At 35.1% G+C, this 144,179-nt stretch overlaps 1 protein-coding gene across 1 annotated transcript; it reads right to left on the bottom strand.

The window, feature by feature from the left end:
* Positions 1–28,113: 28,113 nt before the first annotated feature.
* On the bottom strand, positions 28,114–130,922 carry LOC148943323 (uncharacterized). Its single transcript, XM_089101100.1, has 10 exons — positions 130,858–130,922; positions 110,832–111,387; positions 61,697–61,875; positions 53,527–53,800; positions 48,592–48,701; positions 43,257–43,358; positions 34,935–35,080; positions 34,184–34,199; positions 32,023–32,442; positions 28,114–28,287 (listed from the first exon to the last, which is right to left on the bottom strand). Exons 1-10 carry the CDS (start codon positions 130,858–130,860, stop codon positions 28,114–28,116), a joined length of 1,980 nt encoding a protein of 659 aa, XP_088957226.1. The 5' UTR covers positions 130,861–130,922.
* Between the last annotated feature and the right edge of the window lie 13,257 nt (positions 130,923–144,179).

The raw sequence follows: 144,179 nt of genomic DNA, 5'->3' as shown, positions 1-144,179 counted from the left end.
TCTCTGTGTTTTTGTTGCCTCTGTGAGTACGTCGTTTTTGTATGTGTTTCGTCTCTTTGTGTGTTATCTCTGTGTTTTTGTCGTCTCTGTGTGTGTCGTCTCTTTGTTTTTGTGGTCTCTGTGTGTGTGTCATCTCTGTGTGTTTGTCGTCTCTGTGTGTGTGTGTGTTGTCACTTTGGTTGTGTTACAAAATTAATACATTATACCCACTTCGATCTTTACTATAAAAAGCCTTCCAATGACTTTCGACGATTAAAAAGTGCACTAGGCCTTTCGATTTCTAATCGAATGAGCCCTTTTGCAAATGACAACGCTTTCTATAAACACCTTGTGTGCCCCCAGGGCATAAATTACAGCCCTTACCCTAAGGTCTGTTAGGGTGGTTGTCATCCTGTAAGACCAAATTTCCAGAACTTTTAACTACCTTAAACAACATGGCTATCTCAAAATTTTGACTGGATGTGTTTGGAGAAAAGGTGGGCGTGAAAGGGGCGGTAGTCACTCTCCAATCACTATCAACTATTAAAAATGCCCTTTCAATTTTCTATCAAATGAGCCCTTTTGAAGTTTCTACGACAAAACTTTCAATAAAAATCATATCAGCTCCCCAGGGCATAACTTACATCCCTTGCCATGAGTGCTGGGGGGGGGGTCGTTCTCAAAGATCTAATTTCCAGAACTTTCTAGTACGTTGAAAAAAATGGCATACAGAAAATTTTGATAGGATGTGTCTGGAGGAATGGCGGGCGTAAGAGGGGGTTTAGTTACCCTCCAATCACTTTCAAATATTACAAAGGGCAGTAGCCTTCTCAATTTCGAATTGAATGAGCCCCTTTTGAAGTTTTACGACAACTCTATCTATAAAAACCTTATATGCCACTAGAGCAGAACTTACCACTTGTGCCCTTGAGGCTCTGGGGGGTTTGTCATCCTTAAATACATATATTCCAGAATTTTCAGCTATGTTGGACGAAATAGATATCTCTGAACTTCAATTAAATTTTTTGGGGAAATGGTGGGCGTAATAGGGGGTTTAATTGCTCGCAACTCATTTTTGACTATTACAAACGGCAATTTCAATTTTCAATCAAATGAGCCCTTTTTTATATTTCTATAACAACTTTCTATATAAACTTTATATGCCCCCAGGGTATAACTTACAACCCTTGCACTGAGGGGGTTATCATTCCAAAAGACCTAATTTAAAGAACTTTCAACTACGTTGAACAGAATGAATATCTCAAAATTTTGATTGGATGTGTTTTGGAAAATAGTGGACGTGAGAAGGGTGTTAGTTGCTCTTCAATCACTTTCAACTACTAAAAAAGGCACTAGCTCTTTAAATTTCCAGTTAAAGAACCCCTTTTGAAGCTTCTACTCTTTCAATAAAAATCTTACACGCCCCAGGGACTATCTTGCGACCCTTGACTTGAGGGCTGTTGGGGGGAGGGATTGTCACCTTTAAAGACCTAATTTCCAAAACTCTCAAATACGTTGAATAAAATGACTATCTCAAATATTCATTGGATGTGTTTAGAGAAAAGATGGGTTTGAGAAGGGGGCTAATTGCCTTCAAATCGCTTTTGACTATTAAAAAGGGCACCAGTCCTATGAATTTCCAATCTAATGAACCCTTTTTCAAGTTTCTAAGACAACGATTTCATTAAAAACCTTATGTGCCCCCAGGGCATAACTTATAGCCCTTGCCCTTAAGATTATTGGTGGAGAGTCTCCTGCTCAAAGGTATAATTTCCTGAACTTTGAACTGCGTGGAACGAAATGGCCATCTCACAATGTTTAGTGGATGTTTTGTGGGACATGGTGGTTGTGGAAGGAGTGTTAGTTGCCTTCCAATAACTTTCCACTATTAAAAAGGGCATTAGCCATTTCAAGTTCCAATCGAATGAGCCCTTCGTGAAGTTTCACCGAAAACTTGCTACAAAAACACTTTAGCTGTCCCCTTGACATAATTTAAAAACCGGCCGGCGGGAGGGGGGGGGAGTGTTCTCATCCTTAAAGACCTGATTTCCAGAACTTAAAACTATGTTGAATAAAATGACTACCTCAAAGTTTTGATTAAATGTGTTTGGGGAAAAGGTGGGCATGAGAGGCAGAATAGTTGCCCTCTAATCACTTTCGACTATTAAAAAGGGCACTATCCCTTTGAATTTCCAATCGAATGAGCCTTTTTAAAGTTTCTACGACAACGCCTTCTATAAAAATTTTACATTCCCCCAGGGCATAACTCACAACCCTTGCCCTAAGGGCTGTGGGGGACTGTCCTCAAAAACAAAATTTCTATCTGGAACTCAACTACGCTGAACAAAATGGCTATCTCAAAATTTTGATTGGATGTGTTTCGGAAAATGGTGGGCGTGGAAGGGGTGTTAGTCGCTTTCCAATTACTTTTGACTATTGAAAAGGGCACAAGCCGCGCCAATTTTCGATTTAATGAGCACGTTTCGAAGTTTCTACGACACCTTATTCAATACAAAGTGCCCTGCTCTAAAGGAAAAAATTAATAAATAATACATTGTGCCAAAATCGTTGTTATGGGCCCCCAGGGCATAACTTAAAACCCTTGCCCTGGGTTATGGGGGAGTGTCTTCCTCTTTTATTAGTCCCCGTTTCTTGTCTCGTTCTTGAGTGTCCCCGATCTTTACTTAGGAAGCGCGATCGTGCTGCCTATGATTTATGCAATAGCACTCAATATAAACCTTATACATTATAAAAATATTCAAACAGAGGCGAGGAAGGAGCTTAAGCCTTTAACGAATGGGAAGACAAGCTCTAAAAAAAGGAGAAAATCTCCCCAATCAAAAGCATTTCCTCTCTCCCTGCCCAAAATTTTCCCTCCAAAAACTTAGGAATTTACCTTAAAATTATTCTTACTATCCCCTTTAAAATAAAAAAAGATTACTTCGATAAGATTTGCGATTTTCATGCTGCTAAAATCAATATTATCTCTTAATATTAACCGTGATGGATCTCTGCTAATATCTGTCCAAGATAAGAAATTATCAGACACAATGATTAGCCTAAAAAACCTTCTGAATACCCCAATTAATACATCTAAATGGAACCCAAAACAATCACCAACAAAAATGGTAGTTTATAATGTTCCCCCAGAAATATCCATTCAGGAGTTAAAAGAAGAGCTCTCAAATAGGGCCGGAAACACAATCCCAGTTGAAGATGTTACCCAACTCGGCAAATCTAACTCCAATGGCCTAAAAACAAGTAGATCCTTCTTATTTGCACTGAAGGAAAAAATTAATAACACGGAAAAATTACTCCTATTTAGGCAAATCAAGCCAAACAAATAATATAAACCTAAGCCTATCCAGTGTCAAAGGTGTCTCAAACTGGGACACACAACAAAAAAATGCAATGAAATTCTCCTAGAGTGTAGTAATTGTATCCTAAAGCTTTCCATCCTAAAGAGTTGACATCCTGCAACAACACTCAGCCTACATGCATCAATTGCAAAGGCCCACATGAATCTACAAATAAATCACTATGCCCTACATATAAGAAAAGAGCTCTAACTCTCCAAATAGCAATAGAGAAGGCCATCCCATATCCCTTTGCAGCAATGGAAGAAAATACTGCCCAACAATACCCAATAAAGCCAGTAATGAAACCAATGAAAACCCCAAAGTCAAACGCCCCCAATGCATCAAGCACCCCATATAAAACACTATCTTCTAGGCCCCCTAGCTCACATCCCTATCAGAAGGAATCACCAACTAAACAAACCTCCTTGTCCAGCGAGATGAGGTCAGCCTGGCCCCCCTCCCAAGAAGAAACAAACCAGAAACACTACCAGGAATTAATCCATTAACCGAAAAATAGGATGCACAACCAAAAATGCAATCCCCAAATATATGCTTATTCATTCTAAACTGTAATGCAGTTCAGGCCATGAGCATACATAAACTACAGAAAACAAAAATCATTGCAGAATTGGAAAAAATCTACGTCCGTGAAGATATACTCGTTTAAGCAAAAATAGATCTTGCTTTACTTTTAAAAAAGCTGAACATTGATACACAGTCATGTGAAAAATAAATCAACAACACAACATACATCAATACTTTTAGTGGAATGTAAGATCACTCACAGAAAATAAGCTAAATGAACTAATATCTTTTATGAATAATAATTCAATTAATATTGCTTGCCTCCAGGAAACTCATTTCACCCAAAATCAACAAATTAGGTCTCTGGGATATACTATCCTCAGAAAGGATCGATCTTCAGAGAGAAAAAGGAGGTGAGGTAGCTTTATTAGTTAAAAATAATCTAAAATTCTGTGGCATCATTTTTCCAGATTTTGCAAATGATGGTGATGCAATTGGTATCAGTGTTTATAAAATATAAAAACCTAAATAATAAGCTTTTATAGCCGCAATGGCAAAATTACAGATGCAATGTATTTCTTTAATTGTGTAAATAATCCTAATATGTTAAAAAATATCATTATTTGTGGAGATTTCAATGCCCACAGCCTTTTGTGGGGGAATAAACCAGCAAATAAAGCTGGTAAATTCATTGTGGATATGACTTTTTGAGCAAATTCATTGAGTCATATGACATATGACTGAATAAAATTTACATAAATAAAATTGATAGTCTATATACTGACCACTTTGCTATTGTTTGCTCCCTAAATGAACCTGCTGAAACTCTATATCATACCTCCAAATATATCAACACTAAAGCAAATTGGACTATGTTCCAAAATAAGCTAAATGATGAAATTACACATTTTACCCAAAATTCATTTATTTTAAACACAAAAGTTGACATACTGGCTGCAGCTTTCACATCTTCACTAACAAATACAGTTAATCATTCTATCCCTAGGACAACAACTAGAAGAACAGCCTCTGAGCATAGTCCTGAAATATGTCGGGCGAATGGGTGACTAAATAAATGGAAAATAAAAAAGGCAGCTAGGACATTATCCATAAAAAAACCATCACCTACTACACATTTTAAAAAATTACATGCAGAATCTAATCTTAAAAGGACTATAATAGATGCTAAATATAAATACTGGAATAATTTTGTAAATAATCTCTCCAGAGAAACACATGAGCCAATTATACATAAAGTCATAAGTCACATCTGTGGGAAAAAGACTTCCCCCAATCCACTCCTGTATGAGCATATGCATAATAATGGCCACTCTTATAATGCTAATGAAAAAGCTAACTTACTTGCAACTCTTTTTGTTAATAAGCTAACATCATACATTCAAAGCAAACTATCCCCAATTCCAATGAGTCGAAGATACCAACCACGCACGGGATCTGATTGCATAACTAATCTATGTTCAATCCAGGAATTGAATAATGCAATACATCATATTAGGACCAAAACTAGTGGCAGCTATGACAATATAAACCCTACATGGATAAAAAATCTCACACCTTCATACAAACAAGAACTTTTTTTTTTGCCAAGTAATTACCATAGGCAGAGGATCTATCAGAAGATCTATTTTGTAAGGTTTCATTTTTATAACCGACAGATTTTTAAAGGTCAGGGCCCTCTAGACGGAGGAGTGGAGATAGGTAGTGGAGATAGCCTAGTTCAGAATACCTTCCCATGATATACTATGGCTCATAGACCAGTCCCTGAAATATTCATTTTCCTAACCTAACCCCTTTCCAAGAGAGTCATAAGTAGCTTAAGTAGAATTTTACTTGTAAAAATAATATCCAATTACACTTAGTATCAAGATTTAATATCATGCTAGACAGATAATAACAATTTTAAGACTTTTACACCTTTACCTACCTAGCTGAATATTTGACTGTCTATGCAATATACAGAATATCTACCTAGTTGGAAAATAACGTAGATTAGTGTTTCAGATATACATCTAAATAGGGAGATGAGAAGATTCTCTAAGCAGTTTTGGGTTAACGGGTGACCGGTGTCAATGCACAAAAATTATACAATTCAATTTGGATGATAGGCTTTGAAAATTAACAGGTTTTAAAAGGAATGACGTACATTAATTAAGGCAGTGTTTTCTTATCTCTCTGTTAAGGGTTGTGTCTTCACTGAATAATTTCCAGGTTGCCACATCTGTGGGAAAAAGACTTTCCCCAACCCACCACTGTATGAGCTTATACATAATAATGCCCACTATGACAATGATAATGAAAAAGCTAACCTATTTGCAACTCTTTTTGTTAATAAGCTAACATCAAATAATCAAAGCAAATTGTCCCCAATTCCTATGAACCCAAGTTACCAACCACGCCCAGGATCCGAGGACATAACTAATCCATTTTCAATCCAGGAATTGAATAATGCAATACATCATATTAGGACCAAAACTAGCGACAGCTACGACAACACACACCCTACATGGATAAAGAATCTCCCACATTCATACAAACAAGAACTGCTAAATTGTTATAACTACGCTTGGCCATCTTCTATGTTCCCCAATATATGGAAATGTTCGTCCCTCCTACCAAACTTAAAGAAAAATAAACTCAAAGATAACCCTGAGTCTTATAGGTCCATAATGAATACTCCTGTAATGGGGAAAATAATGGAGAAAATGATCTATCACAGACTCCTCTGGTTTGTTGGAAAAAATAATACGATCCCTCACACTCAAACTGGATTCAGGAAACACCACTACTTCAGAGAGGTTGCCATGTTGCTAACAAATGCAATAAATGAATCTTTCTCAAAAAATAATGTCCTAGTTGGAGCTTTTCTAGATTTTGAAGGGGCATATGACAGTGTGAACCACCAAATTCATTTAAACAAACTTGCAAACTTTGGAGTACCCCCTAAGCTAGTATCTTTTATTAAATCCTTCATAGAAGTGCGAAGTTTCATCGTTTGTGTTGGTTCAGCCTCTTCACCCCAAAAGACAACAACCAAAGGCATACCTCAGGGAGCAGGCCTCAGTTGCCTCCTATTTGCCCTATATCTCTGGGACATAAACCTACCCCACACGAATCTACAATATGCTGATGATCTGGTGCTATGGTCATTTGGCAACACCTTTCAGATAGCACAGTCAAATCTGCAAAAGTCACTTTTCCAGTTTGAAAAATTCTCTCAACATTCAGATTTACTCATTGCACCCACCAAGTCAAAAATAATCCAATTTCACCGGAAGCGAAACCATATTAATGAAAAACTAACTCTAAATAAAATAACTATGCCAGAAGATAATCATATTAATAACCTAGGTCTCATGCTTGACCAAATACTTAATTTCCACATCCAAATTTCAAACACAATAAAAAAATGCTATAGAAAAACAAATATACTAAAAAGACTTCTTTCCACACCCTGGGGATGTAAGGAGAAAACCTTATTCCAGTTTTATAAATCACATATAAGACCCCATATTGACTATGTGCTCATCGTCTATGGTGCTTATGCAAAGGCCCAGATGCAAAAAATTGAAACAAAACAAAATTATATAATACGTCTCATATTTGGCCTTAGGAAACCCACAAGCACCAAGTTTCTGCTTATGAAGAGTGGATTAACAACAAAAAGGGAGAGATGTAGCTTTCTCTTGACAAAATATCTTACAAAAATTGAATCAAATAGCTCACACACACTACATAATTGGTTATGAAATCCAGCCATTTATAGAGGCATTGCAGATGAGTATGCCAATATTCAGAGAAGTTCCCCATACCAGAAAAGTTTATTGCACCCACTTTCCCCCGATCCCCCCATGGAATTGGTCAAGTGACATAATAAATAATGACTTCTCAAAGTGCAATAAAGATTTAACCCCCATTGCTTTTGTCCAGAGAAAATTTGCAGAACTTAATACAATTACCTATAAAAATCATTTCCAAATATTTTTTGATGGGTCAAAAATGAATGAGAAGGTTGCAAGTGGTTTTTTCCTTCCCCATCTGAAAATTGCAATGGGCGAGAGATTATATAATAATTTATCTATAATGTCTGCTGAGTTAAATGCCATAATCATGGCTTTAGAACACCTTAAGGAAAACCAACCTTTGATTAGAAATTCAAATAACATTATTATATGCTCCAACTCTTTATCAAGTCTTGAGTTGCTGACCTCAGCTCCTCAATATAAATTGGACATTAACACTTATCATTGTCTCAGTATTATTGATAATCTTGCTTCAAGTGGCATAAAAACTTATTTTCAGTACATTCCTAGCCACTCTGGCATAAGTGGTAATCGTCAGGTTGATGAAATAGCAAAAAATGCTATAAATATTGACCAGCCAAGTGGGAGACCCATCCCAATTAGAGATATTTACCGATGGAGGCTATCAGATATTAATTTTAATGATATTAATCCTATCCTTTCCTCTTTTCCCAATACGCATCTCTCTCAAATTTATCATAGAATCTGTTCTGGAACAGATTGACTAAAGTTTCTAGCATTCTCATATAAGTATTCTAATTAAAGCGTTTCATTTCCTCTATCCCTTCTTTACAGGCATTGTAATATGAATAATGAAACAATTGACCATTGCCTATTTGAATGTAATATGCTGACGTCTGCACAACATACCTTGCTTTGTAAACTGTTAAAATGCTTCAAACACCACAGAATCTCACTATCAGCCAAGAGCCTAGCCAACTATACCTGCACACAGAGCACAGAAATCGATATCTATCATTTTATATTTGAACTTCTTGAGTCAAAATATCTACTGAAAGATATCTGAGAATATCTAATAAATAAGAGACGACCAAGCCAGCAGCTCTGTAGCCCACAGCGTGAAGCAAAAAGAAAAGGGCTAAATAGTACTAACTAAATAGCCCACCTGCAGTGAATTAGAAGAAGAAGGTTACCAATTCTGAACTTTTTTCCAGAATACTAAAAGGCCTAGAGATCATTTAATCTAAAGGCAAGAATGTGTAACATTTTAGAAAGAATCTAAAGCTTAGCAAACTCTTACAGATGACTAGTTGTCATCAAGAATGTGTGGTTTGACAAGTAAGAAGGGAGCAAGAATTGGTAGAAGTTTTCAAATGAATAAGTTGGATCAAATGTTTCTATGCAAAAGGCCTTGTACCTTGACAGAAGGAAATAAAAAGAGTGAGTCAGAGGTGATTTTAAATAAACTTTAAGAAATGAGGTTATTTTGATTGAGGAAAATTTTATGCGCAAGGAGAATTTTTCTGAGGGGGAACTGTCTGAGGAGGGAATTAGCTGACACAATAAATGCTTGAGTAGCTAAAATAAGCTTTCGTTAAAAACCAATTTCAAAAATTGATTTTTCATTGGGTTTGCCCAACTCCTTAAAAACTAAATCATTTTCTCATAAGCAAGGCCGTATTGAGAGGTGATTTAACCCCTCTGGAATTTTTGTCATACTTGTAAAAACTCAACCAAAACATATATAAACAAATTTTGATGTTTTTTCTCCCCCCCCCAAAAAAAAGAAAACCAAACAGATACTGTCTTGCTTTGTAGTGATACAATCAATTTTATTTGCCCCTCAATCAGTGGTTTAATTTCGTAAAAATCATTGGGTGGCAAAGTTGGAGACAATTTTCTCAAATCAAATGAAAATACCTGAATGGCATCCCTGCTACCACCACAACCACTTTCCAATTGTGAATGTGTTGCAACTATGACTTCTCTTACCAGGAAGTCTACAGCCTATACAATACTAAGTTTTCTATTTGAGTTGAATGCATTTGCACAATAACTTAGTTAATTATACTGTTAAGTAAAATCAAAACTTTTAATCATGAAGGCATAAAATCATATCCATTGGGGGTGTCATGCTGAAAGTTCCTTCAGTTAGTGCAATCAGCAAGTGACAAAATTGAATTTCTTAGCCACAAGGTTCTACTTGCGACAGTGCTCCAACGCATTCACTCCCCCCACTATCCAAGACTGTGTATCTCTTGAGTGAATACATCTTTGATATTCCTTTGCTTTCATCTTTTCCTCTTTATTCCTCTGTTGTTCATCTTTGCTTGTTCATGCCAACAAGTCAAAGCATAGCCTATGATCACGAAAACATAAAATACTATCAAGGTTCTTGGTGTATGGGAGTTAAAATCCCAGTTCGCCATTGCAATTACAAATTCTAACTTCTTAGCCCTAACCAAGTAAAGCTGCAAAAAAATTTCAAATTAGATATTTTGATAAAAAAAAAATCAAAAAACAAAATTTTTTTCATCAAGGAGAATTTTCAACAATATTTGGTATAAAATTTTTAAATTTTGTGATAACAGAAAAATTTAGAAAACATTTCTTTTTCCAAAAAATTACGGAAAGGTTCGAAAATTGTTTAGTTTCAAAATGATATACATTTATTATGCTGATGATCAAAATGGTTGTTTGAACAAAGATTCTTCAAGAATTGGGCCATTTGGCTGTTGGGAGGCAAAAAATGCTAGTAGGATCTAATTAGTTAATATTAAAAAAAAACACTGAAAAAAGTGAAAAAAATTTGGTAAAAAAAGGACTTTCCTGGTAATTTCTGGCATAATTCCCCACAACAAAAATTCTATAAGTTTGCATTATTTACATTATTTTTAAAATATCTGGTTATTACTAATATAAAATACATTTCATTTCTGAAAAAAAAGTTCCCCCTCTTCTTTTTAATAACAAGTAAAAGTAAGTAGATTAAACATCGAATCATAATACAATAATTTCATTCAATCTATTTCAAATGTTTACTTAACCAGCAACTCGATATTCAGCTAAGCTCCATTCCGATCTTTGTAACTCATGCATCAAGAATCTTTTTATAGGGAATTAATTCTAATTTTTGATGATTTGGGTTGGAAGAGATTATTTTCTAAATGGGTTTAACAGAAACCAGAGCTTCAAGGGAAGGACAATGAGTGAAGGTTTGACTGATTTGAAGCTTAGGAGCGGCGTTAGAATTTGTTTTGCCGTTAGTGAAGCTGGGTGGTGCATTGAGGTGTCAGCAATTGCTAAAAAAATAGTATTTTGTCATTTTTTTATCAGGATTTTTTTTTGTTCAGAAAAAAACAGTGATTGTTGTGGATTTAATATTTCTGAGGATTCTATCCTACCTTAATAAGGCGCTTGAACAACTCCAATTTTCTGTCTGAAATCTGCCAGCCAGTTGGACTGTAGGTGTTGACATCTAGTTTTTGTGATAGTCTTTGCGGTAGCCTATCATAGTATTTTCTTTATATAATTTCTTCATGGAAAATTTTCACTACGTTAAACCCGATATCATATGAAATTTCGAAGGCGCCCCAACAACTCCATTCATCTGGGCCGTTTGGGTACCCGTCTGACTGACCGTATTTCAAACAGTGAGCTGCATTAAAAATGTGGTTCAATCCCACTTTATAGGGCTATAATGAGAGAAAAACGCTGAGATGGCTAGGACACGTCCTGTGGATGAAGGATGACAGATATCCGAAAATTATCCTCATTGGCCAACCACCTAGAGCCATACAAAAAGCAGCTTACTTCCAATTTAGTAATTTATTACGAAATTTATTTCGATTTCGAGTACTATAGGAAGAAGATAGGAAGATAGGAAGCAGTTGCTTATTCTTGTAATAATTTCAAACCATAAATGCTTCTAATTTTTCAAGGTATGTTTACAAAATGAAGTCTGCTACAATTTACTCTTTCTGTCTTGTGTTTTCCGAATTTGTACCACAATTTTGTACATTACTCCTTGAGCATATGTTAGAAATGGAAATACAATAACCCCGCCTATTTTTACCCGTTGTAATATTTACCTGTTATTGTCGTCTAAGATATTGAGCCCGTAAAATGAAAGCACAACCCAATTGGTTCTTTTATATGGATTTTGAGGCAATGAAAAGTGCGAAGTTTTTGAATCACAACATTTTTTACAATTAAAACTTTCTGCTACGTTAAACCCGATATCGTATGAAATTTCGAAGGTGCCCCAACAACTCCATAACAAAATATGTTATGTTAAATATTTTTTTCTTTGCTACTTATTTTAAGCTACTGATGCAGTCCCGCACCAGCAAGCTGGTGGATAGGAAATAGGTGAAGTCTGACCCGTACCCATCTACCTTCGGGAAGATGCGCACAAAATACACACGAATTTGTGCTGTATTATGTTGTATTATGTTATTATGTATACATAAATAGTTGTATTATGTATACATAAATACATGTACAACACAAATTGTAATTGTGTTGTGTTTCGAAAAATAGGGGCACAATTTGTGTTGTTTTGTGTATTTGTGTTGTGTAAAGCAGGCAAACATTACAAAACTTTTCTGAAATTGTTGGGGAAATTAAGATTTGACAGAGGGAGAAGTAGCGGCACAAAGACTCACTTCTTTCCACCTGCCTGGGCATATCATGTTCTAATATTGAATAAATTGCATATGATAAAAAAAAATGTACACAATGCTTAGCAAGGAACAAAAAAGGTTAGGAACCACTGGTCTGGGCTAGAAAATACTAAAAAAAACTGCCTGAACCTCCTTGCTCTTGATTATTCCCAACTTCCAAAGTAACAACTAATGTCAGCTGCTGGTTTGTTTCGTCTGAAATACAGACATAAGGATTAATATTTAAAATTATAAAGGTGTATATATATATATATATATATATATATATATATATATATATATATATATATATATATATATATATATATATATATATATATATATATATATATATATATATATATATATATATATACACGCGTCGTGGGATATATAACTCGAAAACAATCAAATCTGGTTAAGTTAAATATATAACCTTTAAATCTTTAATTTGAATCCAAGCTTCTTTCAAAGCGCTTTAGTTTTCCATTGTCCTAAATAACTGGCTAATCAGCTCAATATCACAACAAAGCACACATTAAAAAAAAAGAACTATTGAAAAGACAACATACTTGTTCTAAAGCAAATCACAACTAATTACAACACTGAAAGGATTGCTTTGCTTCATGCTTTGATAAGCACACCTAACGGCGAAAAGGATAATTACATTTATCAAACAATAAACTAGGGTATGACAATTGGGTAGCAAATTTAATTTCAGAATCTGAAGTGTATTGTGACGTACCCTTTGGGGTTGACTAGAGCACGTGTTCACTCTGTAGCATTTGTTTACTTGGAACTATTTAAGGTTATTTACATTTTTCCTTCACAGTGTGTGATAATTTTGAAATTGTATTTTGTTACATTTTTTATGAATGAATTATATTATTTTATGCAGGTTGATCGTTAATCACTTTTTCAAGTTAGTTTCAACAAATTGTATACAAATAAACAATTTCGTAGGCCAGACTGTTGTTCTATTTATAACAAATACAAAAGGAAAATTCCACAAATAAAATTGGTAAAACGTTTTATAAAAACGTGGAAGACTATTTCACCATCTCAGAAAAGCTTTCCTGTTTTAAATTTTTCCATTCCGTTTTAAGAATTAAATTTAAAAAAAACAATTTTCTTTCAACTGAAATTAAGGAGCAACATCAAAACTTAAAAATAACAGAAATTATTATGTATAGGCTATGAGGAGGTTCGCCCTCTCGTCAATGCCTCGCTCTTTACGCTAAAGTTCGAATTTTTTTCCAATTTTTGAAGAATGGCCCCTGAATCACAAAGGCTGTTTAGAATAAATGGCTTTTTTGAAATTACTAAATAAACTTTAGCGTAAAGAACAAGGTATTAACGGGGGGGGGGGCAAACCCTTCAAATGCGTAATAAATTCTGTTTAGTTTATGTTTTAATTTTGCTCCTTACTTTCAGTTGAAAAAACGTATTTTCTTTATATAATTTCTGATCGTTTTCTAAATAATGCTGGGAAATTCGACACCCCCTTCATGGAAAACTTTCTTCCCCGATTAAAAATTCCTCCATATAAAGATCCACAAATTGTTTGACAAATTATGTAGTCATTCTGTCTTTCATTTAATTATTCTAACATTAACGTTTTCATTTTTATTTATTTATTTATAGAAAGCGGTAGGCCTCCCCCACCTCATATACAGGATTTTTTTTTTAATGTAACTGAATGTAGAGAAATTAGATGGTAGCGGAACTTTAAAAAAATTAACAATTTTAGCTATGATCGTCAGAAAAGTTCCAATCATAAAATTCCATTGATTTCCTAAGACAACTATACTTCCAAAGAAAATTTGCAACTTCCTAAGCTATTTGGTGGCACATGTTTTTTGCTTACTTTTTGACTATTTTCTGCCCACGTTTTTTTCTTCTAAATTTGGTGCCTAATACTATCCAAAACTACATAACTGCATATGGATGTTTTCTCCTTTATAATTGGATTCCATAATTGGAGATCCTAATACGATTGTTGGATATTTTTTTTGTAGAGTATTAAATGAACGATTACACCATCATTGTCCTTATGAAAAAATACATCGTAAAAACTTTTTCCTCAAAAACCATGGATTAATGAGTCACTCCTGAGATCAGTTAATGAAAAAAAATCGTCTATATAAGATAAGAATCAATTCTTTGAGAAAAGTCCATAGGCTCGGTAGTTCATTTGGCATTGCGTAATTTCCATCATAGAGTTTATTTCTCTTGTAAGTCGCTAAGAAGGAACCTGTGGTATGTTTTGTCGTAGTATATTCGCTTATAGGTCCGTCCACATTACTTAATTCTCTTTTCCTTCTGTTTTCTCTGTTATTGGTTCCTAGAGCTTTATCGATTTCTGCCATTTTCTTGTCAATGTCGTCTACTATGAATTTCGATGTTAGTTTAGGAAGAATGGGGGGTAGATTTCCTGTATTTTTCTTGTGGTGCATGTCTTTCGTGGTCTGCAATCTTTTGTCCGATTTTAAGAATTAGAATATAGAGTCCTTTAATTCATTGGTGATCTTTTCTAGTCTCATTACTTGTTGAAATAGGGTTTCAAACGGTTTGGGATCCAGTTTCATAAATATTTTCCAGGCATTGTGGCTTGCAAGTAACGAGTTCTCATGTTTGAAGATTATTCCATGTTTTACGATATCTTGGGCTATAGTTTGGGAAATGAAGATTGTTATGACATTTGTTATCCACATCCTTTTTGCTCTTTCTGGAATTAATATTTCATTAAACATAACATAGGGAAAAAAATTTTAATTAGAAACCGATCATGAATTTAGATTCTTATTGTAGGGGATTTCTTTCTCTCTTTTTTTTATCGGGAAAATAACCAAGGTGAGGTTAAGATTTGTGGTCATAGAATTTGTTGATTGCCTATGGTAAACATACGGCTGATTTTTTTTTGCGGGGGGGGGGGGGTATCTTATTTTCTTTCACCCAAGAATTTTTTGACAATAAAGTATGGATGTGTTGACTTAATTATTTCGATTGGGACAGTTTTTTTGATTTTTTGGTTACTTTTGATTTTGCTTCATAGGTTTTTATTCTTTTAAATATAATTTCATTTCTTTTCGTTCTATATATTACACTTTTTGGATTATATAGATACTGTTTGTAGTATTTTATTTCTTGGAGGGGGTCATGTTTCCCTTTATATTTTACACAGTTTAGATTTCCCTCAATTTTGTAAACTAATTTTTGCTTTTTACATTTATCAAGAAGTAATAAATCTGTCTGACAAGGACCTTTAACATACCAGTACCGGATTTTATATTGCTTTTGTAACTTTCTTACCTCATGTTGAACAAAATGGAGGTACTTGCCCTTTCTGCTGTTGTATTTTATTCCTAGTTTCCCTCTTGCGGGCCGATATTTGGGTGTATTTGCTAAACGTAATCCGAAGATATATGATCCTATGTTGTATTCCCTTAAATCGTATTTGACATCCCACTTTTTCGCAAAAACTTCTTCCCCTGATTTATTCACAATGATCATTGCCGCTGAGTATATAACATTTTGTTTGGTGTGCTTTATACATATGAACTCTGTATCGATAATTGCTTTGGCCATTGTTCTGAAATAAAAGGTAGTTTCTATTGTTTTTCGTCTAATTATTTTTTTCAAAATTAGTTACATTCATGGTACACTCTAGGTCGAAGTCAAACTACCTTTTCACCGGCATTTCCTCAATACATCGGGTACTTATTCGTTCGACTGTAATTCGAGTCATCTGAAGCTCCATGTTAACCAATAATGAATATTTACTTTGAGTAGAAAACAGGGTAACCTTAGGTTGGAGTTGAACTACTTTTTCACCGGCGCCACCTTGTACCTGGCTATTTGTGTGTTCGAACATAATTTGATTTCCTAAAGTTCCGTACTCTAGTTTAACGACTTTGCGGTCGTTTTATAGTCTTAAAAGTATAAATACTTTACTAGAAACTACCTTTTTTGTCAATATATTAACACTGTATTTAGATCTCGTGACATTCACTCTAATTCATAGTTCTATAAATATTAATACAATACTGGTTTATAATACACTTTTAAATTGTGATAATAATCGTTTTGCATAATTATAACACTTCAGGTAATATTGGGGGACTCTTTTATCATTCATTTTGACAAGGTTATTTATATATACAATTTCTTCCACTATTATTGGGTTTTAATTTCAGTATAGGTGCATCATCCGGCAGTGCCGCCTTTGAACTTGGATATGTGAGTATATCGAGAAGTCGATAATTTTCCCATGATGAAACATTTGAGCTGAGAAATTTGAGTTCAAATAGTATGCTATTTTTTCCGTTTTCAGGTATGTTTAAGTATATTAGATACACTAATAACTTGTTTGGGAGTTGCAGGCCCTCCAGTGTGGCTATTATGTCATTTTTCGTATATTTTGTTGAATGACTTTTCGGCACAACTGAGATAAGTATAATTGGTCTTTTATTGTTTTCACTATGGAAAAAATTAGGTTTACATGTGATTGGCAGCAGTATAGTTGCTCGCGCACGATTATGTCTACCCCAGAGAAGATTTTTCTTCCAAAATCTTCATCTTCTTGGAAGATGTTTAGGGTTATTTTCTTTATGTCTTTATAGTCTCTCGGGGTAACTTGAAAAATTGCGGACCCCGATGAAGGGTCTATTGGATTCAGGTACGTGTTACTTACACAATTGACGTGCAACATTTTAAGAAAGCTTTCACCTTTTAACATATGTCCTTGGTCTATTAGTATGGAGAGAAATTTAATGGGCCAAATTGTAGTTATATTGTTATCATCTTGATCGTACCAAATGTTGTCGGCGATATAGTCAGACAATAAGCTATATTTTGTTGTTGGGACTCTTTGTATTAAAATTCGGAAAGCCAAGTTGGCACTTAGTCTGGTGTGTTCGAGTGTTCTTGTCATTGCACCCGTACTAAAGTTATAATGAACTAAGCTTGCCGTTAATCTTAGGATCACTCTTAGTTCTAACATTGTCTTTTGAGATTTTAGAAGATAATATAGTTTTGGACAGTCGACATTGTCTACTGTTCTGATAAGTTCCTCTTCCTTCATTAAATTATCAACAAGTCCCCATTCCCTTAATGGAGCATTAATATTGTCTACGCTATGTCTTTTCTTAAGATTCCATGAGATTACATTTTCTAGTCTACGATTATTTAATTGTTGATGGCTTGGGCATCTTAACATGGTTATATTTTTTTTTAAATTTAATCCACTAGATTTTTGTTTGATATAAGCCATATACCGTATGGTTGCTTGTTTCGGCGTTTCCCTTAACCAGTGGTTGAATGTTAGTCACGTACCGCATCTGCAAATGCGTTCTTATATAAAGTTTATCAGTAATTATGAAATAAATGATTACTTGATAGTAAATTGTTTTCAAATGGTGTATTAGTTTAAGGCATAATAATGATTATGAAATAATTAAGTTAGTTACACAGTTGGCTACTCAGTACGTTGCTTAGCGCTTTTAATTTGATGATTGTTAGTAACATGTAGCTGTTTACATGGCCTTTCTAATTTCTGGTATTTAATTTTCATTGGTATCCTTGGGTTCCTTTTCCTGTTTGAGTTGATCTTCGTAAGGAATACTTTGGCACGGTGCCTGAACACAAAATTAAAGCACTCGAGTCCCTGCACCCTGTCAATGCACTCCTCACGTATCGGAATTTTTGTCCATTTTTCCATATTTTTGTATGGTCGCTTGTGTTGTCATTTTTTTCTTCTTGTAACGATGGGGGTTAGGTAGGGTATTTTCATTAGTCTTTTAGCATTCTTCTTTGTTCTAGTTGTACTTCGTAAGAGATACCTTCGCTCTGCGTGTTTCCTCCAAATAATCAACAGGAAAAGCTTACAGAGTAAGAGTACTCCCCATGTATCGGATTTCTGTCCGTACTCATTTCAGATTCCCGTATGGTCACTTTTGTTATCACATTATTTTCTTATGGTTGAGGTGGGTTAGAGTAATTCCTTCGGGTCACTTTTTATAGAGAGATTTGTTGATTTTCTTATAGGAGTTCCCCGGACAAACTGTTATGACAAATGGGAGTATAAGGCACCACACATCACGACGGTTGCCCATCGGCTCCCCATGGCTTAGGGTAGTTTAATCTCACTTCAAAACCGTAGTTTTTCATTATGTGATGATCACTTTTCGTAATTGCATGGTCGTTTTTCATATGAGAGCTATGGCCCTAACGGAAATGGGATGTTATTGACACCACCCGCCATTTCCCCTCGGCCACAACTTCCCATGACTGAGGGGCCATCTGTTTAAGAATTTTGACGAATAAGCAGTTGAGTGCTTACCAAACAACATCTCGTCGTGCAATCAAGTCTCATAATCAAGTCAATAAAATGATGCACTTTCCGCTCACCCGATAATGACTACAGGCAAGCGGAAAATACATCACCCCAGGCTCGATCAGCCATTGAACTAAATTTCGCTACCAAATTTCGACACATTATTGATCTCACTATCGCGTGTCGCTTGGATACTTGAATTTTTTTCCTATACCACTTTCAAGGTATTTCATGGGGTTGTTTGCTGACTATTATTTTATCTTGTTTTTATGAATTAGAATTGCCATGTATACCGAGCTTTTATTAATTGTCGAGAGAGAAAAAAAATTTTGTTGTTACCTTCGAAGTGTATATGGCATTACTACTGATTTTTTAGCTAAAAGCATTTTTTATGTGGCTTCGAATGGGCTTTTGAGTTTAAGTAATTAAATGAAGGGTTTTATTTTATTATTGGCTAGCATTTTCACTGAATGTGATAACTGTCGATCACTTGAAGGGGTTCCTAACTCTTCACTTGAGATTTGATATGCGTATTTGGTTTTCCTACTTGGTAAATTCTTATATAGAATAAAAATTTTCTAAGTATTTGTAAATAACAAGGCAAAATACTTTTTTTATACACCATCCTTTTAAAGCGTTCATGGTTTTAATGAGTTTTTTTTAGGTTATATTTTGAAAATATAGGCTTATTTTTAAGGCTTTCAAAAATTAAGCTATTCAGCTATAATGCGTTTTCATTTATCTTTATGTTTTATTTAGTTTCGACTACTGTGATTAAAATATATATATTAATTTAAATTCTCCAGCTTTGTACCTACTTGATTAAAGGGGGTTAAATTATTTTATGTTGAAGGCGATTCTTTCCTAACTGCTTGTTTTGTGAAAAGTCGCGTATTGATGTCTAGTCAACCAACTTTTTTTTATTTTTTTGACTATATAGGGATAAATTCCTTATTTCAGCGTATTCTAGAATAATACTAAATTGGTGAGATACAGAAGTCTGCTAGCTGAGATTAAGGTTCCCCCTTTGAATAAGTTAAAGGAAAGCTTATTTTATTTTTAGATGTCATCTTGTCTTTCTCCCGTGTCGGAGTTGACGCCACGTGATGGAGGTACTTGTTATCAAGTGTGGTATTTCTTTAAAAAATTTTGTTTGTCATAAGACATATAAGTTTAATTCCCTTGTATTTCCTAAATGAAAATTAAGATATATTTTACGTTTGATGCAATGAAGGCGCCGCACTAAGGTGCCGCACGACTAGGAGGGGGGGGGGGCTCATAAATTTGATTAGAATATTACCCATAATATCTGTAATTCTTTTTCTTTTGGGTTTTATCGTGATTTTTTTCACTAGGTCAGCCCTCTATAGGATTTTAATTGAAGGAGAAAGTTTGAAAATTTAACTTTATTCTATCTACTAAATTAGGTTTTTTTTTGAAACATGTTTCTACGTAAAGCACATAAGTCCCTTACGGTGCTGGGATTTACTCGCTTGTTCCTAATTTATGGCTTCTACTTTCGCTTGATTACATTAGAAATTATCCTTGACTCGTTCATACTTCATATAAATGCTCATTTTTATTTTGTTAATTTCAGTTAAGGATTTGTTCTTTAGTGAACAAAGCTTAACTTTTGTAAATACATGTGATTTACTATTCTACATTCCTTGTTAGGGGGAATAAGGATTAGCAGGGATCTAAGGCCGTGACTGGTTTATAAGGTTAGAAAAACTTATTACGTACTGTTTTGCTACAGGTGTATTTATGACTTGCGATAATTCTTCTTTTTTTTTACCTTAATTGGTTAATTGTTGCATTAATTGGTCTGTGAATAATTTTGGTTATTAGCCCGTATTTAGTCAGAATTATATTAGTCTTATTTTTTTTCACTTTTGCAAAAGAGTACTATTATTCTCTCCTTTTTTTGCAACCTTTCAAGAGTTAGGCCAAAACTTGCCTACTTCTTATGGTTAATTATGTTCTGGTTAGCAAACAGGTTTTTTTTCAGATTTCAGCGGATGTTCTCCTTTAAGGCTTATTATTTACTTTTCGAGGCAGAATAATATTTGCTATTGTTAACGAGACTTTAGTTTAGCTATACACCTTGCCATATTTTATTTTCTTTAAATATTGTGTTCACTTTCTTTATCCGCAATTTATGATATTTTAGGAGTTGAATAATTGGTTTAAGCTTTTAGTAAAGTGCGTATTTTATATATGTATACAGCGTATAACTGATCCCTAGATTGTCGGCGAATGGTCTTATTGCAAGACTCGCCACTTTTTGCCATTCTAGTTGTGCGGTTCCACTTTTCATCGTCACCGCTCTTTCTAAGATTATTTCTAGCTAAAATTATCGATACAATTGGCAGTTTTTTGATGATTATTTTACCCTTCACTTAGTGGCTGTACACGTATCGTTATTATTGCTAATGGTTATACAATTACTGGTTAATTAGCTTAGACGTTGGTTGCAAATTTAGTTAATGGTACCACGATTTTTTATAGCGAAACACTTCCTCGATAGAGGGCCATCACAAGTAAATAAAAAAAATTAATCAATATCTCTTCTTTTTCTTGCTTTAGTCTGTCTTATTTGCGATTCACAGGTACGATATCTTATGATTTTTTTAACTATTTTACTTATTTTTTTTTATTTAAGGAAGGTTTATTTTGTTTTCTCGAACTGTTTAATCTGCACGAATGATACGCGATTAACCTCTCATTACAGGGATCATTTGTCGAAATAATTTTATTTATGGTTTTGTCACACTTGGCTTAAAGATATAATAATTAGCATTTAACAATTCCACCACAGAAATCCAACTAAACAAATTGGTCAATAGGTTAGACCATATAAGTTTCCCTTTTTAGGTTTTCGTATGTTTTTTTTTGTTTGAGGGGCCTATTTTTATGACTTAAGAATTACGCTACTCTCGAGGTTTTGTTTGTATCTGCGGATATGCCTCCTATTAAGAATTATATTGCATTTTTATAGGTCAAAATTTATGCACCAAGATCGGCATTTTAAATTCTACAATTTTAGCTTATTTTTAACATTCAGAATTACTAAAATTTTGTTTTGCATTAATTCTTTAGCAACTTATTCCCTTTGTTTATTTAGGTTTCGGAACGGAATTGTATATTATTTTATTTATTTTGGTTTATAACACACCAATTTGTAATTAATATATTATCAAACATATGGTTAACCAATCCATACTTTTTGGGCAAAAGGACTTTTAATTACAGGTATGTAATTAGCTCAGATTTCAGATTTAACTCGAGGACATTATGCTTTTTGATCTGACTATACTACAATAAATTTTAGTGGTTTTCAATTACGTTTGGAATTATTGGTGTTAATTTGTTTTCGCATTGATATTTTACATAGGGTTACTCGAATTGCATAAATACCTTTTAACATTGATCGAAGTGGTATTTGTTTAGTAAAAAATTGCGAAAAAGGAATTTTTTTCAGTGATTTGCAGGGTTTCCTTAACTAATTGAATTTATTTATAGTTTGATTATATTCTATAAAATGTAACCACTTTACTGTATAAAAAAATTTCTTTAACGAGAAATGGATTTTTTACCTCTTTCTTTTGAGTTCATGAATTCCTATGTTAGACACCCCTTAGTTTTGTGTATCTTCTGGTAATGGTTGTGTTTTGGGTGTTTCTTGTGGTGCAGAGGCTTCTAAAGAATCCTGGCCCTTAGTAATATTCTCTTGGGTGTCGGGGTACTGGGACCTCATTATCATATTATTTTCCGTTGGAGGATCCTGTTGAATAGTTTCCACTTGGGGTTTTATGTGGTGATGACGAGCTTGGTTTGGAATTACAAAATATACGGGTTGGGATGGTCCTTCGTTGTAACTGTTAGTAAGAAGATTTTCCAAATGGGGACTGAGGGGTAGGTCAATTTCAACAGTAAAATATGTTGCAACCATCTTTTCTAAGTTTGAGCAGAAATTTCTTTGTTTTTGTAGTTCTTCGGTAATTTTGGCATGGTTCTCGTTCAGCTGTTTCTCCAAGCTATCCTGTTGTAGTTTAATTATTTCTTTTTGTGTTTTTAATTGGTCGTATTTATGTTGTAAGTCTAAGATCTTTGCTTGTTGGGGTGCCAGGGCTTCTTGTACTGCCATTGTCTTGGACAGAACAGTACTGTTTCTACAATCTTGTACTTTTTTACCAATTTCTTGCATCTTATCGTATAATACTTGTAATTTTAGGATCTGGTCGGGATAATTATATCCTTCAACAAGCGTTGCGTCGCTTATTGATTAAATTTCATTCTGGATTTTGGCGGTCTGTTCTTTCACTTCCATAAACTGGGTTTCAATCAACTTATCCATTTGTTTAGTTACTAAAATCTCATTTATTCTTTTGTTCATTCTTTCTTGGGAGGCCTTCACTTCACTAAGGGATTTAAGTGTGGCTTCTATCATATTCTCAGTCCTCAACCTTTCTGTTACTAATTGTGCCGAGTCGTCTAGTAGTTTTGATCGCATTTGAAATAGTTGATCCATATTTGTTCTGTTTGTAACGGAGTGGCACTAGGTATTTTTCTTTTTGGAGGAGGAATTGAACAATTTTTGTTTTTCTTCTAGCTTCAGGGTTCTTTATCAAGCCGGGATTTAGTTTATCTGGAAAAATTGACTATTAACTTCTTTTGACTTTTTGTGGGTAGCTTTTCATTGTGTTGTCTTATTCATACGCCCTTGTTTTAAGGTTTTTTTTTCAACTGCTCATTTCGATTTAATATTTTATAATTTTTTGGGGTACTTGATTCCTAGACATATTTCTATTTATCTGGTTTTTTACTTATTCTGCCAGATTTTGTGGTAACTTCCTGTTCAGTTTCTGGCGTTTTATTCTTTTTTGACTTTCCCAAAGAGATTAGGTCAAACTTCTTGTACTGTTTTAACAGAAATTTTTGACCTTTTGTCTTAGCTCGTTTTGCTTGCGCGGTAGCCGAAGTTGGTTTTTACTTTTGTGTGTCTTGGGGCTCACCGTCGGATTCAGTAGAACTAGTTCCTGAGGATTCATCATTAGGGCTTTCTGGTGTGGTCCTTTGCAATTTCGAAGTGTCACCTGCCCTTGCTTCATATATCTCATCTCCTTTTGAGGTAGAGGGTTTATTTTCCGTTACCTTACGCTGAAGTCCTTCTTTGGGGGAGTTGAGAGATTCTTGGGAAATTTGAGAGGAGTCAAACACTTTTGGGGATTATCTTCATTGCTTAAAAGCCATATCTTCCAGGGGGTGGGGTATATTTTGAAGCATGGTGTGTTTCCAGGAGTGAGATTCCTTGGGTTTTACCATGGATACCGTTATGTGATGGTATTGTCTTAGATTTTCATCTTCAGGGTGTTCCTGGGTCCAAGGCAAGGTGCTTTGCCTTGTTTTTATGGGGTAGTTAATAGTGTCCATGGCTTCTCTCAAGCTTTTTGTATTTCCTTTATTTGTGTCCATAGGTGGAGTCTTCCTCATTTTCGCACCTGGGGTTTCCACAGCTCTGTTTAATTCCTCCTGTAACGACAAGGGTCTTTCTATCGGGGTTGCTGGGGATACCATGTCGTCAGGAAATCTTTTGGGGGGACATGGGGTTGAAATTCTGTCGGGGAAAAATCGGGTTTTCGGTGACAACGTATAATCTAATTCTTCCGAACTTTCTGAAGATGAACTCTTTGGGTTTTTTGGTGTTCTTATTGGTAAAGGTATTAAGGGTTTTCTTTTAGGGATGACTAGGTTTTTCATGGCTAAAAATTCTTCAAAATCTTCCTCTTCGCTATGGTTCTCAAAATGGTTTTATTTGAAATTAAAGGGTTTTAATTCGGATAGCCTTGACTTAGGAAATTCGTTTTCCGCGTTTGATGAATCTGAAGATGAGACTTTGGGCGCCCACCTAACTGGGTATTTGGCTCCTTTTATACGGCTAACATGTGCCTTGTATGTTCTTCTATTGTCTGGATTTATCATTTTAAAAGTAAAATCATTGTCGTATTTTTTGATTATTCTGTAGGGTCCCGAATATTTATTGGAAAGTTTCTTGCCTTCTAGCTTTGCCTCATTTTTAGGTACACAAAATCTTCCACTTTAAACGTTATATTTCCTTTGATTTTGGACTCGTTTCTCAACTCTTGGTTCATCTTACATTTTTCTAACTCTTGTCTAACTATTTTATAGGTTTTTCTCATCCTATTTATAAAATCTTGCTTGTAGTCCTCGGTATTATTGTAATATTCTCTGGACTCTATAATTTCTTGATAAGGTATTTTAAAATCGCGTCCGAATAAAAGAAAAAATGGAGTCTCTTTAGTCGTCTCTGAATAAGCGGTATTAATTACATTGGTTAAGTAAGGTAGAAACAGATCCCAATCGTTTCGATTATCTTTTGTATAGATACTCAAAACATTGGAAAATATCTTGTGCCTATTTTCAATTTTTCTATTAGCTTGGGGATGGTAGGGGGAGGTTGATATTTTTTCGACTTTAAGGAAACTCATTAAATCTTTTGTTACTTTGGAAACGAAGTTAGTTGGATAGTTAGTTGGTTAGTTAGTTTGGAAACAGTCAAATCTGCAAAAGTCACTTTTGTAGTTTGAAAAATTCTCTCAACATTCAGATTTACCCATTGCACCCGCCAAGTCAAAAATAATCCAATTTCACCGGACGCGAAACCATATTAATGCAAAACTAACTCTAAATAAAATAACTATTCCAGAAGATAATCATATTAATTACCTTGGTCTCATGCTGGACCAAAAACTTAATTTCCACATCCAGATTTCAAACACAATAAAAAAAATGTTATAGAAAAACAAATATACTAAAAGACCTCTTTCCATACCCTAGGGTTGTAAGGAGAAAACCTTACTCCAGTTTTATAAATCACATATAAGACCCCATATTGACTATGGGCTCATCATCTATGGTGCATGTGCAAAGGCCCAGATGCAAAAATTGAAACAAAACAAAATTATATAATACGTCTCATATTTGGTCTTAGGAAACCCACAAGCACCAAGTTTCTGCTTATGAAGAGTGGATTAACCACAAAAAGGGAGAGACGTAGCTTTCTCTTGACAAAATATCTTACAAAAATTGAATCAAATAGCTCACACACACTACATAATTGGCTATGAAATCCAGCCATGTATAGAGGCATTGCAGATGTGTATGCCAATATTCAGAGAAGTTCCCCATACCAGAAAAGTCTATTGCACCCACTTTCCCCCGATCCCCCCCATGGAATTGGCCAAGTCCCATAATAAATAATGACTTCTCAAAGTGGAATAAAGATTTAACCTCCATTGCTTTTGTCCAGAGAAAATTTGCAGAACTTAATACAATTACCTATAAAAATCACTTCCAAATATTTGTTGATGGGTCAAAAATGAATGAGAAGGTTGCAAGTGGTATTTTCCTTCCCCACCTGAAAATTGCAATGGGCAAGAGATTATATAATAATTTATCTATAATGTCTGCTGAGTTAAATGCCTTAATCATGGCGTTAGAACACCTTAAGGAAAACCAACCTTTGATTGCAAATTCAAATAACATTATCATATATTCCAACTCACTATCAAGCCTTGACTTGCTGTCCTCAGCTCCTCAATATAAGTTGGACATTAACACTTATCATTGTCGCAGTATTATAGATAATCTTGCTTCAAGTGGCATAAAAACTTATGTTCAGTATATTCCTAGCCACTCTGGCATAAATGGTAATCATCAGGTTGATGAAATAGCAAAAAATGCTAGAAATATTGACCAGCCAAGTGGGAGACCAATCCCAATCAGAGATATTTACCGATGGAGGCTATCAAATATTAATTTTAATAAGATTAATCCTATCCTTTCCCCCTTTCCCAATACGTATCTCTCTAAAATTTATCATAGAATTCGTTCTGAAACAAATGGACTAAAGTTCCTTGCATTCTCATATAAGTTTTCTAATTCAAGTGGTTCGTTTCCTCTGTCCCATCTTTGAAGGCATTGTAATATGAATAATGAAACAATTTACCATTGCCTATTTGAATGTAATATGCTGACGTCTGCACAACATACCTTGCTTTGTAAACTGTTAAAATACTTCAAACACCACAAAGTCTCACTATCAGCCAAGAACCGAGCCAACTATACCTGCACACAGAGCACAGAAATCGATATCTTTCATCTTATATTTGAACTCCTTGAGTCAAAAGATCTACTGAAAGATATCTGAGAATATCTAATAAATAAGAGACGACAACGCCAGTACCTCTGTAGCCCACAGCGTGAAGCAAAAAAAAAGAAGGGCTAAATAGCACTAACTAAACAGCCCGCCTGCAGTGAATTAGAAGAAGAAGTGTACTAATTCTGAACATCTTTCAAGAAAATTAAAAGGCCTAGAGATTATTTGATCTAATGGCAAGAATATGTAGCATTTTAGCAAGAATCTAACGCTTAGCAAAATCTTACAGATGACTAGTTGTCATTCAGAATATGTGGTTTGACTAGTAAGAATGGAGTAAGAATTGGTTGAAGTTTTCAAATGAATAAATTGGAGCAAATGTTTCTATGCAAAATGCCTTGTACCTTGACAGAGGAAAATAAAAAGAATGCGTCAGAGGTGATTTTAAATAAACTTTAAGAAATGAGGCTATTTTGGTTCCGGAAAATTTTATGCGCAAGGAGAATTTTTCTGAGGGTGAACTGTCTGAGGAGGCAATTAGCTGACACAATAAATACTTGAGTAGCTAAAATAAACTTTCGTTAAAAACCAATTTCAAAACTTGATTTTTCATTGGGTTTGCACAACTCCTTAAAAACTGAATCATTTTCTCATAAGCAAGGCCGTATTGAGAGGTGATTTAACCCCTCTGGAATTTTTGTCAGACTTGTAAAAACTCAACCAAAATATATATAAAAAAATTTTTATTTTTTTTCTCCCCTCCCCCCAAAAATAAAGAAAACCAAACAGATACTGTCTTGATTTGAAGTCATAAAATAAATTTTATTTGCCCCTCAATCAGTGGTGTAATTTTGTCAAAATCTTGGGGTGGGTGGCAAAGTTGGAGCTAATTTTCCCAAATCAAATGAAAATATCTGAATGACATCCCTGCTACCACCGTGACCACTTCCCAATTGTGAATGTGTTGCAACTATGACTTCTCTTACCAGGACGTCTACAGCCTATGCAATACTAAGTTTTCCAATTAAGTTGAATGTATTTGCACAATAACTTAGTTAGTTATACTGTTAAGTAAAATAAAAACTTTTAATCATGAAGGCAAAAAATCATATCCATTGAGGGTATCATACTGAAAGTTCCTTCAGTTAGTGTAATCAGCAAGTGACAAAATCGAATTTCTTAGCCACAAGGCTCTACTTGTGACAGTGCTCCAACGCAATCACTCCCCCTACTATCCAAGACTGTGTATCTCTTGAGTGAATACATCTTTGATATTCCTTTGCTTTCATCTTTACCTCTTTATTCCTCTGTTGTTCATCTTTGCTTGTTCATGCCAACAAGTCAAAGCATAGCCTATGATCACGAAAACATAAAATACTATCAAGATTCTTGGGGTATTGGAGTTAAAATCCCAGTTCGCCATTGCAATTACAAATTCTAACTTCTTAGCCCTAAGCAAGTAAAGCTGCAAAAAATTTTCAAATTAGATATTTTTATAAAAAAAAATAAAAAAACAAAATTTTTTTATCAAGGAGAATTTTCAACAATATTTGGTATAATATTTTTAAATTTTGTGATAACAGAAAAATTCCAAAAAATTACGGAAAAGGTCGAAGGTTGTTTAGTTTCAAAATGATATACATTTATTATACTGATGTATCTACGTGCACTCCATAACTGCAAGTCCACTCTTCTTATCGCTAGAGTTGAAAAAAATATTGAGACCAATTTTTTTGTTCAACCTGCCCAACAAACTGAAGAACAATTAGCTCATCGTAAATAAGGCTAGAAACACTTTGTGCGATAGCCCTACTATCGATATTCTAGATACTGAGCAAAATAATTAAAAAATAATTTTTTGAAGATATATTTTCTAAAATTGTAGTGAGAACCAGATAAAGAACAAGGTCTCACGATAAATTTGAGGATATGTCAGACAAAAAACGAGTTCTCACTACTTTTTTGAAGATATGTCTGAAAATTCCCTGTTCGTCATGCACTGGAGAATTCAAAGTACCTTTTCTCGTTCTAATATATTTTCTAAAATTCTATAACTCCTTCGGATGATTCCCTACATAGGTATCTACTATATTCCAGAAGCACAAGGCGAAATGATTTTTTTTTTACATTGAACTTGCCTTCAGTTTCTAGATGCACTCCATAACTGCAAGTCCACTCTTCTTATTGCTAGAGTCGAAAAAAAATGAGATTAATTAATTCTTCAACCAGCCCAACAAGCTGAAGAACAATTAGTTCATCCTAAATAAGGCTAGAAACACTTAGTGCGATTTCCCTACTAGCGATATTCTAGATACTGAGCAAAATAATTCAAAAATAATTTTTTGAAAATATATCTTCAAAAATTGTGAGAACCAGATAAAGAACAAGTTCTCACGATAAATTTGAAGATATGCCAGACAAAGAACGAGTTCTCATTACTTTTTTGAAGATATGTCTGAAAATTCCCTGTTCGTCATGCACTGGAGAATTCAAAGTACCTTTTCTCGGTCTAATATATTTTCAAAAATTCTATAACTCCTTCAGATCATTCCATACATAGGTATCTACTATATTCCAGAAGCACAAGGCGAAATGAGCATTTTTTTTTTACATTGAACTAGCCTTCAGTATCTAGGTGCACTCCATAACTGCAAGTCCACTCTTCTTATCGCTAGAGTCGAAATAAATTGAGACTAATTAATTGTTCAACCTGCCCAACAAGCTGAAGAACAATTAGTTTATCATAAATAAGGCTAGAAACCCTTAGTGCGATAGCCCTACTAGCGATATTCTAGATACTGACAAAAATAATTCAAAAATAATTTTTTGAAGATATATCTTCAAAAATTGTAGTGAGAACCAGATAAAGAACAAGTTCTCACGATAAATTTGAAGATATGTCAGACAAAGAACGAGTTCTCACTGCTTTTTTGAAGATATGTCTGAAAATTCCCTGTTCGTCATGCACTGGAGAATTCAAAGTACCTTTTCTCGTTCTAATATTTTTTCTAAAATTCTATAACTCCTTCAGATGATTCCCTACATAGGTATCTACTATATTCCAGAAGCACAAGGCGGAAAAAAATGAGCATTTTTTTTTTTTACATTGAACTAGCCTTCAGTATCTAGGTGCACTCCATAACTGCAAGTACACTCTTCTTATCGCTAGAGTCGAAAAAAAATTGAGACTAATTTTAATTGTTCCACCAGCCAAACAAGCTGAAGACTAATAAGTTCATTGTAAATAAGGCTAAAAACACTTATTGCAATAGCCCTACTAGCGATATTCTAGATACTGAGCAAATTTCAATTTTTCTAGTTTTGGGTCATTTGCCTGGGACTCTGGGCAACGCCCCCTAAAATTGACCATCTGGGCTTTATTTGTCAAAGCCTATTCACAAGTCCAGAAAATCTTAGTTTAGTGATATAAATAATAAATACTGTCTAAGGCAATATTTGGCCTGCCTGCATGGAAATTTATAGGCCTGCAGGAAACATCTTTCTTATTAACCTTTTATTTTCTGACATATCTTCAAATTTTCAAACTCCTAAACTTTTCTAAATAAAAGCTTAAAACATCATCAGACACCGCAGAACATCATAGGATTGCTTATTAGTGCTTATAAAGGTGTTCCAAGCATGCCCCTACACCTTAGCTACATTCCAGTAAATTTTCTGACATGTCAGAAGATATTACCGTGCCAAACGTGGTATACCACGTTCACTTTTGATGCATTTTCATGGTCGATTTATTTGTTGTTATTCGTCCAGGTGTAATGACACGAAGGGTGATTTACATAATCAGTGTGGAATTTATTGATCTAGGGGAAGTGAATTTCTGAGAAATTGATTGCGTAATTGAAGGGGAACTCAATTTCTGAGAAATTTATTACATAATCTTCCGGGTCTAAATAAGTTATGCATGTTTTTATGGTTTTTGTCACTAAGAATGAAAAACAGGATTTTTCTCACTTGAAAAAACATGGTTTTTCTCACTTTTAAGGATGTTTGTTGGGTGGTTATGAGTGTTTGTCAATTTATTTGTTGTTTTTCATGAATGTCAACAGCAATTTATGCATGTTTTTATGGTTTTTGTCACTGAGAATAAAAAAACAGGATTTCTCTCACTTTGATGTATTTTCATGGTTTATTAATGTCTAATGGGGTCAAGGTCGATTGATTTGTTCTTGTTGTTTGGCCAAGTGTAATGATACGAGGGGTGATTTACATAATCAGTGTGGAATGTGTTGATCTAGGGGAGAGAATTTCCGAGAACTTGATTTACATAATCGGTGGGGAGAATGTTTTGATCCAATAACGGGAAACAGGAAGTACATGCCTCCTTCTAAACCAATCAGACGGTCGGAAATATTACCGGGAGGGGATTGCAGAAAACATAAGAAAAGGATTTTTACTATAGTTTTTATTAGTCTGTGAATAGAATTCACTAAGTTTTTAGCTAGCGGTGTGATTGCATGAGTGAACAAGTTGAGTTAGAAATATCCTTTTATTGCAACTGTTCTATTTGTAAAGGACATTTTCACGATTTTGAACATTCTCATGAACCTACTGCATGTTTAGACAGCATATAGGCAGAGATAGATGCGAAGAATCTGGAGGAAATGAGAAGAAAAATCATATGTTATATGGAGAGAAATTTATACCGATTGCAAGTAAGCTCACATAAAAGAAGGTTTGATATGACAGAAAAGGAAGATCAAAAGAAAAAAATGGGAAAAGATGGCTTTCTCTATAGTTTAAGAGACAGTACTGAAACCCCAATAAAAATGTGTATAAAGCAAGATATAACTCTGAATATCATGATGAATATGTTTTAAGAGAAGAGAAAAAGTGACCCTTTAAGAGACAACATAAGAGGTCATTCTACGGAAAGGATTTTAAACAACGAAAACCGTGGTGGAAGAGTTCTCATATATGATTTAACGATAAATCTAATTATTGATATGTATAATGAGTTTTATATTGTAATCATACAATAAATTTGTTCGTATTATTTTAATTTTCTCATACCAGTTATATGTAGAGTAAGGATACCATCAGAGACTTCCGTGCATGAATAGTTCAGTTTGGTTAGATAACTCCATAGAGTATTATCAGTCCACACCCAAGTTTTCTATCAAAGATAACAAAAAATAATTCATTCTTCTAATTTTTATTCTTTTGAAATATCAATATTTACAATGCTTTTTAAATAAACAATCTCCGGTTCAATTATCTGAATATCATCGTATTCATCGTTCAATACTATTATATCTACCAGAGAGGGTGGTATACATTCAATCTCAACCTCTGGTTCATCATTTACCGTTATATTTTTGAAAGGGGGCATCTCCTGAAATAAATCTTCACGTTCTCTTATAGGAAGACGATGAGCAGACAACCGATCATCGTCTTCAACACTCATTCTTCCAGAAGGCCCCCTCCTCACTAGATCATCTGATGTGTATGATAATCCAAGTGATGTATAATGGATTTCCATTACTTCATCACTATCATCAGACATATAGTGGATTTCCTTTACTTCATCACTAACATCTATGCTTGTATTACACAAAAGAAGCTCCTTCTCAAGCGTGGGGTCCCACTCGCTCCATACATCCTAAAAAGATTGAGAACACTATGATCAACACTATGATGAGAACACTATGTGGAGGGGGATTGACATCCCTAAGGGCATAATTACTGGACCTTTCAACAATACTGAAGAAAAAAGATGTGTCAACATTTTGATTAGATGTTTGTTTAAGGGAAATGATGGACTTGAGGTGCCGGTTACCCTTCAATCAATTTTGACTCTTAAAAAGGGCACTATAGCTCGTAAAAAATTAATATGCTCAGTTCTTTCTTGAGTTTACTCATTCTTGAGTTACGCCCTTTTGACAACCCATGTCCACATAACGGGTAGTGATTTAGCTCAACACTTCCCTTAACATTCTCTTAAAGGCTCACCCAAATACCCTTCCTCTTTTTTGGAAGATAAAGGTCAAACATGCATACTTTTCTCAGTAAAATATACTACATGTAAACAATGACCGAATTGCATGATTTACTGTCCTTACCCTAAGGGCTATGGAGGATGATTGACATCCTCAAAGGCATAATTACTGGAGCTTTCAACAATACTGAAGAAAAAAGATGGCTAAAGACTTTGATTGGATGTTTGTACATTGCTGCGGTTAACGTACGAAATGAGGTTAGTAGCTGGTTTCGTATTAAATCAAGAGTCAAGCAGGGTTGTATAATACCTATTTATACGGACCATTTTGAAGGATATTTTCTTAAGGGGCACAGTAAAGACAATGGGAGAACTTGGAATCAAATGGGGAAGTAAAATACTTCCCTGAACTTAACTTATGCTGATAATTTAAACATTCTAGATGAAATTTTGAGCAGAATGACTGAGCCTTTAGAAGTTTTGCGAATTCAGGATGCAAAAATGTTTAGCGAAAAGGAAGCAAAAATGAATATGTGATTAGAAAATAAGCGAAAGCGAGAATCGCAACAGCTAAAGCAAAAGGCTTGAAACAAACAACAGGGAGAATCATATTGAATTACAAGCGAGAATTTTGCACATCAGCGATCTGTGATTAGAGGCTGATTTTTCTTTGTATCTATGACGTCATGTGAAATTATACCAAATGACGAATGAATCCGAGCAATTAAATTTATAAATGTTAATCTCTAATATCCCTTCATTTGACTTAAGTCTGATATAGTTTCTGCCGGGGTGATAGCTCCCTTTTTTGCATAAAACCTTTTCTATATAGCATAAAAGATTGCAGTCACATGTCTCAAGGGTCAATTAGGAGGGAATACCTTTTGTATTTGTCCTACCCACTCCTAGATTTTGATAAATACTTTTCGTATGTTACTTTCCTTGATAATTTTCTTTTTTCTGTATTTTCATTGAGAAAAATAAAGAGAAACGACAATTGAGCTCCCTACATTTTAAAAATACATTTTGTACCCCCACCCCAAATATGCATGAACTGAATGGGGATGTCATCAATGCCGCCAGAAAATTTCAAGGGGTGGGGTGGATATGTGCTTTCAGGAGCCTTTTAGACAATATCTAAATTGTAATATATCACATTTTCCAATTTGAAACAGTTCCTGATAACGAACTGTAAGTAAGGAGCACGCCAGATAAGTAGTAACCGAACCTCTAAAAAGCGGAGTTTTCATAACAATATATACGTCAAAAGAATGTTTTCACGATGGTTCAAAATATATATAAAATTCATCAGGTTTAAAGCTACGCATCAAAAGCTACGAGCCTGAGAAAATTTTTCATATTTTTTTAAAAGGTTTTATCAGATTTTTTTTTTTGAATTACTTGCCCCAAGGGCAAGTAATCTTCAAGAAAATCACATCATGAAGTACTGTACACAAGAGAATACTATTATAGAATTTTCAAGCCCCCATCTACAAAAATTTGAAACGTGACATTTCAAGGCCATACCCAGGATTTTTTTTCCAGGGGTTTTACTCAATTTTTTTTTTTTTGGGGGGGGGGGTTACACAAAACAACCCAAATAACGCATACAAAAATTTTTTATGTCCATTTTTGTTACGTTTTTAAGAGTCAGACAAACATTTCGGGGAGGGGGGAGGGTTCAACCCCCCCCCCCTGGATACGGACTTGTGACATTTTCTTTTTTTTCAAGAAGGAAGATTAAGGATACGAGATTGTTTGTTCTTGGTTTGTTTTTTTCCAGGGTTATCATATTGAATAAATCTAATGAATATATAATATAGTCGTAATAATATCGTATAGTCGTATAGTCGTAATAATATAGTAGAAGTAGTAATTAAAAAGGTAGTATCATCTCCCAAAAGACATGGACTGAATCATTTTAAGTCCTTTAGCACAGAGGCACCAAGTCACAATTATAGCGAGGGTAGATTGGAGAATCATTTTTTTTTTTACTGAAGATACAAAAACCTCCCGACCTGGAGGGGTTCAGAGGGGGGAATCTCCCCGCATCATCTAAGATCCCTTGAATTAGCTGCTGTTCAATTGGTTATCAGGCCAACTTGACAAAATAAGCGTATTTACAGTCAAAATAATATTATTAATTATACAAATACCTTGGCAAAATGTGCAAAAGAAGGTCTGCAACACATTCGGCATTTCTTTTCGTAGCACAAAAAACTAGACAATTTTGTTTCGGTACAACCTCTGCTACTAAAATGCCAAAAGCATCTGGATCATGGCGCTTCTGCGCATCTGTATACTAGAAGAAAAACACTAAAATCAGAACAGCATACAGTTATCTACAGGGTTGCCACCGTCATTAGGATTTTACTAGATCTAGTAAAATAAAAAAAAATATAGTAAATTTAGAGGATCTAGTAAATTTCCCAAAATCTAGTAAAAACTAGTAAAAAGTCATGATTTATAGTAAACAGAACTTTTTTTTTCCATGATTTCAGGGAAAAAAATTATCGTAAACATATGACAATTTACAATTTTTGCTTGTCTGTTTTACAAATTACAATTTTGCTTGTCTGTCTCAGAGACAGACAAGCAGTCACCTATTTTCATAAACAAACACTTCACTTCCGGCGTCTAAAGGTCGACAAAATCAGCTTTCTGTGTATCAAATCTTACCAACTAAAAATGAAGCTATAAAAACACTTAGATTTGTGATGATTGGGAATCTATTGGATTGAAAACAAAAGCCAACCCCCTAACGTGATTAGGTGAATCTCCTCTGTTTGAAAATATTTATTGAGGAAAAAGGAGCCTGCTGAGAGAAATTTAAAGTAAGTAGAAATGTAACGGAATTTTCAATCATACTATGAAAATGAAAAAAAGACAAAAAAAAAGAAGAAAAAAGGAAAAAAGATTGTGAAAATCGTATTGATTATCCTCCTATAGTAAAAATCGATGCTTGACGGTGCGCGTGCGGCGTAGCCGCACGCGCAAAATTTTGAGCATTTAGTAAAAACATTTTTGAGCATTTAGTAAAAACAGATGCAATCTAGTAAATTTTTCCTCTCCGATTTAGTAAATTCTTCCAGGTCAGGGTGGCAACCCTGGTTATCTATCTCTTTAGTTGGCATCATGAAATCAGAGATGCATAAAGTATCTTCCTGAATTTTTAAAAAAAATTTAGATTTATGAAACAAATAGTGGTTAGAGTTGGTATAACGAGAATATGATACACATCACACAGGCATATGTGTGGGTGTTTTTTTTAAAGAAAGGTGGCGGGAGGACTGGATAATAAGAATTTGTTTTGGCAGTGGGAATAATAAAAAAAAACGAACTTATTTGATAGTTGAAATAAGAAGTGTCAAGAAATTCAAGAACATTTAGGATTCAAGTGGAAGGGATGAGACTTTGTCCTAAGTGCTTCCCTGATTCAACATTGTGTAAAATTGTAAGTAACGGGTAACTCGCTTTATTTAAAACGTGAAGTTGAGACAGAGTCAAACTTTAGCGTAAAGAGTGGGGCGTTGCAGAGAGGACAGCTCCTTTCATATATGGAATAATTTCTGTTCGTTTTAAGTTTTAATGTCGCTCTTTACTTTCAATTAAAAAAGCTTGTTTTTTAAAATTTAATTTCTGAACGTTTTTGAATTAATGCAACTTTGATTTTGGCTCACCGTACATGAATCATTAAAACGAAATTTGCATATTAATTTTACTTTTTTTTTGGCTAAATGGCTTTCTCGAAATTTTGTTCTGACGTAACTTACGAATTAACATACGTAACGAACTTCTATATTCACATATTTTTAATACGTATATTAGGGGGTTCGCCCCCAAGTCAATAGCTCTTAACACTAAAGTTCAAATTTTGTTCCAATTCTTTAAAATTGACCCCTTAATCACAAAGGCCGGTTAATTAGAATAGATAGCTCTTTTGAAAGTACAAAAAAAACTTTAGCGTAAAGGGCGAGGTATTGACTAGGGGGCGAACCCCCTCATATACGAAATAATTTTTTTACCTTTTAAGTTATAATATTGCTTCTTACTTTCAGTTGAAAAAGCTTGTTTTTTTATTTAATTTCTGGTGTTTTTTAAATTCTGCTTAGAAATCCGGCACCCCCTTCATAGAAATGTCCCTTCTATGTAAATAATGGGAAAAGTTAATAACTTACAGCCGTTCCCCCGAGAACTGTGGGGGATTAAGTCATCCTCAAAGACATATTTATTAGATTTTCGACTATGCTGAATAAAATGGCTATCTCAAAATTTTGATTGGATGACTTCGAAAATAAAATTAGCCTGGGAGGGGGCCAGGTTGCCCTCCAATTTTTTGGTCACTTAAAAAAGACACTAGAACTTTTAATTTCCTTTCGAATGAACCCTCTCACGATATTCTAGGACTACTGGATCGATACAATCACCTCTGGAAAAAAAAAAACCAAAAACAAACAAACAAATAAACACGCATCCATGATCTTTATTCTGGCGAAAAATACAAAATTCCACTTTTGTGCAGATAGGAGCTTGAAACTTAAATAGTAAGGTTCTCTGATGGTGTGATTTTCATTAAAGTTTTACGACTTTTAGGGGTTGTTTCCCCCTTTTTTCGAAAATAAGCAAATTTTCTCAGACGCGTAACTTTTGATGTGCGAGACTAAACTTAATGAAATTTATACATTTGAAATCAGCATAAAAATATGATTCTATTGATGTATCTATTGGTATCAAAATTCCGTTTTTTAGAGTTTCAGTTACTATTGAGCTGGGTCGCTCCTTACTTACAATTGGTTACCACGAACTGTTTGACATAAAGTATAAAAAACGGATTTAACAACAATAAATACATAAAGAAATTGGATTTTTATAAAGAGTACAAATATGTAGAATTCATTAAACTTGAAGTTACCCAACAGAAGTTACAAGGCTGAGAATATTTCTCTGGTTTTCGAAAAAGAGGAAAAATACCCCTAAAAAGGCGAAAGATCTTCATGAGACAAGCACCGTCAAATTCAGGACATCAGTAAAACCTGTTAGTGGTTTCAAGCCCTTATCTGCAAAATTGTGAAATTTTGCATTTTCCCAAGAAGAATGATTAAGGAATGCAGCTGGATCTTCTTGGATCTTCTTAAATCTTCTCCTTTTTTGAAGTTTCTACGACAACGCCTTTAAAAGCCTTATATGCCCCCAGGGCATAACTTAAAACCCTTGCCCTGAGGGATGTGGGGGACTGTCCTCCTATTTACTTAGCCCCCGTTTTTTGTCTCGTTCTCGAGTGTCCCCGTTCTTTACTTAGGCAGCGCGATCATGCTGCCTATGATTTATACAACAACTTTCTATATAAACCTTATATGCCCCCAGAGCATAACTTATAACCCTTGCACTGAGGGCTCTGAGGGGGTTATCATCCTAAAGAACCTAATTTCCAGAATATTCAACTACGTTGAACAAAATAGATATCTCAAAATTTTGATTGGATGTGTTTTGGAAAAAGGTGGGCGTGATAGGGGCGTTAGTCGCTCTCCAACCACTTTCAACTACTAAAAAAAAGCACTAGCCCTTTCAATTTCCCATTGAATGAGCCCTTTTAAAGTTTCTACGACAAAGCTTTCAATAAAAACTTTATATGCCCCAGGGCATAACTTACAACCCGTGCCCTGAGGGCAGTGGGGGGAAGGGTTGTCATCCTGAAAGACCTAATTTCCAAAACCTTCAACTACGTTGAACAAAATGGCTATCTAAAAATTTTGATTGAATGTGTTTGGGGAAAAGGTGGGCGTGAGAGGGGGTAGAGTTGCCCTCAAATTACTTTTGAATATTTAAAAGGGTACTATCCTTTGAATTTCAAATTGAATGAGCTCTTTTTCAAGTTTCTACGACAAAAGCTTCAATAAAAACCTTATATGCCCCCAGGGCATAACTTATAAACCTTGCCCTGAGGGTTGTGGGGGAGGGTCCTCCTCAAAAACCTATTTTTTATCTGGAAATCAACTACGCTGAACAAAAGGGCTATCTCAATATTTTTATTGGATGTGTTTGGGGGACGGTGAGGCGTGGGGGGGCTAGTTTACCTCCTATCACTTTCGACTATTAAAAAGGGCACTAGCCCTTCGAATTTCCAATCGAATGAGCTTTTTTGAAGTTTCTACGACAACCAATTCAAAAAAACCTTATATGCCCCCAGGGCATTACTTAAAACCCTTGCCCTGACGGTTGTGGGGGAGTGTCCTCTTCAAAAACATATTTCCTATCTTGAAATCAACTACGCTGAACAAAATGGCTATCTCAAACTTTTGATTGGATGTGTTTGGGGGAATGAGGGGCGTGCGGCGGGGGGGAGGGTGATTTGCCCTCCAATCACTTTCGACTATTAAAAAGGGCACTAGAACTCTCAATTTCCAATCGTATGAGCTCATTTTGAAGTTTCAACGACGACCCCTTCCATATGAAGTGCCCTGCTTTAAAGTAAAAAAAATAATAAATAGTACATTGTGCAAACATCGTTTTTATATGCCGGCGTAACTTAAAACCCTTGCCCCGAGGGTTGTGGGGGAGTGTCCTCCTCAAAAACATATTTTTTATTTGGAAATCAACCACGCTGAACAAAATGGCTATCTCAAAATTTGGATTGGATGTGTTTGGGGGAATGATGGGCGTGGGGGGGGGAGGTTGCTAATTGCTCTCCAATCACTTTCGACTATTAAAAAAGGCACTAGCCACTCCAATTTCCAATCGAAAGAGCCCTTTTCGAATTCTCTACGACAACTCCTTCGATACGAAGTGCCCGGGTTGAGAAAAAAACACATTGTGCCCACATCGTTCTTTACATAGGCAGCGCTATCGCACTGGCTGTGATTCTGTTCGATTTGGGTTTAATTTATTCATTAATAGGGATTTGTGGCAGTTTTACACTTGGAACACAAAAAAAACAAACCCGTAGAAGTTGACAACGCCGTAAAAACGCAAAGAATAAGAATTTGTTGGTTCCCAAGGCCTACTATGCTTTCAAAGAAAAGCTAAACCTTCGTAAAAGTTTTGGTACCATATGTTTTTAGCTTAATTTTGATAATTTTTTCGCCTATATTCCTTTTCTTCTTTTTTTTTAACTTAGCAAAATGAAAGCAAGAGAATCAACAAGAGTGTAAAGCACACATAGAACAATTATAATTTCTCATCTTAAATAGCAAGGAAAATCAAATATTCGCATAAGAAGCAGTGATCTGTTTTTTTTTTTCCCAGGGACGATCGTACTGAACCTTTGGTACTATAGTCTGGGGGAAAAGCTCATTAGAAATTATACCTACATAGGGCCTTTTTGAAGAAAAATATGATAATATCAAAATAAAATGAAATTTTGATAAAATTCGGACATTCCTATACAAAATACTACAACACCTTTTGAAAAGTTCTTCTCTGGGTATGATGTCATATTCGGTCCAGCGGTGGCGCAGGGGGTTTGATCTCAGCTTGATAATAAGGGACTATATCACATAGGGATCGGGATCGAGATCGGGATGTGATAGGGATCGAACCCTTTCACAACACACTTCACGGCCGACGCAAGGATCATGGTTGCTAGTAAAAGACGAACACGGACTAAGGTAACGCAAAATATAGCCTGAAACCCCAAAGAACCGCGTCGAATGAAACAAAGTGGACTATTTGAATCACCTTGGCCGATAACCTGATACATGCAATGTTGTCATATTTGAGTGACTCCGTTACCTTATTCCCTGAAATGTCGTCATATTCCTTGAAATATCACAAACTGGTTTTCAGAGTATTTCTTCTATTATAAATTACAAAGAAATGGTTGCTAATAATGTTTAAGTATTGAATAATCCTAGTAGGGAGTGATAGCACCATAAACATGGATCGCTCTTTACTAGATCCAGCTTAGAAAAGGCCAGAGGCTTTTAACTGTTTTTTTTTTATCATGATTAAAACTGACGCCCAATGAAATACAATCAGGAATACGATCTAATTTAATTTTAAACCAAATTGATCCCGGTTGAAGAAGCTGATGCATCATACGATCATCTCCGTACGATGCTATCGTACGATGTTACCGTACGGTAAAACTAAGGTTGGAGTGCCGTCCCTACATAACAGTCTACGAAAAATTGAAGAGCATAATTGACAATATGATCGTTCTTTACTAGATTCCAGCTAAGAAAAAGCCTAACATATCTCCAGAGAATAAAAGATATTAACTAGGACTATTAGTTGTCAAACAGTTCGTGGTAACTAACTGTAAGAGGGACTCGTCTCAATAGTGACCGAAACTCTAAAAAACGGAATTTCAATATCAATAGACACATCAAAAGAATCAGATTTTTATGCTGATTTAAAATATACAATTGAAGTATATTCATCAAGTTTACTCATATCCATCAAAAGTTACGAGCTCGATAAAATTTGACTTATTTTCAAAAAAAAAAAGGAAAAACATCCCCTAAAAGTCATAGAATCTTAATAAAAATCACACCATCGGATTCAGTGTATCAGAGAACCTTACTGTAGAGGTTTCAAGCTCCTATCTGAAAAATGTGGAATTTTGCATTTTTTGCCAGAAGAAAGATCACGAATGCGTGTTTATTTGCCATTTTTTTCTTTTTCCCAGGGGTGATCGTATTGACCCAGAGATCCTAGAATTTTGCGAGAGGGCTTATTTGAACATAAATTAAAATTTCTAGTGCTTTTTCAATAAAAAAAAACAACTAAAAATAGAATCACTTTTTACAAAAAAAAAAACTGCATTTTATATGGCTTTTCATATTTTCAAAGATATTTGATTTTTTAAGCAATTTAAATAAGAAGTGAGCGTGGCCTCGGGATAAAGTGTTACAAGCAAGACTTCTTTGTATAAAGTGTGGATTATCAGTAAGTATCAAGGCTTTAGCATTTGAGTGATATTAAATGGCAAAAGACGCTCAGGACAAGATAAGCGAGGTTATAAGAAAAGGAATTCAAATTAAATATCATTTTCAAATTGAAGGAAATAAGCACAATTAAACTTGAAAGGAACAGAAAATATTTTGTGTTTTAGGGAGCTTGCCACCCCTTCAGCCCCACCCTTTACGATGAAGTTTAATTAGTGTCAACTGAATAGATATTATTCTTTATATGAGGGGGGCAACCCTGCCCCTTTCAACTATCGCTCTTTATGTTAAAAATTTATAATAGTATGCTGATGTATGGTACAACAAAACTAATGAAAATGCTTTTTAGCATTAGTACCCGAGGACCAAGCATCACTTGGTAAAGCAAAGTTTAGACTTAATGAACATCGTCTCCCACGCATTCTCCCTCCCCCCCCGACCCCTCAGAGGATACCCCGGGAAAATGGAATCTTAAAATATCCTGATTGACACAAAATTAAACTTTGTGTTAATTTTCTAGATTTAGGTGCATTAGCATTCAATTTATTTTTTGCCTAGTCAATTCTAGATTTGGTGCCCCTAAACTATGCAAAGGAAAACGAAACTTACAAAAAATTACTAGATTTGGTGTCCCCGAACTACACCAAGGAAAAAGAAACTTACTAATGATTACTAGATTTTGATGCCTCTGAACTACACAAAAAAGAACCTACTGAAAAATACTAGATTTGGTGTCCCCGAACTACATCAAGGGAAAAAAATTACGAAAGATTACTAGATTTGATGCCTCTGAACTAAACAAAAAGAAACTTACTAAAAATTCATTCAACAATAAAATATTTTTAGTTGAATATCCTGCTACAATCACTCTCAAAGTTCAATTGACCTGTTAATCTGCAATGTTCAACTGGCCTACAAGTCGGCTGATTAATTAAACAATCCCTGAATACAAATTTGATACTAATAGGGGATCAAACACAAGTAAAAATTAATCCAGGTCGGAACGTAAGAATACTAATGACAGTTTTTTTCAGTTGTGGGGTCTCTAAAATCACTTGGAAGATGATTTAAAAAGAATATTAAGAGTACTGGGTGGGGGAAAAAAATTTTCCCGGAGTTTTAATCTATCTATATCATCTATTCGCATTGGAAAATGATAGTATACCACCAATAATGAATTAGTGCCCCTAAACTATACAAAGTAAAAAAAAATAAACAACTTATTTTACTAAATATTGTATTTATAACATAATTTTTTTTAGGTGAACGTCTTGCTAAGATACCTCTTAAAGTTCAATTGACGTGTTGTGAGAACCTTTACGAGACAATTGATCTACAAGGCGGCTAATTAATTAAATAATCGCTGCATGCCAATTTGATACATAGGAGATCATGTACGATGCAAACTTTACCCAGGTATGTATATATATATATATATATATATATATATATATATATATATATATATATATATATATATATATATATATATATATATATATATATATATATATACAATTATCAGTCGTTTAAGAATATAAGATGTCCAAGACATATACATGAAATTTACAAGCTCTTACAGATTTAACTTACATTTACAGACAGCGGACGTTCGTATCTAAAAGGTGAATCTTCATCATCAACAGCAGCTTCTTTGTTAACGGACCATAAATCGTTACCAATTCGTACGAATTCCTTAAAAAAGAGCCATTAACTAGGGTTCACGTATTTTTATTTGTATACATAAATATATATTTTCTTAATGTTTTGTCACCAATCCATGCCATTTTAGACACATTTAGAAGCCTCCTTCGTTCAGCAGTATCTTAAGGCCCATTAGTAACGTCTTCTTGAAAGTTTACGCCCTCTAGTAATTATTATAACCTTATTAGTAACATCCTCTAGTAATTAATTTGATCCTACTCTACGATTTGTGTTGATTAAGTTTTTATTAAATCTTAGTTCCCTCGCCAGTTGTTAACGAGTAAAATTTAATTACAACATTTACGTTGCCAGAGCACCGAAAATTTTCCAACAATTTGGTTGGCTTCAAGCAGCACAGTTTGCACACTTGTACGGAGACTATGCTGGCATGTATACAATAAAATCAGGCAGCAAAGTTTGCTAATCGAACCTCGCAAAATGAAAAAATGGCGCAATATACACACGAGTGTGCATACAATCAAGTCAAACGATCGACTTGATCAGTTTTCTCTCCCATAATGACAAAAAAGTAGCACAGTATGCACAATATGCCAGTATGTATAAAATAAAATCCGGCGGTGGTGATGACCAGTTAAACATCTTAAAATAAAAAAATAGCGGATTATACACATTATGCTAATGTGCATGCAATAAAATCAGACGATCGAGTTGACAAGTATTTCCCTAGCATCAGGAAAAAACAAGCAGCATAGTACCCTTGTATGCCAACTTTGTCCCTAACACAATGAAAAAAAGTAGAGCAGTATGCACTATGCTAGAATGCATGCAATGAAATCAGGCGATGGTGTTGACCAGTTACACCTCGCAAAATGAAAAAAAAAACAGCATAATTTGAACAAAATGCACAGTAAACTAGTGTGCATACAATAAAATCAGACTTTCGAGTTACCCCGTTCCCCCCCCCCCCTAATTAAAGCAAAGTAGCACAGAATACACACGTGTATGCCCACATTGCTAGTATGTATAAAGCAAATCAGGCGGTGGTGTTAATAAGTTAGACCTCACAAAATAAAAAAAGAATATATAGCACAATATACACTATACGAGTGTGCGTATGTGAAACATAAGCATAATGATCAAAAATTCACATAAAAAAACAAAGTAGTGCAGTATGCACACAATGCCAGTATGTATACAACAAAATCAGGCGCTGGTGTTGACCAGTTAATCCTAGTAAAATAAAAAAAAACTATATACACTCTATGCGAGTGCATATACAATAAAATCAGACGATCAAGTTGGCCAGTTTTCCCTCACATAGTGAAAAAAAGTAGCGAAGTATGCTCACTATCGTAGAATATACACAATAAAATCACGCGGTGGTGTTGGTCAGTTAAGCCTCGCAAAATAAAAAAAAATACACAATATTTATCCTTGCATTCACACACTGATAGTGAGCACACACTAAAATCAGGCGACGGAGTGATCAGTTTTCCCTCGCAAAATAAAAAAAAATAGCACAATATTTATCGTTGCATGCACAAAGTGATAGTGAGCATACAATAAAATCAGGCGATGGATTTTATCAGTTTTCCCTCGCAAAATAAAAAAAAATAGCACGATATTTATCCTTGCATGCACAAAGTGATAGTGAGCATTTAATAAAATCAGACGATGGAGTTGATCAGTTTTCCCTCACATAATTAAAAAATAGCACAATATTTATCCTTGCATGCACACAGGGATAGTGAGCATACAATAAAATCACGCGGTGGTGTTGATCAGTTAAGCCTCACAAAATGAAAAAAATTGCAAAATATTTATCCTTGCATGCACACAATGATAGTGAGCATACAATAAAATCAGTCGATGGAGTTGATCAGTTTTCCCTCGCAAAATAAAAAAAAATAGCACAATATTTATCCTTGCATGCACAAAATGATCGTGAGCATTTAATAAAATCAGACGATGGAGTTGATCAGTTTTCCCTCACATAATTAAAACATATCACACTATTTATCAGTGCATGCACCCAATGATAGTGATCATACAATCAAATCACGAGGTGGTGTTGGTCAGTTAAGCCTCACAAAATAAAAAAAATAGCACAATATTTATCATTGCATGCACACAGTGATAGTGAGAATACAATAAAATCAGAAGACGGTGTGATCAGTTTTCCCTCGCAAAATGAAACAAAACGCACAATATTTATCCTTGCATGCAAACAGTGATAGTGAGCATAAAATAAAATCAGACGACGGAGTTGATCAGTTTTCCCTCGCATAATAAAAAAAATAGCACAATATTTATCCTTGCATGCACACAATGATAGTGAGCATAAAATAAAATCAGACGATGGAGTTTATCAGTTTTCCCTCGCAAAATAAAAAAATAGCACAATATTTATCCTTGCATGCACAAAATGATAGTGAGCATTTAATAAAATCAGACGACAGAGTTGATCAGTTTTCCCTAGAATAATTAAAAAATAGCACAATATTTATACTTGCATGTACCCAGTGATACTGATCATACAATAAAATTACGCGTTTGTTTTGGTCAGTTAAGCCTCGCAAAATAAAAAAAAAGCACAATATTTATCATTGCATTCACACAGTGATAGTGAGCATACAATAAAATCAGACGACGGAGTGATCAGTTTTCCCTCGCATAATTAAAAAAATAACAAGATATTTATCCTTGCATGCACACAGTGATAGTGAGCAGACAATAAAATCAGACGGTGGAGTTGTTCAGTTTTCCCTAGAAAAATAAAAAAAAAAACAAAATATTTATCATTGCATGCACACAATGATAGTGATCATAAAATTAAATCAGACGAGGGAGTTGATCAGTTTTCCCTAGCACAATAAAAAAAATAGCAAGATTTTTATCCTTTCATGCACACAGTGATAGTGAGCATAAAATAAAATCAGACGGAGGAGTTGATCAGTTTTCACTAGCATAATTAAAAAATATTTATTATTGCATGCACACAATGATAGTGAGCATACAATAAAATCAGACGACGGAGTTTTTCAGTTTTCTCTTGCATAATAAAAAAAATACCACGATATTTATCCTTTCATGCACAAAATGATAGTGAGCATACAATAAAATCACACGATGGAGTTGTTCAGTTTTCACTAACATAATTAAAAAATATTTATTCTTGCATGCACACAATGATAGTGAGCATACAATAAAATCAGACGATGGAGTTGATCAGTTTTCCCTCGCAAAATAAAAAAAATAGCACAATATTTATCATTTAATGAACAAAAAGATAGTGAGCATAAAATAAAAAAAGACGTGGGAGTTTATCTGTTTTCCCTCAAAAAAAAAAAAAATAGCACAATATTTATCCTTGCATGCACACAATGATAGTGAGCATACAATAAAATCAGACGATGGAGTTGATCAGTTTTCTCTCGCATAATTAAAAAAAATACGCACAGTAGGCACACTATAAAATCATACAATAAAATCAGATCACAGAGTTGACAAGTTCAACCCCGAAAAATGAAAAAAAATAGCAAAATCTGCAGACTAAGTTAGTGTGCATACAATTAAGTTGTATGCACACTGGTAAAACTATGCAAGATAAAATTCTGCTGCCCTTCTTGAACATATTAGTTCTAAGATTAGAAGTGCTTATGGATCATTTATAAGAGCTAATGCTCTCTATAACCGTACAGTGTTGTCCCGCTTTTATGTCGCGTTTATGACCCCACATGTACTATCTTTAGCTCCTTTTTGGAGGCTATTTATGGAGAAGGATAAAAAAGTGATTCATAGCCGAACTTTGACCAACATTTCTGAAACTTTCCAAAATATGCAAGCAGAATATTTAATTTCTGGTCTTGAGTTTAATGCTGAAAAGTCCGACGTCGTGCATTTTAACTGGAAAGGCGCATTTCCTCATGAAACTGTACTTGGAAATTCAAAGACCTACCCTTCTGACCAAATCGCTTACCTTGCTATTCCCATTGGAAATACCATTTCTCATACTCGTCATCTCCTAACCTAAGGCATCAAACGCCGCATGTCAGCTTCCATAGTCAAGGTTCGTTTCAATCGCCGTTATCTCGCAATGCTGTACAACACTGCTGGTCTCCCCTCATCCTCTATATTACACCCTTCTAGAAGAATCTTACAAGTGTTGATAAATTGAAAATCCGCTCAACTTTTTTCCATTTCGCAAAATACCTACTGAGATATCCAACTTGGACACGCAATTCAAAACTCATCAACAGTCTTCGCATAGCAGATCTTATTATAGTTGTTGCAAAATTTATAGAGAAACTTAACCACAAGATTTCAAGACATGCTTGGAACCAACTTCTTCAACTATAGTTACCTTGTCATAGTTGTATAATGATATTCTGCGTTTGTTTGTTTTTCTCTTTTTAGTGCTCGGTCATTTTCTTTTTGTGCAAACACAGGTGTTCAATAAATAATAACAATAATAATGATATCGTTTTTTACAAGTATGGAAAGTTTTACTAGAGAGTTCCAATTTGGGCTCGTAATCAAATGATTACCCATAGATAAATAAAATTTTAAATAGGGATAAAATCCTTTTAATAGACAGTGATAGAAATTCACAAAAAATACCAAATATTTCGGTCACATATGCAGTGACCGTCATCAGTAGTAAGACTCGAAAAATGTAACCGAAATATCTGACGGAAATATGCATATGTGACGAAATATCTGGTATTTTTTGTGGATTTCTATCACTGTTTGTGAAACACTGTCTCTTAAAAGGATTTTATCCCTATTTGAACTTTTATTTATCGTCATGGAGAGGCATTGTGGCCTCCAAAATTATTTACCCGTATATACACGGTATCCGACCCGAGTCTCGCCGCACCGGAACGGTCGGTAGCTATTCGTAATACGCTTGATCCGAACAACAGTTTTTGTTAATACAATTGTCTGAATTCTTGTATATACCTAGGCTAGTGTGATTATTTTGTTGTTTATTTTTCTTTGTACTCCACAAATTAACATTTTTATGATTTAAGTGGGAAAAAAAGTAATTTTTATTATCATTAATCGAATAAAATCATACGAAGAGTTGACCAGTTTTCCTTCGCCCAAGGAGAAAAATAGCTTAGTATGTACACTATGCTAGTGCGAATCAGAAGCTGATCAGAATAAAATCAGAATAAAATCAGAAAATCAGAATAAAATCAGAAGCTGATGTTGACCCTTTCCCCTCGCACAATAACAAAAAAAGTAAACTACAACTTACTTTCAGCTCAACCGGACGAAAATCCCCCCTGTAAATATTCCCTTGCACGAATTTCGACAGCTCTTCCAAGTTTCCCACAGTTGCAGTCATTCCGACAAGTCTTACATCAACTGCAATAAATATCAATTGCATCAATTGCATCGACTGCAGATAGTTGTTAAGATTAAAAGCAAACAGTAAGATAAAGTAAACAATTAATAAAATTAAGAATCCGAAAAACGAAAACTAGTTTGTTGAAAAACAAAAATGAACAAGAGCTAATAAGGTTAATTTTTTAATAGGATAAAACCTTCTCTTTTCAAGATTATATTTAAAAAACAAGTTGTTTTTTTATTTAATTTCTGAACTTTTTTGAACTAATGCAGCTTTGATTCTGGCTAACCGTACATGAATTAGTAAAACGAAATTTGCATTTTAATTTTGCTTTTTTTTGGCAAAAAGGCTTTCTTTAAATTTTGTTCTGACGAAATTTATGAATTAACTTACGTAACGAACTTCTATATTCGTATGTTTTTATTACCTATGTTGGGGAGTTCGCCCCCCTAGTCAATACCTCACTCTTTGCGCTAAAGTTCGAATTTTGTTTGAATCACAAACCCCTGAAAAACAAAGGCCGGTTAATTAGAATAGATGGCTCTTTTGAAAGTACTAAAGAAACTTTAGCGTAAACAGCGAGGTATTGACTAAGGGGCGAACCCCCTCATATATGTAATAATTTCTGTGCGTTTAAAGTTTTAATGTTGCTTCTTACTTTCAGTTGAAAAAACTTGTTTTTTTTATTTTCATTGGGTGACTTTGGGAGAAAAATGAGCGTGGAAGGGGGCCAAGTTGCCGTCTAAATTTTTTGGTCACTTAAAAAGGGCACTAGAACTTTTAATTTCCGTTTGAATGAAGCCTCTCACGATATTCTAGGACTATTGGATCCACACGATCACCCCTGAAAAAAAAGCATCCATAATCTTTCTTCTCGCAAAAATTCAAAATTCCACATTTTTGCAGACAGAAGCTTCAAATTTCTATGGTAGGGTTCCCTGATATGCTGAATCTGATGGCGTGATTAAAGTTCTATGACTTTTAGGGGTTGTTTCTCCCTTTTTTCGAAAGCGCGACAAATCTTCTCAGGAATGGGTAAGATTCAACTTGATGAAACTTATATATTTAAAATCAGCATAAAAATCTGATTCTTTTGATATATCTATTGATATCAAAGCTCCTTTTTTTAGAGTTTCGGTTACTATTGAGCCGGGTCACTCCTTACTTACAGTTCGTTACCACGAACTGTTTGATACTGTGTTGTCGCCCCCCCCCCCTTTACCATCTAGTTCATTATATAGTCAAGTTCATTATCTGCTTGCCGACAAAAGGGACGTAAGTTTCTACTGTCTTTTCAGTCAAATTTCACAAAGTTTGACTGCGAATTCTCGACATGACCAGCTGAAAATTAACGAAGTCGAAGAGTAACAAAAATACAAAATTTGACATATCCCTAGTAATTTCTACGACCCCAAAAACAGGAAAAGGGTAAAGAAAACTAAAGAGATATATTAAAAAAAGTTAAATTAAAAAAATTAATAAATAACTTTAAATAAAAAAATAAAAAGACTACAAAATATATTAGAAAGGGTAAAGAAAAATATATTCGGGTATCCATCGGGGCCATATCTAGGAGGGAGGTACCCGATTAACCCCCCCCCCCCCAAAAAAAAATCTTTGTCTGACTTGTACGAATAACTGGTGATAAAGAATTGGACAATGTTGATACCGTGCATTATCACAGCTGCTGCAAAATTATCAAAAAGTTAAACTAGTCAAATACATCTCAATACTTATCTCTATCAAGTATATCTCAATTACTTATCAATCCACTCTGCTCAAAACTTCTGCTTCGACAACCTCTCAAGAAATTCCCAAAAATTGTAACCATGCGATCTTTTTGTATTTCTTATATTTCTCTATAAAATTGGTAAGTAACCGTAACACCAAGACAATCTCTTATCCGAAAAAATCACGTGATATGACGCCTATATACTCATGACTAACTCACTGGCAGACATTGTTTCTCGATCCACTCTGCTCTAACCTTCTGCTTCGACCACCTCTCAAGCAATCCCCAAAGAATGTAAATAATATCTTTCTGCGTTCTTTATCTCACTCTATATATTTGGTAAGAGCCCTGAACACCCAGACAATCTCATATCAGAAAAGAATCACGTGATATTACACCCATATACTCAGGACTAACTCACTGGCAGCATTGCTTCTCTATCCAATCTGCTCAAACCTTCAGCTTTGATCATATCTCAACCAATCACTAAAGATTATAAATCATGTGTTTGCTCATTCCTTATCTTACTTTATATAATTGGTGAGTGCCCGTAACACCAAGCCAATCACTTATCTCAACAGAATCACGCGATATTACTACCAAATAGAGGGAAAGAGGCAAACACAAGAATTTTGTTGTTGGGGGAAGGAGCAAACAAACTTTTCTCTGGTCTTCACAAAAGTGAAGACCAAGTCTTCACGTTTTATCTTTTTTATAATTGACACCTAAGAGGCTCTTTCAAGTAACTTTTTAAATTTTGAGAGGGCACGAAGGAGCGAGAGTCTGAATCAGCTTGACATATCTCTGTCTTGGCCTCTGGTTTGTAAACCATTACTGCAGATGTGTTTTCACGGAAGGGGCTGCATTGCTCTCTAAGCAACCCTGATTGTATGGAGATGAATACAGCAAAGTAATGATAAGTACTCATGAGACTATTCCGTCATAACTGCAGACATTATTTCATGGAAGGGGCTGCATTGCTCTCTAAGCAACTCTGTTGGTATGGGGATGAATACACTAAAGTAATGATAAGTACTCATTAGACTGCAGACATAATTTCATGGAAGGGGCTGCATTACTCTCTAAGCAACTCTGTTGGTATGGGGATGAATACACTAAAGTACTGATAAGTACTCATTAGAGTATTCAGTCATAACTGCAGACATGATTTCATGGAAGGGGCTGCATTGCTCTCTTAGCAACTCTGTTGGTATGGGGATGAATACACTAAAGTAATGATAAGTACTCATGAGACTATTCCGGCATAAATGCAGACATGATTTCATGGAAGGGGCTACATTGCTCTCTAAGCAACTCTGTTGGTATGGGGATAAATACACTAAAGTAATGATAAGTACTCATGAGACTATTCCGTCATAATTGCAGACATTATTTCATGGAAGGGACTACATTGCTCTCTAAGCAACTCTGTTGGTATGGAGATAAATACAGTAAAGTAATGATAAGTACTCATGAGACTATTCCGTCATAAATGCAGACGTAATTTCATGGAAGGGGCTGCAGTGCTATCTAAAAACTCAGCTAGGATGAGGATGAACATAGTAAGCAATGATAAGTACTCATGAGACTATTCATTTAACAAAAGCATTAACAGCTTCTTCATCCCTGCCTATGTCTCTCCACTTGGGCTATTAGTCTTGTGAGCGTTAATACGGTTGCAGTGAAAAAAAATGAGTACACGAGTTGTCCGAAATAAAATCTAAATCTCCACTCTTCCAGGTGTAAGTCAATTGATAAAGAACTCCTGAGTTTTATGAGATTTGTATATAATAAAATAATATATAAGATTATACAATAAATAAAAAAAACGGAAAAAAGAAGAAAGAATACGAAATACAAATAGCTTTTATACTCTGGAAGCGTAAGATAAGCGGCTGGTTTTACTTAGCAGAGGACAGTGACAAGCCGGCAAAAAACATAATTTAAAAAAAAAAGATAAACAAAACAAAATTCCGTGTTTTTGCCAATAGTTTCGAGCATCAATTTAACAATTTAGCAATCAATTACATACAATTTAACTATGGTTTTAGTCAAATTGGCTTCTAAAAAAACCAATTGCAATTTTTATCCTAGCTTATAGTTTTTGAGTTACAAAAATATTTTTAAGACCATTCTGGTTAGCCCAACTTCAAAAGGAAAAAAAAAAGAAAAAAAAGAAGAAACGATTCAATTTTACAGATAACGATGGAAGTGAAAATAAGGAGAGGGAAAAAACTTATAAACTGAGTGAAACAGAGAGTAGGACGTAGGCGAAAAGCAGGATGAGACTTATAAATATAAGAAAATACAAACCAACATAGCGGTAGGGACTAAATTACCAGAGAAGAAATCAAATTTTCAACAAAAAATCTTGAAACTGGTGAGAGGATAGAATGTGTTGGAAGAAGCTGAAAAGGTAATAACAAGAAGTCTATAAATGTATTTCAATATTTCAGTATCAAAGAGGGGTGCCAATTGTTAAGCAGAACGGGAAATGACCGAATGCAGATCAACCCCTCTGTATCCGAATCCCTCTGTATCAATTCCTATCACTATTCCTTAGTCGAAAACCAATTGACATTCAATAAATGACATTCATTGGAATGAAATAACACGTTTTAAATGGTTAGGTTTCATTAAAATATTTTTAAATAATAAATGTGTTTATACTTCAAAGTTTTTTTTTAAATATTTCAAAATGTTCAAAAATATTTCAGATAGAACTAAGATTTAATACTAAAAGATAATAAGATTTATAATTCCAAGAAAAAAAAGTAGGAGAAATATATGTACCATACTGTGTTCAGCAGAAACATAAACATCAAATACAAACCGCGAGGCTCTATGACCGGGAGTGCAAGGAGAATTGTTTAAATTCCAGTTTTCCAGTCCCATATCGGCCTTTAAATTTATTTGTTTGATATACGCCTCATATCATTGAAAACACCATCTACCAACACAAAAAAAGGGACTAGCAAGATTAAGAGACAATACATATCATTGAAAACACCATTTACCAACACAAAAAAAGGGACTAGCAAGATTATGAGACAATACCCCTGTGTTGATTTTGAAAATACCTTATAACCTGATACCAATTCTACACATACCTTGCGCTGCTTTTAGCTTGATAATAAGACTCTCCAATTTCGGTCCCCTTCCTCTGTCAGAGATCATATGAATTTCGTCCACAACTACAAGTCCTATCTCTTCCAGCCTCTTTTCTTCAATGAGAGAATTCACAATACCGTTAGCTCGTTCTATGGTAGAAATGTATATTGTTCTTCGCTTTCTTCGGGGTTTGGGAGGTATAATACCCTGACTAGCAGCATATTCTTCGACGATGAAATTCAAAGCTACTGCAAACGGCGAAAACGACCTAACCTAAAAGATGTCTCTAAATATCTTACCCAAAATAAATGTAAATGGTCATAGCTCCTAAGCATTCCCTAATTTGAAAGCAGTCACGTGATATTACTACCTCAAGCACGCGTTTTTCGGAGGACTTTTACAATCAGAGTCAGTAGGTTTTCCATTGCCATAGGGAGAGTGTGTTTTAGTTTTTTTTTTATGTCTGATGGCAAGCAAGCTGCGCACACAGTTTAACGAAACTTGATGGTCAGTAACTTTTATTAAAAGGTAAATAATTTTAAACAAACTTTGATAAGTATATTCCATTTGGTATCACAGCTGGGGTGTCAAGTTGAACCTTTCAGGAGGTTTTTAATTTGGGGGGGGGGATGAGGAGACATAGCGGCAGAGTCATGGCCGAGTCCAGGAAATGGCTTGGGTCTCTTGTCTATGGAATTGGGTTTCGCTACCTTTTTGTTTACTTCCTCTGTTGGCTCGAGCCTTCAGCTTCAATTAACAACGAGTATAATCCTTTGTCCCTCTCAGACACAGTCAAGGCTGACCTCTCTGCTCATTTTGCTCGCTAGAGTGAGCCGGTTGAACCTTCGCCACTCAAACACTTGTTATTATTTTTCGTTTGTCTTAGTTCATAGCACAGGAAAAGGAAGAAAGAAAAAGAAGAAGGATAAATTTTAAAAAATGCTATTATTATACTTTTCTTCTACATTTTGTCCTTTCTTTATATATGGTGTGTTAGTAAAGATAAAACTATAATGGCAACAACTTTTTTTTTAATTTATCCTTCTTCTTTCATTCTTAAGCTTAGTTCTGACAGAGCGCGAACAAAATTCGCTCTGCGATATTTCGCATCGCGCCGCTTTGCGGAATTCGCCATGTAGTTCTCAAAGTCCGCGAATTTCGTTACTATTGAGAAAATGCAGTTTAAAAGTAAAAGAAAAAAGAGACTCATCAGTGCTGCTGCAGCTTTCTCTTATATTGTATATACAAGGGTAAGTAGAAATTAGATTAATAAGTTTTTCAATATCCATTTGTTTTTTTATTTCTGGAGCGAATGACGATAGCGATGCGAATTTTTTCAACTTGAGCTTGAAGCGCTGCGAAGCGAAGATTTCGATGAACGAAGCGTATTTTTTCCGCGGGGCGACGCAAAATTCGCTAGGCGATACGAAATTCACGCTCTGTCAGAACTAAGCTTTAGACTATACTTTGGCTGCTAATTAAACTCTAAAACTCAAGTGTACTACAGACAAGAAACGGCAAGGCTGTTCTACTGAATTATGCCCTCAGACTGGAAACGTATTTTCTTCTTTAAATATACATTCAAATCACATCTTCAACAACAGACTTTAATAGTACTATTATGTAGATCAGGAGGATCGAAGTGTGATCAAAGTGGCGAATCGACATTGTCCTGCTGACCCTCCCTCTGAATGCAGCTCAGCAGACTGTTTTGGAAATTGTTTCAGGATACTTGTAATGTCTAATAAGACATTTAGGCGTAACGACTAGGAAAAAGATAAAAATGAAAAGGAGAGAAAAAAAACTGAGATGGAAAACGTCAAACATACAGAGTTTTTTAAGGTAAAATAATTAATGTTAAAATTACAATGTAGAATATAATGTAGATTAATTAGATTAATGTAGATTAATGTAGATTTAATGTAGAATTTAATGTGACTTTTAACGTAAATTATTCCTACTTTTAATGTATAAATATTCATAATATTTTCAAACAAAGATTCATAATGTCTTAGGATGTTGCAAAAAGGAAACTATTTGGAGGCCGAAGAATTATTTATTCATCTCCTTATAGAGCAAATGGGTAAGTTAGAAAAAGAAAATTCTTCGAAGGCCAAAAAGCTAACAATTCATCTCCACATGGAGCGAATAAGCAAGCTGAAATGAAGAAGTTGAAAAAACAAAACTATCTGAAGATTTAGGAGCTATCTATTTACCTCTATATTGAGTGAATGAACAAACTGAAATGAAGAATTTGAAATAAGGAAACTATTTGAAGGTCAAAGAGCGATCTATTTATCTCACTATAGAATGAATGAATATCTCCATATGAAGTGAATGAATAAGCTCAAAGATAAAGATGAAAAATGGAGCATGCAACATGCATAATGTTACGTATCTTATGCATCTCAATACATCTTTTTGAAATACTCTACATTTCAACATATTCGTGAGTTTGAAAACTATAAGAGACTGATGAAAAGTATTAGATGCCAAAATATATGTTTCAACAGTAAAAGACATATGCCAAAATAGTAAAAGATATTGTATTATAGTTGTCATAAGATTTTGTGACATACTGACATCTTGTTGCGACATAAATGGCGCATTATGTATTTTTATAATTACATAAAAAAAGAAAATGAAGAGATTAACCCAGTATAGGATAGCTAACATGAGCTCCACCAGGAAAATTTTCCCAGGAAGGAGGGGAGAGGAGGGTCCTACCACGAGCTCTGTTTTGCGATGAATTAAATTGCTCAGTAGTATTTATCATTTTCTTCGTTTAATACATTTTATAATCGTCTTTTTTTCCTATAGAAAGGCCGTCGCCACCCTTGGCCCTTCGCTGGTGGATGTCAAGACAAATAGCCCTTGCTTGTCAGGTTTTGTTGTACGCCTACGACTCTATAGAAACTACAGGACGGGACCAAAAAACGCACAAACAACCATAGGAGACCGTAATGAAACAATTGTTTTCGACAAATGAGATTAATAAATATAATCTTTGCTTCATTTACTGTTTATTTACTTATTTCTCTATCTATCTCCGTCTTATATTGAATAGAGAAATATTATACTCAAAAACCGAGTTTTAGATTTTTTTTCATGTATTTTCTTTTCTTTTTTCCTGGGCACCTTAGAGGCTTAATGGTTTGTTGCGATAAATGGTTTTAATGGATTAATTAATCGATCCTCAATTAATTGTCCATTGATGGTTTACACGCTGTACGCTTATGATTGCTTCACATCTGGACTACAGAAATAACTTTTCCGTGATATTCTAACCAAAAATCCCTTTTTGTGTAAATTCAAGTAAGACAAGTGTTTTCTATTCCATAGAACAGCTTTGTTTACTCGGGTGTCCTCATGGGTTACGTTGGGGTCATCTCCTTCACAAGTTCATGGATCAGTCTCCTGTATGATGCTCGGTCGTCAGTACAGCATAAATGTTATACAGCATGGAAAATTCCTATCCTCTCCGTTAAAGATTTTTGGGACAGATCAGTCACGCACACTTCTCATGACTCTGCCTTTGCGCATCCGCAATGACAACTTTTTAGCACATTGCGATGCGAGTGCCAAGTAGCACCTTAAGCTATTGCTGTGACGCAAAGTGAAACTTCCCTTTCCGTGGGCTGTGATGTGTCCCATTTGAGGACCAAATTTTCCATACTGTATAATATTTATCCTGTGTTCGTCAGGTTGTTTGAAAAGGAACCAGCTTTGTTACTTGGGTGGAATTTTGATTATATTTTACGATATATTTAAACAAATTGATTCCACTACAAAAAAACATGAAAAACTTGTCATTTCTTTTAAAGACAACCGAGAACATGCATTTATAACAAAAGAACTATAGATAATATAGATATATAGATTTATATATATAATATAGATTTATAGATATAGATATAGATAATATAGATATATAGATAATAGAGATATATAGATAATATAGATTTTTAAAGACAACCGAGAACATGCATTTATAACGAAAGAACTATAAAGATAATATAGTGATTCTTTGAAGGGTCCAATTAAAAGGACCTATCAACAATCATCTACCGTTATTTCATTGTTTTGCTAAAATTAAAGTAGAATGCTTACTTTTTAAGCTGTCTAGTCAGAAAACTGTAATTTGCTGAAAAATTCAAAGCCTTAATTTCTATCACGACAAAACGTTGCCTTCTTCATTTCTATACTGATTATGGAAAACGGAGCAAGTAGTACTAATTATGGAACAAGACGTTGCCTCGCATTCAACTTCACTTCTATACTTATTATGGAAAACGGTGAAAGCGGTGCTTATTATGGAACAAAACGTTGCCCCGCATTCAATTTCATTGCTATACTTATTATGGAAAACGGTGCGGTTTTATTTGAATTAATTAAAAAAACTTTTTCTAGAAAATAAATTTTTGAAAGAAAAGTAAAGAACTCCATTAAACTAAAAATAAGCCAAAACTGGAATCAGATAATCTACCAAGCGTAAACAATCACAAATCAGTATCAATAAATAAATGAAACCCAGAACGAACAAGAATTACAATAAATAACCGATTCAAACTCAAAATGAGCAGAAATGAACATAAGTTGGGCGCAAAAACCCCTAGGCCTTCCCAAGGCCAGAACAAAATTTGCAGTTTACTGAAAAAAAAATACAAATGAATGTGCATTGTCAGTTTAATATACATATACTGATATTTAGCAATCAAAAGGTTAATATTATTTGATTTATTAAAGTTATAAAAGTAAAAACAGTTATATTTTTTCAGTAAAGTGCAAATTTTGTTCTGGCCTTAAGAAGGCCTAGGGGTTTTGCGCCCAACTTATGTTAATTTCTGCTCGTTTTGAGTTTGACTCGGTTATTTATTGTTATTTCTGTTCGTTTTGTGTTTCATTTATTTATCGGTGCTCATTTGTGGTTACCAAGCGTTTCACGCTTGGTAGATTATTTGATTTTATTTTTGCTCATTTTTGGGTTAATGGAGTTCTATACTTTTCTTTGAAAAAATTTTTTTCTGGAAAAAGTTTTTTTTAATTAATTTCTGTTAGTTTTATATTGACATAGTCTTTTCAGGGAAAAAGAAAATAATACTTTAAATCTAATCATTTTTAAGACTTTATAGTTTGGCCTGCTATTTGTATTCTGGAAAAAAAATTTCAGCAATTTTTAACAACATAAACCCTTTTAAAAATCTAGACACAAATAGTCCTGTTTAATTTAGTTTCATACCTCCTCTAGTTGACCTGAGATGGAAAACTTGATACCATTCGCAACAAATCTGTTTACTTTCTTTGATAGCTTGGATACACTTACGCTATTTTGATTTGGTTAAATTTTAAGAGCAGAAATGGTAGGGTTGGCGTGGGACGGTGGGAGTGGAAGGGGGATTAGTTGCCCTCAAATCACTTTCGACTATTAAAAAGGGCATCAGCCCTTTCTATTTTCAATCGAATGAGCCCTTTTCGAAGTTCCCAGGACAATTCCTTCGATACGAGGTGCCCTGGTCTAAACAACAACAACAACAAAAAATAATACATTATACCCACTTCGATCTTTACTATAAAAATGTCAAGCCTTCCAATCACTTTCGACTATTAAAAAGGACACTAGGCCTTTCGATTTCCAATCGAATGAGCCATTTCGGACGCTTTCTATAAACACCTTATATCCCCCAGGGCATAAATTACAACCCTTACCCCAAGGTCTCTTAGGGTGGCTGTCATCCTCTAAGACCGAATTTCCAGAACTTTCAACTACGTTAAACAACATGCCTATCTCAAAATTTTGATTGGATGTGTTTGGGGAAATGGTGGGCGTGAGAGGGGTGTTAGTCGCCTTCTAATCACTTTCGACTATTAGAAAGGGCACACGCCTCTCTGATTTCCAAATGAATAAGCGCTTTTCGAAGTTCCTACGACAGCTTCTTCGATACGAAGTGCCTTGCTCTCAAGGAAAAAATTAATAAATAATACATTGTACCAAAATCGTTCTTATATTCCCCCAGGGCATAACTTAAAACCCTTGCCCTGACGGTTGTGGGGGAGTGTTTTCCTCTTTATTTGGTCCCCGTTTCTTGTCTCGTTCTCGAGTGTCCCCGTTCTTTACTTAGGCAGCGCGATCATTCTGCCAATGATTTATACAACAACTTTGTATATAAACCCTTATGCCCCCAGGGCATAACTTACAACCCTTGCACTGAGGGTGCTATCATCCTAAAAGACCTAATTTCCAGAACTTTCAACTACGTTGAGCAAAATGAATATCTCAAAATTTTGAGTGGATGTGTTTTGAAAAATGGTGGGCATGAGAGGGGCGTTAGTTGCTATCCAATCACTTTCAACTATTAAAAAAGGCACTAGCCCTTTCAATTTCTAATTGAATGAGCCATTTTAAAGTTTCTACGACAACGCTTTCAATAAAAATTTATATGCCCCAGGGCATAACTTAAAACCCTTGCCCTGAGGGCTTTGGGGGAGGGGTTGTCATCCTTAAAGACCTAATTTCCAAAACTTTCAACTACGTTGAATAAAATGGCTATCTAAAAATTTTGATTGGATGTGTTTGGGGAAAAGGGGGCGTGAAAGGGAGGTTAGTTACCCTCAAATCACTTTCGAATATTAAAAAGGGTACTATCCCTTTGAATTTCAAATCGAATGAGCCCTTTTTCAAGTTTCTACGACAAAGATTTCAATAAAAACCTTATATGTCCCCTGGGCATAACTTATAATCATTGCCCTGAGGGTTGTGGGGGAGTGTCCTCCTCGAAAATATATTTTCTATCTGGAAATCAACTACGCTGAACAAATGGCTATCTTGAAATTTTTATTTGATGTTTTTGGGGGAATAAGTGGCGTGGGGTGGGCACGTTGCCCTCCAATCACTTTCAACTATTAAAAAGGGCAGTAGCCCTTTGAATTTCCAATCGAATGAGATTTTTTGAAGTTTCTATGACAACGCCTTCTTTAAAAACCTTATATACCCCCAGGGCACAACTTAAAACCCTTGATCCGAGGGTTGTGGGGGAGTGTATTCCTCAAAAATATATTTTCTATCTGGAAATCAACTACGCTGAACAAAATGGCTATCTCAAAATTTTGATTGAACGTGTTTGGGGAAATGATGGGCGTGGGGGGGCTAGTTGCCCTCCAACCACTTTCGACTATTAAAAAGGGCACTAGCCCTTTGAATTTCCAATTAAATGAGCCTGTTTTGAAGTTTCTACAACAACGCCTACTCTAAAAACCTTATATACCCCCAGGGCATAACTTAAAACCCTTGCCCTGAGGGCTGTGGGAGAGTGTCCTCCCCAAAACATATTTTCTAACTGAAAACCAACTACACTGAACAAAATGGCCATCTCAAAATTTTGATTGGATGTGTTTGGGGGAATGATGGGCGTGGGTTGGGGGGGGGGCTAGTTGCCCTCCAATCACTTTCGACTATTAAAAAGGGTACTAGCCCTTCGAATTTCCAATGAAATGGGCCTGTTTTGAAGTTTCTACGACAACGCCTTCTGTAAAAACCTTATATGCCCTCAGGGCATAACTTAAAACACTTGCCCTGAGGGTTGTGGGGGAGTGGCCTCCTCAAAAAGATATTTTCTATCCGGAAATCAACTACACTGAAGAAAACGGCTATCTCAAAATTTTGATTGGATGTGTTTGGGGGAATGATGGGGCGTGGCCGGGGGGGGGGCTAGTTGCCCTCCAATCACTTTCGGAAATTAAAAAGGGCACTAGCCATCCCAATTTCCAATCGAATGAGCCCTTTTCGAAGCTTTTACGACAACTCCTTCGATACGAAGTGCCTTCCGAATAAAAAAAAAAAAAAAAAAAAAACATTGTGGCCACATCGTTCTTTACTTAGGTAGCGCTAGCGCGCTGCCTATGATTGGTACAGTTTGAAAACAAAATCAAGGTTCTGTTAAAAAAAATAATATAGCGAAGACTAACAAAGGTTTTCGATTTCCTTTTTTAAAGATAGATAGATACATTTCAAACAAATAAAAAATATCAATCAACAAATAGAATCACTTATCCCTACAAAGGCTCCACAGCATGTAAAGGACCCTGAAACAAAATAATTTAAACATTAAACAGGTCATGGTTAGGTTTCTAAAATCCGAAGATTCAGTAATAGAACGTCAACAACTGAATTACCTTTTCTTGAACAAGTGCAACATAAGGAAGAACAAAAAGACAGTTCCGACGTCTGCAAAGGATTTCTCGCATCATCAATATTTCTGCAACTAACGTTTTGCCACCAGATGTTGGTAATGTATAGAGAAGATTGCTAAAAGGCGACTCCAGAGCCATCCGTAAGCACTCCTCTTGCCAGTCTAAAATAGAACAGCAGTTAAGAGGCGATTCATACACACACCACAAGTTTCCTAGAGATTATTTCAAGAAGTCCCCCAAATCAGAATATGATGTAGTAAAAAGATTAAAAAAATTAATGCTTAAGCTTACAAACGTTTTTTTTTACTTTAACAACAAATCACAACCACTAGAAAAGTACTTACCCTCTTCCTCATTCACGACAATTTTACATCCAGAGAGTACATTGGACAAACTCTAAAAAGGGAAGTGTCTTCTTCAATATCCTCTTTCTGCATTCGAATATAGTTATTTTTGCAGTCAATATTAAGCTATAAAACCTACACTTTACATTTTAAAGAAAATGTGGTACTGTTTTATTAGCTGCAACCCCCGAGATATATTGTATAAGGAAGATGTTAAAGAAACTAGTCAAAATGGTTCTTTCAACGGAGAAATCCTATGTCGAGATTGCGCACAGGGATTTGTACAATATTTAAACATTGGGGTTTAGGGGGGAAAAGGTACCTAAGTTAAGTTAGGTTACGTATTTAATATATGCTATGCTCCCCCCCCACCCGCACCCCCTAATGCACAAATACATAGCCAAAATTTGTTTCTAATTATATTTTCATCATATTTTGTTTTATTTCATTAACATTAACCAAACTTCGCTTCCCACGAGGGTTGCAGCAAATAGAACAGTACCAAAAATCTTCAGTGGTACAATTTATGAGATACGAAATAAGGTACAAATAAATGTTTTAGTGTCAAAGTTAGTTACGGCCATTTTGGAGAACGAAGTATCGATTCTTCAACATGGCAAAAACTCCATATTGGTCAACCCAATTATGAATCAAATTTTAATTCAAATATTCATAAACATCTCCGGTGATATATTTTAGAATTTATTTATTTGCTCTATCTATTTTTTAATTTTCTTAAAAGTAAAAATTTAAAAAAAAAAAAAAAAAAAAAAGGGAACCACCCAAGGCTAAGGCAAAAAATAAAAAAATTAAGATATCGACCAAAGAGTAAGGACTAAAATAAAAATATCAAGGGAACGACCAAAGATTAAGGACTAAAATAAAAATATCAAGATAGCAACCAAAGACTAAGGACTGAAATAAAAATACCAAAAACTAAATTAATTTAATAATTTAAACTAGTTAAACAAGAAATCCGAGAAAATTAGGATTTTTGGAAGAAGTTGTCCCCAAGGCCCTCCCACTCCATTCATCACTGATGTGTTACAATTGTTTACTGGTTTTTAAAATTATAAACAAAACTTTAATTGTTAAAACTACATAAAATAAAAATAAAATTGAGAGATAAAAAAATTTGATGCCAGAAAACACCAGTCTATTTTTTTTTTTCTTTAAATCAATATTGTTCATACAAGAAAACTCTATGGGTTCAATCATTATTACAATGAGTTTAATATACGTTTACAGGCTAACTGTTACAAATTTGATGACTGTCAATAAATGATTGCTATAAATTCGTTGACTATAAACTAAAATTGCTTTTGTTACTTCAAGTTGTAATTTGATCTCTGAAAACCCTTAAAAATAGATGCATCTCATGCAAGCCAGGTCAAAGTGGTGATTTTAACTCAAAATATCTCATAACAATTAATTACGAATTATTTTATTTATTAAAAGGTACAGATCGCAAATATTGTTTACTTATTCAAAGACGGTGAGCAAAAATAAAAGCTGCAGTAACTAAAAAACGATAAGAAATTAAATAAAAAAAAACAAGTTTTTTAAACTGAAAGTAAGGAGCGACATTAAAAATTAAAACGAACAGAAATTATTCTGTAAATGAAAGGGGCTGTCCCCTCCTCAACGCCTCGCTCTTTACGCTAAAGTTTGACTCGGTCTCACAACTTTATTTTTTAAAACAATAAAAAACTTTAGCGTAAAGACGAGGCGTTGAGGAGGGGACAGCCCCTTTCATATACGGAATAATTTCTCTTCGTTTAAATGTCGCTCCTTACTTTCAGTTTAAAAAACTTGTTTTTTTTATATTTAATTATCAAAAGGATATAATCTTCGAAAGGAAAAGAGAGTGTGATTTATAAATAAGATATATTCTGTTCTATATATTTCATTGAATAATTAAAATTTAATATTTAATCAAATATGCAATTACTAAACATGTAATAATAATAATATTTATACAAAAAATTAAACATAAAATACACTAAATATAAATTCAATAGAATTTTAATCATGCAAATTTTGCAGATACTTCTCTCTCAAGGTATGTCAGTGAAGCAGGTAGCATAAAGGTAATGTTCATTTGCAAAAGCTTATCACAAGCTCTAAGAAAACCGAACTTGCTCCAAACTTGAAGTAAAAACTAGAAACAACACAAACCTGAAACCTAACGTAAAGTATCCATGCACATCAAGGTTTCAAATAAGCTACGAAAAATAATCAATAAAAAAGCAAGTAGTAAAATATAGTATGTAAATAGTGAGTAAAATATAGTATGCAGTCTGAGGAATAGTCTATCTAAAAATTAACGAATACACTTTACACTATAAGTCACTTTCAGATCCAGGGGGGCGGGGGACCCAAGGCCCTCCTAAGATTTTTCTGACGCCCTCATACCTTGTTTTGTTCTGTTTTTAGCTCTTTTTTTCTTAAATAAATTTGTCAATATGGTAAATTATTGGCGACCTTTTCACATTGCCCCCCCCCAAGACCGTGCTTATTGGCGCCCATGTTAAATTGCCTCCCCCCCCCTAAAATTTTGCTCTAGTTCCACACCTGCTATAAATGGCAAGAAAAAAGGAAAGAGGGGACATACATTTATTTATAGTTCAGTTCTGATTTAAATTTCAAGAATAATAAAATTAAATTGTATAGGGAAGGAAAACTTATCTTAAAATTTCAGCAGAGAATTTTGTTTGCGTATTAATGGAGACTTTTATAGAAACAGAATGAGGAAGCCGAGATCTACGGAGGAGGAGAGAGGAAATGACTTTTAAAATGGCAAAACGTAAGCAAACGTTTGATTTTCTTTCATCAAGGATAATCAGATCGAATCTGGGGATATAAGGGACCTGTAATGGACATAGGGATATAAGGGACCTATGGGAATATGACGGAGACATAAGGGACCTTGCATTCGCTAACGTTAATGCTTAGAGATCTTTTTTTGGAATGCCAATATTCTTTCCAACAATTCACTGAAGATACCAGGACGCCAAACAGCCCATTTCAGCTAATGACAGGAGCCTTTCAAACAGCACTGTTAGAACTATTATTATGAGATTTCTTCTAAAACTACTTAAGGACTTTCAATACCATAAGTGTCATTTTGCGAGTCTCAATATCGGCTGACAGTCTCAAGACAAAGGGCCCATTAGCAAGTTTTCCCAGCACCGCGGGGAGCTTCCGACGCAATTTTGGTAAAAATTTATACGGGATCTTAAATATGTCAACAGTACAAAAAGCCAACGAGAGGCTAGTTTAAACAAAGCAAACAAATAACCTCTTACTAATTGCTGAGCAAAACGCTGTCTATTCAATGTACATGCAGCATAAATAATATGAATCCTGTGCCAGTACAGATTTAAATCAAGGCGGTTACCACAACAGGAAGCTTCCAAAGCTGTTAAAATATTCAAAGAGACTTCTTTTGAGCTGATTCTTATTGTTTTCCAAGCAGGTATACCAGAATAATTATAGTAGCTGTCTAATACTGAACTTCAAAAACAAAATTCTGCTCTGTTCAATCCAAGAATCCAAATTCACGTTTTTTAAGTTTCACTAAATCTGAATATCCCAATCTCTGGCACAAAACGGAAGAAGTTAAATGGTCTTACTAAGATTTCTGGGGAAGTAGGTGTCAGTTTTTGATTTTCTGTCGTTTATTCAGACCTCTTATCAAAGCTGTAGAAGTTATGACAAGACCGCCCAGCCCATCCTGAATAGTTCGCCCACTCAAACAAAAAAGTTCATAAGGGACGAGGCAGGATGATCCTTTGTGGTATCGAAGGACCTTGAGCATTTCCCCTCACAAATAAACTGTTTTACTGTTGTTTATCTTTCTTATAAATCAAATTACCTAACCCATACTCTGAAGTATTTTTGTTTCAAGTAATGAATAGCTTTCAAACAAACTATTTCTTTGATAATAAAACGTTTTAAATTAGAAAAAGCTAGGGTTCTGTTTTGCCAGTATATAGAAGTTTTTCTTGGTTTAGTGTCCATCTGGGGCTTCATAATTCATTCATTAGTAAGAAATGATTTGCTTTTGAAATATGTGAAAAAATTGACCTTATGGTCAATTTGGAGACGAATGAAAGAAAATGTCAGATTTCCGTCTTCTACTATATTAAATAAAAAAAAAACAAGTTTTTTTTTACCGAAAGTAAGGAACGACGTTAAAACTTAAAACGAACAGAAATTATTCCGTATATGAAAGGGGCTGTCCCCTCCTCAACGCCTCGCTCTTTACGCTAAAGTTTTTTATTGTCTAAAAAAAATAGAGTCGTGAGAAAGTAAAACTTTAGCGTAAAGATCGAGGCGTTGAGGAGAGGACAGCCCCTTTCATATACGGAATAATTTCTGTTCGTTTTAAGTTTTAACGTTGTTTGTGGCAACTTGTTTTTTTAATTTAATTTTTGAAAGTTTTTGAATTAATGCAGGTTTTGATTTTGGCTCACCGTACATGAATAATTAAAACAAAAGTTGCATATTAATTTTACTTTTATTTGGTTAAATGGGTTTCTCAAAAGTTGTTTAATCTTATTTACTAACGTTTTTACTAGTAATCAATATGCGTAACTTACAAATTAACTTACATAACGAACTTCTATATTAAAAGATTTTTAATACATACATTAGGTGGTTCACCCCCTAGTCAATACCTTGCTCTTTAAGCTAAAGTTCTAATTTTGTTCCACTTCTTTAAAAATGACCCCTTAATCACAAAGGCCGATAATTAGAATAAATAGCTCTTATGAAAGTACTAAAAAAAATCTTTGGCTTAAAGAGCGAGGTATTGACTAGGGGGTGAACCAAATCATATACGCAATATTTTCTGTTCGTTTTAAGTTTTGATCTTGCTCCTTAATTTCAGTTGAAAAACTTGTTTTTTTTCTGATCTTTTTCTTTAATAATGATGGGAAATCCGGCGCCCCCTTCACAGCAATGTCCCTTCCCCCAGGAAAACTTCCTTCATGGAACGATCCTCCCATATAACCCCCGACCCCCCCCCCCACCAACCAGAAAAAATATCCCCTGAAAACGTCTGTATACTTCCCAATAACCAATACTATATGTTAACATTGGGTAATGTTCATAACTTTCAACCCTCCCCCAGGGGACTTCGGGGGATTAAGTCATCCTAAAAGACATAGTCATCATATTTTCGACCATGCTGAACAAAATGGCTATCTCAAAATTTTGATCGGGTGACTTTGGGAAAAAAATAAGCGTGGCAGGGGGCCTAGTTGCCCTCTATTTTTTTGATCACTTAAAAAGGGCAGTAGAACTTTTAATTTCCGTTCCAATGAGCCCACCCATTATATGCTTGGACCATTGGGTCGATAATACCACCCCTTAAAAAAAAAAAAAAAAACGCATCCGTGATCTTTCTTCTGGCAAAATTCCACATATTTGTAGATAGGTGCTTGAAACCTCTACAGTAGGATTCTCTTAAACGCTGAATATGATAGTGTGATTTTCATTAAGGTTCTATAACTTCTAGGGGGTCTTTCCCCCTTGTTTCAAAAATCTGCCAAATTTTCTCAGGTGCGTAACTTTTGATGGGTAAGACTAAACTTGATAAAACTTATATATTTGAAATCAGCATTAAAATTTGATTCGTTTTATGTATCTATTGGTATCAAAATTTCGTTTTTTAGAGTTTCGGTTACTATTGAACCTGGTCGCTCCTTACTTACAGTTCGTTACCACGAACTGTTTGATACAGCAGAGTAAACAGAAAAACTGTAAGCAGAGTAATTCAATTTCTTGAGTTTCGTTTTTTAGTCAGTTGTGCAAGTAATTTTGTTACATACTATTAAATGTATAATTGTTTTTACTATAAACGTTTTTATTAAAATATATAAATGTTTTTACTTTCATAACTTTAATAAGTCAAATAATATTAACATTTTGATTACTAAATATCAGTATATGTATATTATACTGAAAATTCACATTCATTTGTATTTTTTTCAGTAAAGTGCAAATTATGTTCTGGCCTTGGGAAGGCATAGGGGTTTAGAGCCCAACTTATGTTAATTTCTGCTCGTTTTGAGTTTGACTCGGTTATTTATTGTAATGTCTGTTCGATTTGGGTTTCATTTATTTATCGATACTGATTTGTGGTAGTTTCACGCTTGGTAGATTATCTGATTTTATTTTTTGCTCATTTTTGGTTTAATGGAGTTCTTTACTTTTCTTTGAAAAACTTATTTTGTGGAAAAAGTTTTTTAATTAATTTCTGTTTGTTTTATATTGACATGGTCTTTTCAGAAAAAAAGAAAATAATTCTTTAAATCTTTTCTTTTTTTTAAGACTTTATAGTTGGCCTGCTATTTGTATGCTGGAGAAAATTTTCCAGCAATTTTTAGTAAAATATACCCTTTTAAAAATCCGGACACAAATAGTAGTGTTTAATTTAGTTTCATACCTCCTCTAGTTGACCTGAAATAGAAAACTTGATACCATTGGCAAAAAAATTTGTTTGCTTTCTTTGATAGCTTGGATACACTTGTGCTATTTTGATTTGGTTAAATTTTAAGAGCAGAAGTAGCCCCGAAAGTTTGGAAATAATACCCTCAGTCATTCTTGGGATACTGCTGAGATGCCTTATTGGGAATTAGCATTAAGACAGTGCATTTTCATTTAATCTTAAGGCAACGTATAGTTTTTAAACACCGGAAAAAGGGGAGGGGGGGCGGGGGAGGGGGACTAGTAGTCCTCCAATCACTTTCGACTATTAAAAAGGGCATTAGTCCTTTCTGTTTTCAGTCGAATGAGCCCTTTTCGAAGTTCCTACGACAACTCCTTCGATACGAAGTGCTCTGGTCTATAAAAAAAAAAAAAAAAAAAAAAAAAAAAAAAAAAAAAAAACATTGTACTAAGATCGATCTTTACTATACAAATGTCAAGCCTCCCAATCACTTTCGACAGTTCAAAAGGGTGCTAGCCCTTTCAATTTCCAATCGAATGAGCCCTTTTTGAGTTTCTACGACAACATTTTCTATAAACACCTTATATACCCCCAGAGCATAACTTACAACCCTTTCCCTGAAGGCTGTGAGCGAGGTTGTCATCCTCAAAGACATAATTTCCGGAACTTTCAGCTACGTTCAAAAAAATGGCTATCTCAAAATTTTGATTGGATGTGTTTGGGGAAAAGGTGGGTTTGAGAGGGGGGTTAGTTGCCCTTCAATCACTTTCGAATATTAAAAAGGGCAGTAGCCCTTTCAATTTCCAATCAAATGAGCCCTTTTGAAGCTTTTACGACAAAACTTTCTACAAAAGCCTTATATGCCCCCAGGGCATAAGTTACAACCCTTGCCCTGAGGGCGGTGGGTGGGGAGGGTTGTCATCCTCAAAGACCTAATTTCCAAAACTTTCAACTACGTTGAACAAAATGAATATCTCAAAATTTTGATTGGATGTGTTTGGGAAAATGGTGCGTGAGAGGGGGTTAGTTGCTCTTCAATCATTCCATTGGCTCAGTCGATTGGAAATTGGAGAGGCTCGTGCCCTATTTAATAGTCGAAAGTGATTGGAAGGCAACTAACACCCATTCCAAGTCCACTATTTCCCCAAACACATCCAATCAAAATTTTGAGATAGCCATTTTGTTCAGCGTAGTTGATTTCCAGATATAAATTGTGTTTTTGAGAAGGACACTCCCCCACAGTCCTCAGGGCAAGGGTTGTAAGTTATGCCCTGGGAGCATGTAAGGTTTTTACAGAAAGAGATGTTGTAAAAACATCAAAAAGGGCTCATTCAATTGAAAATTGAAAGGGCTAGTGCCCTTTTAATAGTCGGAAGGGATTGGAGGGCAACTAGCCCCCCCTCTCGTGCCCACCATTTCCCCAAACACATCAACGTAGTTGAAAGTTCTGGATATTAGGTCGGTGAGGTTGAACCCCCCCCCGCCCGCAGGGCAAGGGTTGTTAGTTATGCCCTGGGGGCAAATCTGACAACCCGTCTTAGAAAAACGTCGTCGTAGCGTCAACCCGTTATAAAACGTGTCGTCGTAGAAACTTCAAAAAGGGCTCATTCGAATAGAAATTGAAAGTGCCCTTTTTAATAGTCGAAAGTGATGGGAAGGCAACTAACACCCCTTCCACGCCCACCATTTCCCCAAATAGCTCCAATCAAAATTTTTAGATAGCCATTTTGTTCCACGCGGTTTGAAGTTCTGAAAACTATACCTTTGAGCAGATCAATCCCCCCAAAGTCTTTAGAGCAAAAGCTCTAAGTTATGCCCTGGAGGCATATAAGGTTTTTTATTGAAAGGTTTGTCATGGAAAATTGAAAAAGTGCTCACTTGACTGGAAATTCAATGAGCTAATGCCCTTTTTAATTGTCGAAAGTGATTGGAGGGCAACTAACCTCCCTCTAACGCCCACCTTTTCCCCAAACACATCCAATCAAAATTGTTAGATAGTCATTTTATTCAACGCAGTAGAAAGTTTTTGAAATTAGGTATTTAAGGATGACAACCCATCTCCCCCCCCCTACAACCCTCAGGGCAAGGTTTGTACGTTATGCCCTGGGAGCATGCAAGGTTTTTATAGAAAGCGATGTTGTAAAAACATCAAAAAGGGCTCATTCAATTAAAAATTGAAAGGGCTAGTGCCCTTTTAATAGTTGGAAGGGATTGGAGGGCAACTAACCCCCCTCTCACACCCACCATTTCCACAAAACCCCTATGCCTTCCCAAGGCCAGAACATAATTTGCACTTTACTGAAAAAGGCCATAATGAATGGGCATTGTCAGTTTAATATACATATACTGATATTTAGTAATCAAAATGTTAATATTATTTGATTTATTAAAGTTATAAAAGTAAGATTATTAATATTATTTTCAGTAAAATACAAATCATGTTCTCACATTAGGAAGCCATTGTGATTTTGAGTCCGATTTATGTTGTTTTCTGTTCGTTTTCAGTTTGAATCGGTTATTTATTGTAAGTACTGCTCGTTTTGGTTTTTATTTATTTATCGATAATGATTGGTTGTAGTTACACACTTGGTATATTATTTCATTTTATTTTTGCTCATTTTTTGCTTAATGGAGTTCTTTACTTTTCTTTGAAAAACTTATTTTGTGGAAAAAGTTTTTTTAATTTACAATATTAAAAGCCCTAAACCCCAAACCAAAAGAAATTAAAATGAATAATCACATCGAACATAAAAATAACAAATTCTGTCGTACTTGAATTAATGAATCCTTAAAACAAAGAGGAACTAAAATGGATGGCCAGGCTTAAAACGAACAGAAATTGTCAAAAACAGAAGTAGGGCTACCGTTTCCCCCCCCCCGCCTTTTCCTCAGATAGCGGGGCACTGGAACAATGTAGAGAGCAGTTTAATGGCTCATTTTAAAGGAAATTAATGGGGTTAAAAAGCTTTTGTGATTAAAAAAAAAGTTATTTTTAATATGAAATCATTTTTTTACGAAAAACCTCATTTTCATGTTCAAGTATGATGAATGAAGTCATAATCGTAGGTATTTTCCGGGTTATATTAAGTAAAAAAGAATTTTCTTTAAATGATACTAAAGAACATAATTAGGACATTAAAAATTATAACTGAAATGAGCAATCCAATTTCCTTGCAACGCGTGGGATTGAACCTGCCAACCTTCGATTAGGATGAGCAGTCTTCTCCACTACGTCATCGCGAGGTGTTATAGACAATAATTATTCTATAACTTTGTTTATTTACTTTAATCAGTAAAAATTTTATGGCTAATATACATAGTCTAACTAGGATGAAAGTGAATATATAACATGATGAGTTTTTTAATCCTCTTTCGCAAATTAATAATCGCTTCTGGAGCAAATTAAATTTCGAGCCTCTAATAAGGCCCCAAAATTTTAACATTTAATATTAACCAAAAGTTTAAAAATATATTCCTAACAAAACTGTTTAGGGAGAAAAAAGCCACTTATAATCGATTCAGAATTGGTAATTATTATTTCAAATAATTTCAATATTGCAAAGCTATTATGGAAATAAATTTGCAGACATTTTAAAGAACCAGAATCCCCCAAGAATCTCGTCAGCTTGACTGTGACATCAATTTAGTTTTTTTTTCAAAAGGTTTGTGGTAAATTGGAATCATTGATTTCTTGCCTTTAGCCTTCTTTGTTGCAGCTCTGAAGCTAGCTAAAACTCCAAAGTGGTCAAATATATCGTTCATAAGGACCCTAGGAAAGCTCAAAGGGACATTAGAAAGTATATTATCCAGTTGCTTAGCTGATGTTTCCATAATTCTTGTAGGTTTATTTATATAAGGATGTAACCCATTAGATAGACTTCTATTAATAAACTTAGTACTAACAGATGACTGGTCTATAGGGTCAATATTAAAGTCCCCCATAATAAAACATGGCATAGAGTTAATCGGGAGTTTCATTAATTGATCTTCAAATAGATCTATAAAATCATGGAGCTGGTTCTGTGGAGGTCTATATACTACAACAATATAGAAATTCAAATTGTCTCTTTTAACTTCTAGAACAGAACACTCGCAAACCTTCTCTCTATATATCGTTAGATGTTGTTAGGTGATTTCTTCCATGGCTCAAACTCCCCTCCTCATCTTATGGAAGGATCTGATTTTACGCTGGTTTAAATTAGTTAATGTTAACTTTAATGTTACTCCAAGAGGGGCTTGTACAGGAAAAAAAAACAACAACTATATTTGCCTTTCCTTATTTATCTATTTTTATCTATGTATAGACAAAGTTCAAACTTACAGCAAGGCCTTTATGTATGTTTTAGAAGGACTACACGAACACAAACTTTCAATAAATGTTTTACCACAATCTTTCAGGGAGGCAATTGAAGTTAAAAAGTACATATAAAAGACTTTGCCTTAAATAGAGATTAAATTAAAAAGACAGACTTTTTCAACTGAAAGTAAAGAGCAACATTAAAACTTAAAAAGAAAAAAAATTATTCCGTATACGAGGGGGAGGGGGCTACTCCTGTCTCAACCCTCACTCTTTGTTCTAAAGTGTTAAAGGTCTTTGAAACTACTTTTCATTCAAATTCACCCTCGTTGCCTAGTTTCTTAATTATATATATTATATATATATATATATATATATATATATATATATATATATATATATATATATATATATATATATATATATATATATATATATATATAATATATATATCAGACATCATGTATAGCCAGAGTGGTCTTAAAACGTATCTATAATAAAATAATCGATAAATATTCATCCATATTCAAGCTTGTAACAAGATGGGGCCAGGATGGCTTCAGCCCTATAGATGGCCAAAAATAATGGATATTTAAGTCCATTTATTTGAATCACGTCCCCCTACCCATCCATCGGAAGTTCTATAGCAAAGCTACTGTTACAAATTGTTGAGAAATTTTGTTCAAAGTATAAATAGCAAGCCAGAATTTTAATTGTTAAGCAGAAAAACCTAAAAAAAACTTTGTAAATATTCCTTTAATTAACCAAAAAAAAGTTTTCAATTAAAAACGAACAAAAATTAATTTAAATAATTCTTTCCCAAAAAAATTCTTTGGAAGAAAAGCAAAGAGCGCTACATTAAACCAAAGACGAACAGAAATAAAATCAAGTAATTATTCAAACTTAGACTGAACAGAAGCAGTTCTAACAATAATTTGATACTTTATTAAAACAAATAGTAAACATAGTAAATAAAGTGTATATCACTTCTTAGAAAAGAAAATAGACATTTTCTCCTCAACTGACATAAATTACTGGGTAATTAAATTTGCCTAAAATTGAATTCATAAAACTGTTTCATTATGAAACTGGTATGAAATATACCGGTATGAACATAATTTGCACTTCACTGAAAAAAATATAGATGTTTTTACGTTTATAACTTTAATAAATCAAATAATATTAACATTTTGATTACTAAATATCAGTATATGTATATTAAACTGACAATGCACATTTATTTGTGTTTTTTTTTCAGTAAAGTGCAAATTATGTTCTGGCCTTGGGAAGGCATAGTAAGATGTGATGTATTTGAAATACCAAAATAAAGTTCCTTTCTAAAGATAATTCCGATTTCTTACAATTAAGCTAAATCTAGTCGCAAAAAATGAAAAGTCCTTAATCAGCAAAGAGAGAAATTGCATTTCTAGCTTCAGTCAGACAACGGCGCTAGTCGTTCGAATTTCGCTAAGAAAATAGTAGCAAAAAAAAAATGCAACGCATAACATTTCTAAGGAAGTTTAAAAGGCAAAAAAACTGTGTGAACTACTGAATCATCTGAAAAATCTCAAAGAGATTATTCGACGAAGATTTGTGTCCTTGGGTCACTTGCTCCAATTGCAGGCAGTCCCTACAGCGCAGGACGAAAGAACTGCGTTTGGGAGTGGGGTAAATGTGTTTTTTAATTTTAATGTGTATTCTGACCCAAAAGAGTTCGTACCGCAAATAATCTCGGTCACCATTTATTGTCTTTGAAGTGACCCATTGCTGTACAACTAAGCATGTAAGTTAAATAAATCTATTGTCTTTTTATAAGTGTTCGTTTTTCTTATATGTCTGAGTCTAGTCCGAGAATGGGTAACTAGTTCGCCAGTCTCCAAGGTAAATGCTCCCAAAGGAATCTGATCTCCAGATAGCTCAAGAAAGAAGAAGCCACATTTGTATGTCTACATATTCAATTTTCTCTCATTACTTGAGAGCGGTGCTAGCCTAGTTGACACAATCTCCATCGCTATAAGTGGCGCTATAGGAGAAATCTCCATCGCCACGAGCAAATCTTTTCTATCACTACAAATATCCCTTCAATGGTACAAGCCCAACTTATGTTAATTTCTGCTTGTTATCTGTTTGACTCGGTTATTTATTGTAATTTCTCTTCGATGCTGATTTATGGTAGTTTCACGCTTGGTAGGTTATTTCATTTTATTTTTGCTCAATTCTCGTTTAATGGAGTTCTTTACTTTTCTTTGAGAAACTTATTTTGTGGAAAAAGTTTTTTTAAAATTAATTTCTGTTCATTTAATATTGACATAGTCTTTTCAGAGAAGAAGAAAATAATACTTTAAATTTTTCGTTTTTTTAAAAATTTATAGTTTGGCCTGCTATTTGTATGCTGGAAAACAATTTTCAGCAATTTTTAACAACATACACCCTCTTAAAAATCTGGAGACAAATAGTAGTATTTAATTTTGTTTCATACCTCTTCTAGTTGACCTGAAATGGAAAACTTGATACCATTCGCAAAAAAATCTGTTTACTTGCTTTGATAGCTTGGATACACATACGCTATTTGGATTTGGTTAAATTTTAAGAGCAGAAGCAGCCCCGAAAGTTTGAACATAATACCCTCAGTTGTCCTTAGGATACTGCTGAGATGCCTTATTGGGAATTAGCATAAACACAGTGCGTTTTGATTTAATCTTACGGCAAAATTTAGTTTTAAAAAATAAAGTCAAGTGGGAGGGTGAGCGTGGGAGGGGGATTAGTTTCCCTCCAATCACTTTCGACTATTAAAAAGGGCACCAGTCCTTTCTATTTTCAATCGAATGAGCCCTTTTCGGAGTTCCCACAACAACTCTTTCGATACAAAGTGCCCTGGTCTAAACAACAAAAACAACAAAAAACTAATACATTATACCCATATCGATCTTTACTATAAAAATATTTTCTTCCAATCACTTTTGACTATTAAAAAGGGCACTAGGCCTTTCGATTTCCAATCGAATGAGCCCTTTTTGAGTTTCTACAACAACACTTCCTATAAACACCTTATATGCCCCCAGGGGATAAATTACAACCCTTACCCTAAGGGCTGTGAGGGTGGTTATCGTCCTTTAAGACCTAATTTCCAGAACTTTCAACTACATTAAACAAAATGGTTATATCAAAATTTTGAGTGGGTGTGTCAGAAAAAACAGTGGACATGAGAGGGGCATTAATCTTTCTCCAATCACTTTCAACTAATAAAAAGGCACAAGTTCTTTCTAATTCCAATCAAATGATCCCATTTGTAACTCATACAACAACGCATTCAATAAAAACCTTATATGCCCCTAGGGGGTAACTTACAACCCTCACTGTGAGGGTTGAGGAGGGGGGTTTGTCATCCTCAAAGACCTAATTAACAAAACTTTCAACTACGTTGAATAAACGGGCTATCTAAACATTTTGATGGGCTGGGTGTGGGTAACTAGTGGGCGTGAGAAGGGGGATAAATATTCTCCAATCACTTTCGACTATTAAAAAGGGCACTAGCCCTATCAATTTCCAATTGAATGAGCCCCTTTTGAAGTTTTTACGACAACATTATCATTAAAAACCTTATGTGCCCCCAGGGCATAACTTACCACCTTTCCCCCTGGGACTCTGAGGAGTTTTTCATCCTTAAATACATAATTTCCAGAAACTTCAACTAGGTTGAACAAAATGGCTGTCTCTAAACTTTTATTGAAGAAGTTTGGGAAAATGGTGGGCGTGAGAGGAAGGTTAATTACTCTCTACTCACTTTCGACTATTAAAAAGGGCAATTTACTATTAAAATTGAAAGGGCTATTGCTCCTTTAATAGTCGAAATTGATTGAAGGGCAACTAACCCCCCTCTCACGCCCACCATTTCCCCAAACACATCCAATCAAAATCTTGATATATCCATTTTGTTCAACGTATTCGAAAGTTCTGGAAATTAGGTCTTTTAGGATGATAACCCCATCAGAGCTTTCAGTGCAAGGGTTATAAGTTATGCCCTGGGGGCATATAAGGTTTATATAGACAGTTGTTGTAGAAATTTCAAAAGGGGTTCATTTGATCGGAAATTGAAATTGCTGAACAAAAAAAAGCTGAGTAGAACCGTTTGTTTATTATCGATCTTAGAACCACAATCTTGCTCCGGAGAAAGAATGCTGATCGAAATGCCGATTCATGATAGTTAAAATGAAATCTGGTCGCTAAAGCCCCTTCTTTAAATCTAGTTACTTGTTAGAATACTAGTTCTTAAATACATGTTTATATAGGTAATTACAATCCAGTATTTTAATGCATGACTAATCTAATCAAATTCTAATCAAAGGAGCCCCTTTTGAAAGCCCCTGAGGAGATGTATTTCAACTTTCTATATAAACCTTATATGCCCCAGGGCATAACTTACAACCCTTGCACTGAGGGCACTGATGGGGTTATCATCCTAAAAGATCTAATTTCCAAAACTTTCAACTACGTAGAACAAAATGGATATCTCAAAATTTTGATTGGATGTGTTTGGGGAGATGGTGAGCGTGAGAGGGGATTAGTTGCCCTTCAATCACTTTCGACTATTAAAGGCCCTTTCAATTTTCAAGTGAATGAGCCCTTTTTGATGTTTTTACAACATCGCTTTCTATAAAAAACCTTACATGCTCCCAGGGCATAACTTATAACCCTTGCCCTGATGGTTGTGGGGGGGGGGGTTGTCATCCTTAAAGACCTAATTTCCAAAACTTTCATATGCGTTGAATAAAATGGTGATCTAAAAATTTTGATTGGATGTGTTTGGGGAAAAGGTGGACGTGAGAGGGGGGTGAGTTGCCCTCAAATCACTTTCGCCTATTAAAAAAGGCACTAGCCCTTTGAATTTCCAATCAAATGAGCTCCTTTTCAAGTTTCTACGACAAAGATTTCAAGAAAAACTACGAAAAAAATTGATGAATTTGAGGGGGGTTCATCCTAAGATAACTAATTTCCAGAACTTTCAACTTCGTTGATGTGTTTGGGGAAATGGTGGGCATGAGAGGGGAGTTAGTTGCCCTCAAATCTCTTTCGACTATTAAAAGGGCACTAGCCCTTTCAATTTTCAATTGAATGAGCACTTTTGACATTTTTACAACATCGCTTTCTATAAAAACCTTACATGCTCACAGGGCATAACGTACAAACCTTGCCCTGAGGGTTGTGGGGGGGGGGTGGGTTGTCATCCTTAAAGACCTAATTTCCAAAACTTTCAACTGTGTTGAATAAAATGGCTATCTAAAAATTTTGATTGGATGTTTGGGGAAAAGGTGGGCGTGATAGGGGGGTTAGTTGCCCTAAAATCCCTTTCGACTATTAAAAAGAGCACTAGCCGTTTGAATTTCCAATCGACTGTGCCCTTTTCAAGTTTCTACGACAAAGATTTCAATATAGACTTATATGCCCCCAGGACATAACTTATAACCCTTGCCCTGAAGACTGTGGGGGACTGTTCTGTTAAAAGGTATAATTTCCTGAACTTTAAACTTCGTGGAACAAAATCGCTATCTCAAAATTTTGATTGGATATGTTTGGGGAAATTGTGGGCTTGGAAGGGGTGTTAGCTGCCTTCCAACACTTTCGACTATTAAAAAGGGCACTAGCCATTTCAATTTCTAATCGAATGAGCCCTTTTTGAAGTTTCTACTACGACTCGTTCTATACCGGGTTGGCGGGTTGACGCTACGACGACGCGTTTCTACGACGGGTTCTAAGTTATGCCCCTAGGGCATAACTTAAAACCCGTGCCCTGAGGGCTGGGGGGTTCATCCTCAAAGACCTAATTTCCAGAACTTTCAACTACGTTGATATGTTTGGGGAAATGGTGGGCGCGAGAGGGGGGGCTAGTTGCCCTCCAATCCCTTCCGACTCTTAAAAGGACACTAGCCCTTTCAATTTTCAATTGAATGAGAACGTTTTGAGTTTCTACGACAACGTTTTCTATAAACACCTTATATGCCCCCAGGGCATAACTTACAACCCTTGCCCTTAGGGCTGTGGGGAGGGGGTGGTTGTCATACTCAAAGACCTAATTTCCAGAACTTTAAACTACGTTCAACAAAACGGCTATCTCAAAATTTTGATTGGATGTGTTTGGGGAAATGGTGGGTTTTTATGTTTCTAAAACATCGCTTTCTATAAAAACCTTACATGCTCCAAGAGCATAACTTACAACCCTTGCCCTGAGGGCTGTGGGGGAGTGTCCTCCTCAAAGTTCAAAACTTATAAAATTGGCGTTCAACAAAAAGTTGCAAGTGAATTGCAACTTTAAATTTTCCAATCAAATGAGCCCTCTTTGAAGTTTATACGAGCATCCCTTCCATAAGAACCATATATGCCCCCAGGGCATAACTTACAACGCCTGCCCCCAGGCCCTGGGGGGGGGGTTGTGTCAACACCGGATTTTTTGATATATGATCTCTCAACTACTTTTAACAAAATAGCTATCTCAAAATTTTTATAGGATGCATTTGGCAAAAAGCGTGTGAGAGGGTGGGGGGCTGGATACCCTCCAGTTTCTTTTGACACTTAAAAAGTGAACTAGAAATTTCAATTTCCAATCAAATGAGTTCTCTCTGAAGTTTATACGAGTATCCCTTCCATAAGAACCATATATACCCCAGGCCATAACTTACAACACTTGCCCCCGGGCCCTGGGAGGTTGTGTCGACAGCCAAGTTTTTGTTATATAACTTTTTAACTATTTTTAACTTATTGGATATCTAAAAATTTTTAATGAATGCTTTGGGGAAAAATTGGGGGTGGGGGTGGGGGCTGGGCTATTCGTCCTCCAATCTTTTTTGACTCTCAAAAACTGAACTAGAACTTTAAATTTCCAATCAAATTATCCCACTCTAAATTTTTACGAACATCTTTTCCATAAGAACCATATATTCCGCCAGGGCATAACTTACAACGCCTGCCTTCGGGCCCTGGGGGGCTGTATCGACCCCCGAGTTTTCGTTATATGGTCACATAAAGAAAGAAAAACGAGCAAAAATGAGGTTTTTATAGGCCAAATGAAAATACTGAAAAAACAAAGGGAATATAGTTATATGGTTTTTGTTGGAACCCTTGGTCCCAGTTTGTTTAGATAAATGTCCCTCCCAGATTCCTTTCTTTTGGCCCCTTAATTATTTTCCTTCCCCGAGTAATAATTAATAGTATTCCTTTTATTTTGTGATGCCATTTTGGGTCCTCTTAATTGCGTAGTTGCTTAATAGACCACGAGGTAAGAAATTGCGCCATTAGAGAGGTTGACCAGTAAGTTAGTAAGTCCTAGGATTGGCTGGAAAAATTCATTTACCACCCCGTACCCCATGTCACAGACACGCGGCTAGCGGAGCGGGCTGGGAGAAAAATTCCCTTTTTAAGTTCAGTTCTTATACAGCATGAGGTGAATACAGTAAGACTTTTTCTTATACTATGTTCTCTTTTAACTTTTCAGCATAGGTCGAGTTTAAAGAGATAGTTAGAAATCTTATTGGTATACCTTAGCTTTTAAAAGTGGCCCTGGACCATCCGATCACGCTAGTATATACGGAACCGTTGGAGTAACCGCGGAAATCCCACTATTTGGAGCCGACGAGGGATCTCCCCCTCTAGTAAATGGTATAACAACCTCTGTGCACCATTTTGCCTTTAAAAGTGATGAACCCCGTACGTTAAACATCCGATAAGTGGTGGCAGTAATTTAAGGTCCTATCAGTAAATCTGATAGTAAAAAAATTCTGCATTTTCGAAGGGACGGGTTAATTTGGCCTAGAAAGTAGCCTACTGTGGGTACATATATAAAAAATCGCAAAGAGAATTTTTTATCTGAGCTGTGCCTAGTCGGATAATAATAGGTAATAAAATTTAAGAATCAATAGATCACGCGAATGATTATCCTGTGAGACAAGGGAGGCTGCGCCACCCACGTATAATCGGCAAATTAAAAGGAAATAATTTTTCATGAAAGGATAAAAAGAGACATTGCTAAAATGATGTTTAATTGAATGGAAGACGTTAAATAAACCTTAAAATAATGGCGGACAAACGAAGAACTCAGACAAGGTCTACCGTTTCAAAACAAAAATTAGATTCAGACACACAATTGGATGCGACTCCCGTTTGAAACGCCGTAAGAAACACACCATAAAATAAAACCATATATCACTAAACAGGTAAAAAAGACATTTCTGGGACGTTTGAAGAGGATATCTTCAAAACAAAATTAGTAATAGAGCGATCCCCGGTACGAACCAGATAAGAAGAGAAAAGTCTAAGACAAATGCAAAAAGAATTATACGCAGATAGAGAAACCCGAACAAAAGAAACAGTGGCGATAATACATGAGGAAAAATCATTACATGAAAGAACGGGTATAACAAAACAAACTCACCCTTCAGAGAAGGTAAAAAAAAGTAGGGGAGTTGCAGGAAGAAGAAAATATTATACAACGAGCAGACTCAGAAAATGAATTAAGAGAATATAAAGACAGTGAGATTCAGAGAAGGCCAAGTAGCAGAAGTAGTAGAAGTTCAATTTCCAGGAGGAGCTCACGAAAAAGCACTCAAATAGATATGATACAACAACTTTTAATTTTCATAGAGAATGAAAGATTAGCCAGAGTACGAAAAGAGGAGGAAGATAGAAAAGAAAGAGAGAAAGATAGACAAGAAAGAGAACGAAAGGAGGATGAAGATAGAGAACAAAGATAAAGAGACAGAGTAGCCAAAGAAAAAAGGAGAAGGCAGAAAGAGAGGAAAGAAAATACATAATGGAAATGATTGCAGGGAGAAATTCCCAAGAGCCCCAGAAATCGTCTACAATAGAGGTAATGCAGGCAGTAAACCTTCGACCAATGAAAGAAAATGAAGATGTACATTTATACATATACAATTTTGAAAAAACGGCGGAATTAAGCGGATTACCGAGAGAAAATTGGGTAACAAGAATACAGCCCCTCCTTAACTACAAAGCATAACTTGCATATAAAGCATTACCAATGGACTACTCAAAAGCTTTTGAAAGACTAAAACAAGCCATTTTTGAAAAATTTCAACTCTCCCCCGAGCACTTTCAAAGAAGGTTTAGAAGCGAAAGAAAACGAGACAACGAAACTTATAAAGAACACGGGTACAAATTGAAAGATATGTGTTTAAAATGGCTAGAGTTAGAGAATTATACAATATTAGAAGACCCGGAGGAAATAAAAGATAAGATAACGAGAATAGTAAATAAAACAGCGATGGAACAATTCTTAGAAAATACCTGTCCAAATATGAGAATGTACTTAAAAGAGAAAAACCCACAAACAATTGAAGAAATGTCCGAGTTAGCAGACATGCACACTGGAATTAGAAGGGAGGCATTCCCACAAAGAACAAGGTTAGGAGGAAATCATAGAAAAGAATACCCGTAGACAGAAAATAAAAAGAATGCTAGCCAAATATGGCAAACACAAGGAGAAGTAACATGCTACCACTGTAACTTGGGCGGCCACTATAGCATCAATTACCCAAATAAAGACGGTAGAAAATACGGCCAAAAAAAGGAACAGTATGACGTTACCTGTTATAACTGTAATAAACGGGGACATTATGCCTCAGATTGCCGAAGCGCGAAAAAAAATTACGACAATAATTACAGAAAAAGGGAAAAGGGGGCAAACGGAAGACAGGACAATCCGAGAAATGATCGATCCCGAGAGAATTGGAAAAAGTCTCAAACGTATAAGAGAACAGCATGGGTTAAAAGCCCGGAGAATATGAAAACTTGCGCATTTGCAGAATCACACAAAGTATGTGGCGAACTAAATAGTAAATCGGTAGAAATAGTTATTGATTCCTGCAGCGACCAAACCTATGTACGGTAAAACTTGATAAAGAAAACCGACACAAATCAAAAAAATAAAGTGGCATCGCTATGCTACTATGGAGCAGAACATAAATGTCCGACAGCTCAGGTCATAATAGAATTAGCCAATAAAGAGAGAAATACGGTTAAAAAGGAATTAAAAGTAGAGGTTGTACCTATTCTTGCAGTAGACGCTTTATTAGGGGGAGATTTCGGAAATATCGAAAACTTTCTTGCACTAAAAGCAACCTCCATGATAAAAAAAGTAAATGCGGTGACACGAAGTCAAGAAAATAATAAAAGGGAGGCTGTGCCGCCCACTAATGAAAATGATGATCAGAATATACAAAACCCATTTCAATTTAACGACGAGATGTTCATAAAAATGCAAAACTAAGAAAACCGAAAAGCAAAAAAAGGGCAGATAAAAATGAATATATCCAAAAACAAGAGAAATTATTGACCATAGAAAAATAACCAGAAAAGACCAAAGAGGAACTAACCGAAACACTCGGAATAACTTCCGAAAAATTCGCAGAATTACAAACAAATGATAAAGATTGCAGAAAAATAAAACTAGCACTAACTAATCAAAAAAATCCGCAATCTTAACAGTTTTCTAACAATGGAAATCTACTTTAAAAAACAATGGAGATTGGGGAAAAGCCTAGAAAATTACAACTTTTGGTACCACATGAATTGAGAAAAACGGTAATAAATTTGGCTCGCTCAAGACCAACGGGGGGACGCATGGGATCCCAAAGAACAAGAGATAGAGTCGTGGAGTGTTTTTGGTGGAAAGGATTAAAAAAACATATTATCAACTTTTGTAAAAGATGCAAAGACTGTCAATTAGTTGCATACAAAAAACCAAATGAAAAAGTTCCAATGAAAAAAATGCCCATTTTCGGCAAACCATTTGAGAGAATTTCAATGGACATTTTAGGTCCACTTCCGAAATCTAGCGCGGGAAACAGATTCATTCTAGTTGTTAATGATTTGGCTACGAGATACCCAGAAGCTCTCCCAATGCGAACAGTAAAATCACGAAAATCGCAGAAGAATTAGCGAAAAATGTCTCACGTCACGGAATACCGAAGAAAATTTTAACAGATAATAGAACCAATTTTATATTGACATAAATCGTAAAATTATACGAATTTCCTGGCATTGAAGAAGTATTAACTTCTCCATTTCATCCTCAAACAAATAGAGTGACAAAAAGATTTAACGGAACCCTAATTAGCATGTTGAGATGGTTTGTAAGAGACGATGTAAACCAATGGCACAAAATGTTTCCTTACGTCCTTTTTGCATACAGAGAAACTCCACACCAAACTACATGGGACAAACCCAAGGGGGGTGTTAGACATTTTAAAGGAATCATGGGAGAATGAGGATAAAAATGAAGAAACAGTGATAACCCACTTGCTATCACTACGAGAAAAACTGCATAAATACCATGAAATTGCAAAGCAAGCACAGGGGGAATATGCAGAGAAAACAAAAACACGGTACGATAAATCCGCCCGAATGTGCGAATTCACGGAAGGGGAGGAAGTCTTCATTTTATTACCGGACGGAAATAATAAATTGGAAGTAAGATGGAAGGGACAGTTTAAGGTGAAAAAGAAAATAAATGATATAAATTATATGATAGAATTAGAGAGAGCAAGAAAAAAGAAAGAAGTTTACCATGTGAATTTACTGAGGAAATTTAACAAGGAAAATGAAAAAGAAAACCTCAAGGATCCGCAAAAGCGCTGTCTCATGATTTAAACCTCAGAAGATGACGAGGAAAATGCCCCTTTAGAGTAGTAACCACATATGGAATTTGCGTGCGCCCCTGTACCAAACAGGTTTCTGGTAGGTATAATCTGGTTTGGTGGGTATAATCTGGTTTGGTTCAAGTTTTTCTGACACAATTTACCGGATTTCTAATTCACGGTATACATGACCGGCACGTCTTGTTTAGCTGCCAATATAATCAATTATTTTATTCCAGTTTTTCTAAACCAGTATTGTCTATAACTTAATTTACGTAGACAATGAACGATATTAATTAATGTTTTGAATAATAGGAGTGTGAATGATTCTAATTAGTGATTGGATTGTATGACGGTGGAGAAAAAAGGATTAAACTGATGAACAGTTAAGGTAACCCCGAAGGGGTTGTTAACTCAGTTAATTTGTTACTTGACCTAGCTTTACCTCTCCGATGTGGTCTGTATAATACACAAGTAACGTTTGAAAAGTTTTTTCAATTTAAAATAGGATCTAACGTTCCCTTCATTCCCCCATTTCTGAGGGGCAGGGGAGGGTAGGAGAGGGGGAGGGGGAGTCAATTTTGGAGGTATAACAAGTACCATTCATTGCGATCGTAGCTCTATGTTGGCTCGTTTTAAATACTTCAGCTTGTCTATTCATTTGTGTTAAATAAAAATCTTGAATGTGGAAAATGAAAAAATAAGTATTTAAACAAAATATACGATGCTGCTAATTAAGGAATAGTAGACTACACTCAGAACTGTTTGCATGAGGGGCCTGTCTGTGTCTCTTTGAGCTGTTTGTGTCTCTTGAGGCTGTGTGTGTCTCTTTGGGCTGTGTGTCTCTTTGAGCTGTTTGAGTCTTTTTGGTCTGTTTGTGTGTCTCTTTAGGCTGTTTGAGTCTTTTTGGTCTGTTTGTGTCTCTTTGGGCTGTTTGAGTCTTTTTTGGGCTGTGTTTGTCTCTTTGGGCTTGTGTCTCTTTGGGCTGTTTGTGTTTCTTTGGGCTCTGTGTGTATCTTTGTTCTGTTTGAGTAATTTTGGTAAGTGTGTCTTTCTTTGTTCTGTGTGTGTCTCTTAGGGGTCGTGTGTGTCACTTTGGGCTATGCGTGTCTCTTTGGGGCGTTTGAATCTTTTGGTCTGCATGTGTCTGTATGGGCGCTTTTTGTCTCTTTGGGCTGTGTGTGTGTCTCGTTGGGCTTTGTGTGTCTCTTAGGGCTGTGTGTGTCTCTTTATCCTGTGTGTGTGTGTCTCTTTGAGCTGTGTGTGTCTCTTTAGGCTGTGTGTCTCTTTGGGCTTTGTGTGTCTCTTCGGACTGTGTGTGTCTCTTTGGGCTGTGTGTGTCTCTTTAGGCTGTGTGTCTCTTTGGGCAGTTTGAATCTTTATGGTCTGTGTGTGCCTCTTTTGGCTGTTTGTGTCGTTTTGGGCTTTTTGGCTTTTTGTGTCGTTTTTGGATTTGTTTGTCTGGGTTTGATGTGTTAGTCTCTTTGGGCCGCGTGCATCTCTTTGAGCTGTATGTGTCTCTTGGGATGTTTGAGTCATTTTGATCTGTGTGTTTCTTTTGGCTGTTTGTGTCTCTTAGAGGCCATGTGTGTCTCTTTGGGCAATGTGTGTCTCTTTGGGGTGTTTGAATCTTTTTGGTATGTATGTGTCTGTATGGGCGTTTTTTGTCTCTTTGGGCTGTGTGTGTCTCTTTGGACTGTGTGTATGTCTCTTTGGGCTGTGTGTGTATCTTTAGGCTGTGTCTCTTTGGGCAGTTTGAATCTTTATGGTCTGAGTGTGCCTATTTTGGGAGTGGTGGTCGGTGTGGGCTGTGTGTCTCTCTGTTTCTATCATACAACTATGGGGTTTATTTACTGCTGAACTAGCATGATGAGTCTCTTGGGGTTGGGTGATTCTCTTTGTGAGGTGTGGTCCTCCGGAGTCTGTGTGTGTCTCGTTGGACTATGTGTCTTTTTGGGATTCCCTTGTCTTTGGGTTATGTAGGTGTCTCTTTGGGCGGTTTGGTCCATGTATTTCTATGTGGGTATATGTGGTGTGAGTTTTCTCTTTGGCCTGTCTGTGTCTCTTTGAGCTGTATGTGTCTCTTGAGGCTGTGTGTGCATCTTTGGATTTTGTTTCTCTTTGGTCTGTTTGAGTCTTTTTGGTCTGTTTGTGTGTCTCTTTGGGCTGTTTGAGTCTTTTTGGTCCGTGTTTGTCTCTTTGGGCTGTGTGTGTTTCTTTGGGCTTTGTGCGTATCTTTGAGCTGTGTGTCTCGTTGGACTGTTTGAGTCTTTTTGATCTGTTGGTGTTTCTTTTGGGGGTTTGTATCTTTTTTGGGCTGTTTTTGTTTCTTTGTGCTGTTTTGGTCTCTTTGGGGCTGTGTGTGTGTCTTTGATTTTTGTTTGTCTCTTTAGGGTGTTTGAGTCATTTTTCTCTGTGTGTGTCTCTTTTGACTGCTTGTGTCTCTTAGGATTCATGTGTGTCTCTTTGGGCTATGTGTGTCTCTTTGGGGTGTTTGAAACTTTTTGGTCTGTATGTGTCTCTTTGGGCTTTGTATGTCTCTTTGGGCTGTCTGTGTCTCTTTAGACAGTTTGTGTCTCTATGGGCTGTTTGTGTTTCTTTGGTATACGTGTGTGTCTTTTGGGTGTTTGAGTCATTTTGCTCTTTGTGAGTTTCTTTCAGCTGTGTCTGTCTCTTAGGAGCCATGTGGTTCTCTTTGAGCTTTTTTGGGTTGTCTTGAGTCTTTTTGGTCTGTATGTGTCTCTTTGGGCTGTTTGAGTATTTTAGGTCTGTGTTTGTCTCTTTGGGTTGTGTTTCTCTTTGGGTTGTCTGTGTCTATTTGAGCTGTTTGTGTCTCTTGTGGCTGTGTGTGTCTATTTGGGCTTTGTGTCTCTTTGGGGTGTTTGTGTGTTTTTGGTGTGTTTGTGTGTCTCTTTGGGCTGTTTGAGTCTTTTTGGTCTGTGTTTGTCTCTTATTGGGCTGTTTGTGTCTCTTTGGGCTGTGTGTGTTTCTTTGGGCTTTGTGTGTCTCTTTGGGCTGTTTGAGTCATTTTGGTCTGTGTTTGTTTCTTTTGACTGCTTGTGTTTCTTAGGATTCATGTGTGTCTCTTTGGGCTATGTGTGTCTCTTTGAGGTGTTCGAATCTTTTTTGTCTGTATGCATCTCTTTGGGCTTTTTATGTCTATTTAGGCTGTGTGTGTCTCTTTAGCCTTTTTGTGTCTCTATGGGCTGTTTTTGTTTGTTTGGGCTATGTTTGTCTCTTTGGGGTGTTTGAGTCATTTTTCTCTTTGTGTGTTTCTTTCGGCTGTGTGTGTCTCTAAGGAGCCTTGTGGTTCTCTTTGTGCTTTTTTGGGGTGTCTTGAGTCTTTTCGGTCTGTATGTGTCTCTTTGGGCTGTTTGAGTCTTTTAGGTCTGTGTTTGTCTCTTTGGGTTGTGTTTCTCTTTGGGTTGTCTGTGTCTCTTTGAGCTGTTTGTGTCTCTTGTGGCTGTGTGTGTCTCTTTGTGCTTTGTGTCTCTGTGGGGTGTTTGTGTCTTTTTGGTCTGTTTTTGTGTCTCTTTGGGCTGTTTGAGTCTTTTTGGTCTGTGTTTGTCTCTTTTTGGGATGTTAGTGTCTCTTTGGGCTGTGTGTGTTTCTTTGGGCTTTGTGTGTCTCTTTGGGCTGTGTGTCAATACGTTTAAGCAATAAATATCTTTAAGCTTAACCCGTCTTTATTCTTTAGAATAGTTCTATTGTAAGCAAGTAACAAACTCTTTCCTGAAGTCACCTCTTGGATACACAATGCAGAAACTTCATTTAAGAAACTATGAAAAAATTGTAAGTAAGTAAGTAACAAATTCTTTCTTGAAGTCACCTCTTGGATACACAATACAGAAATTTCATTAAAGAAATTATGAAAAAATTGTAAGTAAGTAGAGTCTTTTTGGTCTGTGTTTGTCTCTTTGGGCTGTTTGTGTCTCTTTGGGCTGTGTGTGTTTCTTTGGGCTTTGTGCGTCTCTTTGGGCTGTGTGTCAATACGTTTAAGCAATAAATATCTTTAAGCTTAACCCGTCTTTATTCTTTAGAATAGTTCTATTGTAAGCAAGTAACAAACTCTTTCCTGAAGTCACCTCTTGGATACACAATGCAGAAACTTCATTTAAGAAACTATGAGAAAATTGTAAGTAAGTAAGTAACAAATTCTTTCTTGAAGTCACCTCTTGGATACACAATACAGAAATTTCATTAAAGAAATTATGAAAAAATTGTAAGTAAGTATAGTCTTGTTGTTCTGTGTTTGTCTCTTTGTGCTGTTTGTGAATATTAGGGCTTTTTGTGTTTCTTTTGGCTTTGTGAGTCTCTTTGGGCTTTGTGTCAATAAGTTTAATCAATACATATCTTTAAGCTTAACCCGTCTTTATTCTTTAGAATAGTTCTATTGTAAGCAAGTAACAAACTCTTTCCTGAAGTCACCTCTTGGATACACAATGCAGAAACTTCATTTAAGAAACTATGAAAAAATTTTAAGTAAGTAAGTAACAAATTCTTTCTTGAAGCCACCTCTTGGATACAAACTCTTAACTGTTTTCACGACTTAGATATAAGATGTAGAAATTTAATTCAAGAAATTATGAAGAAATTCTCAGTAAGTAACAATTTCTTTCTTGAAGTCAACTCTTGGATACACAATACGGAAATTTCATTAAAGAAATTATGAAAATATTTGTAAGTAAGTAACCAACTCTTTATCGGTTTCACCTCTTGGATATACAGTACAGATACTTCATTCAAGAAATTATTAAAAAATCGCAAGGAAGTAACTTTTTTTTTCTCTTTATCACAAACAATTTTCACTTAGCTACACGATTTATAAATTTAATTCAAGAAATTATGAAAAAATTCTCAGTAAGTAACAATTTCTTTCTTGAACTCAACTCTTGGATACACAATATGGAAATTTCATTCAAGAATTTCATGACTTAGATACACGATGTATGTAGAAATTTAATTCAAGAAATTATGAAAAAATTCTCAGTAAGTAACAATTTCTTTCTTGAAGTCAACTCTTGGATACACAATACGGAAATTTCCTTTAAGAAATTATGAAAAAATTGTAAGCAAGTAACAAGCTCTTTCCTGAAGTCACCTCTTGGATACACAATGCAGAAAATTCATTTAAGAAACTATGACAAAATTGTAAGTAAGTAAAAAACTCTTTACTGAAGTCACCTCTTGGGTGCACAAAGCATAAACTTAATTTCAGAAATTATGGAAAAATTGTAAGTAAGTATAAAATTCTGTACTGAATTCACCAACTAGATAAACGAAAAGACGTTTCGTTCCAAAATTTGAGAAAAAATTTTAAGTAAGCAACAAATTCTTAATTATTTTCACGACTTAGTTATAAAACGTAGAAATTTAATTCAAGAAATTATGAAGAAATTATCAGTAAACAACAATTTCTTTCTTGAAGTCAACTCTTGGATACACAATACGGAAATTTCATTCAAGAAATTATGAAAGTATTTGTAAGTAAGTAACAAACTCTTTTTTTGATTTCACCTCTTGGATATACAGTACAGATACTTCATTCAAGAAATTATGAAAAAATCGCAAAAAAGTAACTTTTTTTGGGCTGTTTGTGTCTCTTTGGGCTGTGTGTGTTTCTTTGGGCTTTGTGCGTCTCTTTGGGCTGTGTGTCAATACGTTTAAGCAATAAATATCTTTAAGCTTAACCCGTCTTTATTCTTTAGAATAGTTCTATTGTAAGCAAGTAACAAACTCTTTCTTGAAGTCAACTCTTGGATACACAATGCAGAAACTTCATTGAAGAAACTGTGAAAAAAATGTAAGTAAGTAAGTAACAAATTCTTTCTTGAAGTCACCTCTTGGATACACAATACAGAAATTTCATTAAAGAAATTATGAAAAAACTGTAAGTAAGTAGAGTTTTCTTGCTCTGTGTTTGTCTCTTTGGGCTGTTTGTGTCTCTTTGGGCTGTGTGTGTTTCTTTGGGCTTTGTACGTCTGTTTGGGGTGTGTGTCAATACGTTTAAGCAATAAATATCTATAATCTTAACCCGTCTTTATTCTTTAGAATAGTTCTATTGTAAGCAAGTAACAAACTCTTTCCTGAAGTCACCTCTTAGATACACAATGCAGAAACTTCATTTAAGAAACTATGAAAAAATTGTAAGTAAGTAAGTAACAAATTCTTTCTTGAAGTCACCTCTTGGATACAAATTCTTAATTGTTTTCACGACTTAGATATACGATGTAGAAATTTAATTCAAGAAATTATGAAGAAATTCTCAGTAAGTAACAATTTCTTTCTTGAAGTCAACTCTTGGATACACACTACGGAAATTTAATTCAAGAAATTATGAAAATTTTTGTAAGTAAGAAACAAACTCTTTATTGATTTCACCTCTTGGATATACAGCACAGATACTTCATTCAAGAAATTATGAAAAAATCGCAAGTAAATAACTTTTTTTTTACTCTTTATCACAAACAATTTTCACTTAGCTACACGATATAGAAATTTAATTCAAGAAATTATGAGAAAATTCTCAGTAAGTAACAATTTCTTTCTTGAACTCAACTCTTGGATACACAATATGGAAATTTAATTCAAGAATTTCATGACTTAGATACACGATGTAGAAATTTAATCCAAGAAATTATGAAAAAATTCTCAGTAAGTAACAATTTCTTTCTTGAAGTCAACTCTTGGATACACAATACGGAAACTTCATTTAAGAAATTATGAAAAAATTGTAAGCAAGTAACAAACTCTTTCCTGAAGTCACCTCTTGGATACACAATGCAGAAACTTCATTTAGGAAACTATGAAAAAATTGTAAGTAAGTAGCAAATTCTTTCTTGAAGTCACCTCTTGGATACACAATACAGAAATTTCATTAAAGAAATTATGAAGAAATTGTAAGTAAGTAGCAAATTCTTTCTTGAATTCACCTGCTGGATAAACGAAAAGACATTTCGTTCAAGAAATTATGACGAAATTCTAAGCAAGTAACAAACTCTTAATTGTTTTCACGACTTAGATATACGACGTTGAAATTTAATTCAAGAAATTAAGAAGAAATTCTCAGTAAGTAACAATTTCTTTCTTGAAGTCAACTCTTGGATACACAATACGGAAATTTCATTCAAGAAATTATGAAAATATTTGTAAGTAAGTAACAAACTCTTTTTGTTTTCACCTCTTGGATATACAGTACAGATACTTCATTCAAGAAATTATGAAAAAATCGCAAGTAAGTAACTCTTTTTTTCTCTTTATCACAAACAATTTTCACTTAGCTACACGATATAGAAATTTAATTCAAGAAATTATGAGAAAATTCTCAGTAAGTAACAATTTCTTTCTTGAACTCAACTCTTGGATACACAATATGGAAATTTCATTCAAGAATTTCATTACTTAGATACACGATGTAGAAATTTAATTCAAGAAATTATGAAAAAATTCTCAGTAAGTAACAATTTCTTTCTTGAAGTCAACTCTTGGATACACAATACGGAAATTTCCTTTAAGAAATTATGAAAAAATTGTAAGCAAGTAACAAAATCTTTCCTGAAGTCACCTCTTGGATAAACAATGCAGAAACTTCATTTAAGAAACTATGAAAAAATTGTAAGTAAGTAAAAAATTCTTTCTTGAAGTCACCTCTTGGATACACAATACAGAAATTACATTAAAAAAATTATGAAAAAATTGTAAGTAAGTAGCAAATTCTTTCTTGAATTCACCTGCTAGATAAATGAAAAGACATTTCGTTCAAGAAATTATGACAAAATTCTAAGTAAGTAACAAACTCTTAATTGTTTTCACGACTTAGATATACGACGTAGAAATTTAATTCAAGAAATTATGAAGAAATTCTCTGTAAGTAACAATTTCTTTCTTGAAGTCAACTCTTGGATACACAATACAGAAATTTCATTCAAGAAAATTATGAAAATATTTGTAAGTAAGTAACAAACTCTTTTTTTATTTCACCTCTTGGATATACAGTACAGATACTTCATTCAAGAAATTATGAAAAAATCGCAAGTAAGTAACTTTTTTTTGGGCTGTTTGTGTCTCTTTGGGCTGTGTGTGTTTCTTTGGACTTAGTGCGTCTCTTTGGGCTGTGTATCAATATGTTTAAGCAATAAATATCTTTAAGCTTAACCTGTCTTTATTCTATAGAATAGTTCTATTTTAAACAAGCAACATACTCTTTCCTAAAGTCAACCTTTGGATAAACAAAGCAGAAATTTCATTAAAGAAACTATGAAAAAATTGTAAGTAAGTAAGTAACAAATTCTTTCTTGAAGTCACCTCTTGGATACACAATGTAGAAATTTCATTAAATAAATGATGAAAAAATTCTCAATAAGTAAAGTCTTTTTGGTCTGTGTTTGTCTCTTTGGGCTGTTTGTGTCTCTTTGGGCTGTGTGTGTTTGTTTGGGCTTTGTGCGTCTCTTTGGGCTGTGTGTCAATACGTTTAAGCAATAAATATCTTTAAGCTTAACCCGTAGAGTGGCACGCCACTCTAAGTGAACCTAGATCAACCCAACTTTTTGGATATCTCTCTCAATATGACTCTGTTTGTGTGTCGTGTCAAATTTTGACTGCACGATTTCGGAAAAAAGAGGCGTGAGAGGCGGCGTAGTTACCATCCAATCTTTTTAACATCAAAACTTCAACGGTAAGAAATAGAGGCTGTTTCCAAAGATTTAGCTAAAAAAACAGTCTGGTTGAAAACGTAGAGTTTTCGTACTGCTCACTTTTTTGCAATGTGTAGGAACCGGTGGGGAATCCCCGCTCATTTTGGAAAGGTGCCAAGGAAAGTCAAGCAAATAGCATGTAGTTTCAAAACGTGTTTAATCGCGTTTCTTGAATGAAGTATCTGTACTGTATATTCAAGAGGTGAAATCAATAAAGAGCTTGTTACTTACTTACAAATATTTTCATAATTTCTTGAATGAAATTTCCGTATTGTGTATCCGAGAGTAGACTTCAAGAAAGAAATTGTTACTTACTGGGAATTTTTTCATAATTTCTTGAATTAAATTTCTACATCGTGTAGCTAAGTGAAAATTGTTTGTGATAAAGAGAAAAAGAAAAAAAAAGTTATGAAATTTCCGTATTGTGTATCCATGGAGTTGACTTCAAGAAAGAAATTGTTACTTACTGAGAATTTTTTCATAATTTCTTGAATTAAATTTCTACATCGTGTAGCTAAGTGAAAATTGTTTGTGATAAAGAGAAAAACAAAGTTACGTACTTGCGATTTTTTCATAATTTCTTGAATGAAGTATCTGTACTGTATATCCAAGAGGTGAAATCAAAAAAGAGTTTGTTACTTACTTACAAATATTTTCATAATTTCTTGAATGAAATTTCCGTATTGTGTATCCAAGAGTAGACTTCAAGAAAGAAATTGTTACTTACAGAGAATTTCTTCATAATTTCTTGAATTAAATTTCTGCATCGTATATCTAAGTCGTGAAAACAATTAAGAGTTTGTATCCAAGAGGTGACTTCAAGAAAGAATTTGTTACTTACTTACTTACAATTTTTTCATAGTTTCTTAAATGAAGTTTATGCATTGTGTAGCAAAGAGTTTACTTCAGGAAAGAGTTTGTTACTTGCTTACAATAGAACTATTCTAAAGAATAAAGACGGGTTAAGCTTATAGATATTTATTGATTAAACGTATTGACACACACCCCAAACAGACACACAAAGCCCAAAGAAACACACACAGCCCAAAGAGACACAAACAGCCCAAAGACACAAACACAGACCAAAAAGACTCTACTTACTTACAATTTTTTCATAATTTCTTTAATGAAATTTCTGTATTGTGTATTCAAGACGTGACTTCACGAAAGAATTTGTTACTTACTTACATACAATTTTTTCATAGTTTCTTAAATGAAGTTACTGCATTGTGTATCCAAGAGGTGACTTCAGGAAAGAGTTTGTTACTTGCTTACAATAGAACTATTCTAAAGAATAAAGACGGGTTAAGCTTAAAGATATTTATTGCTTAAACGTATTGATACACAGCCCAAAGAGACGCACAAAGCCCAAAGAAACACACACAGCCCAAAGAGACACAAACAGCCCAAAGAGACAAACACAGACCAAAAAGACTCTACTTACTTACAATTTTTTCATAATTTCTTTAATGAAATTTCTGTATTGTGTATCCAAGAGGTGACTTCAAGAAAGAATTTGTTACTTACTTATTTACAATTTTTTCATAGTTTCTTAAATGAAGTTTCTGCATTGTGTATCCAAGAGGTGACTTCAGGAAAGAATTTGTTACTTGCTTTCAATAGAACTATTCTAAAGAATAAAGATGGGTTAAGCTTAAAGATATTTATTGCTTAAACGTATTGGCACACAGCCCAAAGAGACGCACAAAGCCCAAAGAAACACACACAGCCCAAATAGAAACAAAAATCCCAAAGAGACACACCCAGACCAAAAATACTCAAACAAACACCACAGACACACAAACAGATCAAAAAGACTCAACCATCTCATAGAAACAAACTCCCCAATGAGACACACACAGCCCAAATAGACCCACACAGACTACAAAGACACAGAAAACTCAAAGAGAAAACACAACCCAAAGAGATAAACACATACCTAAAAGACTCAAACAGCCCAAAGAGACACATACAGACCAAAAAGACTCAGACACCCCAAAAAAGCTCAAAGAGACACACATGGCTCCTAAGAGACACAAACTGCCGAAAGAAACACACAAAGAGCAAAATGACTCAAACACCCCAAAGAGACACACATATCCCAAAGAAACACAAACAGCCCATAGAGACACACACGGGCGAAAGAGACACACACAGCCCGAAGAGACACACAAAGCACAAAGATAAACATACAGACCAAAAAGATTCAAACACCCCAAAGAGACACACATAGCCCAAAGAGACACACATGACTCCTAAGAGACACAAACAGTCAAAAGAAACAAAAACACAGACCAAAATGACTCAAACATCCCAAAGAGACACACATAGCCCAAAGAAACACAAACAGCCCAAACAGACAAAAACAGCCCAAAGAGACAAACACAGCCCAAAAAAGACTCAAACAGCCCAAAGAGAAACAAACAGATCAAAAAGACTCAAACAGTCCAACAAGACGCACATCCCAAAGAGACGCACAAAGCCCAATGAAACACACACAGCTCAAAGAGACACAAACAGCCCAAAGAGACAAACACAGACCAAAAAGACTCAAACAGGCCAAAGAGACACACAAACAGACCAAAAAGACTCAAACAGCCCAAAGAGACACACAGCCAAAAGAGACACACACAGCCTCAAGAGACACACACAGCTCAAAGAGACACACACAGCCCAAAGATAAAAAACACCCAAAAGAGACAAACACAGACCTAAAAGACTCAAACAGCCCAAAGAGACACATACAGAACAAAAAGACTCATACACCCCAAAAAGACACACAGTCCAACGAGACACACACAGCCTAAAGAGACACACACATCACAAAGAGACACCCACAACCCAAAAGGACACATACAGCTCAAAGAGACGTACACAGCCCAAAGAGACGCACACATCCAACAGAGAGACAAAAAGCCCAAAACGACACAAACAGCCAAAAGAGGCACACACAGACCATAAAGATTCAAACTGCCCAAAGAGACACACAACCTAAAGAGACACACAAAGCCCAAAGAGACACACACAGGCTAAAGAGAAATAAACACAGTCCGAAGAGACACACAAAGCCCAAAGAGACACACACACACAGCCCAAAGAGACAAAAAACGCCCATACAGACACAAACATACCAAAAAGATTCAAACACCCCAAAGAGACACACATTGCCCAAAGAGACACACATGGCCTCTAAGAGACACAAACAGCCAAAAGAAACACACACAGACCCAAATGACTCAAACATCCCAAGAGACACATACAGCTCAAAAAATGCACGCGGCCCGAAGAGAAGCACACATCCAACAGAGACACACAAAGCCCAAAACGACACAAAAAGCCAAAAAGCCCAAAACAACACAAACAGCCAAAAGAGGCACACACAGACCATAAAGATTCAAACTGCCCAAAGAGACACACAGCATAAAGAGACACAAACCGCCCAAATATACACAAACATGATAAATATAAAAACAAACTTACATAAGAGAAAAACAAAGTCAAAAGAGACACACACACACAGCCCAAAGAGACAAAAAACGCCCATACAGACACATACATACCAAAAAGTTTCAAACCCCAAAAAGAGACACACATTGCCCAAAGAGACACACATGGCCTCTAAGAGACACAAACAGCCAAAAGAAACACAAACAGACCAAAATGACCCAAACATCCCAAGAGACACATACAGCTCAAAGAGATGCACGCGGCCCAAAGAGACGCACACATCCAACAGAGACACACAAAGCCCAAAACGACACAAAAAGCCAAAAGAGACACACACAGACCAAAAAGATTCAAACTGCCCAAAGACACACACAGCATAAAGAGAAAAACACACCCCAAAGAGACACACACACAGGATAAAGAGACAAACACCGCCCGAATAGAAACACAAACCCAAAATAGACACACACACCCCCCAAATACACAAAAAACGCCCATACAGACACATACAGACCAAAAGATTCAAACGCCCCAAAGAGCCACACATAGCCCAAAGTGACACACACGACCCCTAAGAGACATAAACAGCCAAAAGAAAGACACACAGATCAAAATGACTCAAACAGCCCAAAGAGACACACAAAGGCCAAAGAAACACAAACAGCCCAAAGAGACACAACCCCAAAGAGACAAACACAGCCCAAAAAAGACTCAAACAGCCCAAAGAGACACAAACAGATCAAAAAGAATCAAATAGTAAAAATAGACAAACATCACAAATAGAAGAAAAACTACCAAATACAGAAAGACAGAAAAAATATACATACCCAGCAAAATGATACAAACACCCAACAAAAAGAGTCAAATAAACCTAACAGACAAACAAACAGACCAAAAAGACTCAATCAGCCCAAAAACATTCACATTCAACAGAGGCACGAACAGCTGCAACAGACTCACACAGCTCACCGACGCACAGACAGGCCCACCATACAAACATTTCTGAGTGTAGTTACCATTCATTAATTAGCAGCCTCGTACATTTTGTTTAAATACGTATTTTTTCATTTTCCAGATTCAAGATTTTTATTTAACACAAATGAATAGACAAGCTGAAGTATTTAAAACGAGCCAACATAGAGCTACGATTGCAATGAATAGTACTTGTTATACCTCCAAAATTGACTCCCCCTCCCCCTCTCCTACCCTCCCCTGCCCCTCAGAAATTGGGGAACGAAGGGAACGTTAGATCCTATTTTAAATTTACAAAACTTTTCAAACGTTACTTGTGTATTATACAGAGAACATCGGAGAGGTAAAGCTAGGTCAAGTAGCAAATTACCTTAGTTAACAACCCCTTCGGGATTAACTTAACTGTTTATCAGTTTAATACTTTTTTTCTCCATCGTCATACAATCCAATCACTCATTAGAATCATCCACACTCCTATTATTCAAAACATTAACTAATATCGTTCATTGTCTGCGTAAATTAAGTTATAGACAATACTGGTTTAGAAAAACTGGAATAAAATAATTGATTATATTGGCAGCTAAACAAGACGCGCCGGTCATGTATACCGTGAATTAGAAATCTGGTAAATTGTGTCAGAAAAACTTGAACCAAACCAGATTATACCCACCAAACCAGATTATACCTACCAGAAACCTGTTTGGTACAGGGGCGCACGCAAATTCAATATGCGGTTACTACTCTTTAGGTACAATAGACCCGGCAGAAACACATATAAACGCCATTGAAAGGGTTTCTGCAGAAACATATCTGAGCCAAGCTCAGAAATCCCAATTAAATAAGTTATTCACGGAATTTGCAGACGTATTAACAGACCAAATCGGAAAAACAGAAAATGTAGTACATAAGATACTATTAAAGGACAAGAAACCAATAAAACAATACCCGTACCGAATACCGGAAGCAAAAAGGAAAGAAAAGAAAACAGAAATTGACCGAAGGCTCGAGTTAGGGGTGATAGAACCATCAAATTCAGAATATGCAGCACCAGTCGTATTAGTCCCGAAGAAAGATGGCTCCATTAGATTTTGCGTAGACTACAGAAAACTGAATAATATTTCCGAATCTGACGCGTACCCAATACCAAGAATGGATGAAATTCTAGAGTCAGTTGGCTCCGCAAAATTTATGTCAATTTTAGACTTGGGAAGGGGATATTGGCAAGTGAAAATGGACCCAGATGATTCAGCCAAAACTGCCTTTATTACTCCTTTTGGGTTATACCAATTTAGGTACATGCCATTTGGACTAAAAGGGGCACCAGCAACATTCCAAAGACTAGTAGATTATGTTTTAAAGTCCTTACCATATACAAGAGCCTACTTGGATGATATTATAGTATTTTCGAACTCGTTCAATGAACATCTAATCCATATGGAACAAGTATTAACCAGGCTGAGGAGAGCAGGACTAACTTTGAATGTAGAAAAATATAAATTATTACAGTCACAGACAGAATACCAGGGACACAAAATAGGAAACGGTATAATGGCCCCAATAAGGGAAAAAACAGAAAAAATTAGAAACGCAGCAGTTCCGACCACAAAGAAAAAAGTTCGGTCATTTTTGGGGTTGGCAGGATATTATCAAAAATTCATACCAAAATTTTGCAACGATTACTACACCTTTGACGGAGTTAACAAGGAAGGGGGCCGTAGACCCCGTTAAATGGTCAGAAATTGAACAAAATGCATTTAATACACTGAAAGATGCTCTTTGTAGCGAAAGGATACTGAGAAATCCAGATTCTTCCTTACCATTTGTGCTACAAACTGGCAGTTCCGATTACGGATTAAGGGCAGTTTTATCTCAAAATTTTGAAGATATGGAACATCCAATCACATTTATACCCAGAAAATTATCAAAAGCAGAATTAAACAATAGCACGATTGAATAAGAATTCCTTGTGATAATTTATGCGGTCCAAAAACTGGACTATTTTGTATATGGACGAAAATTTACAATAGTGACAGATCAAAACCCATTGAAATGGCTAAATATAATGAAGCCAGATAACCGACGATTAGCACGGTGGGCCCTGTGCCTACAAGAATACGACTTCGAAATAAAGTCAAGACCAGGGACAGATAACAAGAACGCTGACGGCCTGTCCTGATTGGAATGAAGAGATATATAAATGATAGGGAGAAAAATAAAATGTTGGATGGGCTGTGCCTTGACAACATAAATAATATGGAGGAAAAAGAGGGCAAAAGCACATGGAGTATAAAACAAGATGGTTACAAAAGGGAGATGAATGACCTACAACGGTTTGGGGGAAAGTTGGGAGATATTAAATGTCCAGTCGGATTGGAAAAATTTGGAAATGAATCTGAGATTAGTGTTATCAATTCAAAAGATATATCGATCCTTTATGAGGGGGAAGAATCCCTTGGGGAAGATACCCCGCGGGAAGTCGCGAAAGGTAGCCATTTTCCTCAATGCACAACTGGCGGACAAGTTGTGATCCCTTTACCGAGATTTTGCCTTTCTGATCTAGAATTCTTGGGGGATAATCTCTCCCAGTCACTTCATACTTCACCCAAATCTTTGTCCAGTAACCCTATTCATAGTTATTATTCTTCATGGGAACGGACAATTATTTCCGGCAAATTGTATTCAGTGGGAGATGTATCCAAATTTCATTTTCAATTAGCATCAACGCATATTCTGCATTTGATTATCCCAGGTGAGGGAACCCAGAAAAAAAAGACGATTCATGGTTCGCTCAAAATTTTACTTCATTCCCAGTACCCTTATCTTTTTCACAGGCCTTTGCATTTTCGGCCTTAGACTATTTGAAATTATGCCAAGGGGCAATTTACTTTTTTATTGAGATGTGGGGTTGTTCCCACAGATGGAAATTAAGAGGCTTGTGCAGACAATTTTTCACGATGGCTGGCATCATCGAAAGTGCAAGGAACTGATTCTCTGCTCCTCTCAAATGTAAATTCGTGAGAGCAAGAAAATTTTTGTTTTTGATTGTGCCTAGCACAATGAATTTCTATGAATCTTGGGGACTTCAACTTTGATAATCAAATGCAGATGTCACATGATCTAGACCATGGTGGTCCTACAGTAGAGACGTGTCGAGGACGACCGATCCAGAGCCAAGCGGAGGAAGCACAGGCATTGATAGAAGAGAAGATAAACAACTTTAGTGATTTTAAGTTTGGTGTTATTTATTTTATGTCTGAGTTTTCAGCTAATCTACCGGATATGCGGGTCATTTATCTTAGGAGGGAGGTGTTGGAACCCTTGGTCCCAGTTTGTTCAGATAAATGTCCCTCCCAGATTCCTTTCTTTTGGCCCCTTAATTATTTTCCTTCCCCGAGTAATAATTAATAATTTTCCTTTTATTTTGTGACGCCATTTTGGGCCCTCTTAATTGCGTAGTTGCTTAATAGACCACGAGGTAAGAACTTGCGCAGTTAGGGAGGTTGACCAGTAAGTTAGTAAGTCTTAGGATTGGCTGGAAAAATTCATTTACCACCCCGTACCCCATGTCACGAACACGCGGCTAGCGGAGCGGGCTGGGAGAAAGAATTCCCTTTTTAAGTTCAGTTCTTATGCAGCATGAGCTGAACACAGTAAGACTTTTTCTTATGCTCTATACTCATTTTACTTTACAGCATAGGTCAGGTCTAAAGAGATAGTAAAAAATCTTATTGGTATACCTTAGCTTTTAAATGTTGCCCAGGGTCCTCCGATCACGCTAGTATATACGGAACCATTGGAGTAACCGCGGAAATCCCACTATTTTTGGGCCGACGAGGGATCTCCCCCTTCAGTAAATGGCATAGCAGCTTTTTGCGCAATTTTTGCCATTAAAAGTGGTGACCCCCGTACGTTAAACCTCCAATAATCTTTGAACCATTTTTTTTATAAAATTGCAATTTCAAAGTTCTTATCAGACGGGTTTGGGAAAAAAGGGTGTGGAGGGGCGGGGACTAGGTGCCCTCCAATCTCTTTTGACTCTTAAAAAGTAAACTAGACCTTTAAATTTTCCAATCAAATGAGCCCTCTTTGTAGTTTATACGATCATCCCTTTCATAAGAACCATATATGCCCCCACGGCAAAACTTTCAACACCTGCCGCCAGGACCTTGGGGGTTGTGTCGACCCCGGAGTTATTGTTATCGGCACTCTTAATATCTTTTAACAAAACGGCTGTCTTAGAAGTTTTTTCAGATAAATTTGGGAAAAAAAGCGTGGGGGGGGCTGGTTACCCTCCATTCTCTTTTGACAATTAAAATGTTAACTAGGACTTTAATTTTCCAACCAAATGAACCCTCTCTTAAGTTTATAAGAGCATTCCTTCCATAAGAACCATATATGCCCCCAGGGCATAACTTATAACCCTTGGCCTGAAGACCTTTTGGGGAGTGTCATGCTCAAAGATATAATTTCCAGAACTTTTAGCAACGTTGAACAAAACGGCTATCTCAAAATTTTGATTGGATGTGTTTGGGGAAATGGTGGGCATGGAAGGGGTGTTAGTTGCCTTCCAATCACTTTTGACTATTAAAAAGGGCACTAGCCACTTAAATTTCCAATCAATTGAGCTCTTTCTGAAGTTTCAACGACAATGCTTTCTGTACAAAACCTTATATGCCCCAAGGGCATAACTCAACCTCCGTGCTCCGCGAGCTGTGGGGGGGGGGTTGTCATCCTCTATGACCTAATGTCCAGAAAGTTCAACACCGCTGAACAAAATGGCTATCTCAAAATGTTGATTGGATGTGTTTGGGGAAAAGGTGGGCGCGAGAGGGGGGTTAGTTGCCCTCCAATCACATCCGACTATTAAAAAGGGCCCTAGTCCTTTGAATTTCCAATCGAATGAGACCTTTTTCTAGTTTCTACTACAAAGCTTTCTATAAAAAGCTTATATGCCCCCAGCTTGCCCTAAAGGCTGTGGGGGAATGTCCTCCTCAAAAGATAGTTTCTATCTGGAAATGAACTACGTAGAACAAAATGGCTATCTCAAAATTTTTATTGGATTTGCTTGGGGAAATTGTAGGCGTGCAAGGGGTGTTCGTTGCCTTTCAATCACTTTTGACCCTTAAAAAGTGCATTAGAACTCTCGATTTCCAATCGAATGAGCCCCTTTTGAAGTTTTTACGAAGACTCCTTCCAAATGAAGTGCCTCTGGGGAAAAAAAATAATAATAATAAAACATTGGAGCCGTATGCCCTTTACTATGGGCAACGCTATAGCGTTGCCTCTGATACTCTAAGCCTTACAATTTGCGCAATTGAAGCAGTAGTTTGAGTAGTTTAGTAATCACTAGCAGTAATAGTAAAAGTAGTAGTGTTAGCAGTGATATGCATATATTACCTTTTTGTCAATCGATCTTCCCTTTTCAGTATTCCCTGAAAGTTCCAACTTAATACCCAAATCCATTCTTGTGATACGCTCTTTTGCCAATTTGCACACGCATAGTGTATTTTGATATAGTTGAAATTCCCATTTAATATTCTTTCAAATTTTCACCATCATACACGTATAGTAATAGTGTTAGCGGATTATTATTAATAATAGTAGCAGCAGTGTTAACAGCAGTAATAGCAACTACATTTTGCCTTTTCGTGAACTGACCATCCCACTCATGATGCCCCTGAAGTTTCCTCTTGATACGATAAGCCGTTCCAAAAATATTGCCGGTACGCTCTTATCAGCAATACGTATGAACATAGAGTGTTTCGATTAGTCCAAAGATCATATAACAAGGATTTTGGGGTTGATACAAACTACCTGAGCCTGGGGGAGGATTTTAAGTTATGCCCCGAGGGCATTTAAGGTTTTTATGGAAGGGATGGTTGATTAACTTTAAAGGAGGCTCATTTTTTGAAAATTGGAAGCTCTAGTTCCCTTTTAAGAGCCAAAAGTGATGTAGGGTAACTAGCCCCCCCCGACAACACCTCTCTTTGAAATTTTGAGACAATTGAAATTTTGAGACATTTGTTTCATTCAAATTAGTCAAAAGATTTTGTAAAAAGGCTTTTAGGGTTGAGACAAATCACCAGAGCCAGGGGGCGATGGTTGTTTGAACTTTAGAGGTGGCTCATTTGGTTTAAATTGGAAATTCTAGTTCCCTTTTAAGAGTCAAAAGTGATGGAGGTCAACTAGCCCCCCCCCCCCCAACATTTGATTTTCATCAGACACATTTGATTAAAATTGTGTAAGGTCAATTTTGTTTAAAATATTCCAAAAAATCATGTAACAAGGCTTTTGGGATTAATACAAACCACCTGAACCCTGGGGCAAGGGTTTTTAGTTATGCCCTCGGGGCATATAGAGTTTTTATGGAATGGGCGGTCGTAAAAAATTCAGATGGTCTCATTTGATTTGAAATTGGAAGTTATAGTGCCCTTTTTAAGAGTCAAAGTGATTTGAGGGCAACCCCCCATGCCCATCATTTCTCAAAACAAACAGTCAAACAAAGCCTTGAGACATCATTTTTATTCAGCATTGTTGAAAGGTTCAGTAATTACGCGTTCGGGGACGTCAACCCCCTTCCCCTGAGGCCTCAGGGTAAATGCTGTAAGTTAGACAATTTGTTCATTGTTTACATGTAGCATATGTTATTGAGAAAAGGTACGCATGTTTGACTTCTAGTTTCCCCAAATACGAAAGGCATTAACATGAGTCTTTCAGGGAAAGTTGATGGGAGTGTTGAACTAAATCATAACACGTTATGTGTATATGGGTTGTCAAAAGAGTGTAACTCAGGAATAACTGAGTATATTAATTTGGAAATTTCAGGAAATAATAAGGGAGATGATAAATTGACCAAAAAAGCCATGTTTGCACGCTATCACAACTACAACTACTGTTACTTCTATTGTTACCACAATTACTATTACTACTACCAGTACTACCACTAAAACTACAACTTCTGTAGCGAGTACTACTAAAGCTGAGGATATTGAAAAAGGATCTGAGGAAATGGTGAGGAGAAAGTTGAACTAAATACAAAAATACTATTTGCATACAGATTGTTGATACGTGTGTATCAACAATAATTTTGGAACGGTTTATCGTATCAAGAGGAAACTTCAGGGGCATCATGAGTGGGATGTTGAGTACACCGGAAGGCAAAATGTACCTGCTACTACTACTATTAATACTGCTGCTACTACTGTTCCTACTACTACCACTACTACTATGATACTAGAACAATTAGGCTACACGTATGAAGGTGAAAATTTGGCAGAATATTGAGTGGGAATTTGAATTATATCAAAACAGACTATGCGCATGCAGATTGTCAAAAGGACGTATCTCAAGAATGGATTTGGGTATTAAGTTGGAACTTGCAGAGAATGCTTAAAGGGAAGATCAATTGACAAAAAGGTAATATATGCATGTCACTACTAACACTAATGGCAGTGCTACTTTTAGTAATACTACTACTGTTACTAAACTAAAACAAGTACTTCCTCAATTGCAACAACTTGTAAGCCTTAGAGCATTAAGGTGAAAAGGGCGTCAAAAGGGTGTCAAAAGCGCACATAAGCAATATTTTGGGAACGGCTTACCGTATCAAGGTGAAACTTCTGAATCATCACGAAAGTGAGGTTCAACTGACTGAAAGGCAATATGCACATGCTGCTACTGCTATTAATAATTCTACTACTACTACTAATACAACACTAACACTGCAACTATTTTTACTACCACCTAAAATACTGTGCTAATAGTACTATTAAGGCTAAGTCTATGAAGGTAAAATTTGAGAGCATTAATGGCAAATTCGAACTAACAAAAGCCACTATGTGCATTTAGATTTTCAAAATAGCGTATTTTAACAATTGATTTGTGCATTAAGTTGGAACTCTCAGAGAATGCCCGAAAGTCAATTGACCAAAAGGGGATATGTGCACACTACTACTAATACTACTGCTACTGCAACATTTACTAGTTCTAGTTCTACTATTACTATTGCACTAACTACTAGTTTCATCGCAGCTGCTTGTAAGGGTAAGAGCATTAAGATGAAAATTTCAAGAAGTATATAAATATACAGGTTATCAAAAGGGCACATCGACAATGTCATAGTTATGGCTAATTGTATTAAGTTGAGTGGCGGTACTACCACTGTGACCAGGGGCGTCCCGGGGGGGGGGCGGCGGTGAGGGGCACGCTTACCCCCAACTTTTTTGGCATTCGGTAAAAGCTAAAGGCTAAAGGAGCTAAAATTTCGGCAAAACAATTTGCAAAATCGGCCGAAACTTAGCAAAATTCTTGATTTCTGCAGAAAATCAGGCATAAATCTGGTGGCGCTTCTGTAATCTTTACGAAGATCACCCTCCCCCCCCCAAATGAAATCAGCCTCGGGACGCTCCTGGCTGTGACACCTATTACAACCATACCTAAGGGTATGAAGGTGGAACTTTCAGGAAATATTTCGGAAATTTTCTGTTGTGTGGATGACAACTTGCCATCCGTATGCAGGTTGTCAAAATGGCATATCAGAAATATATTGGGAACAGCTTCGTGTTTGAAATTAAAACTTACAAAGCTTGTTTTGAAGGTTGATGAACTAACCAAAAGACAATATTTGCATCATAATACTACTACTTCTACTCCTACAACTACTACTACTGCTACTAATATTATTATTGCTACTACTACTACTAAAGCTAAGACTATTAACTCTACTCCTACTGCTAATAAGCCTAAGGATATTAAGACGAAATTTTGGGCAATATTTAAACTGTATTGAAATAAATCAAAACACACAATGCCCACATAGGTTGTTAAGGGGATGTATCAGCAATGCTTCAGGACCGGTTGATGGTATTAAATTGAAAATTTCATCATGTGTTGAAGGGGATATTGAAAAAAAGCAAAGGTGCTATGTGCATACTGCTACTACTGCTACTACAACTATTGCTATTACTCAAGCTAAGGGTATTAAGGTGAAGCTTTCAAAGAATATTAAGGCGGATGTTGACTTAAATCCAAAAAAACTATGATCATGTAGATTGTCAAAAGGGTGACAAAGACATAAAAATAACAGCTTACATTATTAAGTTAGGCCTTTCAGGGTAAGTTGTGACAAATTTTGAACTAGCCAAAAGACAATATGTTTAAACTTTTAATACTACGTCTACGGTTACTGTAACTAATGACACTTAAGGGCATTAAGTTGAAACGTTTAGGGCATTAAGGGCATTAAGTTGAGCTTCAATCAAACGAAAAACCTTTGCGCTTGCAAGTATTACAAAGGCATATAAGCAAATTACAGGCAGCGCAGCTATATCATAGATAATTTTATTTTAAATTATCTATTTATTATCTATAAATCTATCTATAATTATCTATAAATTATCTATTTTAAAATATCTATTTAAATTATCTATTTTAAATTATCTAAATTATTTATTTTAAATTAAATTATCATAGATAATGATATTTTAAAGGAGATAATTTGATTGGAAATTCAAAGTTCTAGCGCCATTTTTAAAAATCAAAAGTGATATAAGGGCAATCAGTCCTCCTCTTTAGCTCACGATTTTCCAAATACTTCCAATCAAAATTTTAAGATAGCCATTTTGTTCAGCATAGCTGAACAGTCTTTTAACTGTATCTCTAGGGCTATTACGTAGGTCAACTCTTTACACTTCTGCAATTTGCCCATTATGTTTAAAAACTAAATGTTGCCTTAAGATTAAATCAAGACGCGAATGTGTATATACTGGTTGTCAATAAGACATCTCAGCAGTATCCCATGAACAACTGAGAGTACTATGTTCAAACTTCTGATGCTACTTCTATTACTTCTTCTGCTCTTAAAATTTAACTAAATCAAAAGAGTGTAAGTGTATCCAAACTGTTAGAGCATAAATAGACTTTTTTTGCGAATGGTATTAAGTTTTATTTTTCAGATCAACTAGAGGAGGAATAAATTAAATTAAACACTACTATTTGTATCCAGTTTCTTAAAATGGTGTATGTTGTTAAGAATTGTTGAAAAATTTCTCCAGCATACAAATAGCAGGCAAAACTATAAATTCTTAAAGAAAAACCAAAAACATTTAAACTATTATTTTCTTTTTCCCTGAAAAAGACTATGCCAATATAAAACGAACAGAAATCAATTAAAAAAGAACTTTTTCCACAATATAAGTTTTTAAAGAAAAGTAACGAACTCCATTAAAGCAAAAAATGAGCAAAAATAGAATCAAATAATCTACCAAGCGTAAAACTACCATAAATCAGCATCAATAAATAAATAAAACCCAGAACGAACAGAAATTACAATAAATAACCGAGTAACTCAAAACAAACAGAAATTGACATAAGTAGGAAAAAAAAACCTATGCCTTCCCAAGGCCAGAATACAATTTGCACTTTCCTGGGAAATTTTTTTTATGTTTTCACTTTTATAACGTTAACAAATCCAATTTTATATGTATATTGAACTGACAATGCACATTCATTTGTACTTTTTCAGTAAAGTGCAAATTATGTTTTGGCCATGGGAAGGTATAGGGGTTTTGAGCCTTACTCATGTTAATTTCAGCTCGTTTTGTGCACAAATTTCTGTTCGTTTTGGGTTTTATTTATTTATCAATGCTGATTTATGGTAGTTTTACGCTTGGTAGATTATTTGATTCTATTTTTGCTCATTTTTTGTTTAATGGAGTTCTTTACTTTTCTATGAAAAACTTATGTTGGGGCAAAAGTTTTTTTATGAATGTCTATTAAAAGATAATCCTAGTTTATTAAGAAAATGCAGCGTTTCATTTAAGTGTTTTCATTGTGATAGGAATTTGGAAGAATGAGTATTGCTGATGTTATTTACACTATTTGTACTTTTTATGCATATGGCTGTATTTTTGACTTTAAAATACGCTATTATTCAAAATCTCAAGTTGTTTAGACGGGGGAAAGCTATATCAAATCAAAATAAATGTTGATAAAGAATGGGATCAAATAATTTTAGGTTCTTTGTTGTCTTTACTAATCAAAAAGCCATCGCTATAAATAATATATATACACACATATATATATATATATATATATATATATATATATATATATATATATATATATATATATATATATATATATATATATATATATATATATATATATATATATATATATATATATATATATATATATATATATATATATATATATATATATATATATATATATATATATATATATATATATATATATATATATATATATATATATATATATATATATATATATATATATATATATGTATATATATATATATATATATATATATATATATATATATATGTATATATATATATATATATATATATTATATATATATATATATATATATATATATATATATATATATATATATATAAATATATATATATATATATATAATAATATATATATATATATATATATATATATTTATATTATATTTATATTATATATATATGATGCGTCATGTCTTCTTTGTAAGCCGGTTTATTGTATTCTTCACCAGGTGAAATCCCGTTCCTCCGAGCGATTACAAAAGAACTGTCAAATGATTTTAAAATGCGGATAACAATGGAAGGAAACATGATAACCAGATTAATACATGGCGCATGCTACAAAGTAAAAATTTCATTGTTTTCGTGTTTTCTTTTAGTATACTATATTATTAGTATACTATATACTATAATTATATCAGTATACTATATTATTAGTATATTATAAGGATTTAGACCCCATCCTTCTTCCTCCCACAGAGATAAAACCGAAACAAGTTTCTGAAAAGACCTAGCTAAGACGTTAAATATTACTTTTGGTAAATTATTTTTAGATTCAACACCCCATTTTTGTAGAAACCCTGATGACTTGAATATAGATGCCCAAATCAGGGACTGTTGGGGTTCCACCCCTTGTTTCTTTTCTTTTCAGATAAATGACCTATTTTCTTTTCTGTAAACATATTTGCCTAAAAAATAAAGTTCAGTTGTAAGTTAATTCTCGTCACCAAGGCAACGATTTTGCAAGAGAAATTAAATTGTTTTGATTATAATTCAGTATGAGCCATCACATGTGCTATCTACAACTTATCTCATTGATTTTGAAAGTATGTGTAACATGCATTTAATTGAGAGACATGACACATTTGATTAACCTGTGTCCATTGGACCACACCCAAAGTGCCAAGATTCTTGAAGTTTCGAAATACTTTTTAGTTAGTCTGTATTGAGAGTTGACGTTGAGACCCCGTATGGGGATCTATATATGTGTTTGTGTGTGATTACACTTTTTTTGGAAGATTACAAGTAAGTGATTTTCTAAAGCTGTGTAGACAATTTTTCGAGGAGAAAAGACAGGGTAGAATAAGAGCTATGATAAATATCGTCATTATCATATCGAGAGGGGGGGATCGTTTGCCCACCCAAGCAATAGCGCGATAATTCAATGGTGGCCCGATCGGGGTTCACCCTTGGTCTTAGAGTTTGGCCGCTTGACTATTTGATCACGCTATCATACGCTGGAGAAGGGTACATCGTGGAGTAAGTGATAACAAACCCTCTATTTATTGAACTGTGGTAGCATGCATAGGAATGCGATTGTAATATTTAGCGACAGCGGGGCTTTCTCATCTTGCAAGTATTTTGGGACTGTTTTTGTACCATTAAATGATAAAACCCGTACCTTACTACCCGAATACTGGTGGCAGTCGTGACTTACCACACGAATAGGGACCTATGTAAAGCTGGCATGTCAAATCACGTACAGACCCCGAAAAGTTAAAATTAGTGTTATTAGTGTGTGCCTACTCTTACCTTCCGCAAAGTTTGGTTGAGATTCGAAAACCCATTCTAGCAAATTTAACTTCATTTAAAATATTCTGTTAAAAGAAAGAAAAAACATTTTTCACAAAATGAGTTTTTCAAAGAAAAATAAAGAACTCCTTTAAACTAAAAAAGAGCAAAAATAGAATCAAATAATCTACCAAGCGTATGAATCTTTTGCATATGGCCCTTCGGTTTTTGAAATACACTGATCTATCTATCTATTTATCTATAGGTGTTATGTTTATTGACTAAATGCAGTATTTCATGTAAGTGTTTTCATTGTGATAGGAATTTGGAAGAAAAGAGATAGCTGATGTACTTTTTTTTGTGGTTTTTAGGTAAATGGCCGTATTTCTGGCTTTAAAATACACTTTATATTATCTTAATAATCAAAATTACCATAAAGCTTATCAATGCCTTTTTGCTGTTTTAGCAGCTCCTGTACTTTTTCAGGTAATCCAAAAAACGGACCAACATCAGTGTAGTGAGTCAAAATCAGGAATGCTGGAGATTTTTTCCCTGTTTCTAAATCATTACCAAGAATTGATGCGTTTCTCAAAGAAGCTGAGCTACTACCTCGCGGTAAAGTCAAACCACTCACAGACTTCCCAAACCTTGCATTAGTTGCAGCAGTTAGTTGAGTATCTCCAAACAAATTCTGTGATTCAAGACTTCTTCTAGAAATTGGCTTTACAAATTGAGAATCAGCATCTGCCGCCGGGCGTTTCCGTAACGATCTTCGTTGCGGTGACCTTATTTGAGTAGGTGAGGCATGAAAGCAGCTACGCCGTTTCAACGCTGCTGGTCGATTTGATAAAACCGGGCTTGTTGGAGAAGTTCTATCAAATAGATCTTGGGACTCTTTCCTGGCAACTTCATTTCCAGATGGCACAATTGCAGCAGGCTCTAAAACTCCAAGAAGCTCGTCAGTAAACAGATAATCCTCGGCATCATCCTAAAATAAAGGAACTTCATATTAAATTTCTACTTTTTGCTTTTGTCGAAAGTGAGTTCCAGCTAAAAATCAAATATTCATAAATCTTAAAAACGATGAAAAAAAAGAGGTTCAATCCCACTTTCTGTGGCTATAATGAACAAAATGTCAAGATAAATAGGCCACGAATTGTGGAAAAAAGATAATAAATTACCAAATATTTTTCTTTTTTGGTCATCCATCTGGGCCAAACAAAACAAATCGTCCCTGAATGAGGGGGGGGGGGATTTAGACCCAATTCTTCTTCCTCTTCCACAGAGATCAAACGAAACAGGTTTCTGAAAAGACCTAGCTAAGACGTTAAACATTAGGCTATTTTTGGTAAATTATTTTGAGGTCCAACAGCCCATTTTGGTAGATACCCTGATGACTTGAATATGGGTACCCAAATCAGGGACCTATTGGAAGTTGGCCTGTCAAATCCCGTACAGACCCCAAAAAGTTAAAATTAGGGCTATTAGTATACTCTTACCTTCCACTAAAGGGGTTTTTCCGCCGTCCAATTATTTACTAACAATGTTAGCTAACAGGTATTTGTTTGGGTGGCGGAAAAACATTTGTAAGCTAGCAGAAATATATTCTAAAACAATTTTCTTCAACAAGTATTTGATTTGTTAAAGATATTCTCTAATCATGTTAGCTAACAGTTTTTAGTTGGACGGCGGAAACACTATTGTTGCGAAAACTGTTACCTAACAGTTTTTTTCGTTTGGATGGTGAAAAAAAACCTTAAGTTTGGTTGAGATTCGACAATCCATTCTAACAAATTCCCTGATGGTAACAATTAGCAGGAGTATTCTGTTTCCCAAATATTAGATTGTGTCCACGCCAAAAAAATTACAGCTAGAATATTTACTCTCCTCATTTGGTTGAGATTCAGCAACTGATTCTCAGCAATTATAACCAAAATCTAGCAACCACCTTTTCTCACAAAGGTAAGAGCTGGTTTGGAGCCCCAAAATGATCATCAAGGGTATTTACCCTTACTTTTTAAAGTGCTTGGTTGAGGAAAAAAAATTGCTTCTTCTGGATGTCTTTACAACAAAAATACAAACCCTCCCCTACAAAGGTCACATCACACTTGGGTATATATATATATATATATATATATATATATATATATATATATATATATATTTATATATATTTATATATATATATATATATATATATATATATATTATATATATATATATATATATATATATATATATATATATATATATATATATATATATATATATATATATATATATATATATATATATATATATATATATATATATATATTATTATTATTATTATATATATATATATATATATATATATATATATATATATATATATATATATATATATATATATATATATATATATATATATATATATTATTATTATTATTATATTATATATATATATATATATATATATATATATATATATATATATATATATATATATATATATATATATATATATATATATATATTGCAAAAAGTGAATATTTACTGTCCAATTTGGCTCTGGATCATCTGCAGAAACCAACCTCAACAAGGAAATGCCTTTCCCAGGATGTAATCCTTAGCTGTCCACCACTTTTTGTCCTTAATTTTACAGGAGGCCGCAATAAATGTATTTTTTGGCTTTAATTTTAAGATTATTTGAAGAAAATATAAAATTAAAATTCCAAGACTTTCTGAGTATTTAAGAAAAAGGCCACAATAATGCCCATAGAAAGCTTGAAAATGTATGGCTGTTGCAAGGTTTTTACATAGGAGAGAGGAGAGTAGATAAGAAGGTCTATTTATGGGGAAGAGACAGCATAAATTCAATTTTTAACCTTCTGCCTCCTATTATGTAAAAGCTGTTTTACAAATTTTTGGCGTTACAAATAGACTTTACATATACTGGTATGCTCCTCCCATGTATAAGCAGCAGCCATGGATACAGCTCAGAAAAATCATAAAAAGGGCTTGCAAGGGAATCGAGGGGGAGGTTAGGGGCAGGCCCATACATATTCTTGAGAACTTTAAAAAGCTCCCCATAATTTTCTACACTGTGACTCTTCAAGTCTGTTTCCCAAAAATTAATTCTTCTCAAAATATGTGAGCTCATGCTTATGACCTTAGGGTACTTTGGGTTACAGAAATGAAAAGTACAACAATATACAAAGATAAATCAGCTAATTAAAATTTAGATTTAAAGAATACCAAAAAGTTTTCACCCATTCAGTTGAGGCACTTTGACCTGTCGATTTAGCTTTTTTGTTTCTCGTTATGAGCTATGCTTAGGAACAAACATTCTTGACTCAAAATTCTTGAAAACGTGCAGAAAGAGGGCAAAAACTACCCAGGAATAGGGTGTCTGGCATTTTTCAGGTACAGTTACAGCAATTTAGTGCACAGAGTGTACTTATGTAACAAGAAAAAAGTATGATGCAAGGCCATACTGACTTTTTTTTATCCTTAAAAACTAGAGCTCCTTTACTTGGTCAGTTCTAGTACATTTTCTTTGCAGAGCTCCTTTACTTGGGCAACTAGAGCTCCTTTACTTGGTCAGTTTTCTTTACAAAGCTTCTTTACTTGTGCAACTAGACCTGCTTTACTTGGTCGGTTTAGTATATGTTCTTTACAGAGCTCCTTTACTTGGGAAACCAAAGCTCCTTTAGTTGTTCAGTTTAGTATATTTTCTTTACAGAGATCCTTTACTTAGGCAACTAGAGTTCCTTTGCTTGGTCAATTTAGTACATGTTCTTTACAGAATTCCTTTACTTGGGAAACCAGAGCTCCTTTACCTGTTCAGTTTAGTAAATTTCCTTTACAGAGATCCTTTACTTAGGCAACTAGAGCTCCTTTGCTGGGTCAATTTAGTACATTTTCTTTAAAAAGATCCTTTACTTCGACAACTAGAGCTGCTTTACTTGGTCGGATTAGTACATTTTATTTACAGAGCTCCTTTACTTGGGAATCTAGAGCTCCTTTACTTGTTCATTTTAGTACAATTCTTTTACAGAGCTCATTTACTCGGGCAACTAGAGCTACTCTACTTATTTAGTTAATATATTTTCTTTACATTTTTGGGGAAGAGAGTAGCAGTTTTAGGAGAATGTGCCTTCCACAAGTTTTGGTTAAAGAGCCCAAAGGGGCCAGAGGAAATAGAAACTGACTTAGAATCCTCTAAAACAACATTAGATAACATACTTTAGTCTCTCCTAGGCTTTTAAATAAGTATACCACTAGGCATGTGCGCAGGTGTATTTTATAGCGTTATGTATATTTCATAAATAGAATGTCTATCTATCTAAAAAAAAATATCATTATTATATGGGAGAGTATCTGTACTTTGGACAATTCTTTTTCTTTGCTTCCAACTCCCTAAATGGGAGTTGGAGGCAAAGACTCCAACTCCCTATTGCTTGAATTCTGCAGTGATGATCAATAAGGTGAATGAAAGAGAATAAGCAATACCAAGAGACTGGGGGATTTCATAAAGGATAAACTGGAAATAGCTTTGTTATAATAGAATTACAGAAAGTAGAAGACCCCAGGATCAAGCAGTTACAGTAGGTGTGATGTATGTGGTGGAAAGGTTAACATGATCACATGGTTATCTTATGCTACCTGGATGGCTTCAACTGATAAGTGAGATTTGTATTATTCATAAGAAATAGCTGGGGTTTCTCTTTGTTTGGTATTGGAGTGGAAACAGAGTGATGAAGAAACTCAATGAACACTAATGCTGTAAACTATCCACTGTCACTAACACAAGCAAAAGTACAAGGTGATACCCCTAAAGTAATCGTTGCTGTTGTTTTTTTTTTCCTTGGGAAGATTAGTATTGGTGGAATTGAGTTTCCATATTGTAGTGGTTGAACCTATCCCCTAGAGAGACTAACTGCTTCAGGTTTTCTGAGTGAAAGGCCTTGATTTCATATCATAAATCCATAATACCAATTCTTGCCTGGTCTTTTCTTGTCATCCCAACTTGAAGAATAGGCCTAAAACAATCCATTTTTTCTTGCATACTCATAGGCCAACTCCAAGACTTCAAAGATGTCAAGATAGCTTAACATGTCAAAGTAAAATAACCCTGGCTATTTAATTTCTGTTTTTACTTGCCATACATAGGACATGTTGCAAGTACAAATACTTGGGACAGTCCCAATTATGGTACGAAACAATGTCACTGAAATAATTCAATTTTAATCTAAAACTGTAAAAAGGACACTCCACACTCACCAATTCTATTTCACAGGAAACTAATGAATAAAGAAGTGAAAGTAAATGATCACTTCAAAACCTACATCTTCCAAAACAGTTCACAGAACTTCACCAAATATTTTGGAGTGCACCTGAATTTTAAGACCTATCCAGTTTAAGACAAAAAGGTGACTTTGGATATGAAACTTCTCTAGATATCACCTATTGCAGATGTTTTTGCGCAAATTTTGATATTTTTTTGCAAGATGGCATGGATGTCTCTTTAGGCCTGTCCCAACTATGAATACTCTCCCCTAAACATTTTAAAATCATTTCAAATAAAATTTTGGTAAAATATATATTCAATCATGCATGTTAATAAACACACAATGAGAATATAACCAGTTCAATGTAGGGCCTTCTTTTCCTAGTTTTTTATGCATCTGAATTTTAGCAGAATGGACCTCCGTCGAATTGTGGGATCTGATCGAGAAGAGGGCTGACAAAAAGAAATCTGTTCTCAACACTCTTTCCCCTGATGCAAGACACCCTCTTGAACTAGAGTATGTTATGCTTGATAAGGCTACAAAGAAGAGCGTCTATGCTGATAAACGCAACAGCCTTGAATAGAAAGCTCAGAAGGCTGAAGAAGCTGCTAGATGGGGAGACTCTTGGTCAGTGTACCACATCCCCCGTGAGATAGTCGACAAACGTCCAGAGACAGATGAACCTGTAAAAGATGAGTTTGGACAACTTCTTACTGACCCTGATAATGTGAACAAAGCCTGGGCGACGCATTTCAAAAAACTGTTAAATAGACAACCACCTGCTGATCCTCCAGATATACAAGATATGCCATTTCTAAATATAACTGTTGATATTAAAGTACCCTTTGGTGAGGAGATACTAAAGGCAGCTAAGAAGCTGAAGTCTGGAAAGTCCTCTGGGGAAGACCAAGTTGCAGCCGAAATGATTAAATGCTCAGTAGCTGCATGCATAATTGTGTGGACCACGTTTTTCTCTGTAATTTGGAGCACAGAAGAAATTCCTAAGGATTGGACAAAAAGTACTTTCGTCAAAATATTCAAAAAAGGCGACGCTGCAAAGTGCTAAAACTGGAGGGGTATCAGCCTTGTATCTATACCAAGCATACGATCGGCCACTATACTCCTTAACAGAACCCAACCAGCATTGAACGAACATCTCCAAGAGGAGCAGCATGGATTTTGGCCAAACCAATCATGCACTGATCTTGTATTTACTCTTAGAATGCTGCTAGAAGAAGCAAATGAATGGTTCAGTAAGCTTTACTTGGTCTTAATAGACTTCAAGAAAGCTTTTACTCAGTAGATTGCCAAACACTTAGGAAGGTTCTCCAATAGTACAGTATTCCTGATAAGCTCAGTCAAATCATTGAAGCCTTCTACAAAGAAACAGAATGCTTTGTGAAGACAAGTGACAGGAGTACCCATTACTTTTGTATCATGACAGGGTGAAACAAGGCTGTGTGCTATCACCACTGCTATTTATTATTTATCATTGTATTGTTTATATTCTCTGGACCTGCAATAGACATGGGATCCAGTTGGATAATAAGAGACTCGGAGATGTTGATTTTGCTGACAATATCAGCCTCCCAGAGTCCTGCAAACAGGGATGCTGCTGAACAAGTCAACCAAGTCAGGGATGCTGCTGAACATTTTGGCCTTAAGATAAATACCAACAAAATAAAAAGTTTGTCAAACACTGGATCTCCACTCAACTTACAATGCAATAACCAGACAACAGAGCAAGTCATAGAATTCAAGTACTTAGGAAGTACCATCCACAATTCAGGATCGTGTCAGCAAGAAGTCATGATAAGAATTGACCAGACTAATGCATCTTTCAGGAAACTGTCTAAAATTAAGTGCATCCACAAGTACTCTCTCTGACTCAAGCCTAGGCTGTTCAACAGCAGCATTCTCTTGGTGCTTTGCCATGGTTCTGAAACATGGCACATACATCAAATACTTGAAAAGAAACTCCTTGCATTCAAAAACATGTGCTTAAGGCACATTCTAAATATCCACTAGTCCCAAAAAGTAACAAATGACACTATACAACAGAAGACATCTCAGTCACTGGTAACCAAAGTGATCAAATATAGGAAGTGGAGATACCTCAGTCATGTGATCCGCACGTCTGAAACTTGACTACCAAAGTTCATCCTTCAGTGGCAGCCACGTGGTACCAGAAGAAAAGAACACTCCACAAATCCCCTACAATGCACCTACCGGGCTGACCTCACAAACCTCAATGCCTCAATCCAAATTCATTTAATTCAAAAACAAGACATAGCTCTCGTGGGCAAAGCCCAAATATGATGTCTCTTAGTCATAATTAGCAAAATAAAGTTGTCTGATAAAACTTCATCAGGGTAAATAAACTAAAGGAAAAAAACACTTGAGATTGAGAATAAAATTGTCTGATAAAACTTCGTCAGGATAAAATAAACTAAACAATAAAAACACTAGAGATCATTGTAATATTTCACAAAGCTTGGCACAAAGCTTTTACTGTAGTGCATGGTGTTAAGGTGGACTGGGGTTAGTTTCGGAGCCTTCTCAGCCACTTCCCTGGGGGGAAGAGATCTTATAGGGACAAATAATAGGGGAAGGAATGATCAGTAGATGGGATGTTGAAGGAGGAAGGAGCCAAATCTTTGGCATAATTTTCCTCAGCGGGAAGAAAGGGATTCAAGTTTAAATTCCTTGAGGTAAAAGGAGTAAGCTAGAGGGGATCCGCCATAAATGATTTGCAGTGATCTCTTCTGAACTCGTTCTATTTTATCAATTTCATCCTGGGTAAGGGCAAAGTGCCAAACCGGACAAGCATATTCAACTAAGGGGCGGATGAAAGTGTGAAATAATAGTTTCAGCTTGTCCTTAGGAACTCGAAATTTTTTCAATGTTTTTAGCATTTGGATTGCGCCGTTAGCTTTTTTTACAGTTGCCTTTGTATTCTCCCGCCATGAGAGGTCAGAAGAAATCACCGCACCAAGTAAAGTTATTTTATGGCTTATTAGCTCGGAAGCAATAGTAGGTTCGAAAGACGATTGAATATTCTGAAGGAAAGAAAATGTTGTGACCAAGCATTTGTCTTTATTCACAACCATGTTTAGTTAAGCCGCCTCTGAGGTAACTTGATCAATGAAACCAGCAGCATTGCTCTTCAAATCCTTAGATACGATTTCCGTTAAGGACAAGTCGTCAACGTATTTCCATCTGTCCTCCAGCTCAGCAGCAATTTCATTTATCATGAGGAGGAAGCCCAGCGGCCAATCACAGTTCCTTGTGGAATTCCACAAAAAACTGGCAGAGAAGTGGAAAATTGGTCTTTATACTTCACAGTTTGCTCTCTATTTGTTAAGAAGCTCTTGATGATTTTAATGATAAAGCTGGGTATATTTTTTTTCCGCCATTTTTTCTAAGTGGATTTTGTGATCAACAAGGTCAAATGCTTTTCTGAAATCAATAGCAATTAAATTTATCCATTTTCCAGGTTCATCCAGGTGTTATAAAATAAAATCAATTAAATTAACGAGGTAATGAACTGTTGAAAACTTAGGGATGTTACCAAATTGCTTTCGATCAGTTACTTTCAAAAGATATTTTTTCAGCCATGCGGCAACAAAGCTTTTGTATATTCTGCTAAAAACTGACGTAACTGTGATCGGCCGGACACCAAAAAAATCATTAGCTGCTCCTTTCTTTGGAATGGGAGTAATAAACCCTTTCTTCAATTTCTTTGGAAAATATCCTGTTTTTGTTATATTATTGAAAATTATCTGAAGGGGAAATGATAATTCTTTAGCAAATGCTTTAATGATCCAACCTGAATGGGAAGTCTGGGCGCCATAGTGATGAGAGATGACTGGCAACTCTTCTTGGATACCCTATGCGCCTCTGGAGGCACAGGAGGATCTAAAGTCTGAAGAGCTGGGCTTATGGAAAAAACAGCTTATGATATTCTGCACTCCTGCACAGAACTATTTGTGCATAATGCACAACATAATTACACGTGATTACTGGGCAATACTACTTAGCAGCTAAAATTGCATTTCTTATTTTATTGCAAATCTTATTTTATTTATATGTGTGCTTTACTGAAATAAGCTCTTGGATATAGGGCCAAAATATTCATTAAATGTCTAAACAAATTTCAGTGTCTTAGATAAACTTGTTATTGTTTATTCTTTATAAGCAAGTAGTCCTTAACACCCTCTTGCCTAATTTTTTTTAATCTGAATTTTGGTAAATTAGGAGTTTGGCTTTTAGCAAACAAACTCTTCTGGGTAAAGTTGCAAAATAGAAACAGCTCTCTAGAAGAAGAAAAACAGAGGCCAATTTTATGCTCTTTTTTACAATTAAAGCTGTTGACACGCCCACTCTTAAGATGGTCCTATATATAGGCTTAGGATATATAGGCAATCCAACTAAAGAAAACTGAAATGATCAAATTCTTACTTTATAATATGTAGCATATCTTGTTTCCTTTTATTATTACTTGCATAGAAATGGTCTAGAATGATGGCTCTCTAGAAGGAGACTCATTAAAACAAAAAGAGAGACATTTTTAGATTACTAGTCTTATGTTCATTTTCATGGTTTTGTTTGTGCCTTCAAGATACAACTGGAACTGCCCATCATCTGTGTCTCATTAATAGTGATTAATTTATTTGTATATAAAAAAGAGTTTTGCTAGGATGCTGATACTGCTTGTCATACCCAACCAACTTGCATACTCTATCAGAAATTGATGTTGTGCAACAGTGTCTACTCTAAACTACAGAAGAATGATCCCCTTGATCATACCTATCTGTGGTCATTGTTACCAGGTGGGCTTAAGTTGCATCTATCCTAGCACACTCTTAGTCAGAAGGAGTGTCATTGGGCTGTAAACATAGTCACAATCCTGCTCTTTTATATTTTGTGTAAAATGTTTTAACTGCCATGTCAACAATGGAGTCAAACAGATCCAACATTGGACCTTATTTCACTCCAAAGTGCAAATTAAGGTGACTCCAGTGGTTACATACAATTTAGATATATATAGGCTATTTGCATATTGAGAGGAGGGGGTAGAGTTCATTTCTGGGTATACCCTTTTCTCTTATTTTAGATATGGCTTATATACCTGTGTTAGTGTCAATCTTTTAAAAACCAGTATACCCATAAATTGAATTAAATTTGGCTCCAAAGTGTGAATTAAGGTAATTAAGGTAATACATCTCCATCTCCCTTCTAGAGACCTCATATGGCCCTAGGTTATAATAATAGCTAGCCAAAAAGTGTCGTATTATTACTTGTCAACCAGAAACTAGTCAACCAGCTTGTTTCAATGGTGAATTTGATTGCAAACAGAGGTTTCTCACTACGTTTACGATTTTAAACTTTAGTTTATTGGGGTTTAGGGGGAAAAAAGGTACCTAGGTTATGCTTCATTCCCACCCCCTAATGTGCAAATATATAGCTGAAATTTGTTTCAATACTACTATATTTTCATCCAATTTTGTTTTATTTCAATAGCATTAACCAAACTTCACTTCTTGCGTGGGTTACAGATAATAGAACAGTACCATGTTTCCTTGTTTTTTCCTATTCTTATATTTTTGAATCAGTTTTCACTATTTATTATGAGTTTTTGCCTAGGTCTACATGAAATATTTAAAGAGGGGCTGGGGATAAATTGTTTAAACATGACAAAAAAATGCAAACCAAAATTGTCTCTCTATTTGTTCTGGTATGTCAATTTTAAAAAGCTGATATTCTAGATTTTTACTGGTATAAATTTGGGACTAGTAGTAATCATAAAGAGGCACGTTAAGCAAACAATTCTTACTTTACAAAATGTATAATGATCCTAGTTAATATATTATCCAAGGGAAGAACCTTTATCCTCACTTCTTTCCTCTTTTTTCCAACTTAAAAAAAAATAGGAAAAAGCCATGCTTCCAACATAATGTTTTGTATATTTTAAAATTTGTGTTACAAATTTTTTTATAGTTGGTATTCACTCCAGATATTCTTAGTTTTGTTTCTTAAATATGGTTCTAAGAAATTCATGAATTGGGGGTATATACTCTGTTAATATATAGGTTCAAAGAAATTAATGAATTTCTTAGAATCACATTTTAAAAAAATAAAAAATAAAACTGAGAACAGCTGGGAAGAATGCCATCTATAAAAAAAAATATAGCACAGATTTCAAAACATACTAAACATTTTGTCAGAAATAGGGCTTTCTTCTATTTTTATTTAAGTTGGAAACAGAAGGAAAAAATAGGAAAGAAGTGAGGATAAAGGTTCTCCCCTTGGATAAAATGTTACCTGGGATCATTATACACATTATAAAGTAAGAAGAGTTTTCTTTACATGTCTCCTACTGGTCCCAAATTTATACCATAAATCAATGAGAAAATGACAAACAAATAACCTATATTAGGGACTCCACTCTTTGACTACTGGAAAAAAATACTTTATAAGCTTATATAAAATGGACTATCCAATCTCCTTATCAGAGGGAATGCTATAGCATTGCCTATAGTAAAGGCCATACAGATCCAATGTTTTATAATTAATATTTTTTTTTTTTTTTCAGAGGCACTTCATATGGAAGAGGTCGTTGTAGAAACTTCAAGGGTGGCTCATTCGAATGGAAATCGAGGGTTCTAGTGCCCTTTTTAAGGGTCAAAAGTGATTGGACGGCAACTAGCCCCCCCCCCACGCCCATCATTCCCCCACACATCCAATCAAAATTTTGAGATATCCATTTTGTTCAGCATAGTTCATTTACATATAGAAATTATGTTATTGAGGAGGACACTCCCCCAGAGCCTTCACAGCAAGGGTTGTAAGTTATGCCCTGGAGGCATATAAGGTTTTTATAGAAGGCTTTGTTGCATAAACTTCAAAAAAGACTCATTCGATTGGAAATTCAAAGAGCTAATGCCCTTTTTAATAGTCGAAACTGATTAGAGGGCAACTCACCCTCCTCTCATGCCCACATTTTCCCCAAATACATCCAATCAAAATTTTGATATAGCCATTTCATTCAACGCAGTTTTAAGTTCTGTAAATTAAGTCTTTGAGAATGACAACCCCCCCCCCCAAAGCCCTCAGGGCAAGGCTTGTAAGTTATGCCCTGGGGTCATGTAAGGTTTTGTATAGACAGTGTTGTCATAGAAACTTCAGAAAGAGCTCATTTAATTGGAAATTTAAATGGCTAGTTCCTTTTTTAATAGTCAAAAGTGATTCTAAGGCAACTGACCATTTCCCCAACACCCTCCACCTACCATTTCCCCAAACACATCCAATCAAAATTTTGACATAGCTATTATGTTCAACATACTTGAAAGTTCTGGAAATAATATATTAGAGCAGGACACTCCCCCCACAGTCTTCGGGGACAAGGGTTATAAATTATGCCCTGGGGGCATATATGGTTCATATGGAAGGAATGCTCATATAAACTTCAGAGAGGGCTCATTTGCTTGGAAATTGAAAGGTCTAGTTCACTTTTTAAGCATAAAAAAATATTGGAGGGTAGCCAGCTTCGCCCCCCCCCCAAACCTCTTTTTCCCAAATGCATCCAATAAAAATTTCAAGATAGTTATTTTGTGAAAAATAGTTCAAATTTAATATAAAAAAATTCAGGGGTCAACACAACCCCCCAGGGCCGGGGGCAGGCGGTGTATGTTATGCCCTGGGGGCATATATGGGTCTTATGTAAGGGATGCTCATATTAACTTCAAAGAGGGCTCATTTGATTGGAAATTGAAAGTTCTAGTTTAATTTTTAAGAGTCAAAAGAGATTGGAGGGCACCTAGCCCTCCCCCTCTACACCATTTTTTCATCAAACCCATCCGATAAGAACTTTGAGATAGATTTTTTTATAAATAGTTCAAAGACCATATAACAAAAATTCCGGGGTCGACACAGCCCCCCAGGGCCTGAGGGCAGGTGTTGTAAGTAATGGCCTGGAGGAATATATGGTTCTTATTGAATGGACGCTTGTAAAAACTTCAGAGATGGCTCATTCAATTGGAAAGTGAAAGTTCTAGTTCAGTTTTTTAGAGTCAAAATAGATTGGAGGGAAACTAGACCCCCCCACTCCCCTTTTTCCCCAAATGCATCCTATAAAAATTTTGAGATAGCCACTAAGTTAAAAATTCCTCAGATGTCAGATAACAAAACTCGGGGGTCCTCACACCCCCCCCGGGTCCCGGGGCAGGCGTTGTAAGTTGTGCCCTGGGGTATATATGGCTCATATGAGAGGGATGCTCGTATAAACTTCAGAGAGGGCTCATTTGATTGGAAATTGAAAGTTCGAGCTCAATTTTTAATAGTCAAAAGAGATGCAAGAGCAGTTAGCCCCCCCCCCCATGCCTTCTTTTTCCAAACCCATCTGATGAATATTTGAGATAGATATTTTGTTAGAAATAGTGCAAAGGTCGGATAAGAAAAAATCTGGCGTCAATACAACCCCCCAGGGGAACGCGTTCTAAGTTATGCCCTAAGGGCATGTATGGTTCTTATGAAAGCGATTCTTGTATAAACTTCATAGAGGGCTTATTTGATTGGAAATTGAAAGTTCTAGTTTCCTTTTTAAGAATCAAGAGAGTTAAGGGCAATTAGCCCCCCACACTCTTTTTCCCCAAACCCATCTGCTAAAAATTTGGAGATAGCCAGTTTTTTTGAAATTGTTAAAAAATTAGATAACAAAAACTTCCCCAAGGGCCCTGGGGATAGGCGTTGTAAGTGTTGTCCTGGGGGCGTATATGGTTCTTATGAAAGGCAAGCTTGTATAAACTTCAGGGGGGGCTCATTTGATTGGAAATTGAAAGTTCTAGTTCAATTTTTAAGAGTCAAAAGATGTCTGAGGGCAACTACCCCCCCCCCCCCCACGCACACACACCCTTTTTCCCCAAGCCCATCCAATAAAATTTTTATAATAGCCATTTCATTAAAAATAGTTCAAAAGTCAGATAAGAAAAATTACTTTGTTGATGGAACCTGCCAGGGCCCAGAGGCATGCATTATGAGTAATGCTCTAGGGGTATATATAGTTCTTATGGAAGGAATGCTTGTATAAACTTTAAAGAGGGCTCATTAATTGAAAGTTCTTGTTCACTTTTTAAGAGTCAAAAGAGATTGAAGGGCAACTAGTCCCCTACCCTCCTCTATGCCCTAAATGTATCAGATAAAAATTTTGAGATAGACATTTTGTTAAAAATAGTTCAGAGTTCTAATAACAAAAACTCAAGTGTCAACACAGCCCCCCAGGGCCCGGGGTAGGCGTTGTAAGTTATGCCCTGGAGGCATATATGGTTGTTCTGGAAGGGATATTTGTATAAACCTCCTAGAGGACTCATTTGATTGGAAATTGAAAGTTGCAGGGCCCTTTTTAAGAGTAAAAAGTGATTGCAGGGCAACCAGCCTTCCCCCACACTCCATTTATTTTTTTCCTAGAGGCACTTCATATAGAAGAGGTTGTTGTATAAACTTCAAAGTTTATAAGTTATCAAAGGCTCATTTGATTGGAAATCGAGAGCTCTAGTGCCCTTTTTAAGAGTCAAAAGTGATAAGAGGGCAATTGCCTCCCCAACCCTTTTCCCCCAAATACATGTGATAAAAAATTTGAGGTAGACATTTTGTTAAAAATAGTTCAAAGGTCAGTTAAGAAAAACCCCTATGTCAACAAAACCTCTCCCAGGGCCCAAGGAAGACATTGTAAGTATTTCTCTGGGGGCATATATGGTTCTTATGGAAGGTATGCTTGTATAAACTTTGGAGGGCTGAAATAATTGGAAATTGAAAGTTCTCGTTCACTTTTTAAGAGTCAAAAGAGATCTGAGGGCAACTAGTCACCCTCTCCATGCCCTATTTTCCTCAAACCCATCTGATAAGAACTTTGAGAGAGCCATTTTTTCAAATAGTTCAAAGGTCAGATAACAAAAACTCAGGTGTCAACACATTCCCCCCGTGCTCAGGGAGCAGGCATTGTAAGCTATGTCCTGGGGCTGTATGTGGTTCTTTTGAAAAAGATGTTCATATAAACTTCAGAGAGGGTTCATTTGAACGGAAATTAAAAGTTGTAGTTCATTTTCTGAGAGTGAAAAAATATTGGAGGGCAGCTAGCCCCTCCTGCCTTCCACGGCTTTGGGTGTTTCAGATGGATAAATCCATCCGATAAAAATTTGAGGTGACAATTTTTTTAAAAAATAGTTCAAACATCAGATATTAGAACACCAGGGTAGACACAACCCCCCAGGGCCCAGGGACAGGCGTTGTAAGTTATGCTCTGGGTATATATATGGTTCTTATAGAAGGGATACTTGTATAAACTACATAGAGGGCTCATTTGATTGAAAATAGAAATTTCTAGTTCAATTCTAAAGAGTCAAAAGAGACCAAACTTTAATTAATCCCCACAAGCCCTTTTTCCCCAAACCCATCTGATAAAAACTTTGAGATAGCTATTTTGTTAAAAATAATTCAAACATCAGATAATAAAAACTCCAAGGTTGACACAAACACATTTTTTCACTTTGATATTATTACTTTGATACCAGTTTTGATACTTTGATGAACATTTGTTTTTTTTTAGTTTGATTTTGAAATAAGGAATTTTTAACACTATTAACTTTTTGCATCCAAAAACGAACAAAAATTAATTAAAATCTTTCTGAAAATAATTTTTTCAAAGAAAAGTAAAGGCCATTTTAAACTTAAGCTCAGCAGATACAAATACCTTTGAAAATTCAAACTCAAAACAACCAGAAATTACTATTAGAGAATAAAGGAAACTCAAAACGAACAGAAATTAAATAAACAATCATAGCAAAACATACAACAAGTAATAATATAAATGAACAAATAGATCTTAAAGCAAGTAATGCTTAGATTGAATATGAAAATCAAGCTTAAAACGAAAAAAAAATTTCCTATTGAAGTATAAATGAAATTTAAAACAAACAGAAATTAAATAAACAATCAATGCAAACAAACATACAATATATATTAATGTAAATTAATAAATAAATCTTAAAAGGAGTGAAACTTAAATTGAATATGCAAATCAAGCTTGAAATGAACATAATCACTACAAACAAGAGTTTGGATATGACCCCCTTCTCTCACTGTAAAAGTCTAAAACCTACTGCTTCATTGGCACTTTAATGATAACTATTTGCGTCTTGAACAGCCTTGGAAAGTATAAACAACATCAAATTGAATTTTTGATGTATAGTGATATTAATTATTGAAAGATCCATCTTTGAAAAATTCATTTTGAAAGAGATCCATCAGTTCAAAAATTTATTTCACTTTAATTGTATTTCTATTTTCAATACTGTAAGAACTGAAAAAGAAAATATTTGCAATATAATTCGTTTTCATTTAAGCACCAATGACACAGTGGGCTTTTGGTTTTTATTTACAGTTAGGAAAGGAGGCAGTATCCAAACACTTGTTTGTAGTGAAACTATATTCATCTTTAACAACTTTAAAAAGAGCTAATGAATTAAACTGAATATTTGATGAATAATGATATTAATTGTTGAAAGCTCATCAGTTCAAATTGTTACTATAATTTTAATGGTTATTTCAATATTAAGTACAAAAGAAAATATTTGTGATAAAATTGGTTTTCAGGAAAGCGCCAAAGATTACAGTGAGAGAAGGAGGTCATACCCAAACTCTTGTTTGTAGTGATTTTTTTTTGTTTCAATTTAAGTTTCACCCGTTTTAAGATTTATCTATTAATTTACATTAATATCTATTGTATTTTTGTTTGCATTGATTGTTTATTTAATTTCTGTTTGTTTTAAGTTTCGTTTATACTTCAATAGGAAAATATCTTTGTTTTGTTTTAAGCTTGATTATATTCAATGTAAGCATTATTTGCTTTAAGATCTATTTGTTCATTCATATTATTACTTGTTGTATGTTTTTGCTATGATTGTTTATTTAATTTCTTTTCGTTTTGGATTTCATTTATTATCAAATAGTAATTTCTGGTCATTTTGAGTTTGAATTGTAAAAGTTATTTGTATCTGCTGATCTTAAGTTTAATATGGCCTCTGCTTTTCTTTGACAAACTTATTTTTTGGAATGTGTTTTTTAATTAATAATCAAAACATTTTAGTCATCTAGTTGGAAAATTTGACCCACCTGTATAGGAGAAATCCATATTTGCAAACTAGTTGATAATAAGTATCGCCCCAGCAAAAATTTTCCTTTCCCAACTAGTTGACTAATAACTTCTCCCTGGCAAAACTTGATTTTTTCCAGCTAGTTGGCTAATAACTTCTCCCCAGCAAAACTTAATTTTGCTAACTAGACGGAAACAAACATTGCCCCAGAAAACAATTCATTTTCCAACTAGTTGACTAGTAACTTCTCCAAATCAAAACTTAATTTTGCCAAGTAGCTGGAAACAAACATTGCCCCTGAAAAGAATTCATTTTTTGACTAGTAACTTCTCCCCTTGCAGGAAGTTCCTGTTTCCTTTACATCTTTCTTTATGACATCCTTTCACCCCAGACAAGGACAGACTGCTTTCCTTTTAGCCCTAGACAGTTGGCCAAAAAGGTAATTCTTTGGCAATTTGTCATCTTTCATCAGCAGAATGTGCTGTAGCCATCTCAACCTTTTGTTCATTGTAGCCCTAGAAAGCAGGATTGAACCACATTTTTTGTATAGCCTACTGTTTGAAATATGGCCAGTCAGATGGATACTCAGAACAATCTGTAGGCAATTTCTATGGAATACATCTAGCAAATTGTCATCCACTTTTTGGAATTTTCTTTTAGGTTTGTATATATTGATGGGATCATCAGGGAGGGAGGGTTGCTTTGTTGTCAGGATAACAACTAGTATATTGAAAAAGATCATGAAATAAGAACATTGTTATTTTTATTTTATCAGCCTAGCCTACCATGTTTTTTGACAAGTGCTGCTAAACTGAAATTTCACCATTATTTGGAAATTTGACTAATTTACCCTTCTATTCATAGAGATTTGTGCACTCAGAGTTTCAAGTAGCCAAGCCTATAATAAATAGGCCAGGGTGAAAGCCTATTGAGAAAGGGGATTCTACCCTTTGACTATTGGAAAAATTACTTTATAAGCTTATATAGAATGTTACTATACAATCTCCTTCTAACATCATTTTTATACAATCCTTAAAGGGGCTTATCCCAGATTTCCCTCCCAATCACTTGGACTATTTGTCTTGGATTTTTCTACAATTAGCCATGTCTTGATGCCTACTGCAAAATACTTAATTTTCATTGCATGTGTTGCTGGAAACAAACATTGTCCAAGAAAAAAAATTCATTTTCCAACTAGTTGGCTAGTAACTCCTCCCCATCAAAACTTTATTTTTCCAACTAGTTGACTAATAACTTCTCCCCAGCAACACCTGATTTTGGCAACTAGCTGGAAACAAACATTGCCCTAGAAAACAATTCATTTTCCAACTAGTTGAATAATAACTTCTCCCCGGCAAAACTTGATTTTTCCAACTATTTGACTGATAAATTCTCCCCAACATCACTTAAATTTGCCTACTAATTGACAATAAATGTTGCCCCAGTAAAACTTTTCATTTTCCAACAAGTTGACCAATAACTTCTCCCCAGCAAAACTTAATTTTTCCAACTAGTTGACTAATAAATTCTCCCCAGCAACACTTACTTTTGCCAACTAGCTGGAAACAAACATTGCCCCAGAAAACAATTCATTTTCAAACTAGTAGTTTCCCCCCTCCCAGGAAGTTCCCATTTCCTTGAAATCTTTCTTTATGACATCTTCTCACCCCATGCAAGGACAACTTGCTTTCCTTTTAGCCCTAGACTGTTGGACAAAAAGGAAAGTCTTTGGCAATTTGTCATCCTTCCTCTTCAGAATGTGCCCTAGTCATCTCAAACTTTCTTTCATTATAGCCCTAGAAAGCGGGATTGAACATCATTCCTTGTACAACCTACTGTTTGAAATATGGTCAGTTAACTGGGTACCTAAAAAAATCTGTAGGCCATTTCTATAGAAAACATCTAGCAAATTGTCATCCACTTTTTGGAATTTTCTTTTAGTTTTGTATATATTGATGGGATCATCAGGGAGAGAAAGTTGCTTTGTTGTAGGATAACAACTACTATATTGAAAAAGAGCATGAAATAAGAACATTGTTATTTTTACTTTATTAGTCTATCATGTTTTTTAAGAAGTACTGCTAAACTGAAATTTTACCATTATTTGGAATTTGACTAATTTACCCTTTTATTTAGTGCTGTTTGCACTCATAATTTCAAGTAGCCCAGCCTATAATAAATAGGCCAGGGTGAAAGCCTATTGAAAAAATAAAGTTTTGTTGAGGAGAGGTTACTAGTCAACTAGTTGAAAAATGAATTGTTTTCTGCAGCAATGTTTGTTTCCAGCTAGTTGGCAAATTTAAGTGTTGCTGGGGAGAAGTTATTAGTCAACTGGTAGGAAAATAAAAGCTTTGCTGGGAAAATGGTTCTTGTCAACTAGTTGGCAAATATAGATTTCTCCTATAGGAATGGGCAAAATTTTCCAACTAGATGGCAAAAATACTTTAACTATAAGGAGATTGGATAGTTCCATTTAGTATAAGGTTATAAACTATTTTCTTTCAATAGTCAAAGAGTGAATATCCCCTATATTATTAGGGCTAGCCTATATATGCATCTATCATGGGTGTGAGTGTTGAAAATTGCACAAAATAAGGAATCTACTAGCATCATTATTATTTTATGTTAGCTTTAAATATAGACTAAGGCTATGTAGGGGGGAGGTGAGGATGAATTGTCACAAATATGGTAAATATTTACCAAATCATATTATTGAGTTACAACTAAAGTGAATATACCACTCAATGCCTTTTTTTATGCTCCTTAAAAATGTAATAATCATTTTTGTCAAGTGAAAATGACCAATTGAATATTGTCAATATCCATGGATACTCAAACTCTCAAATTATTTAGGCCTATTCTGATAAGATTTTTGAAGATGCTAAACTTCAGCTGGGGGAGGGGACAAACCTTGGTCTGGGGGTCACTTGTATCTGACCTGGAACACTAAATACACAGGATTATACTTTAAAAGCACAGAAAATTGTCTGACATAGGCTAACCAAACAATGCATACCCTATGAAATTAAAATTTACCATATGTTATATTAAACTATTAACAGTTGTTGCTTTTTTTACATGTTTACAAGCCTTAAATTTAAACCTTCGTTACGTACAGTGCTGCCAAATAAAATTTTATAATCTATGGAAAATACCAGCACTGTGAAATTCATCAAAAACCCGTGATAACTTCATCAATCATTATATTAATACTAAACACTATTACAAACATAAAGAAAAATTATTTGGCCCAAGAAGCTTGGCTTGTTGTGGGCCATACAACACAATAATAAAGCACTAAAAGAACCATAAATATTACCCTAAATCAAACAATATATATGAAATAAAGATTATAGAGAATGAACTCTAGCATACAGTGAAAAAAAAAAATCATTATAATAATAACAATACATAAGGGAAAAACACAAAAAGGAGAAACACAACTAGTGTTTCTCCCTTTTGTGTTTTTCCCTTATGTATCGTTATTATTGTAATGATTTTTTTTTTTACTTCATTACTTCATCAATCATAAATCATCAATCATTATATTATATATTAATACTAAACACTATTACAAACGTAAAGAAAAATTATTTGGCCCAAGAAGCTTGGCTTGTTGTGGGCCATTGTATAATAAAGCACTAAAAGAACCATAAATATTACCCTAAATCAAACAATATATATGAAATAAAGATTATAGAGAGTAAACACTAGTATACATTAAAAAAAAATCATGATAATAATAACGATACATAAGGGAAAAACACAAAAAGGAGAAACGCCAGGAAAAGAGAAAACACGGAAAATAAACGAAACGGAGAGAGAAATTACTAAACTGGAAAGACGCGACGAAAAACTGCCTTTGCAGACAGAAATAACGGGACATCCGGTGGGATTGAATTCCATAATTGAATTGATTTATAAACAGGAGACCTCTGGGATGCTGTAGATGAACGTTTGGGTAAAACAAGTCTACGAGAAGAACTACGTAAAAAAGTAGAGTACCTACCTGAGCCTGTCCATGAAAAAAATTGCTGCAGAGGCGGTGGAAGTGTACCTAGAAAAGCAGAATGTGCTAAATAAAGATTACTTTTACCCACAATACTATCCAGCAGAGCTATTTCAGTATCATTATAAAGATCAGAGGAAGGGTGAAGCCGAGGGAGAAGAAAACTAGCCTTCACTACCCTATTTTGGGCTCTTTGAAATGAGCAGAGAAGAGATTTATTAGTATTACCCCAGACAGAGCAGCAATAAGAAAGGGAAGAAAAAATAAAAGCATAATAAAGAGAAAGCATAACATCTGGGGGAAGAAATGAAATAACCCAGTGCAACATTGAAGACTGGCGGAGGATGAGGGAACGGGTGTGAGTTATATGGGTTTAAAAAAAAGAAAACAGTCAAGATACACACCAACAAATTTCACCATAGCAGCTTTCGGTATAATATCATTCCCATAAGTCAGGATGATTGGCTCCTTTACGTCTCTCATACGATAAGGGGTCCTGAAGTGTACAATAGCACTATTTTGGTTGTTGAGAATCATACCATTTGACCAGCACTAATCTTTTACTTTATCAAGATTATCTTGAGCTAGGGAAGTGGCAGATGGCAGGTCCACTGCAGCAATGAAAAAGTTACTGTCATCAGCAAAAACAATAGGGTGCACAAGGGGATAAAGACCATCAAGAAGATCGTTAATGTAAATTAAAAACAAAAGTGGTCCAAGCACAGAGCCTTGTGGGACACCCTTCAATATAGGCAAAGTAGTGGAAAAATTACCATTATCCGAAAAATACTGAGATCTTCCTGACAGATAAGACCTTCACCATTCTATTGGGACTCCATGTACTTCACATAAAGATAGCTTAGACAAAAGAACAGAGTGGTCAACCATATCAAAGGCCTTCGAAAAGTCAAGAAATAGACCCAAAACACACAAGCCCTTGTCGAGATTAACATGCACAAACTCTGTTGCATCTGGAAGTGCATATAAGGTGGAGAAAGTGGGAAAAAAACCCTACTGATGGTTAGTTATGAGAGAATTTCCTGCAGTCGTATTAGTACTACATACAAATGAAGAGAGTGTACGATACACTGCCCTTTCAACAACCTTAGAGATGAAAGAAAGAAGAAAAATGGGTCTATAATTTGAAATTAGAGATGATTCACCTTTTTCATGCAAAGGTAAAACATTAGCAACTTTGAATAAATGAGGGAAAACACCAGAAGAAAGAGAGAGCCTAGTTATGTGTGAGATGGGGTTAGAAACAAACTGACCAATTTTTTAAAGAACATTATTACTCAAACCAAAACCATCAACTTAATGGCTACTTGAACTGGGAAATAATACTTTAAATTTCAATATCACTGCATGCGGAAAGGAAAAATTACTTTTTTGCTATGGGAAAACTACTTACTCTAATCCTGGGTTGAATGGGAACCGAAGTAAGAGTGGTGAAATACGACTTGAAGGCGTTTGCTGAAGAATTTTTATCCACAATAGATCCATCTGCATTCCTGTAATGACATGGGGGGGGGACTGTTTGAGTTTCTTGTAAGAAATAGCTTCATTAACTACAGTCCAAACCTTTCGCAAGTTCTCCTTACACTCATCAATTCGACGCGAAAAATAGAGCTTTTTGGCTGCAAGTACTGACGAAGTAAGTACATTTTTATAATGTTTATCATAGGCAGCGCGGTAGCCCTGCCTATGGTAATAGTCGAAAGTGATTGAAGGGCAACTAGGCCCCCACGCCCATCATTCCCCCAAGCACATCCAATCAAAATTTTGAGATAGCTATTTTTTCAGCGTACTTGATTTCCAGATAGAAAATATGTTTTTGAGGAGGACACTCCCCCACAACCATCAAGGCAAGGGTTTTAAGCTATGCCCTGGGGGCATATAAGGTTTTTATAGAAGGCGTTGTCAAAGAAACTTCAAAACAGGCTCTTTCGATTGGAAATTCAAAGGGCTAGTACCCTTTTTAATAGTCAAAAGTTATTGGAGGGCAACTAGCCCCCGCGCCCTTCATCCCCCCAAACACATCAAATCAAAATTTTGAGATAGCCATTTTGTTCAGCGTAGTAGACTTCCAGATAGAAAATATGTTTTGGAGGAGGACACTCCCGAACATCCCTCAGGGCAAGGTTTTTAAGTTATGCCCTAGGGGTATATAGGGTTTTTAAAGAAGGCGTTTTCCTAGAAACTTCAATAAAAACTCATCCGACTGGAAATTCAAAGGGCTAGTGCCCTTTTTAATAATCAAAAGTGATTGGAGGGCAACTAGCCCCCCCAACACCCATCTTTCCCCCCCACACAGCCCCTCACCAGTGTGAGATAGCCAGGTGGTTCAGGGTAGTTGATTTCCAGATAGAAAGCATATTTTTGAGGAGGACACTCCCCCAAAACCCTCAGGGCAAGGATTATAAGTTATGCCCTGGGGGCATATAAGGTTTTTATTGAAATCTTTGTCGTAAAAAATTGAAAAAGGGCTAATTTGATTTGAAATTCAAAGGACTAGTACCCTTTTTAATAGTCTAAAATGATTGGAGGACAACTATCCCCTTCTCACGTCCACCATTTCCGCAAACATATCCAATCAAAATTTTGAGATAGCCATTTTATTCAACGTAATTGAAAGTTTTGGAAATTAGGTCTTTAAGCATGACAACCCCTCCCCCCACAACCCTCAGGGCAAGGGTTGTAAGTTAAGCCCTGGGGGCATATAAAGTTTTTATTGAAAGCGTTGTCGTAGAAACTAAACGGCCCATTCAATTGGAAATTGAAAGGGCTAGTGCCTTTTTTAATAATTGAAAGTGATTGGATAGCGACTAGCGCCCCTATAATGCTTACCATGTCCCCAAACACATCGAATTACAATTTTGAGATATCCATTTTCTTCAACGTAGTTGAAAGTTCTGGAAATTTTGTCTTTTAGGATGATAACCCCCTCAGAGCCGTCAGTGCAAGGGTTGTAAGTTATGCCCTAGGGGCATATAAAGTTTTATTGAAAGCGTTGTTGTAGAAACTTCAAAAGGGCTCATTCGATTGGAAATTCAAAGGGCTAGTACCCTTTTTAATAGTCAAAAGTGATTGGAGGACAACTAGCCCCCCCCCCCCACTCCCATCATTCCCCCAAACGCATCCAATCAAAATTTTGAGATAGCAATTTTGTTCAGCGTAGTTGATTTCCAGATAGAAAATATGTTTTTGAGGAGAAAACTCCCCCTCAACCCTCAGGGCAAGGGTTTCAAGTTATGCCCTGGGGGCATATAAGGTTTCTATAGAAGGCTTTGTCGTAAAAACTTCGAAACGGGCTCATTCGATTGGAAATTGGAGTCGCTAGTGCCCTTTTTAATAGTCGAAAGTGATTGGAGGGCAACTACCCCCCCCCCCACGTTCATCATTCCCCCAAACACATCCAATCAAAATTTTGAGATAGCCATTGTGTTCAGTGTAGTTGTTTTCCAGATAGAAAATATGTTTTTGAGGAGGAAACTCCCTCACAACCCTCAGGGCAAGGGTTTTAAGTTATGCCCTGGGGGCATATAAGGTTTTTATAGAAGGCGTTGTCGTAGAAACCTCAAAACAGGCTAATTCGATTGGAAATTCAAAGGGCTATTACCCTTTTTGATATTCGAAAGTGATTGGAGGGCAATTATCACCCCCCCCGTGCCCATCAGTCCCCCAAACACAGCCCATCAAGATTTTGAGATAGTCATTTTGTTCAGCGTAGTTGATTTGCAGAGAGAAAACATATTTTTGAGGAGGTTTTTACACAAACATCCTCCCTCTCATTTGCCCAATATGTTTCAAAACTAAATGTTGCCTTAAGATTAATTCAAAATGCAATGTGATAATGCTAATTCCCAATAAGTCATCTGAGCAGTATCCCAAGAACAACTGAGGGTATTATGTTCAAAATTTCGAGGCTACTTCTGCTCTTAAAATTTAACCAAATCAAAATAGTGTAAGTGTATTCAAGCTATCAAAGAGAGTAAACATATTTTTTTGCCAATGGTATCAAGTTTTCCATTTCAGGTCAACTAGTGGAGGTATGAAACTAAGTTAAACAGTACTATTTGTGTCCAGAATTTTAAAATTGTGAATGTTGTTAAAAATTGCTGAAAATTTTTCTCCTGCATACAAATAGCAGGCCAAACTATAAAGTCTTAAAAAACGAAAGATTTAAAGTGTTATTATCTTTTTCCCTGAAAAGACTATGTCAATATACACCGAACAGAAATTAATTTTAAAAACTTTTTCAACAAAATAAGTTATTCAAAGAAAAGTAAAGAACTCCATTAAACAAAAAATGAGCAAAAATAAAATCAAATAATCTACCAAGCTCGAAACTACCACAAATCAGCATCGATGAATAAATGAAACCCAAAACGAACAGAAATTACAAAAAGTAACCGAGTGAAACTCAAAACGAGCAGAAATTAACATAAGTTGGGCGCAAAACCCCTATGCCTTCCCAAGGTCAGAACAAAATTTGCACTTTACTGAAAAAACACAAATGAATGTCCATTGTCAGTTTAATATACATATACTGATGTTTATTAATCAAAATGTTAAAATTATTTGATTTATTAAAGTTATAAAAGTAAAAACATTTATATTTTTTTCAGTAAAGTGCAAATTTTGTTCTGGCCTTGGGAAGGCATAGAGGTTTTGTGCCCAACTTATGTTATTTTTTTTGTGATTTCTGTTCGTTTTGGGTTTCATTTATTTATCGATGCTGATTTGTGGTAGTTTCGAGCTTGGTAGATTATTTGATTTTATTTTTGCTCACTTTTTGTTTAATGGAGCTCTTTACTTTTATTTGAAAAACTTATTTTGTGGAAAAAGTTTTTTAAATTGATGCTTCAAAAAATCATCCTGTGTTTTACTTTTACATGCAACCTTGAACAGAGACGCCTTCATATGTGTAGCATTGATCAGACATGTGGACATCCATGGGCATTTGGGAATAGTTTTTTCAAAACGAGCATAAATTAATATGAGAAGAGTTCAAAACCCCTATGCTTTCTAAAAGCCAGAATATAATTTGTACTTTACTGAAAAAAAATTCAGATGAGTTTACTGAAAAAAAATGTGCATTGTCAATTTAATATACATGTGCTGATATTTATTCCCTAAAATCTTAATTAATTTTGGATATCTTAAAGTTACAAAAGTGAAAACATTTCAAAGAATTGTTTTCAGTAAAGCGCCAATGACGCAGTAGGTTTTAGGCTTCTACAGTGAGGCGATACCCGAACTCTTGTTTGTAGTTATTTTTATTCGATTCAAACTTGATTTGCATATTCTTTTTAAGTTTCACTCGTTTTAAGATTTTTTTTTCATTTACATTAATATATATTGTATGTTTGTTCTCATTGATTATTTATTTAATTTCTGATCGTTTTAAGTTTCATTTATACTTTAATAGCAAAACATGTTTTTTAGTTTTCAGGTTGATTTTGATATTCAATCTAAGTATTACTCGCTTTAAGATCTATTTATTCATTTATATTATTACTTGTTGTATGTTTTTTGCTATGATTGTTTATTAAATAAAGTTTATTAAATTATTCTGTTCGTTTTGGGTTTCATTTATTCTTTAATGGTAATTTCTGGTCATTTTGAGTTTGAATTTTAACAGGTATTCGTATAAACTGAGCTTGAGTTTAAAATGGCCTTTACTTTTCTTTGAAAAACTTATTTTTTGGAAAGTTTTTTTTTTAATTAATTTTTTTTCTTTTTTTATTTCAAAAAGTTTAAATTTTTTATGGCATGGAGGGGGGGGTACTTACTGTCTGATTATTCTTGACTTTAAAAAACAGATCTAGAACTTTCAATTTAAATCGAATGAGGCTTTTTTAAAGTCTATACGATTACCTCTTTGATAAAAATCTTATATATGAAAAATAGACAGCGTGCATAACTTATGGACAGCAATTGACAACAATGAATGGATTGAAAAAATAGCTCCAATAAGGGAGTTTAGACCATTTCACTTGCTGACACAAAGAGATCACGACTACTTGGAATTGACCTTAATAGGATTTTGTATGCCAAAGCAATTTTGCATCTATCACAGAGTATGTATTTTAACCTTATAGTTGGATAATTATAATAGATTTCCTATGTCTTCTTCCCATAAAAAACCCCTTCCCATAAGTTATAAACCCCCTTAATAAGTCAAGCCCTAGGGCATAACTTAAAACGCCTACCCCCGGGCCCTGGTGGGCTGTGTTGACACCGGAATTTTTTTTATTAGAACTTTGAACTATTTTAACAAAATGTCTATCTCAAAATTTTTATCTGATGCATTTATGGCTTGGAGGAGGGGGGCGAGTTACCCTCCAATCTCTTTTGACTCTTAAAAAGTGAACAAGAACTTTCAATTTCCAGTCAAATGAGCCCTCTCTAAAGTTTATACGAGCATCCCTTCAATAAGAAATAATGGGAAGGATTCGGAGAATCCTTAAATTACCACCATTGCCCTGAGGGTTGTGGGGGAGTTGTCATCCTCAAAGACCTAATTTCCAGAACTTAACTTCCAGAACATGCATATATTATTGTATATATGTTATTTTTAGCTATACTTTTATCGCATTGCGTTCCTTTTTAAGCCTTGAGATAAAAACTGAAACCTTAGCGTAAACAGTTGGGGGGGGGGGAAGTCTCCCCCCTCACATGCATAATTGAGCAGCCACAGAGAAAGTAATACAAATGAAAATAATCTGTCTTTTGAAAATGTCTTTTTGTCAAAAGACACGAAAATAATCGTCTAAAGGAACCTGAAGTGCTATGGAGTGGAAAGCCCCTTCCATATATGGAATAATTTCTGTTCGTTTTAAGTTTAATTGTCATTCTAATTAAACTCATAATTCAGTTATTAAATATATCAATTTGAGGAAATATAAAAATCCTCATTTTAGTATTCCTATATATTATCTTAATTGTCATTCTAATTAAACTATTTAATTGTTCATCCTATCTATAGTCAATTCTTCCGATTTTATTTGAATCACGGGTTTATGAAAAAATATCACCAAATGACATATGCCATGTTCTTTTTATTCTAATGGGTCTGAAAAATTTTTTTTGACATTATATCGCTTTAGCAACCATATACTTCTTATTACCGATCTGCTCGTAATCAACATGATCAATAGGAAAGGTCCATTCTTTTTAGATTTTAGCGCTTTCTCTGTTGATCATGTAGATCGCGAGCTAGTCAACTCTGTCTAAATCCGTGATTCCCAACCCGTGGTGCAGGCCACCAATTAAACATGGCAATATTTTGGTGGGTCATCAGCAGGATGTGCATCCTTCGGCTGACTATACTTTAGAGCTATAGTTCTGAAAAAAAAAACATTTCTTATGTGAATGACGTCACATTCATATGCATTTAAAGAGCAAAATGATGCAAGATAGTACTACAATAACGGCATGCATTGTATAAAAGATGTTTTATGCGGACAATATTTTTCCTTAGCATAAAATATGCCTAGAAGACGACCACCAAAATAATTACCAAATTAATGGCCTTATCAGCTTCCATTAGGTGAATATATGTAAAATTTTGAATAACAAAATTGGAATATCACCGGCGGGGGGAGGGGGAGGGGGGTTATAGTCATCCTGAAAGAAACAGTTATTAGATATTTCGACTACGAAAATTGGTCGAAGTTAGACCCACTAAATAATTTTTGGAGAAAAGCTTTAGACTAAATCAACAAATTTCTAGGGGAAAGTTTAACTTCCACTATAATTCACTCCCCGCCTCCTAACATTCCTTCCATTTTTCCGTTCCTTGCACTTGCATATATATATATATATATATATATATATATATATATATATATATATATATATATATATATATATATATATATATATATATATATATATATATATATATATATATATATATATATATATATATATATATATATATATATATATATATATATATATATATATATATATATATATATATTTATATATATATATATATATATATATATATATATATATATATATATATATATATATATATATATATATATATATATATATATATATATATATAAATTCAACTCTCTCATTAAAATTGAAATTTAAGAGCAATAGTGTTCAGGAATATTGCCTGTTTACACTGATTAAAGTTGTTATTTCCATACAAGATCACAAGAATTTTATATTTTGCATTAACTGACTGATATTGTAAGCACTATCTGAGCGTTTGGATGATAACTCACATTCAAATCTACGAAGGCTGAAGGCTGTTCACAATAAATCATTAACAATTTTACACCATTTTTTTAGCACACCCTAGGGAAAACTGAAAACTTATTTGAAACTAACATCTATTTTATTTCTTGATATTCTTGATTTCAGATAAGTTTTTCATTTAGGAATGCAATTTTTTGAAAACCAACAAAGAAGATAATTTCTTGAATGGATTGAAAGTCTTGACTAAAAATCTACATTGTGACTACCTGCCGTGTTCCAATTCTAGAATTATCTATCGAAAAATTAATCTCAGATGTGAAATTAACAAGGTAAGAAATCTTAACTATCACCTTAGTTAAAAATCAAATATTATTTGTAAGATATATATTCCACGGATGATTTGATTTTGGAGTTCTAATTGCAATTTAGCTTGATGTTTGCAATTATGTTGCTTGTTATGTCTTCTGTATCATTTTTAGCCCAGAGTCGCGCAGCGTTTTGGTTCTCGGGTTCGAAACCCTATCCCCCCCTGCAGCCAGTTCGGATGACAGGTTTGATACTTGGCCCTTAAAACACGACTCAGCAACGGAAACGTCGAATGGACGCATTGAACATTCTTGTAATGGACCAATATTAGTTATCATGTTGTAGATTTTTCTATAGAAGGTACATTGTGTAAATACTAGTTGGCGTTAAAGTTTCTATAAATAAACTCTGTGTCCTTTTATTTGCCTATTAAGTAGTTTTTTTTTTATAAGAATCCGGGTCTTACTATGTGCCTTTTAAATATACAAAATAAAATAAGATATTGAGAAATTTTGTGAAGACAGTGAATAACTGCGAATACAGCCTAAGGGAACAATTTGGATAAATAATCATAGAAAAAAAAACCTCAAAAACACGTCGATAAGAAATTTATATTTGCTGAATCTTTGTGAGGCAAGGACGTTGAGACTCTCACTCAGTTTTATTTTGAAAATATCTATTTTAAATTACTGATTTTAATTTGAAAATTTTTATCGATGTGTGGATTTTTTTCTTTGCTTATACTATATTTCTTTGAATAGGACTGTTGATTACACAGCCAAAAAATTCATTTGCGTTGTCTACAATTGCTCGAGAGGATCTTTGTCCCTTTTAATAATATATTCTTTGATGGCAATTAAAAATTACTTCAGAAAAGCATATCGCAGCTTATAATTCCTTGTTTGACTCTGATTTTAACAAGTGAGGCATTTCTACCCTTAGCGAAATTTGTACACAAAGTGTAATGTTCTTGGACACCTGTATTTATAATAAGCCTGAGATTAGTTTTCGGCAACATCAGCAGCATATAAATGCGTTTTTTTAGAGAAAGTCGGTACCTGTAAAATATACATTTAATCCGTTTTGACTTTTGAGATTTATAATTGGATCCTTAAGAGCCCTTCCCCAATAATCTCCGATTGATTGTGAGTCCGAATAGGTTCGACATGCCTATGTTTTAATACATAGACCAGTACTAATAGGTAAAAGATACATATATTTACGAATTTGACGAGAAAAGAATTGGAAGGGACTTGGTGTCTTTTCACCGGGACCGAGACAGATCATATTGCTCCAGAAGACATGTTTTTGTGATGTTTTGATTCAAAAGACAATCTTGAAATTTTGTACAACTAGTGAAAGGTCCACCCTGATGCTACTATGAGGCCACGCAAGTAGGATTTCCCTATTAGGGATAGGGACGGAGAAAAAACTTATGACGGAGCTGAGACCCCAAACCATCTTACAGCACCGGAACACCTCCAAACTTTTATACTCATATCCTCGTCAGGGCAAAATGACAATCTTGAAGTTTTGTACACCCACAAGACATAGATGAACAGAGTCAGCATTTCAGGGTCACTCAGAGTAGCATTTAATGCAGAGTAGAAAAATGCTGAAAGCAACCCATTTTAGAGTTAAATGTTCACTTTTTCTTAAACAGTTCTAACAGGTATGAATAGGTCCCCACAATTGGGAAAGGACGACCCTCAGCTGAGGTGGAGAGGAATCCCTGTGTGTAGGTTTGCCAACCATGCAACTTTGACGGCTTTGCAAAAACTGTGCAGCCGCTTCTACCGTTCACAGTCATTAGATCATATATAATATGCTTAGACAATACTTCCTGAAAACTTGATTTTTTTCATTTAGTCGGTCCCTAAAAATAAGTCTTATAGAAGAAGTAGAAGAAGAAAAAATGCATACTTTTTGTTTGATTGGTCCAAGAAGTACAAGAGCAGGCTTTATTTCTGCTTCTGGGTTGGCTGTTTCCACATTTGTTGATACCATAGCAATGAACCAGCCTTTTGCTGCTACCTGATGAGTATAGCTGACTACAGATATATAAATATCTGAAAAAATATTTAAAGATGTATATGTAATTCATAAAAATCCTCAAAATTTACAAGGGAGCAAAGTCTTTTTATAGTTTATCCTAGCCACTGAAATTTATCGGAATTTTCAAATCATACACTTAAGTTTAAACTCCCCCTTTCCAAATAAAAGAACATAGAATAATTTTCGTTCAAATTTTATTTTAATTCGAAATCTAGATTTTGAGGTAGTCATTTCGCACACAGTTATAAAACTGTACGACAAATTTCCCACCATTGAGAACATGATCCACAAATGGAGGACCTATGTCCTCCCTAGTTATGGAAACACACCAGTTCTCACTGACTCCTTTTAATCAATTTCTTAGTATGGGACGTGATCGTCTTTTACTATGTTGCTAGCTACTGCTTTGACCCGGCTGGATAATTCTTCGGTTACTATCAGATATAGTTCGTTCTTTAATGTGTACTATTTTCTTGGTTTCGTTCTATGCTATACTCTTCGTTTGCTCTCTAATATATTCTTGGTTTGTTATTTATTATATTCTTTGTACTATTGGCTAGAGTTTGTTCTTTACAAAAATATTTCAATCACTATGGTCTAAAGTTTGATCTTTACTATAAAATTTTTTTCAGAACATTTCAGGGCTTCTGGCATTTTCTCATGCTTTTTCCTTTAGCTGTTCGGATTTATTCTAAATCGTGTGTAATTTCGCATGATGCCACAGATACCAAAAATGTCTTTTTCTTCTCCCTGTTGCTTCAGTTAATATGGACTAGAATTCGGTCCTTACTGTAAATTTTGAATCTGACACTATTTTCAGGAAAAATGGGGTATTATATTTTTTATAATGAAGGTGATCGTCTCGTACTATGTTGCCAGCTACCGCTGTAACCCCGACTCTAAAGTTTTCGCAGATTATTTTGACGTCCTAAACAACACACCCATACTGATTGTGGCATAAAGTTTCGTTTTAATCGCCAGCTCGTAGCTCAATTATATCAATCGTATGCGCTCCCAAATTTTTTATGCCTTGCATCTTTTTGGCGTACCTTTTCGGAAACGTACAAAAAGCAACTCTGACGAATTTATTACCGGTATGCTAAATATTTTAGTGGCCTCCTCCCCCCTGGGCAAATAATTCATTACGTCTTAGACACCATACACTGAATAGTATATTTAAATTATAAGTTGCCACAATGAAGTGGAGAACTCTCGTTCAGCACTGAAAGATTCGAGTTCAACGCACTCTGTGGCAGCGATCGATCTTAATATCAATCTACATCAGTGACAACAATAAAAGTTTTCCGGAGTTATATAATCACACTGGAATACATGCACTCGACATAACTATGTTAGACTACAGGCTAACTACAGGTGCTGCTGTTGTTACTACTGCTGCTAATAGAGCCACCAGCTACTACCTTGGCTGCTAGTCTAGCCACACTAGCAGTAATAATTCTGTTTTTATTTCTTTCTAAAAAGTCTCAAAAGTTGAATACCCCACTTTTTGAATTTTTGCCACGCAGTTTGCTTCTCTTTTTTGGGCTTTCCATCATATCTTGGGGATTTTGGGTAAAAAATATTTGCTGCTACAACCCTGTGTCCCATTCCAGAGAGCCATATAAGTTCTCCTCCAACGTCTTGCAGCATTATTTTTGTGCTTTCTTTCCTGTTAAACTAAATGAAATGCGACTGTTGGCTTAGTTGTCCCCCCAGCTGTTTGTTTAGTTGTTTAGTTGCACCTGCAGCTTTGGACCTATAA

The sequence above is a fragment of the Artemia sp. Qi Xiang Cuo genome, chromosome 15, assembly GCF_049724085.1.
Source record: "Artemia sp. Qi Xiang Cuo chromosome 15, ASM4972408v1, whole genome shotgun sequence".
Lineage (NCBI taxonomy): Eukaryota > Metazoa > Arthropoda > Branchiopoda > Anostraca > Artemiidae > Artemia > Artemia sp. Qi Xiang Cuo.
This window is presented reverse-complemented; position numbering and strand designations above follow the sequence as displayed.

What these genes read in the sequence shown, in the direction of transcription:
- LOC148943323 (XM_089101100.1), bottom strand. An exon ending in CAAGCTAAAAGCAGCGCAAG is followed by an intron (nt 48,702 to 53,526) that starts GTATGTGTAGAA and finishes TATTTATTGCAG; the next exon opens with TTGATGTAAGACTTGTCGGA. An exon ending in TTCGTCCGGTTGAGCTGAAA is followed by an intron (nt 43,359 to 48,591) that starts GTAAGTTGTAGT and finishes CTCTTTTTTAAG; the next exon opens with GAATTCGTACGAATTGGTAA.